The 144,179-nt window shown below is 41.7% G+C and overlaps 1 protein-coding gene across 3 annotated transcripts; it reads left to right on the top strand.

Annotated features, from left to right (window-relative positions):
- The first annotated feature begins 31,118 nt into the window (after positions 1 to 31,118).
- Positions 31,119 to 143,511, top strand: PASD1 (PAS domain containing repressor 1). Of its 3 annotated transcripts, none has more exons than XM_069942996.1 (21): positions 31,119 to 31,626; positions 93,078 to 93,131; positions 94,342 to 94,398; positions 100,371 to 100,525; positions 100,619 to 100,710; positions 109,388 to 109,477; positions 110,381 to 110,501; positions 112,457 to 112,570; positions 116,432 to 116,550; positions 117,222 to 117,304; positions 119,734 to 119,840; positions 122,296 to 122,443; positions 123,907 to 123,988; positions 124,517 to 124,640; positions 125,971 to 126,077; positions 126,217 to 126,309; positions 127,719 to 127,877; positions 129,673 to 129,867; positions 132,035 to 132,561; positions 137,845 to 138,046; positions 138,234 to 143,511. In XM_069942996.1, exons 3-21 carry the CDS (start codon positions 94,367 to 94,369, stop codon positions 138,387 to 138,389), a joined length of 2,706 nt encoding a protein of 901 aa, XP_069799097.1. In that variant the 5' UTR covers positions 31,119 to 31,626; positions 93,078 to 93,131; positions 94,342 to 94,366; the 3' UTR covers positions 138,390 to 143,511. The 3 variants fall into 3 exon arrangements, with proteins under 3 accessions (XP_069799097.1, XP_069799096.1, XP_069799095.1); XM_069942995.1 differs by lacking the exon at positions 31,119 to 31,626 and adding an exon at positions 78,530 to 78,642 and having other exon boundaries at positions 126,220 to 126,309; XM_069942994.1 differs by lacking the exon at positions 31,119 to 31,626 and adding an exon at positions 78,530 to 78,642.
- The last annotated feature ends 668 nt before the right edge of the window (positions 143,512 to 144,179 follow it).

The raw sequence follows: 144,179 nt of genomic DNA, 5'->3' as shown, positions 1-144,179 counted from the left end.
TTCACACTGCTTTTTTGCAATCCGTTTTTTGCAAAATACTATAGAAAAACAAATGAAAAAACAGTTGCATTTGTGTGCATCCCTTTTGATCTATTTTTCCATTGACTTCCATTATAAAAAAGGGATAAAAACGGATTGACACTAAACGTGTTGACACTACTTTTGTGTCCATCAAACAAAACTGATCCGTTTTGATCAGTTTTTTTTTATAATGGAAGTCAATGGAAAAATGGATCAAAATGGATGCACACAAATGCATCCGTTTTCATCAGTTTTTTGCAAAAAACAGATGAAAAAAATGGATTGCAAAAGCGCAGTGTGAACCTAGCCTTAGGCTAGGTTCACATAACGATTTTGCATCCTGCCTCATTGTTTCCATTTTTGGAAAATGTACAGAAAAACATGGTCAACCACGTTTTTATGTATGTTACAAAATGTAGGGAAAAAAACACAGATCCATTTTGATCTGTTTTATGGAAACGGATCAAAACAGATGGCATACAACAATTTACCATCCATTTTTACATCCGTTTTTTTTCATAGAATGAATACATTAAATGGATAGCAAAATCGTGGTGTGAACCTAGCCTAACATGTTAGTAAATATGATTGTAGTGTAACCCCTATTCATTTTTACCTCCCTTTTCTATTTTTCCTTCCACAAAGCTTATGGTACCTTATTTTTTGCAAGACAAGTTGTACTCTATTAATGGCACTATTAATGTTACTAAATGTATTGTAAAACCTAACAGGCCGGTTTCACACATGCAGATTTTGTCCTTAATCCTTGAGCCAAAACCAGAAGTGAATTCAAAAGAAATAGGAAATTTAAAGTAAGCACTACTCCTCTTTCCTTCTGGATCCACATGTGGCTTTGGCTTAAAAAACGGCATCAAATGGGAAAAAAACACTGTGTGGGTCAGTTTTTATTACTGTTTTATTTATTTTTAAAGCACCCTTGATTCCAGGGCTCTGTACATATGGTAACATAAACACAAGTACAATGAGCGGAAAACAGTAAATGACAGACAGATACAGGAGGGAGACCACAGCCATTAGGACTTACAGTTATTATGGAGTTATCGTTATCCTGTATGTCTGTATGATTATGTTTTACAACTTAAATTAACCCTTAGGGGATACAGCCAGTTTTCATTTTTGCGCTTTCGTTTTTTCCTCCTCGTGTATATAAGGCCATAGCGCCTGCATTTTTCCACCTAGAGACCCAAATGAGCCCTTATTTTTTGTGCAACTATTTGTACTTTGCTATGGCAGATGTAGTTTTTGCCTAAAATGTGCCGGGAAACCAGAAAAAAAATTATATGTGTGGTGAAATTGAAAAAAAAATGTTTTTTTATTTTTATTTGGGGGGTTTGTTTTTACTCCGTTTGCCCTAGGGTAAAACTGACTTGTTATATATGTTGCTTAAGTTGTTACAATTACAACGATATGTAACATGTATAACTTTTATTTGATTTGATGGCTTGTAAAAAATTAAAACCTTTTAAAGAAAATATATGTTTGTCATGGCCGCGGCGGCGTCCCGTGCTCCGGGACGCCGCCGCAACCGCCATCCAGCTCAGGCAGCTGCCGGGGTCCTGGTGCAGGGACCCGGCGCTGCGGTCTGTTCGGCCCCGGGGGGCGCCTCACCTCGTCCCGCTCCTCCTTCCGTCTGTTCCGGCCGGCGCGCGCGTCCCCGCCTCCTAGGGCGCGCGCACGCCGGCTGTCTCAGATTTAAAGGGCCAGTCCGCCCCTAATTGGTAGTTGCACCCAATCACTCCCTATAAATCCCAGCATGCTCTGTCCCCTGGGTTGGAGCCTCTACATGCTTCCCATAGCGTTTGGCCCAGCTCCCTGTTGTTCCTGATACCTGTCCGCTACCTGGTCCCTAGTCCTTGTTCCTGACTCCTGTCCGCTACCCAGTCCCTACTCCTAGTCCCTGGTTCCTGCTTCCCGTCTCTCTGCTGTTCCTGTGTTCAGCCTGTCACCTGCGGTACGCTTACACGCCACTGTCAGTACCTGCTCCTGTCACGCCTCGCCTGCCGTCACCAGCAACCAAGCCAGGGGTAGCGACCTGGGGGTCGTCTGCCGCAGCAAGTCCATCCCGCTTTGCGGCGGGCTCTGGTGAAAACCAGCGGCCCCTTAGACTCCGCTCCCTGGTGAGGTTTGTGCCATCGCTGGTGCCGGTCCAGTGGATCCACTACTCCAGGCGTTACAATGTTCCTTAAAATTGCTCCATTCCCAAGCTTATAGCGCTTTTATCCTTCGGTCTATGGGGCTGTGTAAGGTGTCATTTTTTGCGCCATGATGTGATCTTTCTATTGGTACCTTGATTGCGCATATACGACTTTTTGATTGCTTTTTATTACAATTATTCTGCATTTGACACAACCAAAAATGCACAATTTTGCACTTTGGGACTTTATGCGCTTACGCCGTTTACCGTGTGAGATCAGGAATGTGATTAATTGATATTTATTTATTTATAAAATGGAGAAAGGGGGGTGATTCACACTTATTATTAGGGGAGGGGATTTTGTGTTAATAAAAATAAATTTTTCTTTTACTTTACACATATACTAGAAGCCCCCCTGGGGGACTTCTAGTATATGCACTCTGATCTCTCATAGATATCCATGCAGTATAGTTATACTGCATGAATCCACGAGATCAGTGTTCTATTGCTTTTGGCTGCTGCAGCCGAAAGCAATAGAATGCCGAGCCAGGATCAGAACCACTAGACCACCAAGTATTGAGATGAGCAAGTATTTAGAAGCAGCTGTCAACTTTGACAGCTGCTTCTAAGTACTTAATTAGTGGGCACAGCGATCGGACCGTGCCCGCTAATAGCCGTGATCCCGGGCTATATGCGGCACCCGGGATCGCGGCAGTTGAGAGGGGGGGTCGCCGCGCGTTCAGTAACGTCCTGGTGCAGCTATGGGTTAAATGACCTATTCTGATCTCTATATCTTTTTCACTTTTTTTTTTTTTTATCAAAGAAGGTTTGTGAGTAGAGATGAGCAAACCTTGAGCATGCTCGAGTTCTTCCGAACCCGAGCGTTTGGCATTTTATTAGCGGTGGCTGCTGAAGTTGGATAAATCCCTAAGGTTGTCTGGAAAACATGGATACAGCCAACGACTATATCCATGTTTTCCACATAGCCTTAGGGCTTTATCCAACTTCAGCAGCCACCGCTAATCAAAAGCCGAACGCTCAGGTTCGGATGAACTTGAGCATGCTCGAAGTTTGCTCATCTCTATTTGTGAGGCTTAATCTTTTCCATTTTACATGATGAGCTGAAGTTTCTAATCCATGTTCTCTTCCAGTAAGGTGACAAAAACAGCAAATCTGGCAATGGGTATTTTTCTAGCAGGCGGCATTCAACATGAGGGATAGATAATGATGCACTTTGGGATTTTTTTGCTCTTACGCAGTTTACCATGCGAGATCAGGAATGGGATTAATTAATAGTTCGTGTGATTACGCATGAGGCGATACCAAACATGTTTATTTATTTATTTATAACCTGGGAAAAGGGGGGTGATTCAGACTTTAATTAGGGGAGGGGGCTTTTCATTGACAACGATATGCTGCTGCAGCCGAAAACAAATGAGTGCCGAGCCGGGATCAGCGCCATCTTGGTGGAGACCCCGGCCGGCTGAAGATACGGAGATTACTTCTCCGGGACAATGTCCCGGGGGGGGGGGGGGGGGGTGTTCTCCGCCACTAGACACCAGGGAAGTGCTGCATCCAGTAATCGGATGCAGCTGTCAACTTTGACAGCGGCATCTGATTACCTGATTAGCGGCCCTGTTCTGAACGCCCTTACCCGCAATAGGGCGTAAATATACGCCCTTTGTCGTTAAGGGGTTAAGATTTTTTTCTTGTATATCCCTTGCTGCTTGTTGGCCAAATGTTTGAATATAATAAGGCAGACAAAATAGGTCAATATATTTCCCATATCTATACAAATGGCACCATGATATTACTAAATATTTTTTATTTATTCTTAATTAGGGATGGTCCGAACTGAGTTCGGTTCGGGTTCGTACGAACCCGAACGCTCTGCAATGATTTCCACTGTCTGCCCTCTCCATGGAGAGGGTGGATACAGCGGGAGGATCGCCTGGAAAACTGGGATACAGCCATAGCCATAGGCTGTATCCCAGTTTTCCAGGCGGTCCTCCCGCAGTATCCACCCGCTGCACGGAGCGGGCAGACAGCGGGAATCTGCTGCCGAGCGTTCGGGTACATACGAACCCGAACCTCGGCAGTTTCGGACCATCCCTAATCTTAATGATCACTTTCAATAGTCATGCCAGTTTGAGGGCTACTCGTGCATATGAACAGTACACGCGACAAAGTGCACAACTACAAATGGTAGCTTGTGATCTGATGAAGTGGACAGTACATTACACTTTCTGAATAGAGACAACAACAAGTAAAAGATTAACAATGGTGTCCCGTGGAGTGTGGGCTCAATGTGAGAAGTTTTTAATTACATCCTTTTTGTCTCATTCGGCCCACTTATTACTTATTAATGTTAGTTAACAGCTCTGTATACAAGATGCTGCCCAGAATGACCAATTCACAAGTTCCAAAGTCCAAACAAAAGCTGTTATACAAAATTAAATCTATGTGTTTATGAATCTGAGTACACATCCTCTTAAAAAAAAAAACAAAGGGAGAAGAGCACAAACTGTGCTTGTAGGCAAACAAAAAAGCAATAATGGTATATTGGGCTCTGAAAACACCTACTGAGTTTTCAATTATTGTATTTCTGTTTGAAATCAACTTCAGTGTTTGTTCAGATACTAAGCAAAGTAATTACACATGAACTTCAGAGGCGCTGGCATGCCGAAAAGCAGAACAAAAACTAAATATACCTTATTTTATGCATTTATATGTATTATTTGCTATGATATGTTTTCTATGTTGTTTCATTTTATGCCTTACAAATTGTAGAATAAATAAAAACAATGCTGAAGCCATGGACTAATTTACCAGTTCACAATTCTGCATCTCCGGAGAAAAGAGAAATATCTGCGGCTGGTGAGTCACAGTATAACAGGGGAAGAGGACATCAAGCCATTATCAAGCAATATGAAGGAAGACTTAATATAGTATACCCATTGTTAGAAATAACTTTTCACATGTCAAAAGTTATTGGTCTTACTGCTGAGACCCACTGTGATCAAGAGATATAGGCAGGAAGAGAGATCCACTCCCTGGCCAACCACTAATTCAGAAAATGTAGCCTCATAAACTTACATTGTTAAAATTAGCCGTTACAAAGATACAGCCGGACAGTGGATGGTGCTGCTGCTGCACTCTCTCCCTGGCTATACAGTATCTCTCCTTGGCTATATCAATAACTTTTCACATGCCTGAGGACATCACAAGTCTTCCCTTGTCTTCCCTTCTGTATGTGCATCCTTTCTAAGGGTGCCTTCACACCTACCGGATCCACAGCGGATCTCACTTCTGCGGATTTGAAGCGAGAACCGCTGCGGATCCGGTATCAATTTACCCCTATGATAGCACATATTCGCAGCGGGATTGACATTCTGCTGTGAATATGTGCTTTAACTCCCTGGTGCCCGCAGCCCCGCCGTCGCATCCCCGGCGCATCCCCCCATCCCGGCCACATCCCCCCTGCCGCCGCGAGCGTACAGTACCTGCTCGGCGGCGCGGCTTCACTGAAGCTGCCGGCTCCGGTCCCGCTCAGATCAGCTGAGCGGGACCGGAGTCGGGAGCCTCACTGCAGCCGCGCCGCCGAGCAGGTAATGTATGCTCGCGGCGGCAGGCCGGAGATGGGCTGATGGGGGGGGATATGACCGGAATGGGGGGGGGGGGGGGGATGCGCCGCCGCCAGGGATGGGGGATGCGACGGCGGGGCTGCGGGCACCAGGGAGTTAAAGCACATATTCACAGCGGGATGTTAATCCCGCTGCGAATATGTGCTATCATAGGGGTGAATTGATACCGGATCCACAGCGGTTCTCGCTTCGTGAGATCCGCTGTGGATCCGGTAGGTGTGAAGGCACCCTAAATATAAGATGTTCAGATAAAATAGGTTTGTACAACAAATTAAACTTGCTGTTGTGAGTAAATAAAAAATAATTAATGTATAATGTAATTATTTCTCAAATAGAATCATTTAGCAAACTTGCCTCCTTCTCCTGATACGGCTTCTTTTTCCCACCCTTTGTCAACAACTCATTGTCTAGATTGCTGATCACCACTTGGCACTCCACCACTTCCTCTGGTGCATACAGAAACTGATAAGTACAGGAATCTGTATAAAGGCCCTTTTACACGGATCGTTCATTAATACCCCTTTAAACTATGTTCACACACTGTCATAATGACAGCTGTTTCTATATTAAATGGCCGTCATTTAACATTAAAGGAGAAATTTTTATTGAAGTATTGTATTTCCCCCCAAAAGTTATACAAATCACCAATATAAACTTATTATGGGAAACGCTTACAAAGTGCTTTTTTCCCCTGCACTTACTGCTGCATCAAGGCTTCACTTCCTGGATAAAATGGAGATCACGAGTCACGACCCGACTCCCAGAGCTGTGCGGGCTGTGGCTGCTTGAGAGGATGATGGCAGGGGGACACTGAGCATTTTGCCTGACTTCACCTTTAAATAACAGCCATTACTTTGGAACACCGGCCATTATTAAAGGAATAATGTCCATTAATTGCCAATTGCTATCAACATCAATGGCACTGGCAGAAGATTTTTGTCTCCGGCGAGGGCCTAAACGGACTACCTTGCCACCAGCACATAATGAGAGGTACCCTCCCTTCAAGTGGATTTCTCCATTCCAATGGCACATAACTCTAATTCCTGATATCTTAAACTGTCGAGAAAATGACCAGCTGAGAAGTCATGTAAGAAGAAATGCAGAAAAAAAATAAACATAAAAATTAGTACTGTAATAGGCTATGTTAACACAACGTCAAAAATATTGAAAAGGCGTCCGATTTTCATATTTAAAAAAACCTCAGTTTTTGCAGAGATTTAACTGACTGCATTGGCAATGCATTGGAGTCAATGGGAAGACAGACATCCAATGCACACAATGCATTGAAAAACGGACGTTTTTGCCACGGACGTCAAAATAATGAACATGATTATTTTCGGACGTCTTTTGCAAACAGCGGACGTTTTATTTGTAGTTCACACAGTTTTCCTTTTGTCACTGTTCTGTCTCCGTTTTTGCTATTAAATTCAATGGCCGAAAATGGCCAATGGCCGCATCCAACGGCCGATTAGTAACCAAACTAGAATAATGTGCAAACACCAGTCAGTGCACTAAGGGGAGGTCAGGCAACTAGATAACGTCCGTTATTTTAGACTCAAAAATGACGGATGTCATTTTAAACGGAGCTGATAAAACGTTGTGTGAACATAGCCTTACTCATCCGTTCTTCTGCCCGTGCCGGGCCTCAGCGTCAGAATGACGCTGATCCCGGCTCGGCAATAGATTGCTATGGCCTGCAGCAGGCCATAGCAATCTATGACCGATCTGATCGATCTTTGCTGTGTATATACACAGCATTGATCTCTATGAGAGATCAATGCTGTTTATATACAAGTCCCCCAGGGGGGCTTCTAGTTAAAGTAAAAAAAGTAAAGAAGTGTTTTTATTAATAAAAAATCCCCTCCCCTAATAAAAGTCCAAATCACCCCCCTTTTCCCATTTTGTAAATATAATTTAATAAATAAATAAACATATTTAGTATCGCCGCGCGCGTAATCGGACGAACTATTAATTAATCACATTCCTGATCTCGCACGGTAAACGGCGTCAGCGCAAAAAAATTCCAAAGTGCAAAATTGCGCATTTTTGGTCGCATCAAATCCAGAAAAAATGTAATAAAAAACGATCAAAAAGTCGTATATGCGCAATCAAGGTACCGATAGAAAGAACGCATCATGGCGCAAAAAATGACACCTCACACAGCCCCATAGACCAAAGGATAAAAGCGCAATAAGCCTGGGAATGGAGCGATTTTAAGCAACGTATATGTGTTAACAACGGTTTGAATTTTTTACAGGCCATCAGATACAATAAAAGTTATACATGTTATATATCATAGTAATCGTAACGACTTGAGGAACATGCATAACAAGTCAGTTTTACCATGGGACGAACGGCGTAAATGCAAAACTCCCCGAAATCAAAACAAATTAGTTTTTTTTTTTCAATTTGACAGCGCAAATGATTTTTTTCCGGTTTCGCAGCATATGTTATGGAAAAATAATGCCTGTCATTACAAAGTACAATTGGTTTCGCAAAAAATAAGCACTCATATACGTCTCTAGGTGAAAAAATGCAAGCGCTGTTGACTTTTAAACTTAAAATGGAATAAGCAAAAGCGCAAAAACGAAAATTGGCTTTGACCTTAAGGGGTTAAAAATAGAGACATGTGACATTCCACATTATATTTCCCATTCTAAACAGTATGCTTATACAGTGTATATTCAGTACATTGCTTTTAGTATTTAATAGACATTTCTCTACTTTATGGCACAAGAAAAGCAGAGCAGAAAAATTTCGTTCAGCTTTAGGTAAAATGTTATATGCTGGGTGTGTATATGGGTCAAGAATGTGTTGACATCACCTGTATGAAATATTTAGTTACATCACAGTGTACTTCATCTAATATATCAAGTTTATAGGTGGCGCCACTTAGTATCACAGACTTGAGAGCAGGTGAGGGCACAGCTATTTTCATTTTCAGAATGTTCACATCATTACCAAAATTACATCATGTGACCTCATATCACCCTCAGCCAGGCCTTCTAAAATGGCACTTCCTGGTTAGATGTGATTAGGGAGACACCAGCCAAAAAAACTACATTAGGGTCTCCCACTGGTATATGGATAAAACAGAGCACTCAAAATAAAGAGTACCACAGTACGTATGGCTTCTAAAACCCTCAAGTTACACAGCCCATTGCTAGGCCACTAGGCTAATGGATGACCAGGATCTCATAATGTGAGAAGCCTTGGTGCTTATTTTAAGAAAAAATGAAACATGTTAAATGGATTATAAGTAAAAACTTTTGACATGTTGTAGAGAGTATTAAGACCCCCCCTATCTTATCCATAGATATACTGTAGCTGGGAGAAAGGTGGGGACGAATAATTATTTTCCTGGATTGCTGCAATCTCCCTCTCACTGCACCAGACTTCATGAACTTATAATGGAGGCTGAAAGAGGTTACAAGTGGGCAATGGTAAATGCATGTGATTTTCATTGTATCAGCATACCTGTAACATTACACTGCAGTTAATACATTTTTCTTTTTTAATTATAAGCTTACTTGGACAATAATGTACAGTATTTGTGATGTTTTCTACTAGGTACATTGGAAATTTATATTATATATATATACACACACACAGCGGTACCTCGATTCTCAAACTGCTCCTTTTTTAGCTGATGCAGGGCACATGAAGAGTTAGTCCCAGCATATGCAGGACACTTTGAGGGAGTTGCTGTCAGGCATAGACAAGACAAGAGACAGTGGGCCCTAGATCTGAACCCACCCACTGTCACCTGCCTACTTGCCTCAGTCGACCCTAAACGGTCGCGGACAACCACGGAGTCGGTCCCTACACTGCGTAGGTGAATACACAAAACGTAGACAGACAAACAAAACACAATGGAGGATAGTCAACTAGCAGGGTCAGAACCAAACAGACAACGCAGTACAAAATCAGAAGGAGAGCGGATAGTCAAATGTCAAGCAAAAGGTCAGAACTCGGGTAGAGCAATAGCAAGGGGATTAGGACAGGGAACGCTGGGAAAGGAGCAGGGGAGCTGGGACTAGTAACAACTAATAGCCAGCAGGGAACTGAGGATCTGACTGCTTTTTATCCTGGATCAGAGACTAGGTCCAACAGCTGATTGGACCAGCCCTGATCCCAGCACCAAGCGCAGATGAAAACCTCGGATTAAAACCATAATTGCAGAAAAACGGCGACATTTTGGTAGAATGATTTTCTCTATTATTGAGGGCGAATTCTGCCAAGGACAAATACTCCTTCCATTTGTCCTGGGCACTAGAAACAAAGCATCTTAGAAATTGTTCTAATGATTGGTTGACTCTTTCAGTCTGCCCATTAGTCTGAGGATGGAAGGCAGATGAAAATGCCAACAAAGTCCCCAATCGACCACAGAACTCCCTCCAGAACTTAGAGACAAACTGCACCCCTTTATCAGACACAATGTTCTCTGGAACCCCATGAAGTCGTAAAATGTGATTGATGAACAGAGATGCTAACGTACGTGCATTAGGGAGTTTCTTAAGGGGAATCAGATGGCACATTTTAGAAAATCTATCAGTTACGACCCAGATAACAGTCTTCCCTTTTGAAGGTGGCAAGTCAGTAATAAAATCCATCGAAATGTGGGTCCAGGGTCTCTCAGGCAAAGGGAGAGGATGAAGAAGACCTTCAGGTAATCTACGAGGAACCTTGGACCTGGCACAGACCTCACAGGCCTCAAACAGTTTAGTATCTCTGGCCCAAGACGGCCACCAATAATACCGTGAGAGCAGATACTTTGTGCCAGCAATGCCCGGGTGACCTGCTAAAACTGAACAGTGTGTCTTTTCAAGAACTCTTGAGTCGAAGGTTGGGGGTACAAAGAGTTTTCCCTCGGGATGTTCCTAGGTGAATCTACCACCTGGGCGGCAAGGTCAGGTTGGAGGGTGGCAACGACCACACCTGGTGCTAAAATAGTCTCAGGTTCTTCCCTGAGGGCATTGCTGGCCTCAAAGCTGCGAGACAGAGCATCCGCTCGGACATTCTTAGAACCCGGACGGAAGGTAATTTCAAAATGGAACCTGATAAAAAAATAACACCCACCTTGCCTGTCGAGGAGTAAGGCGCTTAGCTTTATCAAGGTACAAGAGATTTTTATGATCAGTTAAAACCCTGATCTTATGTTTAGCCCCTTCAAGGAAGTGTCTCCACTCAAAGGCCCATTTAATGTTACCAATGTCATAATTACACTCAGTTTTGGAGAACTTCCTTGAAAAATAGGCTACAGGTCTAAGATTAGTGAGGGTCTCGGAACCTTGTGAGAGGACCGCTCCAACCCCCACTTCTGAAGCATCTACCTCGATGATGAATGGCTCATCTAAATCCGGCTGAATAAGCACTGGGGCCTCAGAAAAACATTTTATCAACTGTCCAAATGCCTGTACAGCTTCGGGACTCCAGTTCACAAGATCAGCTCCTTTTCTGGTTAAGTCAGTCAGTGATTTGGCAATGACTGAAAAGCCTTTAATAAATTTTCTATAATTGGCAAATCCTAAAAATCGTTGCAGGGCCTTTAGACTAGTAGGTTGTTCCCATTTCTCAATAGCAGCCACCTTCAGTGGGTTCATACAGAAGGAGTTAGGGGTGATAATGTAACCCAGACCTTTTGGATCCCGAACTGGCATTTGGAAAGTTTAGCGAACAGATGGTTCAATCTGAGCAATTCCATAACCTTACGAACATGACCTATGTGTGAGGCCCAATCAGGAGAGAAGATTAAAATGTCATCCAGATAAACTACTAAAAATTGCCCAAGATATTTACGGAAAACATCATTAAGAAAATGTTGGAAAACTGCCGGCGCGTTGCTTAACCCAAATGGCATAACCAGATATTCAAAATGCCCTTCAGGCGTATTAAAGGCAGTTTTCCACTCGTCTCCCTCCCTTATTCTTATCAGATTGTAGGCCCCACGTAAGTCAATCTTGGAGAACCACTGGGCACCCACAATCTGATTGAATAGATCCGGAATTAGGGGAAGGGGATGTTGGTTCTTAATGGTAATCTTGTTTAGTTCACGATAATCAATACAAGGTCTAAGACCACCATCTTTTTTCCCTACAAAAAAGAACCCAGCCCCTAAGGGAGAGCAAGAGGGACGAATGTGACCTTTGCGAAGGCTGTCCTGGATATATTCTCGCATGGCCTCCCTCTCAGGTCTAGACAGATTGAAGATTCTTCCCTTAGGATACTTGGACCCTGGCATCAAGTCAATCGCACAATCATAAGGTCGGTGTGGCACCTCCACAGCTTTTTCATCAAAGACATCAGCAAAGTCAGATAAAAACTCAGGAATTGCTCCCTCCACAGGAGAACAATCTGTAACATTCAGCGCAATACAATGAGAAGCATCATTTGGCCCCCATTTAATCAATTCCCTGTTAGACCAGTCAAACACAGGATTATGCTGGTCCAACCAGGGCAAACCCAAAATAATGTCAGAGGATAAGTTATCCATAACCAGAAAATCAAGATTTTCTTTGTGAACTGATCCAATTTGCACCTCAAGATGCGGAGTGATGTACCGGATTTTACCCCGGGCCAAAGGGGTAAAATCAGCACCAGTAATAGTTAATGGACATTTAAGCAGAAGAGGGCAAATTCCCAAGCATGACCAAAATGCAGAGCTAATATAATTGGCAGAAGCTCCAGAATCCACATGAGCATACCCAGAAATACACTTATTACCTAAAAACAACGAGATTGGCAACATCAATTTGTTCTTATTTTCTAGAGGTACCTGTGCACTTGAGTGACTCTCTCGACAGTCACTCAGACGCTGGAGTCTTTTCGCCGGTTGACCAGGCTTGGATGGACATTCTTTCACCCAGTGACCAGACTTGCCACAGTATAGGCAGAGATTGTGCTGTAGCCGAAGAGCTCGTCGGGTCTGGGTGTCAGCAGCACCTAGTTGCATGGGTTCTTCTTGTGACAACAGAGGAACAGAAGGATTAGACTTAGGAGTATAGTTAGGGAAAGAAAGAGATTTAGAAGCATCAGAGGCGCTCTTTTGCCCACGTCTGTCTCTGAGTCTCCTGTCAACCCTTATCGCCAATGTCATAGTCCCTTCTAACGTGTCAGGGGTAGGATACACCACTAATAGGTCCTTAAGTTGGTCAGACAACCCCATCCTAAATTGGCACCTCAATGCTGGATCGTTCCACCCTGAAGGAACACACCACTGACGGAATTCTGCACAGTACTCCTCTACAGGTCTCTTACCCTGTCTCAGAGAAGTCAGCTGTCGCTCTGCCACAGCGGTTCTGTCTGGGTCATCATATAATAACCCCAGGGCATTAAAAAATTGGTCCACTGAAGATAGTTCCATAGATTCAGGGGGTAACGAAAAAGCCCACTCCTGAGGAGGACCCTGCAAGAGAGACATGACAATGCCGACTCTTTGGGTTTCATCTCCTGAAGAGCGGGGACATAAACGAAAAAATAATTTGCAACCTTCCTTGAACACCCTGAAGGTCTTCCTGTCCCCTTTAAATTTTTCGGGGAGCAGAATCGGAGGTTCCAGAGGCATTGCCGCGCTCATGGTCACTTGCCGTGGTGTGGACTCCTGCTCCTGCACCTGTTGTGCAAGATTCTGAACTAGCCTGTTCAGTTCAGACCTTGCATTTGCTCAAACAGAGCTTTCACAGGATCCATGATGCGAGATGACCCGCAAATTTTTTTTTTTTTTTTTTTAGGGGCTGGCTATTCTGTCAGGACTGGCAGGCATAGACAAGACAAGAGACAGTGGGCCCTAGATCTGAACCCACCCACTGTCACCTGCCTACTTGCCTCGGTCGACCCTAAACGGTCCCTACACTGCGTAGGTGAATACACAAAACGTAGACAGACAAACAAAACACAATGGAGGATAGTCAACTAGCAGGGTCAGAACCAAACAGACAACGCAGTACAAAATCAGAAGGAGAGCGGATAGTCAAATGTCAAGCAAGAGATCAGAACACGGGCAGAGCAATAGCAAGGGGATTAGGACAGGGAACGCTGGGAAAGGAGCAGGGGAGCTGGGACTAGTGACAACTAATAGCCAGCAGGGAACTGAGGATCTGACTGCTTTTTATCCAGGATCAGAGACTAGGTCCAGCAGCTGATTGGACCAGCCCTGATCCCAGCACCAAGCTCAGCTGAACAGATCTAGCAGTGCAGTAACCCCTGCACTGCCAGAAGTCTGACAGGCAAGGCAGGTGTGGCTGGAAAGTAAAACACAGTTCATTCAGTGCAAACACAGACAGAAATTCAGTGCTTCCTCTGACGCCCGGCACGGACTGAGGAGTCCAAAGTCACATTCCTAACAGTTGCATTATTAGCAAATAAGGGGTAGGTAATAGCCCCAAGGATCATGCAGAAAGCGTACAACAGACCCCTTTGTCTTTGGTTGAAAAACCCAGTGCCATGATAGGAGCCATTTTGATCTGTACTATAACCTCCCTTCTTGAGGGTGTGTTCACACGTACAGGATCTGCAGCAGATGCGCAACAGATTTGATGGCCCAGATTTGATTTGCTTTAAATCTGCAACTTTAAATCTAAGCCATCAAATCCGGTACGTGTGAGCGCACCCTGAGAATGCCATTTCTATGCATAGCGCTTTTCATTTCGTTTTGGGCTTCTAATCTGGTCTTAATGAGGCTGCAAATCAAGTATTTTCTTGTATGAGAAACCATATCTATCCTTTTATAGGTCTATTATTTTATTGACTATTGGCTGTGAATGGGCTATACAGTGATAACACAAGTGCTGCATTGGCTTTTTGTGCTCCACTTGATGTATTTGCAGCTTCAATTACACTTGTGCTCCCAGGTAGTTGCCTATTATGTTTTCCCTAAATATAAACTAGGAGATCTTCAGTGTTTCAAAGCCCTGGTATTTTATTTTTCAAAATGTAAGAGAAACATAGTATTATTATAGAACAGATCAAATGAATACACACATTGAAGGTCTAAGGAAAAATTGTAAAAAAAAAATCACATCAGTTAAAAGGAAACATATTTCCTGTAAAAAAAAAAAAAAAAAAAAAAACAACAAAAAAAAAATACTGTAGACACAAAACCCAAGAAACAATGTTGCATATGCGTTTTTTTATTCCACCTTTTCCCATGCCGAATTAAGTTATCCAGTACATTAATTTTACCCCAAAGTTAAGCCAAAACAAGCCCTCATACAGCAATGTGGACAGAAAATTATATAAGGGGGGAAACAAAGCCGCCTCGAAAATAAAGCAGTTGAACCTACGCCAAGCCCTGCTGTCAGTCATGCTCATGGACCTGCATGCTAAAATAGTTCCAGAGCGGGCAGAGCTCACTGAGCTACATAAGCCCCACAGGTTCAAAATCTATGTGTTTCAGACCATTCCACAGGCCCTAATGCAATTGGCCCACAATAAATGGAGCGCTAAGGCTGCTTGCACTCGCTTCAGATTTCAGTACATTGGAAGGTTTAGTGAGAATGAATGGGGTGCCAGTGGCCAGTTGTGGAGTAATTGTGTAACTGATCTTGGGCACCGTGTCTCAGCGATCAGCTTGTTATTCCCTATACTATAGATAGGGAATAACAAGCTCCGATATGAGTTCTGCTTTAACCCATTCAGGACTGTCGATGCAACTGTACATTCATTTTTGCAGCGCGTTCCCACTAATGGACATACAGTTTTGTCGGTTGATGAAACAGGCACAGAAGCTACAGAGGCTCTAAGGCTGATCAGCTATGCCTGTGACAGACATAATACACCGCAATGCCGGTCAGCACCGCAGTGCCGTAGGTTGGAGAGTAAAATAGAGGGGGAGGTTTATCAAACATGGTGTAAAGTGAAACTGGTTCAGTTGCCCCTAGCAACCAATCAGATTCCACTTTTCATTTTCCAAAGAGTCTGTGAGAAATGAAAGGTGGAATCTGATTGGTTGCTAGGGGCGACTGAGCCAGTTTCACTTTACACCATGTTTGATAAATCTGGCCCTTTGAAAGTGTTATAAAAAAACAAAACTCAAAAATATAAATAAATTCCCCCAATGCAAATAATAAATAATAGTAGGAGGGGGGGAGGAAGTACATATATTTGGTATCGCTGCCTGCATAACGACAATGGCAACCAAATGATCACATGATTTAAACCTGCATGGTGTACGCAGAAATTAGAAAGTTAGAAAAATGCAAATTTTGCCCGCCTTTATGATTGTATTTTTCAGAAGTAAGTTGTACGGATATCAGACAAAATTTACCACTAACCTAAGTAAGGTACAGTATGTCATGAAATCACTCGGATATCACTAGGATATCACTAGAATCACTAGGATAAGTTAAAGCACCACGGAGCTATAGCAGTAGCTTTAGTTTTATTCCCCCGTGTCAGTCAGGGAGAGGGGAAGCAACTAGTCACCTGGGCGGAGAGCCGCCTGTTACTAGTCACGGCTCTCTGCCTGTCAGCGTGCAGTGCAGGGATGATTGACAGGCAGAGAGGCCCATAAGTGGCCCAGATGACTAATTGCCCAGATCCTTCTCCCTGCCTTGTGCGGCAGAATAAAATACTTTTTCTCCTCACTAGATTTACTGCTGCAGATGCGGCTGGTACGTGCTACACTACTATACTATGATTCTGGCAACCATATCAGCACATTTGTGCTGATTGGTTCCCTTTTAGTGAGACAGGTCAGATTTGAAAAGAGGGCTCTGGTCCTGTCAGGAATCTGTCAGGTCCGTACCAGGTACAGAGCTTCAGACACAAGCAGATATTTAAAATTGCATTTCTCCTTAGAAGCTGAAGTGCCACAGAAGTGATGCTGAGCCGCAGCATGCACATCTTCTCCCTCACCTCTATCAAGACAGGGAGGGTGTGAAAGGGAAGAGACATGCAAGCTGTGGCTCAGAATCACTTCTGTGGTACTTCAGCTTCCAAGGAAAAATGCTGTATTAAATCTCTGCAAATGGTTATTAGCAAAGACAAAGTTTTATCTCCCTGCTGCAGCTCGGTATCGGGTACACACCTGACAGATTCCCTTCAAGTCAATTTTTGGCCCGGTCCTAAATGGGTTAAGAACCTTTTTTAAGAACCTTTTACACAGCATGATTACATCAGCCACACACTGGAATGAATGGCCTGTGTTACCCAGCAATCAGCCAAGAGCCAAGCAAAGCCAACAAACCAGCAATTACTTATTCATTGGCTGATCGCTGGGATAGTTCAGCCCTAAAGATCATCCTCCCTCTGTAAACAAGCTGCACTGACTGCACAATCATCCAGCCATATAAAAGGCTCATTAAACGAGCGTCGATCTGCTAGATTGGCACTGGTATCGGGCATGAGCCTGCCTGTATATAAGAGAGTCTCAGAGCATCAAGCACTCTATTATCATCATACTAGCAACGGCCTCCCATTCAGCAAGCATGGATATAGATCTCCAAACCAGCAGAAGGAAGAAAAACAACATTTCTGACTGCACTACATCTAATAAGTATCTAGAACTGGAGTGTTTTTTTTTTTCTTTATATTTCCATTATATTATGAAATTGCTATTTATCACTCCACTATTGTATTCCTGCAACAATAGAGCTTCTCTTTCACTCTGCACAATCTTTCAGCGGGCCACCACAACCTATATAGACGTATAAAGGAGGAACATGTCTTAAGGAGACGTTAGATTTCCTTATTTACATAGGTGTAATACATTTTCATGTGTCAGGAAGCAGATTTTACACAAACGCTGGGCCAGCTCTATTATGGAGGATCTGTAAGTGTGCAAGGTGAAAAGCTGGTGAGAGAAGTCTTCCAATAATCTCGCAGCACATTAGAAAACCCTTCGGAATTATTATTGTGCTGGCTGGGAAGTGTTGGGAGAGCAAGAAACAGATGAATCATTCATCTGTCATGCATTTCAGTCTGATCCAGTCCGCCCTGTCCCTAATAAGGTCATAAACTACTTAGCTGGGAGAGCACTGACCTACTTTGTGGAAGAGGTTTGCAAGTTATTTCACGTTATAGTGTATTATGCTGATGGGGTTACAAAAACACCACAGGCCGCGGGCTGCTGGATTGTAAAGTTTAGCAGACATACTTCTGGTCTCCGTATGATAGCTGGCTCCTGGACACATAATAACTTCTGCTTTCTTATAATCTGGAGTCAGTAAATGACAGCTATTCACATGTAAGTTCAACAGTTCAATAGTTCTGGATGTACCGTATCTCAGACCACGGGTATTGCTCACACTCTCTAATCCTGGCCGTAATGTACTTATGTCTGGATCACAGGGCCAAAAAAATATTAGCAAGTATTCCGTCATAGGAAAAAATTGTATCTTACTTGCCTACACTTGGAGAAATGAGTCAAAATTCTTCTGTTCACCTGAACTTTTCGGTTAGAACGGAAATTTACAATTAAAAATGACAGATTTTGCCACAACCCTAGAATTCTGCCATGTGCAATATCCACAATGCTCCATGAGCATCAGATCTGTCATACAATTTCTGGAATTGTAAGCTGACCAGAAATTGTGTGTTCGTGGTTTACTTACAGGCTTTGTTCACACTGGTGTTAAGTGTGTGTTTTTTATTCTTAGATGTGTTTTTAATGATATTTTTATCATATTAAAAAAACATAAAAAGTTACAAAAAAAACATTAAACGTTACAAAAAAATACAAATTGTAATCATTACAAATGAGAAGCAGGCAATTGCATATTAACAAACAAAAGCTGAGTGGTTTAAGAATCATTAAAGGAGAATGAGGAGGAGAAAAGACAAGAGATATAAGGAAGAGATGGGGGGATCGAGTATAGATGCACAGCCAGAGAAATTCAGGAGCTCATAATGGAGGTCTGTGGTTACTACCTACTTTCTTGCAAAAACAGCACCACCTCTTTCCTCAGGTTGTGTGTGGTGTTACAGTTCAGCTCCATTCACTTTAATGGAACGGAGATGTAAGACCACACCCAAACTGAAGATAAGGGTGGTGCTGTTTCTAGAAGAACGCGACCATGCCCATAATGCATATCCAGTGATGAGCAGGATTATACATATTATAGGGTGTATATTTTAAGTACAAAAAAGAAATTGAATTTTTCTGATAAAATAAACATTTTATTATAACGTTGTTGTGGGTTACTCACTCGAGAATATATTAACATCGTGCACTTATGTACATTTTTTTCCGTTTCTTATGTGGTTATTTTTCTCCCCTGATTTCAAGAGCAGACAGGTACTGCACACACTGGGCTACTGACAGGTTTGATAGGATAAAACAAGAAGCCGAAACCCAACCTACATCATTCTTCACCATGAACTCCGCTCATGGAGGTTGTAGACATTAGAGATGATCGAACCTCGGCATTTTGCAGGTTCGATCAAACTCAGGCTGTCTCCTCCTTCCCCACAGACCAGGAAGGGATTGGGAATCAAATGCGGAAAGGTTCTAAAATGTTATATCGATCGATCCTGCAAAATCCCGAGCTTCGATTACCCCAATAGACATTTATAGAGGTAGTTCCCAGGTCTTTAACCCAGTATGGCCTATAGAGATGAATAACACAGTGTAAGTATGAGAGATGTAGTCATGCAGAAGCCGTAGTCATGGCGGAGTGAGTAACCAGCTAGCTTAAACAAGCAAAGTTAGGAGTCAAGCCGAATCAACCAGATACATGGAATAAAAACATCTTTAATGCTTACTGGAACCAACTGGACACAGGAAAGAGCCCAAGAAAGCCTCAAAAAGCACAAAGGAGTAAACCTACCATCTAAGCCCCTGGCATACACCACACAAAAATCTGTACCCTTTTCTGCATGATGGGCAGGCAAGACCTTCTCCCGCACCTAATTTATCATGGTTTATGTATGCAAACCAATGTAAACCATGGCAGAAATCTACACCTGTTCCGGAGCAGGCATAGATATGTACACCCACCATGTGGCAAACGCTTGTCCCTCTGGTTTTACTAAGAGACCTGAACCTCTAAGTAAATCTGCATTGGGGGGGGGGGGGCTTTATTTAAGACCAATATGTAAATATGCCAGCCTTGATAATGTCCCCCCAAAATCTCAGAGCCTTGTAGGCTTGTGTGCAGCCCCCCTAGGAGGAGCCTCCTGTCTGTAAAGAGGTAAAGAGGGAAGTAAAAGTGTAAATATGTGGAATTTTTTAATATTGATCTATCATGGCACAAAAGGTTTAAAATCTACTCTTAACTACAGATTGGGGGCAATACTGCAATGTAAGGGCCCTTTTACACAGAAAGATTATCTGACAGATTATCTGCCAAAAATGTAAAGCCAAAGCCAAGAATGGATTTAAAAAGAGGAGAAATCTGAGGCTTTTCTTTATGACCTGATATCTGTTTATAGCCTGTTTCTGGCTTTGGCTTCAGATCTTTGGCAGATAATCTGTCAGATAATCTTTCTTTGTAAATGGACCCTAACATTTACCATCAGCACTTCGGCTGTCACCACGTCACCATGTCTTCATAATATTATGTGATGCATAGGAGTGTGATCATTTTTTGTAATATTCTTTAAATATAATTTAGATGCATCAGGATGATCTGGAAATTGAAACTCAGTTGACTTAAACTGTATACTGTGTAGACTGTGCCCACATAATAAAAATAAGTATTACACAGATTGTACATTATAGAGTAATGATAGTAACGCAGCATAAGATGCGTAAATATTCAGCAACCCATCACCACCTCTTTTATTCTTTTTTATATAAACCGATGAAAACTATAAAGTAGCTTCTGTATCTTTGCCAAAACTCATATATAAGCAAATTTGTCCTTTATACGATAAGCCCATGTGTGATGTGTGCTGGATCAAAAAATCCTACAGGGTCTGATGTTTAATAATGAATTACAATTAGTTTGTGTCTAGCTCCATATTAGTGTCTAGCAGCTTATGTAAGCACCTTAGCTGTGACAGCAGTAAGCATAGGGTGGAAAGAGGCAAGTCCTGCCTACTCCTGATTACATTGTATTTTTGGCTCTTATCCTAAAGAACATTGGAATAAATGATTCAGGACATGGGCGTATGGAATTATAAAAGTGCATTGTAAGATGGCAAAGGGTTGGAAGATCTGCCAAGATGAGCATGTGCTTACCAAGTGTTCTTCTTAAGTATTTCAAAGGTGGAGAAAAAAAAAGGGCAACCTTTGATCACATTTAAATTAACCAACTTTTTTTTATTTGACGTCAGATGTTGGCCAGCAGCAAAGGCTGTGTGAGCAATGGGGCAGCACCCAAATGCGAGTCAGTAAGGGGTCTGTCTGGCAGTTCTCTTCTCCACACTGTCTAGGGGACAGAAATCAATAGTAATGGAGTAGATTACCTTTTATTATTATTTTTATTTATTTATAAAGCGCCCTTAATTCCAGAGCGCTATACAAGCGATGGGGGTAACAAACAGGAACAATACAAGATCAAAACACATTACATGAAGGCAGATGGCAGACTGGTACATGGGGGAGCAGGTGATGTATATTCCAGGGCTGCCCCCGACCCGAGCATACGTTACCGTCTCGGCACCTCAGATGTGTGAAGCTCCCGGCTCTCCTCGCTGCACGGCAGCACTGATTGGCTGATGAGGAGCGAGGGGAGCCAGGAGTCTCACGCAGCCGCGGCGGCGAGCAGGTAATGTATGCTTCAGGCTGGGGCTGTGGGTGGCCGGGGATTAAAGGGGCTGGGTCACATATCTGCAGCTGAATTAAAATTCTGCTACAGATATGTGACCCCATAGGCCTTCATTATACCAGGATCCGCAGCGGATTTAGCTGCAAATCGCAGCGTGAAATCCACTGCGGATCAGGTAGGTGTGAAGCTACCCTTAAGAATGGGAATATCACTAAGCCAAGGCCAAAGCAACGTTTATGTGCACTGCAATCTCAGTCTATCTCTGACCATGTATGCTAGACAGTTCATGAGTAGAACTTTGCATTGTGTCACATGTTTACATGCATATTTCACTGTACATTAATCAGTTTCTATGAAATGCTGAACCCTGAGTGTGATTTCATACTAAGCTATGGCAAGTTATGGAAGGCAAATCAGAACTGCTCATAGAATATGTGGTGTGACCAGTTAGGGCATGCCAGGGCAACTTAACTTGTCCTCAGCCATAGCACACCTTCACACTAGATATCTGCTTTTTTTTCATCCAAAATGGCAACAGATAGTAGTTAAAAGTAGTAGTAGTAGTTAAAAAAAAATAGAAAGTTTACAATCCCATTTATTTAGTGAAGGGTTTTCATCTTTTATTAGGATTTTATGTAAAATAAATAGAGATGAGCGAACCTCGAGCATGCTCGAGTCGATCCGAACCCGAACTTTCGGCATTTGATTAGCGGTGGCTGCTGAACTTGGATAAAGCCCTAAGACTATGTGGAAATCATGGATATAGTCATTGGCTGTACCCATGTTTTCCAGACAACCTTAGAGCTTTATCCAAGTTCAGCCGCCCTAGCCAATCAAATACCGAACGTTCGGGTTCGGATCGACTCGAACCTGAACCCGGTTCGCTCATCTCTTAAAATAAATAAAAAGATATTTAAAAGTATGGGTCTCCTTATCCCAGTATGAAGGCAGGTGAAATATTAAAAGATGCATCCAAATACGTTTGTAACACAACTTTAATACCTTTGGGTTAGATTCTTTCAATCATTTTCGAACAGAACTCTACTTTGTCTAGAACCGATGGCAAAATAGAAGGAGACATAAAATACTAAACCTACTTAGGTCGGGTTTACATATCTTGGGCGATCCGGAGATAAATGCATTGCACCTCCAATGCTCCATAGGCTGACTTGGTACAAGACACTGAATCTATTAATTTGCTGGATCAAGTAATGCTGCATGCAATGTTTTTGTGATCCAACACAACTATGCTAAAGGGTAACTATGACCATCACTGGACATATGTGAACCTACCCGCACTTTTCCCCAACTCTTTACCATCCATGAATATTGTTTGTATTTTCCTGTGTTGTGTTGTCTGCAACCTGAGAAAGAAGCTAACCCTTTTTCTATAATTGACTATAGTGTAGATATTTTAGACCCACCTTGCACCTCTGCATAACCAATGCCCTTTCTGTGGTCTGGCTTTAGGGGCGGATTAACTTTACCATAGGCCCCGGGCTGTTCACCAAGCCTGGGCCCCCCAACCCCACTGTAACTATGGCGGCACTAGCATGGTGTTCATAGTACAGAATAGATAATGTCATGATGCCCTGATTTGTGTAAAATTGCAGTAAAAAAGGAGCGATTTTTTGCAAATCATGGCAGATCTGTAGCCAGGAGATAATACACCACTGAAAGTATGTCTTTTTGGGGGGCCAGGGGCCCCCAGGAGCTCAGGGTCCCGGGCTACCGCCCGAAAAGGACCTATTATAATCCGCTACTGTCTAGCTTCCCGAATAGTTCCATAGCCAAATAGGATTGATAGCAGATATGTTACAAGCCTTATTACCCCTCTACATACACTTATATCCATGCAGGGACAAAGGACAAAACCCCCTAACATCTGGAATTTAAAATTAGGTATTGAACAGCTCCCTTACATGCTCCATAGAGAGACAAAAAAACGAATGGGTGATCGTTTGTGAAGCATAAACGCTACCAATGACAACCCCAAAGAGTTGTGGAAGGGTAGGCTCCAACTCTACCGTAGGCTCCGATTCCTTACTGTTGTGATGAATGCAGTAGGTGGTTTAGCATTGTCTTACTGAAATAAGAAAGGCCTTCCCTGAACCAGAGGTTGTCTGAATGGCTGCATATTTTGTGCTAAAAGCTCTAGATACTGTGTAGCACTGTCTCACTTTCATTATCTGATATGTGGTCTACGTTCTATTTTGAATAAAATAGGCGTCTATTAGATTTACTAATCGTAGCATTGTGATTTTATTTGCATTGTTTTACATTTTATATGGGGCTCCAACTTTTGGGGAATTTGGGCTGTCTTTTTGCTTTACCCTTGGGATTGTGTACTGGTACCTGTTGTTCTACTCCTGGCTCCAACCTGTGGCTCTATTCCAGACTATGGGCCCTATTACACGGAGCGATAATCTGCCAAATCAGGATGATTTGGACGATTATTGCTTTGTGTAGTAGAGAGAATTATCAGCCAATGAAAGGATAATCGGCTGATCATTTCTTTAGGTCCAGGCCTAAAATCATTGGGTGTCGGGCGCGCATCACTACGTATAATAGCAATGCCTGGCCAACAGCTGATAATTGTAGTATAAAATAATAAAGTATTAATTTACCTTACCATGTTCCCTGGTGTCCTTGGGCCTTCCCCAGTGTTCTCGGAGGCCTTCCCTGGTGTCTGCAGCTCTGCCATCTGTTCAGGTCTCTACACTGACAGGCCACAGCCGCTCAGCCAATCACTGACTGATACAGACTGTGGACACTCAGCCAATCACTGGCCGAGACAGGCCACAACCGCTTAGCTAATTACTGGCCGAGACAGGCCACAACCGCTCAGCCAATCACTGACCGAGACAGGCCATGGCCAGTGATTGGCTGAGCAGCCGGCAGCCTGTCAGTGTGGAGACCAGAACCGGAGGCAGAGCTGGAGACACCAGGAAAGGTCTCTAAGGACACTGTGAAACGTGGTAAGGTTAGTTAATACTTTATTAACTGCCTATTAGTGGGCCCATGTAATTGCTCAGTAAACGAGCACTGATCTAGTAGATCGGTGCTCATTTACAGTTTATAATGGTGCCGTCTAATAGGACCCTATTCTCATCCTATAGCCTCTTATACAGACCACTCTCCTAGTGATGTCTCTGTTGCCTCTGTTTCTAACTAAACTTTTTGCTTGTCAGTTCTGCTGTAACCAATCTAGGACTATTCTAGTAACCATAAAATGGCGATCGTAAGAGATTGAGATTTTGAGCATCAATACATTTGATTTGACAATACAGATGGCAACCACTTCTACATTTACAACATACCATGAAACAATCACTCTGATTCTGTAAGGACAATAGAAGACATGACGCTGAGATTATAGCTTGCAAACTGTGTACCTATGATAATGTGCACAGTAACGTAACAAATTTTGGACTGCATTAATAAATATAGACAAAAACAGGAGGTGATTCCAGATGATCAGATTCCATTTAAAATTTCCTAAGTGCAATGATCACTAATGGTGATGTCTTCACAGAAATAGGGTCTTTATGTTGTGCCATGTGTTACAGTGTGTTAGGCGATCATCCTTATCTATAACAACTGTTCTATAAAGTTAATCCAAACCAATCCCCTTTCATCTTTCTGGAGATTTATAAAGTGAAAGCAGTAATCTGACTGGTTGCTATACACATTTAATAGGAACAGTTTTTACATATGAGTCCCATTATGCTTAGAAGTAGCAATTTAGGGAAAATTTTTAAAGAAGTTATAAAAATGCATTCATTTTGATCTGTTTTTTCATTGACTTCTATTATAAAAAAAGAAAATGGATCAAAACACATCAGTTTTTTTTCACATACACAAAAATGTGGCCATCCACATGCATTTTGATTCGCTTTTCTATAGTGGAAGTCAGTGGAAAACGAATGCATGCAAATGCATACACTTTTTCTATCCGTTTTTTGCATTAAATGGATAGACAAAATTTTTTTCGCACAGTGTAAACACAGCCTAAGCGGTTGCAAAAACATAATGGGGAAGATTTATCAAACATGGTGTAAAGTGAAACTGGCTCAGTTGCCCCTAGCAACCAATCAGGGGCAACTGAGCCAGTTTTACTTTACACTATGTTTGATAAATCTTCCCGAATGTGTACCCAGCCTAAGGGGTACAGCACAGGCCAAAAAAAAAACACACAAATTTTTTATAAAAGTTGTGTAAAACCTGCCAGTATTGTCTGGATTCTATTGTGCGCAGAGACCACGAACGGATAAGTGTGGAGATATTTTTTTTTAAGAAAGCAGACATGTTTTAATCCAGTATAACCCCTTAATGTTCCTGCAAAACCCCTTATTGTCCCTAGAAATCGTATTAATCTTGGTGCACATGTGTTAGTTGAAAGTAAATAGACTAGGGGGTTGTCCTTCTTTGAACGTGGCCAGGTTGGGATAAAAATATTAAAAAATGCATACACACTGATTCCCATAAAAACATCTGTTATTCAATGCATTGTGTGCATCAAACGTCCATCTTCCCATTGACTTCAATGCATTTGCATTGCAGTCAGTTAAATTGCGGCAAAAATTGACGTTTTTTAAAATATGAAAATCGGCCGCCTTTTCTCTGTTTTTGATGTTGTGTGAACATAGCCTTTGGAGCTAGACGTGCACTGCCAAATAACTACAAATCCGTGGTTGTCCCCTCTGTCCCTCCGTACCCGCTCCTCATGCCCCTGCACCCCTTGCCATAATAAAAGTGAATCTGTGCATTCACCCTTTCAGTACGGAATGCTAACATTGACAATGTGAAGAAGCAACTTTTCCGGAGGAAAAAACTGGGCACCAGCATACAGTACACATACAGTCACATGACCTGGAGCTTGCTGGGCTTCTCTTTGCGGCCTGCACCCATTTGAAAGACAGGGGAAGAGCTGGAGACTGGCTTAAAGGGGTTGTCCAGCGAAAATCTTTTTCTTTCAAATCAACTGGTGTCAGAAAGTTATATAGATTTGTTATTTACTTCTATTAAAAAATCTCAAGTCTTCCAGTACTTATGTTTTTATTTTCAGTCTGACACAGTGCAGTCTGACATCTCTGGCTGAGACAGGAACTGTCCAGAGCAGGAGAGGTTTTCTATGGGGATTCATAGAAAACAGAGACAGGAACTCCAGAGATGTCAGCAGAGAAAATAAAACAACATTTCCTGCATGACATACAGCAGCTGATAAGTATGGGAAGAAGTAATAGAAGTAAATTACAACTCTATATGACTTTCTGACACCAGTTGATATGAAAGAAAAAGATTTTTGCTAGACAACCCCTTTAACAGAGCTGATGTGTTGATGCAATGAAAAAGATAAAACACCTACAGGTAAAACTGCGCCCCAACTACACACAAAAGAAACCAAAATCCTACTTTAAAAAGAAACTATCAGCAAGTTAGACGAATCAAACCTGCTAATAGCTCCCTATTGCACCCGGGGTGCTGAGGATGAGGGTAAGTCTCTTACCTTCATCCTCAGCGCCATTTCTATGCATCTTACCACCCCCAGAGCGCTGTTCCGCTGCACACCGATCAGTGCTCTGGGGGACTTACCTTTGTCCTGAGCGCCCTGTGCTCAATAGAAAGCTATCAGCAAGTACGATTCGTCTTACCCTTTAAATTTATGTGGAACAAATAATAGAAAACATAACATATCAAATTATTATATATTATATTATATGAATCCCTTTTGTTGAAAATATATTACAAATCAATAAAAGGAAGCAATGCAAAGCACCAGGACAAATGAGGCAGCTGGACACAATAAATAGTAAATCTACTTCCAATATAAGAAAAACTAAATATAGATAGGGGACACTTATAAAGGCTGTGCCAGTGGAATACTCCAGGGAGAAAGCGCAGCCTCTTAGTCAATACAACGGGGCACCTGGGGGCGGGGCCTATTTTAAAATTGGTGTACGAGTATGCCGGTCTTTACAAATGTCCTCCATAGTGTCCACCTCCCCAAGACACCCAACACGCACTTCACATATTGCTTCTCCAATTCTTGCATGAAGTCAAATAAGGAACAAATTGGACAAGAATCCCACAAAACATAGCATAGCTCTCATTTACCAGTCCAAATGGAAATCTAATAAAATAAAATAAAAATACAGAACATCCCCCCCAATCAGACAATCACCAGTGGCTGAATTGTCAAGGTCCTTACCCAGCTCCTATGATCACTATTACACCACTACAGCTTCCCAGGGGATTGTCTCCCAGTTTTACCAGCTTCTTCATTGATAAAACTTTCATGTTAAGACATATATCCTCCAGTAATGTATAGGTAGCCAGGATGGCTCTCAAGAAGTTTGGTGCCAAATCTTAGTACGGACAGATACATGATTTCTCACCCAGCTTTCCTATATACAGATATAACTAAATACCATGTAAGACAACCAGGCTACAAAATGACAAAGCAGGGACTTTTATTTACTATTTATTTAACTTGTTTCTGATGTTTACATAAACAAAGTAAATGAATACTGAATACATGTATACCATCTATCTATCTATCTATCTATCTATCTATCTATCTATCTATCTATCTATCTATCTATCTATCTCTCTATCTGTCTGTCTCCTATCTATCTTCTATCTATTATCTATTAATCTATCTTGCCTATATGTCTCCTATCTATCTATCTATCTATCTATCTATCTGTCTGTCTGTCTGTCTGTCTGTCTGTCTGTCTGTCTGTCTGTCTGTCTATCTAGTTCTCTAGCTATCATATCTGTCTGTCTAGCATCTATATATATCTTGACAAATGTGTAAGAGAGTAATGTAGGTCAGTTGTGGTAGTGATCATCCCACTGGTGTAGTTACATGGAAACTGAGGGCTCTGGTGCCAGGAGAAGTTAGCAGAGAGGGAGGCATGGGGAGCTGGGCAGAGAGGGAGGCATGGGGAGCTGGGCAGAGAGGGAGGCATGGAGAGCTGGGCAGAGAGGGAGGCATGGGGATCTGGGCAGAGAGGGAGGCATGGGGAGCTGGGCAGAGGGAGGCATGGGGAGCTGGGCAGAGGGAGGCATGGGGAGCTGGGCAAAGAGGGAGGCATGGGGAGCTGGGCAGAGGGAGGCATGGGGAGCTGGGCAGAGGGAGGCATGGGGAGCTGGGCAGAGAGGGAGGCATGGGGAGCTGGGCAGAGAGGGAGGCATGGGGAGCTGGGCAGAGAGGGAGGCATGGGGAGCTGGGCAGAGAGGGAGGCATGGGGAGCTGGGCAGAGAGGGAGGCATGGGGAGCTGGGCAGAGAGGGAGGCATGGGGAGCTGAGCAGAGAGGGAGGCATGGGGAGCTGAGCAGAGAGGGAGGCATGGGGAGCTGGGCAGAGAGGGAGGCATGGGGATCTGGGCAGAGAGGGAGGCATGGGGAGCTGGGCAGAGAGGGAGGCATGGGGAGCTGGGCAGAGAGGGAGGCATGGGGAGCTGGGCAGAGAGGGAGGCATGGGGAGCTGGGCAGAGAGGGAGGCATGGGGAGCTGGGCAGAGGGAGGCATGGGGAGATGGGCAGAGAGGGAGGCATGGGGAGCTGAGCAGAGAGGGAGGCATGGGGAGCTGAGCAGAGAGGGAGGCATGGGGAGCTGGGCAGAGAGGGAGGCATGGGGATCTGGGCAGAGAGGGAGGCATGGGGAGCTGGGCAGAGAGGGAGGCATGGGGATCTGGGCAGAGAGGGAGGCATGGGGATCTGGGCAGAGAGGGAGGCATGGGGAGCTGGGCAGAGAGGGAGGCATGGGGATCTGGGCAGAGAGGGAGGCATGGGGAGCTGGGCAGAGAGGGAGGCATGGGGAGCTGGGCAGAGAGGGAGGCATGGGGAGCTGGACAGAGAGGGAGGCATGGGGATCTGGGCAGAGAGGGAGGCATGGGGAGCTGGGCAGAGGGAGGCATGGGGAGCTGGGCAGAGAGGGAGGCATGGGGAGCTGGGCAGAGAGGGAGGCATGGGGAGCTGGGCAGAGAGGGAGGCATGGGGAGCTGAGCAGAGAGGGAGGCATGGGGAGCTGAGCAGAGAGGGAGGCATGGGGAGCTGGGCAGAGAGGAAGGCATGGGGATCTGGGCAGAGAGGGAGGCATGGGGAGCTGGGCAGAGAGGGAGGCATGGGGAGCTGGGCAGAGAGGCGGGCATGGGGAGCTGGGCAGAGAGGGAGGCATGGGGAGCTGGGCAGAGAGGGAGGCATGGGGAGCTGGGCAGAGGGAGGCATGGGGAGATGGGCAGAGAGGGAGGCATGGGGAGCTGAGCAGAGAGGGAGGCATGGGGAGCTGAGCAGAGAGGGAGGCATGGGGAGCTGGGCAGAGAGGGAGGCATGGGGATCTGGGCAGAGAGAGAGGCATGGGGAGCTGGGCAGAGAGGGAGGCATGGGGATCTGGGCAGAGAGGGAGGCATGGGGATCTGGGCAGAGAGGGAGGCATGGGGAGCTGGGCAGAGAGGGAGGCATGGGGATCTGGGCAGAGAGGGAGGCATGGGGAGCTGGGCAGAGAGGGAGGCATGGGGAGCTGGGCAGAGAGGGAGGCATGGGGAGCTGGGCAGAGAGGGAGGCATGGGGAGCTGGACAGAGAGGGAGGCATGGGGATCTGGGCAGAGAGGGAGGCATGGGGATCTGGGCAGAGAGGGAGGCATGGGGAGCTGGGCAGAGGGAGGCATGGGGAGCTGGGCAGAGAGGGAGGCATGGGGAGCTGGGCAGAGAGGGAGGCATGGGGAGCTGGGCAGAGGGAGGCATGGGGAGCTGGGCAGAGGGAGGCATGGGGATCTGGGCAGAGGGAGGCATGGGGAGCTGGGCAGAGAGGGAGGCATGGGGAGCTGGGCAGAGAGGGAGGCATGAGGAGCTGGGCAGAGGGAGGCATGGGGAGCAGGGCAGAGGGAGGCATGGGGAGCTGGGCAGAGGGAGGCATGGGGAGCTGGGCAGAGGGAGGCATGGGGAGCTGGGCAGAGGGAGGCATGGGGAGCTGGGCAGAGAGGGAGGCATGGGGATCTGGGCAGAGAGAGAGGCATGGGGAGCTGGGCAGAGAGGGAGGCATGGGGAGCTGGGCAGAGAGGGAGGCATGGGGAGCTGGGCAGAGAGGAGGCATGGGGAGCTGGGCAGAGAGGGAGGCATGGGGAGCTGGGCAGAGAGGGAGGCATGGGGAGCTGGGCAGAGAGGGAGGCATGAGGAGCTGGGCAGAGGGAGGCATGGGGAGCTGGGCAGAGAGGGAGGCATGGGGAGCTGGGCAGAGAGGGAGGCATGGGGAGCTGGGCAGAGAGGGAGGCATGAGGAGCTGGGCAGAGGGAGGCATGGGGAGCTGGGCAGAGGGAGGCATGGGGAGCTGGGCAGAGGGAGGCATGGGGAGCTGGGCAGAGGAAGGCATGGGGAGCTGGGCAGAGGGAGGCATGGGGAGCTGGGCAGAGGGAGGCATGGGGATCTGGGCAGAGAGGGAGGCATGGGGAGCTGGGCAGAGAGGGAGGCATGGGGATCTGGGCAGAGAGGGAGGCATGAGGAGCTGGGCAGAGGGAGGCATGGGGATCTGGGCAGAGAGGGAGGCATGGGGAGCTGGGCAGAGGGAGGCATGGGGAGCTGGGTACAGGAGTGCTGAGGAGGGGATGGAGGAAGGAGGACCCAGCAGTGTGTCAGGCAGCAGCAGTCAGTAGCAGTAGCCGGCTGCAGCAGCTCTCCCCTCTCCGCTTGCTAATGATGTGACCTAGTTTCTGCAGTAGTTGCTGCTCTGTGCTCCAGCCTCTCACTCCTCACTTCACTCCCTCTTCCCCACTCCACATCCACAGAGGCCGGGGAGGAGGAGGAGCAGGAGCAGGGCAGGCTCATCACAGCTACCAGTTACACAAGCAGCGCTGTCCTGTAGACCTTGGTGCCCTCCCTGCCCTGTTCTGGCACTGGCACAGGTGGTCACTACTTAGCAGTGGAACAGGTTTTGGGGCGCCCCCCCTCTCGCACCTTCAATACTCTGGGATTACTCTGTGGCTTCTCCTATTACTGGATACTTTTGGGGATACTGAATCATGATGACATGTTAAGATTGGGTTATGTGGCTTTCCTGCTATTGGATTTAATCATTGTCCTGATACAAGGAATCAGCATCAGCAGTGTCCTGGGGTCCTGGCATGGCAGGACCACTCACTGACAATTAATCCAGGGTAAGTAGACTTCTAGTATGAGAGCTGGATGATGAGCTAAAAGTATTTAGAGGGGCAGCAGATTTTCCAGAGTTGGATGTACTGTCATAAGTGATGACTATAGAAGTGACAGTGATTTCCACCTGCAGGTCCTGATGTGCGCCATTGTTGTATTGGAATGTATTGATGGCTATGGTGATTGAGACCCAATGCAGCTGTGACAATTCTGTCACCAAAAGTTACCTTTGGCTAAAACTTTTATGTAATCTTTCACTGACTTGAGACTGTGCTCATATACAGTATAGAAATAAATCAATGGACACTATAATAGCATGATGGGATAGTATTGCAATATAGTCTTCTGTGGATATAAAAAGAAAATGACCAAAAGTCGTGTCACGTGATGCGTGTCGTGCAACATTCACAAGAGTCGCTTTATATCATGTAATGTAGATTTTGCTGTTTTATATGTGTAAGACATGTCCATGGCAAAGGCATTGCTAAAACTATATATATATATATATATATATATATATATATATATATATATATATATATATATAATTTAGTGTGTCCCAAAATATAGCTCTTCAGTGGTTGCAAGACTTCTACCGCCATCATACCTGCATAACCCTTGAATGTCCCAGGACATGATGGGAATTGTAGTTTTGCAGCAGGTGGAGAGTAACAAGGGAACACTGATTTAGTTGGTGTTTTTGACTCCTGTTTTTCTACAACTTGGATATGCAACACAGTTGTTAGTTATGTTTATTGCACAGCCCATTCAGTCGGTGTTTATGTAGGGGCAACAGTCATGTTTTGGGGACAAGAAGTGGTCCCTTGACACGCATATATACATTTTTTATTTGAAGAAGGAATACTCCTTTAAGAGTGTGGGGGTGGGTGGGGTGAGTTTTGTCTTTTGGAAGTGTGTGGTTATATATGACAGATCACTGCCATATATTATATCACCAGGTAGCTTGGTTCCCTGTATGTTTATTGGGAATTTTCCACTCCTTAACACATCAGCACTTGCCTTTTTATATGTCTTTGATGATTATTATTAGTTGTTGTTTTTTACCTTGATAAACACACCTCTCTTGGACTTCATCCTTGGATCCTGGCATTAAGATAAAGATTGCATTAATTAGTAGCGCTGGTTACAGTTTAGTACTAAACAGACAGGGTACAAAAAAAAAAAACACAAGAAAAACATTGAAAGAGATAGTTTCAGCCTCTTGGTATTGGGAAATAATTCTGTTCTACTTGGCTTTGTACCTGACTTTAATTGCAGTGCCAACAAGTCAGGTCCCATAACTTGAAAAGAGAGTACAGAGGGCACATTGCAAATGCTGAATTTATTGTGTTCCCTGGTTGAGTTGCTTTATTACCCTTTTCTCAAGAAAGAGATCTAAAATTGTCTGTTTTTTGTTATGTGAATATAGTGGACAATGGAAAGATCAGGAGAAGTGAGGATCAACAAGTCAAAGCCTATAATATGTATTGTGCTTTATTGGAATAAAGGCAAAACTTGGAATAAAAACATGGATGAGAATAAAGGAAAGTTATAGTTTGTGGATGAAATGGGAACAATGGGAATTTTTGTTTCCTATGAGGTTTTCTATATAAAGCGGGAAGTATGAGGAACTGGAGTAACAGGATACATTGCCAATATAAAAGTTTATCTAATCCAAGTCAGATTGAATTATACTTTATCATATCAGATTGTTTACCCATAAGATTGGTCCAAACTGAAGTTTATTATGGGCAATCCATCCCACGGTGTACTTTTTATTTTTGGTTTGATTACTTTTCTCTTTGATACTGTTGATAAGAGTTGTGACCCTACTGACCCATTGTTCTGGTGCTTCATAATGTGCCTATACTTGTTCAGCACTGGTCAGAGAGCTCTTTATTACCTTGAATCTCTGACTACTGCCTAATGGTGTGTTTACACATAGAGATTTATCTGAGATTTTTGAAGCCAAAGCCAGGAATGGATTTGAAAAGAGGCGAAATCTCAGTCTTTCCTCTATGACCTTTTCTCTGTTTATAATCTGTTCCTGGCTTTGGCTTAAAAAAATCTGTCAGATAAATCTCTATAAGGTATGGCAGTCACTGAGCAGCCAGAGCGGTTCTGGGGCATCACTGAGCATATCTGACTTTTCACCTCAGCTCATGAAAATTACTTCTGATGTGTCACTGGGCCTTTTGTATTTTTACATAGTTAAGCACAGCCATAAAGTTTTTAGGCCAGGAATGTAACAATAAGTCATATTTATTAATCAGTTTATTTTATTTATTTATCTTTTTGCTCTATTGAGAAGATTACAGTTGTGTATTTTTTTCCGCATAATCTCCTTCGATGATTTCTTATTCACTTAAATATTTTTTTTTTAAAAATGTGCAAAGATACAAATTAGCAGGTGACACTTATGCAGATTTTATTCTAACTTCAGGAGCATTATGTTCCCTTTGTTTCTCCCTTTTGTGAATGTATGAAAAAAGTGTCAAATTAGAATTTCAGTTCTTTTTTTCCCCCCTTTTGCTAATTGTATCACTTAAGCTGTCAGATAGATGTTGTCGATCCAAAAAGTGCCACACGAGGCTGCTCCCTCCTTCTTCAAATTATTTCCATGTATGTCCTTTCAGAAGTTTCCAAGGATTGACTAACATGGGCGTCTACAAAGTTATTCTCAGTAAACTACATGGCTGTGTGTTATTTTCCACCTCTATCTACTTAGCCATGAATATTAAAGTAGGATTTTTTTTTTTAACCAAGCAGTCAACAGGATTTTTCTTAACAAAGAGAGTTGATAATAAAGGCCTGACTATAACATTTTATTATTAGGATATTTTTCCTATTTTGTCATATGTTCTCTCAGGCTGTGAGCAGCAGACTTGGAAGACCTTGTGTGAGCTGGCATTAAGAAAAAAAAGTCTGAAAGTAATGGGTATGCAGTCTCTCTGCCCATGGTTTGGCATGACGCAGCAGGGCGTAACAGGCCATTCCTAAGGTGTGCTCTTCTTACCACAAACAAACAACATAATAACCTATTCCCATTGTCAGGTGGAGAATACCTAGATGCTTTTGTGATACAGTTTCCATATGCTCTGAGATTGATGGGATTGCAGCCGAAATATCTATGAAACAAAGACATAGGGGGAGATTTATTAAACATGGTGTAAAGTGAAACTGGCTCAGTTGCCCCTAGCAACCAATCAGATTCCACTTTTCATTTTCCAAAGAGTCTGTGAGGAATAAAAAGTGGAATCTGATTGGTTGCTAGGGGCAACTGAGCCAGTTTCACTTTTACACCATGTTTGATAAATCTCCCCCATAATGTACACATGATTGCCCTAAGCTGGTTGTACTTATGGGATATGTTGGCACAAATAGTGATTTACCCTCACAAATATTTGAAGAGGACTATCGTACCCCTGATGTGTCTGGTTTAGTAAATACTTGTATTCCCTATGAAATAATGTTAAAAATGTTTACTGTTTTGTGCCATTTCTCTGTTATTCATATTATAAATCAATTGACAACTCACTGTTATGCTTCCTCTTGCCGGTATGGTACGTCCTTCTGTACTCTGACAGCGTCTAGATCAGTGCTGACCTATTGAGACCTTGTAGACATGTACCATGTTGACAAGGTTAATGGTGCCACCCAGTTGTCAATTCATTCATACCTTTCCAGGAGGAATAACAAATCACTGGCAATATAGAGAGTTGTAAGAAAAGCAATTTTAGAATTGTTATTCATAGGGAGTGCTAGTAATTACAAAAGTAAATGTCAGGAGAGGTGACGTATCTTCTCTAAGCTCAAAAATTACATAGAGTTACAGTTGAAGTTATACATTTACATACACCATAGCCACGTTCATTAAAAAAATTTTCAGAATTCCTCACAGTTCCCCAGGATAGGGGATAAGTGTGAGATCATGGAGGGGTAGGTATGACAACTGTGATGCCCAATGATCTCCAGAATGGGGCTTCATGTTGATCATGTTGGATCAATATGTATTTCACTTTCCATTCATTGTATATAGAGCTACTTTTGACAGCACCTACAGATAATAAATTAAGCAAAGACGTGCATGCCCAAACCACTGCTTCATTCAAAACAGAGTTGTGGCCCTATTCTTGAAATCTCAGGGGGCCTGGGATCTTACACTTATCCCCTTCGACTAGGGAATAAGTAGATTTATGTTGTCTATAGTGAGGCAGACCTTTTAGGTGGTCTTCCAAAACTATCTCACATTTTGTTATCTTCTAAGTTGCTGGACTTCAAATCCATTCCTCCGGTTTGAAGGCATCCTTGCTCTCACACACACACTTTTTCAGTTCTGCCAACAATTTTTTAAAATTTTTTTAGACAGGGGAATTACGCCAATTCTTCCAACAGCAGAGCACCTCTACAACATGAAGTTTGTGGGTTCTCGTGCTTTGTTTCCACGTCTGCCCCTTTTTCCTCCATACATAAAAATGGACATTATTGACAAATAGTTCTATTTTTTTTCATCAAATTAGATGATATTTCCCCATAAACAGCTTCTTCCTATTGCACAATTGTAAACTATAGTCTTTTGTGGTCTTTTTGACATCCGTTGAAAAAATTGCATACGTCATGTACAAAGCATATATCCAAAGCAACTTGCTATAACTATAGTTTAGTGACGTGGAATCTGTGCATGGAATACATAGGAGTTTTAATGACTCATCCTAAGTGTATGTACAGTTATGAGTTGTATAAGAGTGATAAGGTAGTTTCTGTTTTCAGGTAATAATGTTCCATGTAAAGTGTCCCTATCACTTGAAAAACTTTCAACATGTCAAAGTGACATGTTAACAGATTCGATTGGCTAAGGTCTGATTGTTGTGACCCCCACTCATTATTGATAGAACCGTATGAAGTTTGCAGTTGGGTGATTCACTGTCTGGCGGGAGACATTGTCCTTAGACATACAATGGAGACCACTACCTGTAGGGAGCCAAAGAGTACAGTGTTCAGTCATTCTTTTCTCCTGCCTCTATTAAATGATCGGTTGGGGTGTAAAGAGCCAGACCGTGACTAACCAAAGCCTTTGATATATACCTGTGATAAGTCAAAAGTGTTTTTTTTGTAACTGAAACACTTTAAGGTTCTGCTACTAAAAATAAGACATGTACTGGTGTGCAATAAGGAGCATACTAAATCACATGGTATCATGGAGCAGGAAAATCATTGTGGTGCACATTGTGGTGTATGAATGGTGCCCCAGTATTGTTCAGTAAACACAGCCCAGTGGAATCAATTCAATAAAAATCATAATCTAAGGAAGTTAATGATATTATTCTCAAATAACCCCAAGCATTTCCTGGTATTATACAGGAGATTTACCTGGTATGACATTCCAAGGAATTCATTGGCTATTGTTACTCATTTAATACTAACATCCTTACAATACTGTATGTTTGATTATATTTCTGTAACACTGAGAAGCCCAACTTTTCTTGGTGGCATTTTATTTTTAAAAATGAATGTTTGGTTAAGCTGTCCTAAGGATTCAATGGGAAAAGTAATTTGGGGCTACAATTATCTAAAGTGCTGGGGGAGCTTAAAGAGGATGTACCACCAGGTACATCCTCTTTAACCTGAACCAACTGATCGAACAGCGCCAGCACAGGGAAGCCGGTGCCGCGGTCAGTTTTTCGGACCAAGGCCCGGTTCCCGTGCACAGCGCTGTTCAAGCACTGGAGGCCGGCCGGGCCGCCCCCAGTGGGAGGGAATTCCCTCCCCTGTATGATGCGGCTCCCTTAGAATGAATGGTATTTGGGGTATAATACTTTAAAATCTACTATTACCCTTAGGTATAGTTAGTGATGATTTTAACCATGTAAATATTATTTATGTCCTATCTTCCATATAGTCTTAAGGCATTTGCGTGGCTTGATTTCTTTCACATCATCTAAGGCTCGGTAAGTGAGCACTGATCACAGGGATCGGCACTCATCTGAAACGAGTTGGTCTGTGTAAAAGGGCCCTAGGTCTGCTCTGGTGTGAAGTCTATTTGTGCAAAATGTAGCTCCTAAATCATTTTTGCAATCTAGTGCTGGCAGGGTGGGATGGGAACACAATAAAGGAATCATAGTTACCCATCCCCATGCCCCTGCAGAACAGCAACACCACTCATGCCCTTCTATCGCCCCCCTCCCGCTGCCAATGGTCTCCTGTAATTCCTGCTCCCGGTGCAGTGATGTCACCACTCAGCAGAACAATCACCACTAGGCCAATCAGTGACTGAGGGGGGGACACAACTCTAGTCACTGACTGACTGAGCAGGTACTGTAGTTCCTGCATGCAGGTACCGGGTTTTAATGACCCAGGACCTGGAGGAAAACAGGACACTTGCAACTGTCAGTACACTGGTGGTGCTGCAGCTGTAGGGGCACTGGGACAGGTAAGTATAACTTCTTAATTCTGTTCCCACCATGCCCTGCCAGCACTGGATTTTTAAAATTTGACTGGAGTTCTCCTTTAAGTCCTAATTTTATGGTTATGTTAAGTGGACAGGTCACTAAAATAACAACAACAAACTCTCTGAAATGCTTTGTACAAGATCTGACTACATGCCTTTTTTCTTCCCGTGTAGACATTGCTCCATGACAATTTAGCATTAGGAACAACCTTTTACATCAGTTCTTATAAATGGGTCCACAAAATAAATTTCCCCCTATAGAAGTGATATTCACTTGTATACCCCAGGTCAGGGCAAGTAGCAGAAGTTGGAGCTTGTACTTCTAAGCCCCCAGAGAGCAGATGTAAGGTGCAGCTATCCCTCAGTGACAGCTCCTCTTTAATGTAAATCATGCTGCAGTCATGTGTACTAGGGAAAATAAGTAAATGTGCTCTGGGCAGGGGAATTCATCATTTTGCATGTCAACTAAAATGAGACTGCGTTCTTTTTCTAAGAAGAAGAAAAAAGCCTGGAATTGTCTACTTTTATTCTTTAATTTGTACATTGTTAAATGTTGTTGTCATTCTTTGAGCATAAAAATGGAGCTGTCAAAGTGAAGAGCGGTGAACTCTTACACAGCGTGAGAGTCTCTCTTTGTAGCAAAAGCATAAACATTGAGAAGTCACAGCGTCATAAAGCAACATTTGTAGCCAATAGTATGAACTTAGACAACCTTTCCTATATCATACTGCACTATGAATCAGGTCAGGATAACCTGGACATGTGAACCCGGCATTGAGAAATGGTTCTCACTTTGTATTTATCTCTATGAGGTTCCTTTTCAATATGGATTCATCGAGGGTTCAATCTGTGCTTTTTATAATTGCTTTGACTACATTGGGCATAATTAGACATAGTTTCTCTTTTAATTCTGTGAATTCATTAGGTGAAACTATAAAGAACACCCTGACCTGGTTTACGTCAGTCAGTTACACAATGGCTTACACATTCATGTATGACCTAATATAGCCATTGATGGAGCCAGGATCCATGAATATGGCTTCTTTTGTTATTTTATCATTTCAGTTTAACTCCTTGCTACATGATAAAAAAAAAGTTACAGAGAGTCCTTTTTTTGGCTTCATGACCACCTCTGGCCACTGCAAGCAGGGTGGGCCCATTTATGACATATCCTTTGGGGATGGGAATACACCTTTAGGCCACGTTCACACAACTTATGACACCGGCCGGTCTGCAACACGACCATGTCACAGAATGGCCAGTGTCACTGAAGTCTATCCTGGCCGGTACTGCGGTAGCGGCCGCATGAACTTAATTTCTTTAAAATTGGAATGCGGGCACATTCGGGTGTGCCCCACTTCCAATTCACCATAGCCAGCAATGTAAAGTTCAGCTGCAGCCGCACTTTACATTGTCTGCTCTGTCATTCTTGTTCGTCCGCTATTCAATGATGGCCATGGTTCATGGTGGTTCATGATTCATGGTGGTCCTTTCTTTGCATATTATCAGCACTTCTTAGTGGAATTTATTGGTAAAAATATAAAACAAAGTTAAAGGATTTTTCCCATATTAGGCACATATGGCAAAAAAATAGAATATGCCATAAATGTCTCATGGGTGGCCTATATCTGGGACCTGCAACTCTGTTAAATGAAGAAGTAGTCTTGCTTGCACGCAACTCTGTTCATTGAAGAGCACTGCTTGTTACATATAAGAACCAGAACAAATAGATAGATAGATACATAGGTAGGTAGGTAGGTAGACAGGAGATAGATAGATTGATAGATAGATAGATAGAAGATAGATGATGAATATATAGATTGATTGATTGATTGACAGATAGATAGAAGATTCATAGATAGATAGATAGATAGATAGATAGATAGATAATTCATAGATAGATAGATAGATAGATAGATAGATAGATGATAGATAGATAGATAGATAGAAGATAGATAGATGATGAATATATAGATTGATTGATTGACAGATAGATAGAAGATTCATAGATAGATAGATAGATAGATAGATAGATAGGAGATAGATAGATAGATAGATAGATAGATAGATTTAAAGATAGATAAATAAATAGATAGATAGATAATTCATAGATAGAAGATAGATGATAGATAGATAGATAGATAGATAGATAGATAGATAATTCATAGATAGATAGGAGATAGATAGATAATTCATAGATAGATAGATAGATAGATAGAAGATTCATAGATAGATGAATATCATAGATAGATAAATAGCTGATTATCTGTAATTGTTTCTGTTTATATAACCAGGTATACTTTGTACCCTATATATATACTCTTTAGCCTCCAGACTTAAAGGTTCATGGCACAGTTCTGAAGCTATCTTTGGTTTTTGAGAAGGATAAACGCTAAAAATATCCTTGTAATAAATCCTGGTAATTAGAACTAGGAAACTTGCTTGTAGACCTCTAGAGAGTTTCTAGCGCTGGACATCTGTAAGTTGTTACAGGGAATGTTTTTGTTTTGCCATAATGTGTCTAGTAACAGTACGCAGACCTCGAGATACGCATTGTGTTCCCGGAATGCCATTGCTGCAAGAGGGAATAGTTTAGTGGAGTTGTGCTACAATGTCTATATAGGCAGCCAGTATGGATAAGATGCATCACATACCCTGTACATATTACATGCTTTACTTCACATCCACCAGACATTATCCTGAAGTAAAAGGGATGGATCTCAAGGTATTGAAGAGAAACTAACAGCAGATTATAGGAATGTAACCTTCTGATATAGGCTAATGAGACAGGGGACATTGGGGAATAATGTACCTCTATTATCCCTCTCTGCTGCACCATTTTTGTGTAGGAATACATTTTATTAATATACTAAATATGATGTTTCTTAGGGGGGCAGTACATTACCCCTCAGTGCACAGATGAGCCCATCCACTTACATTTTCACATTGTATCATCAGTATTCTTATAATGTTATGTCATCGCCTGTGGCAGGACATAGTAATATAGTATCATCACAGGCTGCTGAAACATACACTTAGGTTGCTATGTTTTCCTGCTTTTGCGAACAAAAAATACACGTCTACCTCTACATGGTAGTGATGTAATTCTCAGTGTGTGAACATTTTACTGTAGATGATAGCTAAGCTTTATAATAGATGTAAAATTTTTTATCAAGTTCTACATCAAACAGCAAGTGCAAACAGAAAGTACGATTTAAGAAAAATATATATATTCATCTTTATTTATAGATTTGCATCTGTAGCACCAACCAATTCCCAACATAATCTCCCTATGCCTGAAAGATGCACAGGATGTTTTCATAAGCAATTAACCTATCGATTTATTTTCGGTTGACCCGGGTCAGGAAGCCAAGAGTACATTGCTGTAAGGCAACAGTGACGCCAGTTAACCTTAAAGGGGTATTCCACTCAAATTAAAGTTTCAATATGCCGCTGCCCTTGTGGAAAACTTAACAAACAGCCTATTTCTACCTTTCCTGGTCCTCACTAGGCTGGTTTACTTTTAGTATACATTGTCGACTATGCTGTTCTATATAGGGACATCCAGCATCTTTCCAGTGTGGTTAGTCTCTAATATGCATGTACTGTATTTGTTATATTGAAGCATCTGGGAAATACCAGGAATGGGAAAAAGTGATTTACCAAAAAATATTACCGTTTTTTTTGGTATATCTGAAATGTTTTCTGTAAATGATTTTCAAGATGCCATTTATTAAAGTTAAAATTGATGCAAAATCACTTATCCGGCATATATGGAAAAATAATTTCCTCCACTTATTTTTGGAGAATGGTCAAATACATTGCACTTTCCGCCTTTGGAATCATTTGTAAGGAATAAGAATCAGCTACTGTAAGATCGCTTACACAGGCCTTCTATTATTTCCAATTAATATAATATGGGTCAGTGGTCTGCGGTGTGTGTGGCACAACTGCTGCAAAACTACAACTCCCAACATGCCAGCCAGCAAGCCACACTGCTGCCATCAACCCCTGAGCTTTTATTGTTATCACATTGTTAAAAAAAAATCCATTAAGATATCCTTAGGCTATTTTAGCTCTTTAATGCTCTTTTTTTTTTTTTAAAGAAAAGAACGGACGCGGATTGCGTGATTAAATCAGCGTCCTTTCTTTTCTGTAGCAGCGGCATTCCATTGAATTCAATGCAATGCCGCCCACTGTGTGCCGACTTAGTTTTTTTTAACATACGTTCTTTAGAACAGGTGTGAAAATAATGAACATGCCTATCGGCAAACCCCGTCCGTAAGCGATAGCTGTTCACACAATTTAAAGTACGGCTAGCGGCTGTACTTTACATTGTCGTCAATGGTTCATTGAATTGCAGGCACACAACGGTGCACACAATTCAATTGTAAAAAGATAATGTTCCTGCAGCCAATACAGCAGTATTGGCTGCAGAAACCTGTCAAACACCGCCCCGTGTCCGGCAGTATAACACCATTCGTTGCTATGCAATGGATGGTGTTAAACAAAGAGTGAACATAGCCTTACTGAGAAGGGCCGTTGATCCATTGATTTAATTTGAATGTTACATCAGGAAGTCGGGAAGATAATTTGCTTCTAATATGAGCCAATAGACAGATACTTAAAGGGGTAATCACATCCCTCAACTGCTGGGGCCCCCACTGTTTACAATAATGCAGGGAAATTGTCACCCCAGACCTCCTTCTATCAGCTGGAATATACTGATGAAATGTAAAAAACCTTTAATAGAGGAATTATGCCTTTTTGCGGATCTTCACTGTAGGGTGATAGAAACACCTTCCTGGACCTGTGTCTTTTTTATACCTTATTGTGGTACTTTGTTAGTTAGTTTTTTATGTTGCTTTCGATGATTTTGCAGGTTCTTACAGCTGTTACAATAGTAAAAGAGGGAGGAGTGCCTCATGTGTCAAGCCGAAATGAATGAAGATAATTATGGGGGGGGATTGCACTCACCTATTGATGTTAGGCTCACAGCTAGAGGTGAGTAAACCTCAAGCATGGTCAGGTTTGTCCAAACCCGATCGTGCAGCATTCGATTACCCGTGGCTGAAGAAGTTGGACGCAGCGCTAGAAAGTATGGAAAAACATGAATACAGCTACAGACAGGTGTGATCCATATCCTTTGCCTAATGACATCAGAACTTATTGTTAATGATAGGGGCTCTTTAAAATAATTCTTGTAGCACTACACAAAATCACAGTGTAGCCCTGGCCTTAAAGCAGTACTATAAAACACACCGTGGCACTGATATTGGACGGCATTTGATAGACATGTCCTTTTTTTTTTTTTTTTTAATATCATGTGTTTTATTAAAGGGAGACGAATCTTAACTGCTAATAGCTCCCTTATGTGCATGGGGTGCTGGGGATGAAGGTAACTTTCTTACTTTCATCCTCGGCATAGTTTTCATGCTTTTTGTAGTTTAATACCCAGTCTATTAAGGCCGTTTGGTGCACTAGGGGCGAAGCTACCACCCCCAGAGCAGTGCAGCCGTCCGGCTGCACTGATCATCATTAGAAGGGACAAGCCGGCCAGGGGTTGATCAGTGCTCTGGGGGTGGTAGCCTCACCCTAAGTGCTCCAAATCGCCTTACTAAATGGGATATTAAACTTTCCCTTTAAGTTCTTTGGAAATGTTATATTGATCTCAATACAACACATTATTAGATTAAAAAACTTCCACTTTTTATACCTATTTTATGGCTGTGTCTGAACACAGGATAAAGATTAAAGGAACAGCGCGGGCAACCCTCTTTAGGGAAAGCGCATAGCATAGATTCTCCATCCTTGTTATGCATTGCCCTGTCCTGGCACTAGGGCCAGTGATAACAGTGTTCCAGATTTGTATGCAGTATTTCTTTATCTAATACAAACATAATGCAATGTATAAAATGCTGGAGCTGTTTACTGTAGAGAACTTTTTCATCAACATATTTCTAAACATTGCATCCCCCAAACGATTCATCTCTATTGAGTTGAATTCTAAAATTTGTAATTTTTTGTTTATTTGTCTGGAGATGTTCATCAACAGAATGTGTGATACAGAATGGATTTCTGAAAAGGAAATGGACAGGTTATACTTAATAAGGAAAGGTGTTTGCTTGTATGTAATGTTTGCTTGTTCTCCAGGAAACAGGTCCAGGGCACACGGATCCTGTACCAGGAATCTCTAACCTTATCATTTGTTGGAACAGCAGATTTGAATAATCATTTTCTTGAGCTGAGTCATTTATATTAAAGGGGGTTTCCCACCATTAAAAGTGATATATTGTGTTATTAGGTAAAGCCATCCTTGCCTGATTGATGGGGGACCAAATTCCAGAATTAAAGGGGAGACAGCACTAGTTAAACAAAGTCGTTTCTACCGAGTCTTTTTCATTGTACAGTGGTGTTTCAGGCTACTAGAATACAGATTTTTTGCAGTCCCCTGCACAGTGGGTAGACAGAAACCGTACTATACAAGGAAATTTCCAAAGGGGCTACTTGCCCTTCTTTTTTTAGCTATGCCAAGTTTTGCAAAGGGAGAGAAGAAGGAGAAGAAACGGGGGCGCCTCCTGGTGCAATAAATAATGGTAAAAGAGTGTCAAGCACGGAAAGGGGGGGTGTTGCACTCACCTAAGGGAGTTGTGCTGTATTATAGGCACAACTCTATAGCAGGCATAAAGAATAGGACACCGCAGCTCCTGCCGGGGTACGTTCAAGGAAGTCGTACGATGGATAGTGCAGATAGCCAGCTGCAACGGGCTTTAGGACCATATGTAATCCCGGCTTGTGAAGGGCGCAGGTGTCCAAGGTACCACAGATAGCGGTAGTTATTGCATTAAACGAATATTTATTAAAGAACGACGCGTTTCGGCCCCCAAATATAAGGTGGCCGAAAGGTAAACTTGAGAAAGGCCACCTTATATTTGGGGGCCGAAACGCGTCGTTCTTTAATAAATATTCGTTTAATGCAATAACTACCGCTATCTGTGGTACCTTGGACACCTGCGCCCTTCACAAGCCGGGATTACATATGGTCCTAAAGCCCGTTGCAGCTGGCTATCTGCACAAGTTTTGCAAAGGTAGGACAACCAAATAATCATGTGCAATATGATATCGCTTGTAAAATGGGAACTTCCCTTTAATTAAACTAAATCCTTATAATGTTCCCCTCATAATACCTGCTGGATAAAGAGAAGTAACCCACAGCCTGACCAACAGATAGCTAACACGTCTGTCATTTTGCTATACTGGAGATCATACATCAGTAGTCATGTGGTCATCTCTGCGTACACATAACCGCCATCTGTCCTGATTACTGCAGGATTATCCGTGTTTCTGGCTTTATATGGGGAGAAATAAAGATTAGCCAAAGTTGTCCTGAATTTATATTTTGAAATTCTGCCCTTTCTGCTTATGAACAGGCTTGTGGAGAGTTGTGCAATTTATTTGAAGAACCTTGAGATTTTTGGCATTTCCCAGTGCTTTGATAGTATAAATTAATCTCTAATAATAAAAAAAAAAAATGATTGATTCCTTTTCAAAAATCAAAACATGTTTTGGTTTAAAATTTCGAGCCGTAGCTTTAAGTGAGGTTTTTATGTTGTATATGTGGATGTGGTTAAAACTTGGAAAACTCTATGTCATTCAGTTTTGAATGTTTCAGTGCCTGGTTTTAATTATTTAAGGGGAAAAAAAAACAGGTTGTGCATTCCCTTTAAGGAGCAGACGGCTGGCTGTTAAATGGAGAAGTCATATCGAGATCAGTAAAATAAGAGGCAGGCTATTTGCAAAGTTATTATCATGATTGAAATTTGAGCTATACAGTAAAGCTGGTATAGACTAGGTGTAAGAAGGGTAAACATTATTCTTTCACTCTATGTAAAAGACTGTGAGAGAATTGTTTGAGGGCATTTTTTATAACACATGTATGTTATGTGAATATGTTTACGCTGTAGTGATTTTGATGTGCCCCATAGAATGTCTGAGGATCGAGTACAGTTTAAGGCCACATTCACACTTTGTAAGACGGTGGCCATTCTGTGACACGGCCGTGTCACAGAACGGTGGCTGTCAGCGAAGTTTGCCCCGGCCGGTACTGCAGTACTGGCCGCATGAATATCACTTCTTTGGGATTGGAATGCGGGCACATTCGGGTGTACCAGCGTTCCAATTAACATAGCAGACAATGTAAAGCACGGCTGGAGCCGTACTTTACATTTTCTGCACAGTCAATTTTGTGAAACCGCTATTCAATGAATAGCGACCGCACAAAATTGACATGTCAGTTTTTTGTGTGGCCGCATGGAATCCCATCCGGAGTGTACACAGGGGGGAGATTTATCAAGCATGGTGTCAAGTGAAACTGGCTTAGTTGCCCCTAGCAACCAATCAGATTCCACCTTTCATTCCTCACAGACTCTTTGGAAAATGAAAGGTTGAATCTGATTGGTTGCTAGGGGCAACTGAGCCAGTTTCACTTTACACCATGTTTAATAAATCTCCCTCATTGAGTATATACTCCAGCCAGGATTTCATAGAGTTCAATGCGATCAGGTGCTGTCATTAAATAATGGCCATTGTTGCGAACCTACAACAATGGATTGTTTAATGAAAATTACATTGTGTGACCGTAGCCTAACAGTAGGATGGTAGACTATGGTAAGCAGCTTGCAGAAGGAGGTACAAGCACCAGCGTAAAATAAGAAAAACACTTAGGATGATCATGGCGTGAATGTTGTAGTGCTAGAACAGTGGCTAGAGAGAGATTATAAAGTGTAGTGTCTGGGTTATGGTAACACCATGAAAAGTCAGTTGGTATCATATTTAGAGAGATCTCCTATGTATTCCTGAGCTTTGCAAAAGCATTGTCCTTAGAGGAGACTGTGTGGATGGTGTAGGTCCAGAGAAGACTTGAGTCGGAGATGTTCAAAAGAGTCTAAGTGGAGTTTAGCAAAATGTCAGTCGCTCTGGGGTGTTACAAACCATAAGGTGAGACGAACCTGTGGTAAGAGGTTGGGTCTATAAATATTGACTTGAAGATCAGTTGTTCAGTGTTGTTGTTCCTCATTGGCTTGGGAGTCATGGGTTGAGAGTTATTCTGTAACAGATAGTGACTTTGTGGTTAAGTAAGGTCTCTAGAGGTGCAGGTCCTATTAACACAGAATTGTTGGTGCACACCCATGAGTCATATCTATGTAACTACCAAGCTTAGTGTGCTTGTAAGACTATTATAAGACATACAAACCGGAACATGGAGACACCTCTACTCACAGCCTCAGCCAACAGCCATTTCACGCTTCCCAGGAAGCTCTGGGAGTCCTGAAACGTCTGTGTCTCCATGTTCCTGTTTGTATGCCTTTTGGATATTGAATAAAGATCAAGTTTTATGGTGAGTGCCGCTGGACATTTTCTTTATTTATTCACAAAGGTAGAGTATACTAAAATATACTGTGGCTAAACTATGGAACATTACGGGACCAAGCTGAGCACCACTGAATTGATCATATGTGGATTTAAGACATAATATGGGAGTTGAGTTGCTGGTGGACTAGATACTCTACCTTTGACATAGGTTTCTGTAGGAGAAAAGGGTTTTAAAGGTTTTGACCCTCATTTGACTCTAAAGAGAATACCATGTAGGTTCCGTTTTAACACCCCTGTGTATTTTCTTTGTCTGTGACTTGGATAAGTCGCAAACAATCTGTACCATTAAATCTGAGCACTGAAATAGCACTGGGTTAATATCCTTAGTGCCTTGGATATTACTGAACTATAAGCACACCATCATATTCCAAATATAGCAGCTTGCAGACAAAGTAGCTTCAGTCTGCAGGAGGCTGGGACTATGTGTTTTGTAATTACTAGGTCAAGTTTGTTTTGCTGCCTTCCCTGACTGTCCTCATGATGACATAGGCTACATTGTCTGCTGTTCTATGAGGAATATATTGCACCTATCACACCCCAGTACTGCTGGTAACACAGCTATATATATATATATATATATATATATATATATATATATATATATATATAGTAGCTGTGTTGTTGCCAGCAGTACTAGGGTGTGATGGGTATATCCCATTTGCTATAGTTCAGAGTTTCAGGAGCAGGGATCTGAAAGAGGGAAGTCATACTCTGAAAGCCATGGGTCTCAAAACTGCTACCCTCCAGCCAAATTTCCCATCATGCCTGGACAGCCAAATCCAAAGCTTTAGCTGTCCAGGCATGATGGGAGTTGTGGTTTCGCAACAGCTGAAAGGCCGTAGTTTGGAGACCCATGCTGTAAGCTATTATTCTGCCTCTCTACATAGAAGGGGGACATTTATCAAAGGTACGCCAGAAAGAAGGTGCAGATTTGCCCCTTCTCCCTGGTGCACGCCTCCCGTATGCCCTCCTTGTATGCCGGTCTTCGTAAATCCCCCCCCATAGTTTTATCCCACTTGTGATCTGAGTCCCAGCCTCTCCTGACCTGCCTGTTTTAGTAAATATCAGTATTCCCCTATGAAATAAACATCTTTTACTATAGCTCTGAGTGCTATTCCACTGTTGTGCCTAAGGGCATATCCTGCCTTTGATTGGATAGTTTTACACAGGGTAAGGACATGCCCCCTAGCTGGTAACACCTAGTTGGCTATTTATTTATACACTAGTAAGAATAACATGAATGACACAACAAAGATCTGTAAGAAAAGATGTTCTAGATTGCTATTTCCTGGGCTATGCACATATTTAAAATATAGATAAGAAGAGGCCATTGGATAGCTCTTTCAGGGGGCAGGTCTTTCAACAGTTGTGGCTTATGACACCATTTCTGAATATGGCACCCATAGACTCTTGGGCCCATACTGTGCCTACTCCCATTTTATAGAGGTACATACATATTTTCCAGGACATCCAGGATACAGAAGGATATCTCAGAAGGGAGAATGATCCCAAGACTTTAATCTGTGTTTTTTCCCTTCTCCGCAGCAATCATGGTCCTCCTAGCTATCTAAAGACTAAAGTCTGGTATCCTCTGGCATCTGCTGAGGTTTGTCTGGTGTTGACTCCACCAAGGTAGACCATAACAGAAAAAAAAGAAAAGATAGAGGTCTTGACTTAACAAAAGATCACCCAAAACCTGTAAAAGTGGGACATACACCTAAAAAACAGATAGCAGATCAAATTGCACCAGTTATATACGATTAGTTCACTATTTAACCCTACATTTTGAAATATATATGCACAGGAGCAAGTAATTTGTATATAATACTAAATATTAACATTATTTCAATATAAAAAGGACCTTTTACATAAGGTGATTATTGGCCAAACAGGCGGATTATTCCCTGTGTAAAAAAATTAATAAATTTAAAAAAAAGTGATCAGCTGACAAAAAAGCAATTGCTTATTTGTGGCCTGATCACTGGGATTGCTCAGCCTTAAAGATCATTGTTGGTTGGTCGCACATCTTATGTAAAGAGGGGGTGTAAGGCCAACAATGATGTACGTGAAGAACCACATGAACAATGTAGTTGTCCTGACCGCAGAATTAAAAGGGCCCTAAGTCACCAGGCTCTACTCAGGCCGTTCCAGACTTCAGAGACACTCTGCCAGGAATATATACACAGAACTTCTTACTAAAGCGTATGCATTGATTTACTATACGTAGGTTAGTATTACTGGTTTTCATTTCATGCCTGTGCCAATATACAAGTAGTCCCAGGACACAGGCAAATGGATATTGAGATCTGGTTTTCTGTCCTTTGATCTGATCTGTGTTGCAGATAAAGTTAAAGAGGATATTGTTAGAAATGTTAGCAAGGATCAGTTATGAAACAGATATGCCAGGTATTCTGCCAATATGCTGTGTTGATCTTCCTGCCTGCTTTGAAATCGCTTATTGTTTATTATTCAGATTAAGAATGCCTTGTGGCCATCTAGTCATCTATTGCATTTCCTGCATGCTTAGGCAGTAACAATTATTTATACATGGTAAATTGACAGACTTTTCACTTCCTTATACTGTACATTGTATGCATCAGGGATTACACTGCTAGTACAGTATTTTATGTATTTATTTATTTTTCTGTAATAGATTAACCTATATTGGGACAATGCACATTTAAAGAGACAACCCCATTACATTTACTGTATCAGGCCATGTGGATGTCATACAAAGGGGGCCAGCTCTTTACTTCCCAGCTCGTTACTTGCTCCAACTTGCGGCAAAACTTATAATGGAGTGCATCTCCATCATAGATCAAGCGGAAAGCCAAGGAATGAAGCGCTCAGCTATGTGCTTCTTGAGGCTGTATCAAGCGATCAGGGGTGGTTCAAATCTTTTGGCGTGTCTTTGTGACATGTCAAAAGTTTTTAAAATGACAATCGCTTTAAGACTGTTATATATGTAATATTATGTCCTGGTCCAGAGAAGTATTTATCATGGGGATGTCCATATACTTTCTCATTATGATCCTGAATTGTAGTTTCTGCATTTTCTGTCCAATGTAGATTCCATCAGGGCACCTTGTAAATAAGATCATGTAGACCACATTGGAGGATGTACAGGAGAATGTATCAGTGATTTTGTAACCCAGTCATGTTCTGGGTATGTGGACTGTGTTAGTAGGATGTGGGTGCAAATCCTTCATTTTATAGCGCCACAAGAGAAATTGTTAAGGCCCTTTTACACAGGCCGATTATCGCTAACAGGCGCTCCTAGGAATGCTCATTCACATGATAAGCAGCTTGTGTAAATGGACCTTAACAATTTCCCTTATGACCGTAAAAGATGCAGGTTAAGATTTTGGGGGACATTGTTTCCCTTTTTTGTGATTGTGAGGGCCCCAGCTGTCAAATCTTCACTAATCAGCTTAAAATCATCTATACTCTTTTTGAATTGAAAATATCGATTTAAGACGTTCCCCCTACTGTTATCCAACCAGTGGTTGGTATCCTTGTAGTAAGAACGTATTTCTCAGGAAAAGCATGTGTGCTTGCTTATCTGTTTTGTAACCCAGTAAGCTTGAAAATAGAGTTTCTGGTTAACAAAGTTGGTTGTAATACTGCCTAATCTTAGGCCCAACCAATAGCTGGCATAAACTGTACCAGAAGTCCGGCAATTTATTTATTTGTATTTTGGATGGGGAACATATGAAATGTGGCGCAAGTCATATAATAACAGAATTACATTGCATTTTGCAACAGTTGTAAACTGCCTCACTGCACCGCCTTCCACTACCTCATAACGCCCCCTAGACCTATTCAAAGCGTGATTAAGAGCCCTGCTTGTCAAGCATGCTATAAAGAGGCAAAATGGGCTTTGAGAGATAGCGGGGGCAGCACAGCAGCCCCCCCCCCCCATCATCATTGTACGAGCCCTGGGCAATCTCATTGTGAGGTGGAACGATGATACTATATGTGCGTATTACTATTTATGTGTGTTGGTGAGTGTTTTTTTTTTCCCAACTTTTAAGGCATTTTTTTATATTTTAATGTGAAACCGCTCTAAAAATTACCACTCGTCTTTTTTTACTTGACAAGAGTTCTAATTCTGTCAGGAAAATCCTATAAACTTGGCCTGCAATAGAGGTGGAAATTATGCAAAACCCACCTAAAGTACTCATTTTAGGGGTGTCTACAGTTAGCTTGGGGCATTTTCCCATATTGCATGTCCTAAATGTGCCAATTTTTGCTTTTTGAATGCTGGTACATGCTAATAGCCATGGAAACTCTTCTAAAAAAGAAGATAATGGATCACTTAAGAATCAACAATTTGATGGATCCAAACCAGCATGGCTTTACTGAGGGCCGATCATGTCAGACTAATCTCATTGATTTCTTTGATTATGCCACAAAAGTGCTGGATGAAGGTGGTGCTGTGGATATCGCCTATTTGGACTTCAGCAAAGCTTTTGATACAGTTCCCCATAAAGAGCTGCTAGAGAATCTGGAGAAAATTGGACTTAATCCCTGGATAGTTCAATGGATTTGTGGTTGGCTGAAGGATAGATATCAGAGGGTTGTTGTTAATGGTGTATATTCCGAGACTGGTTACAAGTGGTCACAAGGGTCTGTTCTGGGTCCTATTCTTTTTAATATGTTTGTAAGTGACATAGGAGAAGGTTTGTTAGGTAAAGTTTGTCTGACCACACAAAAGTGTGCAATAGGGTTGATATTCCTGGATGTGTCAGTAATATGGAAAATTATTTAGCTTTGCTAGATAAGTGGTCCAAACAGTGGAAATTGAAGTTCAACGTTCCCAAATGTAAAATAATGCACTTGGGGGGGGGGGAAATCCTCTATCCGAGTATCACATCGGCAGTACTGTGTTGGGAAAGACTTCAGAAGAGAAGGATTTAGGGGTAGTGCTTTCTGACAGCCTTAAAATGAGTCACCAGTGCAACCAGGGGGTGGGGAAAGCAAATCGTATGCTGGGGTGTATAGCTAGAGGTATAACCAGTAGGAAGAGAGAGATTGTGATCCCGCTGTATAGAGCTCTGGTGAGGCCACATCTGGAATACTGTGTCCAGTTCTGGAGACCTCATCTACAAAAGGACATTGATAAAATTGAACGGGTCCAAAGACGGGCTACAAAAATGGTGGAGGGTGTGAGGCATAAACCATATCAGGAAAGACTTAAGGATTTGAATCTGTATAGTCTGGAGGAAAGAAAGGAAAGGGGGGACATGATTGAAACCTTTAAGTATGTTAAAGGACTAAATAAAGTTCAGGAGGGAAGTGTTTTTAGTAAAAAACTGAGCTCAAAAACAAGAGGACGCAGTGAGAGGTTATCTGGGGGAAAGATCAGAAGCAATGTGAGAAAATATTATTTTACTGAAAGAGTAGTAGATACCTGGAACAAACTTCCAGCAGAGGTGGTTGGTAAATCTATAATAACAGAATTTAAACAAGCCTGGGATAAACATACATCTATCCTAAGATAATAAGAAAGAAATACTAAAAGGGCGGACTAGATGGACCCAGTGGTCTTTTTTTGCCGACAATCTTCTATGTCTCTGAAAAAGCCTGTATTTTAATGGCAGACAAGCTATTGAGCACAACTAATATATGAGTGTGGCATATAGGGACCCCATAGACTCCCTCCTGATCTATGGTCATATTCTATGTAAGCTGTATACCTATAGCTGTAGATTCTGTATGGTTTCCATGGGAAATCTTCCCATAAATAAACATCAGTAACCTTGGCCTGGGAGATGTGAGGTCTGCTCTTGGGGACTGAATAGCTACATTGAGCACTATATTAACTTTGCGTATTATTCATGTAATTGTACATTCCTGCGTTGTTTTGTGTCATTGTATTCCAGAATTTCTTAGCATTCTTGGACTAACAGATCTTGAACTTTCAAAGGTTTTAAATATAATGGTTACTAGGCTTTGTGCATTCCTTATAAATCTGCCAAGATACACATTACCCTCCTGTATAGGTGGCAATTTATACTGTATTTCTTGCATTATGTTCATGAATGAGAAAAGTTATGTTATATATATTATACTTAACACTACCTTCACATTCCTTTATCTTTACTAATAACAATCTCTGCTGTTTTCTCTGACTCAGACCCCCCCTTCTTCATGTCCTAACTCTCAGCAGTCAGTGATTCCTATATTGATGAGAATATAAGGGGAGATTTAGTAAGGATGTGTACGCTAAGGAGAAGGCGCAGATTCTTGCTTTCTTCCTGGCATACACCAGCCAGCCATAACCTTGGCTTGTCTGAAGGGGGTATGGCAAGGTGGGGAGGAGTCATGGCCTCCTCCGGTGCCTAATTTATCAAGGTTTATGACTGGAAACAGGTGTAAACCAGGCAAAAATCTACACCTGCTTCAGAGCAGGTGTAGATTTTTGCGCAATGCCTGAACCCGGCGCTGGGCCGGCCAGCTGTACTAAGAGGTGCAGTAAATCCATCTGAGGAAAATGGCTTTATTTAAGACTGGCATACTGGCGTACGCCAGTCTTGATAAATGTCTCCCATAAACAGTGGCGGATTAAATGTACCCTGGGCCCCGGGCTGTCCACCCAACCTGCGCCCCCCCCGGTCAATCCACTACTGGCACTCCCCCCCCCACATGCTATCCCCAATAAACACTGCCTGCCTCCCCTCCCTGCTGGCCCCAATAAACATAATGTTTGGTCAAAAAATAAGAAACTGTGTCAGCTCACCATGTGCAGGATAACGTAGTAGAGTAAATGGTTTCCCAATGTAGAACTGGAGCACGTGTAGAAGGCTGGGCTACACCACCAGCTGGGCAATCATAGGAAAAGGAAATCCCTTGCTGGTCCCTTGCTGCACAGAGGATGTCAGGAGAGGAGGGGGCTAATCTTATAGGGGAGGTCACAGGGTCACAGCAGCACAGAGGATGTCAGGAGAGGAGGGTGCGGATCTTATAGGGGAGGTCACAGCAGCACAGAGGATGTCAGGAGAGGAGGGTGCTGATCTTATAGGGGAGGTCACAGCAGCACAGATGATGTCAGGAGAGGAGGGTGCTGATCTTATAGGGGAGGTCACAGCAGCACAGATGATGTCAGGAGAGGAGGGTGCTGATCTTATAGGGGAGGTCACAGCAGCACAGAGGATGTCAGGAGAGGAGGGTACTGATCTTATAGGGGAGGTCGCAGGGTCCAAGCAGCACAGAGCATGTCAGGAAAGGAGGGTGCTGATCTTATAGGGGAGGTCACAGCATCCCAGCAGCACAGAGGATGTCAGGAGAGGAGGGTGCTGATCTTATAGGGGAGGTCACAGCAGCACAGAGGATGTCAGGAGAGGAGGGTGCTAATCCTATAGGAGAGGTCTCAGCAGCACAGAGGATGTCAGGAGAGGAGGGTGCTGATCTATAGGGGAGGTCCGAGCAGCACAGAGGATGTCAGGAGAGGAGGGTGCTGATCTTATAGGGGAGGTCACAGCAGCACAGAGGATGTCAGGAGAGGAGGGTACTGATCTTATAGGGGAGGTCGCAGGGTCCAAGCAGCACAGAGCATGTCAAGAAAGGAGGGTGCTGATCTTATAGGGGAGGTCACAGCAGCACAGAGGATGTCAGGAGAGGAGGGCGCTAATCCTATAGGAGAGGTCTCAGCAGCACAGAGGATGTCAGGAGAGGAGGGTGCTGATCTATAGGGGAGGTCCGAGCAGCACAGAGGATGTCAGGAGAGGAGGGTGCTGATCTTATAGGGGAGGTCACAGCAGCACAGAGGATGTCAGGAGAGGAGGGTGCTAATCCTATAGGAGATGGTCCCCCTCTTCCCTCTTCCCCCCTTATAGATGGTCCCCCTCTTCCCCCCCTTATAGATGGTCCCCCTCTTCCCTCCTTATAGATGGTCCCCCTCTTCCCCCCCTTATAGATGGTCCCCCTCTTCCCCCCCTATAGATGGTCACCCTCTTTCCCCCTTATAGATGGCCCCCCTCTTCCCTCCTTATAGATGGTCCCCCTCTTCCCCCTCTTATAGATGGTACTCCTCTTCCCTCCTTATAGATGGTCCCCCTCTTCCCTCCTTATAGATGGCCCCCCTCTTCCCCCCCTTATAGATGGCCCCCCTCTTCCCTCCTTATAGATGGTCCCCCTCTTCCCCCCTTATAAATGGCCCCCCTCTTCCCTCCTTATAGATGGTACCCCTCTTCCCTCCTTATAGATGGTCCCCTTTCCCCCCCCTTATAGATGGTCCCCCTCTTCCCCCCCTTTATAGATGGTCCCCCTCTTCCCCCCTTATAGATGGTCCCCCTTTTCTTCCGCTATAGATGGTCCCCCTCTTTCCCCCCCTTATAGATGGTCCCCCTCTCCCCCCCTTATAGATGGTCCCCCTCTTCCCACAGCATAGCACAGCAGATAACACAAAAAAAAAAAAAAAAACACAACTCACCTGCCATCCGTTCCCCCGTCGAGCTTCACGCCTCCTGATCTGTCCCCGGCTGATGCGCGGCTGCCGGGGGTGTCCCGTCCTATCCCCGGCAGCGCGCATCAGAGAGCTCCCCGTGCACCGGAAGTCACAGCCGTAGGCACACGGGGAGCTCTCTGATGCGCGCGCTGCCGGGGATAGGACGGGACACCCCCGGCAGCCGCGCATCAGCCGGGGGACAGTACAAGACAGTCAGTGGCGGATTATAATGTGGGCGGCGTGGAATGGGCCCCCCCGGAGCATCGGGCGGCCGCCCAAACTGCCCACATTATAATCCGCCACTGCCCATAAATTACATGACTGTGTTCACTCAGTGAGAAACAGAATACCAGGGCACACTAGTAAGCTGAGGCACTGATGGATCTCAAAGGTCTTGAAGAACCCAATGGCATTAGAGCCAGTTGCTTGCCATTGTATGTTTATTCCCACATAACTAACTAGACCCTATTGGTGACATGTCTTTTTTGTGCAGTAATGACACCAAAGCATATTTTAATGAACTTAAAAGAGTATTCCTATTTGGATAAGTTATGTCCTAGCCACAATATTCAGGAGATTTCAGGGGTGAAGTGTGAATATCCCTTTATGGCTCCTTTTAGAGGAGCAGACACATGCCGAATACAAACAGTGATCAATTATATACAGGCTGATCAGTGCCCACTGAATGGCAATTGGCTTCATCGTCCATGCCACCATTGACTTCAATTATTGTTGGCAGCACATCTCTGTTTACACAAGTAGATACGATCCTGACAAATGATTATTTTTATTTCCACATTAAAGATGCGATCAGCCAACATATGAGCATTTGCTCATTGACCAGCAAATCACTGGGCATTTTGCATGGAGCAAATAATCAGGAAGGAATGTTCTGCTCAGTCAATAATGTGTAAAGCTACACTACTATTGTGGTATACAGTACATTGTAAAACTAGCCAACTGGAATGCTGATGTATACCACAGCGCACCCCTGCCAGATCCTCTGAAGCAGTTTGAAAGTGACTTTCTGGTATATTTTTGAGCGTATACTGTTTTTTATGAGACAAGGTGCTGAACATATTTACTTTTATACAACATTCAGTCTGTTAACATAAGTGGATTCAGTGGAGTACTGCAATGACAGTGGCATCTATGGATTCAGCATAAGAAGCCCTATTGCACACCATCTTTAGTTTATGCATTTAAAAAGCTGCTGACAGGTACACTTAAAGCGACTCTGTACCCACAATCTGACCCCCCTCCCCCAAACCACTTGTACCTTCGGATAGCTGCTTTTAATCCAAGATCCAATCCTGGGGTCCATTCGGCAGGTGATGCAGTTATTGTCCTAAAAAACTACTTTTAAACTTGCAGCCCAGTACCCAACGGGAGTATCTGTGACCTAACTTTGCACCACCCCTCCGTCCCTCCTCCCCACCCTCCTTATCATTAGGAATGCCACTGGAACATTTTCTCCTGTCTGAACATTGCACAGGTGCCTTAACGATCCAGCCCATGTTTAGTATTCACACAGCTGAGGAATAGGAGACAATCTGCATGGAGCATTCCTAATGATGAGGAGGGCGGGGAGGAGGGACAGAGAGGGTGTGCCAGCCTAATGCATACGCAATCTAAGCCACGACCGTTGGGCACAGGGCTGCCAGTTTTAAAGTTGTTTTTTAGGATAATAGCTACATCACCTGCCGAACGGACCGCAGGACAGATCTTGGATTAAGAGCAGCTATCCAAAGGTACAAGTGGTTTGGGGGGGTCAGATTGTGGGTACAGAGTCGCTTTAAGTGGAGTCATGTATAGTCCTGATCTTCTACAGTTCAAAGCTCAAAAATCTCTGAAAATCCATATGATATATGTTATGTGAGACATAACACAACTGTGATTGTTGTGGTGAAGCAGGTCCACCTCCAGAGTTTTGCGTGAGTCAGCTGAACCCATTGATTTTGGTAGGATTGTCTGTTAATCTGTTGGGTAGGTGGCCCTCCCACTGTCCCCCAATGTGGAGTATATAAGGATTGGGCATGTTGGATTTCATCGGGCTTAAACTTATGTTGCTGTGGGAGGTAAATCTCCTCAGAAGTGTATGAAAGCATCTTTTTCATTATGTCCAGTCATGACAGCACCACCTTGAGAGCATTAAAAACATGATGGACTCCTAAAAAATAAATTATCGGTAAGATATAATTCTGACTCTCCTCACCCACTGAAATAAACAGGGGAAGCTTATGGGGGAGCTGTGGGACAGAGCGGTCAGCAACACCCAGCTATCTAATGTATTTGGGATATTAGAACATATCTATAGCAGTAACTATTGCTTTTTTCTTTCATGCACTTTGCTGTCATAGATTTCTTTCTATAAAATTCATCATTGCGCTCACTTGCTTGGCACCCAGACTGGCATAACAGGAATACTTCATTGAGCAATAAGGAAACAAGGCAGACATGAGAAAAATAATGATATAGGGCATAGGAAAATCAAGCAAATGGCCAAGACCTGCGCTGTAGATGACGGCTGGGAACTCTAAGCTTCAGCTAGATGAATGATAATGGGGTTTCAATGGGGAGGGGGGGGGGGGTAATTGGTGCACTGGGGACACTGGGACCACCTCCAGTGCACCTGACTAGCTAATTAGCAGATTTACAAAAACGTACATATCTCGGGAATCGGGGGGTGGTTCAGGCAGTGATAAAAACTTGATGGACTGATGGTATATTCGCTTTAATCTCCAAGTGCCTTAAGTAGACAAGTACCATTCAATCTTGGCAACAACCTCTCCCATCTGGGCTTAACTCACTACTCTTATGCTGCGTTTACACTGAACGATTATCGTGGGAATTTGCCCGATAACGATCGAATTTGAACAATAATCGTACGTGTAAACGCAGCGAACGATCAATCGACGAGCGAAGAAATCGTTCATTTTGATCTTACATCATGTTCTAAAATCGTCGTTCGCAAAAAATTCGCACATCGTTCCATGTAAACAGTCGTTCACCGATTTTACCTATGTGCGAGATAGGCTTAAGTGATCGCAAAACGATCTCAAAACGATTTTTCTGTACAATATATCGTTCCGTCTAAACGCTAATTGTTATAAAAAAAATATAATTCTTTCTATATCCTTAATCGTACGATCGGGTGAATTATCGCTCCGTGTAAACGCAGCATTAGGCTTTTTGTGTCATCTACTGTTCTCTGCAGAAAGAGGTTAATAAAGCCCAGATTAGGGAGGTTGCAGCCAAGATGACAGGGCACTTGTCTGCTGAAGAAACACCCAGAAGACACTTGAAGATTAATTTGCATTCCACACAAGAATTGTTCAAAGTGCTTTCTGCAGTATTACTGTGCTGTATTATGGTGCGTTTACACGTAATGATTAGGCTGCGTTCACACTACGTATATTTCAGTCAGTATTGCAACCAAAACCAGGAGTGGATTAAAAACACAGAAAGGATCTGTTCACACAATGTTGAAATTGAGTGGATGACCGCCATATAACAGGAAATAACTGCATTTATTTCAATATAACAGCCGTTGTTTTAAAATAACAGCAAATATTTGCATTAAATGACGGCCATCCACTCAATTTCAACATTGTGTGAACAGATCCTTTCTGTGTTTTTTATCCACTCCTGGTTTTGGTTGCAATATGAGGACCACAATACTGACTGAAATATACGTAGTGTGAACCCAGCCTTAACCTGATGGAGGCGTGGATACAGCTGGCATATGCCACGGAAATGGGGCAAATCTGCTCCTTTTCCATGGCATCTTGATAAATGTCCCCCTAAAAGTGGTGGAAGTCAAGCAAAATTCTGGCACACTTGCAATAGTAAATCTGGGCCAATATGTTCGATATCAATAATGCATTATGTGAACAAGCTGAGCTGCTGGGTCACATGTCTGACTGCAGAGTTTGGCTAAACCTCCGTCTGCTTCTAATTGCAATCAGCAACATACTGAAAGCAGCTATCTGCCTGCATGTGGCACCATGCATCCCGTCATATCTGAAGGAAACTTCTGAACCTCAGAGCCTTAGACAGTAGTGTGATCACGGTCTAAGGCTATGTTCACACACTGACAAAATGAGGAACGTTTTTATTGGACAGACATCATCTAACGGCAAATAACGGCTGTAATTTTAAAAAAAAACGCCACGATTATACAAATAAAATAACAGCTGTTTTTTGTTTAATTTATTTTTTTTTTTTTAAATAGCGGTGCCATTTTTTGCTGTTACATGACGGCCGTCTAATAAGAACAGTCGTTATTTTGATGGTGTGTAAACACAGCCCTATTCATTAGGACTATTCTGTAGTTTGAAGTCTGAGTCTAACAGAGTCCATCAGGTTTCCAGCATGGCACCTGGCATTTTACCAACATAACAGTGCTTCGTGGAGCCTCTGATGCAGGTGTGAACATGGTCTAAGATGTTTTAAGTTTTATGTTTGTTTACCTACATAGATCCTCTGTATACATCCACAGTGAATAGCCCATGCTTTGTATGCCTTTTACACTTGAATATGCAAACGTATTTAAAGGGTTTGTAACGTTTTAACAATCTGATCATCTAATCTGAATAGCTATTAAAGAGAATATATCTTTGTATACTATATTTGAAAAACAAAACAAGATTTTTTTAATATAACTGCAGCATTTCCAGTGATCAGGTTAAATTGTGGTTGTAATATTGGTATAATATATAGAAAATTCCATTGTGTTCCCTAAAGGGTTACTATCAACTGCTATATCAGTTTCAGCCTTTTTTTTCCTTTTTGGATTAAGCTGCTGAGTAAACTTTTTTATTTTGCTCTAGTACTTTTTTCGCACTTTCATGCAAAATTATGTTCAGCCATTCTGCTAATATGCAGGAGAATGATATTCTTGCAACACCCCTCCCCCACCCTCCAGCTGCTGATTGACAGCTGACTGCCTATACACAGCATGGATAGATTACTGCCAATCAGCAGCTGCTGGTGGAGTTTTCTGCTTCTCATGAATATCCAGGACTACTGGGCTCATGGACATAATGGAGAGGACTACTTATTGTCCATGTTGTTCAGGAGGATCTCTCTGTATCGGTAATGTAAGTGATACATTGTTCTGTTCAGCTTCTCTGTCACTAGTTTATGCTACCCTTAGATAAAACAGTAAAACAACTCTGACAGAGTTTCTTTAAATCCAGTGTGTTATTTATTATTAGATTTTACAAGTTATGGTTGTAGCACTAATTCTCTTAAATTCTCTCAAATAATTGTATGTGTACAGTATATATTCAGACTGGCCATGGAGTGGATCAGGAAGCATCTGTGGATCGTTGTCTTCTTTTATTTGGCTTCTGACTACCCAACCCCATAACAAGAGTCTGGGATACAATAAGAGAATCCTAGATACCTGGCACTGCTCTTGAAAACTGTGAAAGAGATAAATTATAGATTGTTTCTTCCTGACAGATGTCTGACTGATTATAGATAATGGCGCAGAAAGAGATGTCTATTTTCTATTTCTATTGGCTGCACAAATTTAGTTTCCGGTTAGAAGAGTAAAGTGTCCTTAGAGGTGATAAGGATGTTGTATTTAAAGGCTCGGCATGTCTTGTATGTGTATGGTCACTGATGATGACTATGTCAGTGTAGTGGGCACAATGCACAATGTGACTATACTATGGAACAGGTGCTGCATTTACAAATATCTTTAGGGCTTCACCACAAACCTGTTGAGACTCCGTCCTTACAGCTAATGTGAAGATCAGGGAAGCCATTGTATCTGACAGTCTATCACCCCTATTAGTAATATGACACTAAGGGGGACATTTACGAAGGTTATGGCAGGGCTGTATGCCAGGGAGAAGGCGCAGCTTGCTCGGTGGGCAAGCACAGGGGGTGCTTGGGGGAAGCAGCTAGGCAGGGAGGAGGTGTGGCCTTCTCCCGCACCTTATTTGTCATGATTTACGCTTGCTCACAGGTATAGATGGTAGATGGTATGCCAGGCAGGTTCGGGTGCCCAGCAGGCCGGAATCACTAAGAGCCTAATTAAGCCTAATTTAAGATCGGGGTACGAGTACGTCGGTCTTGATAAATCTTCCCCTAAGAGCTCAGTGGTATGCACATGTTTTTTTCTCATGGAATGGTATCCCTTGGCCTACATGGTCATCAGATTTGATGATAATCTAGCTTTCAAAGCAAGCCAGCTTCAGCAACCTACGGGTGTGCAGAATCTACAGGCCCAGCTGCAACATTATTGGAAAACTTCACACAAATGCAGTTTCATTTGATTCCAACAACATCTTCTTTATGCATTATATTTATGTCAATGAGTATAGGTGCAAAGCTTCAAGGAGGTTGAACCCAGAATCCATTGTTCTGTACAAACTACAACGCAAGATGCAGCCCTCCGAGGAATCAAAGACATTTTCAGTTTATTCACCCAGAGTTTATCAACTGTCCATCTCCTCCATGGTACTATTTTTTATTTTTTTTTGGTTAATAAAAAAAATCCTTGAAATTAAACCCAGGGAGGGCTAAGATTGCTAAACAGTGGGTGAATAAACTAAAGATTTGGTAACTAAAGTAGCCCCTTCAGTGGTAAATATTGTCTGCTCTACCTTTCCTCTAGTATAACAAGATATAGGAAAAGGCGGCACTCCAATTTTTTTTATTCACTAAAATTGGAGTGCCGCCTTTTCCTATATCTTGTTAGATTACCTTCGGGACCTGGGTCTGGGACCGTGAGGCTGTGCACCCTACCTGAGCCTCTGAGCCGCACAGTGCCGTTCTGCAAACAGCTGTTTGGATTTCCCTCTAGTATAGATGTGCTAATACAGCTTGATCCTATGTCCCAGTGTTTATAAAGTAATAGATAATACATTTACATGTAGGTTTACAATTGGTCTACATGACAGAATGTATTACGTAAAAACTCCCTAAAAACTCACAGTGTGACTCTTGTGTGCGCCTGCTTTCCAATTCACTATTAAACACAATGGAACGTGTGGCCGGAGTTGGCTTGAGTCGTACTTTCCATTGTGTGACCTTTCAGGCTTGTGCAGCCGCTATTCAATGAAGAGCAGCCGCACAAAACTGACATGTCAGTTTTGTGTGCGGCTGCAAGGGATCCCGGCCGGAGTGTATACTATGTGTATCTCCTCTGACAGCAGTACAAGGTACTTTTGTATTAATCATGAACGTTTTTGCAAATCAGCAACAACGGCCATGATTAATACAAAACTTACGTTGTGTGAACATAGCCTTATACTAAATTAACCAGAAGTGTAATATTAGTTTATGGCATTGAGGAATACATGCCTCAATATAAATATTATATTGTGGTAAGGTTTAAATTCGCCCAATTTGTCTACAGAACTCTATGAGCAACTTAAAAGTTTTCTTATAAAAGACACCGGTGAGGTCACATGTTTTTAGAGAACAGGATCACTCTACAATAGTTGCGATTCTTAAATAGTGCCAGGTTGGGATTAACTGTATTTCAGAGAGCAACAAAGCCCATGCTACTCTGGGCATCCCAGATGAAACCTAAATGAATTCTCAATCAGTATATTTTACACGGCTCCTAATGGATAACATCTTTAAAGATTGTTTGCATTGTTGGTGTTCTGTATTTTGAGTGGTGTTTTTTTATCAGGTATTATCTTGTTTAGGAAGAGCCTAAAACACAAATAATACGATACCTGAGAGACACTAGATGTGATGTGATGTGAGATTTACAGCATTATAACCTGGAAAAGTATCAAAAATCATACATGTGGTTCCTACGATACCAATATTTGGAAATATCCTGTTCATGAATTGTATTCCGGAAATTACGGCTTGGTTCTTGCATTTATCATGAACAGATGGTGGCTGAGAACACAAACAAAGATATGGTTAGGTAGCTTTACCAAATCACTTTAGATATACAGTATGTTTAGTTGGATTCTTTTGTACATGTAACATATAATAATGTATACAAGTTACATTCTGTATAATTAATAAGCCTGATCAATATGTTTTTTTTCTTTATTTAATTTTTGGAGGGAGTATTCTAGCCCTTATGTAAAAAAAAAAAAAAAGTTGCTCGTTGACGATAACACCTTTTCCAAACATTGATGGCACTGCCATACTGACAGCAAGTGCTGCTTTTTTTCTGCCAAAGAAAGGGAGTTTTTTACCATTTTGTGTTTACAGCTTCTATACAGATCTATACATTTCCATGGCAACAGACAACAAACACTATGTAGTCCTAATCCATTCTGTCTCTACCCTAACTCTTATTAACATATATTCTAGTCTCATAACATTAACCTTTTAATTAAAGGGGTATTGCTATCTAAAGACGTTATCGATATGTACAGAATAGGGGATATCAAGCTGATCAGCTGGGGTCTATTCATCAGAGCTAGGAAAGAATTGTCCCTGGAATGAACATTCATTCTCTTTGAAGCCACCTGACACTGAACACAGCCAATAGTCCTGATCTTGTGATCTGGTGAATATGCTATCAGTCGGACCCCAACCGATCAGCTTGTTCTCCCTTATCCTTATCACAATAGAACATTTTTAATTACAAATTTTACTTTACTTTTTTTTTCATTATTACTTTACTTTTTAAGTTAGATTATCTGAATAAACGCAATTCAAAGTATAAAAAAAGTATAAAACAGAATAGAGAATGCACACTGTCAACATTCTCAAGGAGAAGGCGTTTTTTGGTTGAATCAATGCTCATGACAAATAGACTAACAATTTTTTAAATAGTTGAGTGTGGCTGCTGACTAAACAATGGCTTGGGGATTAACCCTTTCATAATTATTATATCCAGATGGAAAGTCCCTTGCGGTATCAAAATGTTTGTTTCCGCTATCAGAGCTGTTTTCTAGAAAAAGTTGCATTCAGATGGCTGAAACCAGTAAAATTTTAAAGATGTCATGGGTTTTCCTTGTATCAGCAAGTGCAGAACAGATGCTAGGAGGACACGATCCTCAAAAGCTCTGGGCTATTAGCTGAGCATAACGAAATTAAGAAGAATATTTCCTCTGAAGTTTTTATACCCGTGTGACTTCACCCTAAACAGAGACCCGGATTCCCACTTACTTCTGTCATCAGGGCCAGGACAAAAAAATAAAAATAAATAAAATTTACATACATACATGCACCCTCACTCACACACATACATGCATGCACCCTCACTCACACATACATACACCCTCACTTACTCATGCACGCATACATACATACATACATGCACCCTCATTCACACATACATACATACATACATACATGCACCCTTACACATACATACACCCTCACTTACTCATACACACATACATACATGCACCCTCACTCACACATACATACATACATACATACATGCACACTCACTCACTCATACATGCACCCTCATTCACACATACATACATACATGCACCCTCATTTACCCATACATACATACATACACTCACTCATTCATACATACATACATACATACATACATACATGCACACTCACTAACTTCCTCACACACACACACACACACACACATACATGCACACTCATACATACATACATACATACATACATGCACATACACATGCTCATTTATACACTAACCTCCTTGATACTGGTCTCCTCACTGGCAGACATCCCGATTGTGCAGGGTCAGGACCTCAGATAAGGACAGCCATAGTAAGGCAGTGGAGACAGTTCTGCAGTGGGGCTCTCCTGATAAGGACTCTCTGCAGGCTTGTGGTGCGTGTCCTCTCCTCTACTATCCCCCGGACCCGACAGCCAAAGCAACCTCAGGGACAGTAGCAGACAGTGGAGGATACACAGGGACGGCTCCAGGTTTTTGCGGGCCCCTGGGTGACAGAGCCTCAGTGGGCCCCTCATCCATCTATACACTATGCACAATCATTTAAGTCACCACTAACATACACAAACACACATTACTGATACAGACATTGACTTACACCCACTTACTGACACGCACACACTGACTGACACACTCACACACTGACTGACACACACATTACTGCTCTTTCTCTGTCTTCTGATGTTCAGCCTGCTCACCCTACACTACAGTGAGTGGGCTGAACATTAGAGCACCAGGCCCCTATCCCTCTCTGGGCCCCGGCACTTGCCCAGGTAAGCCTGGTGCTGCAGCCAGCCCTGAGGATACACACAACACAGTGTAAGTGATTTTGTGCATACTCTACTGTTTGCTTTTCTACCACAAACCTGCTACTGAGTTCAGGCTAGTGGAGGCCCCTATGTGGTGGATAGAATGGCGCCCCCTGCAATTCACCACCAGATGGCGGCCTAGGCCATCGCCTACCCCGGCCCTGTCTGTCATACTGCACGTAGGAGAAACACAATACAATCCAGTCATAAGATGTGTGAGATGCAAAACAGATTGAGATAAATGGTGATGGTTTCTGTTGTGCAATATGGTGTTTAGTAATAACCCAACATGAATCATGTCTCTTTATTAAGAATAGGTAGGAATATAGTTGTGGATAAAGACGTGATAGCAATTACATCCGGCCCCCTTGTTCTAGTTCTGATATGCTGTTTACACATTCCAATATCCGCTTAGATCTACTGCACCCTACCAGACCCATTTACACCCCCCCCCCCCCAATAAAAAAAAAAAAAGTTAGATCCAGGCACAAATCATATCACCAGCACCACACCTGTCCTCAGTTTGGGTGTGGTTCTGCAGATTGCATCCATCGAAGTTAATGTAGCTGAAGTGCAATACAACAAGCAACCTGAAATAGGGGTGGCGCTGTTTATGCAAGACGGTAGCTGTACTTTTTCTGAACCTGGATAACCCCTTTAAGTGTAATATGTGGCTAAATTTAACAATAAATAAAATATTTGTGGTACAACCACTGTAAAGAAATGAATGCTGTTTGTTGTGCAAAAAGAAAACGCTGACCTCCCATAATAATATTTTAATGTTCATCCTTCATGTGCAGCTTGTGTTTACCAGTGTCTTCTGTGGCATTGCTATGGGGTGTTAGAAATATCCAGAAGCTTTAGTAGAACATAGTGATTCAGAATGCAATTGTCATTTTGTCATTGTCATGTGGTCAAGGTGGAGCTTTACTGTAAAGTGCAGTGCAATTTTATACTAGGTATACCAATAGTAGTCTTTATAGACATTGCAGTAGGGTGAGTCCAGGTAATGTCATAGGAGATAAATATAAAGCTTTTTATGTGTGTAGTACTGCTCTCCTGCCCTGCTTAGGTCCGCCAGTCTGTCATTTAATGATAAAGAGACTCTGCTGACCTTGCCCCAGTCTGCACAGAACAGCATAAAGAACTTACAATTATACTTTATATGGTAAATCATTTTTAAAGGCTTTGGATATTTAGGTAACAAGTTCCTGGCTAAGTGTGAGTTTGGACTTCCCTTGGCTTCCTCAGGCTCTGGGCCCTTTGGTAAACAATTTTTTATATACGTATACCATGAACTGAACTGTAACAATGTTGTTCAATTATTTGAACTCGATTCAAAACATTTCAGCAAAGTCTGGCCAAGGCTGTGATCTTTGAGCTGCATATATGAATGGAGTACTTAAATTACAAAATGCACAATAAAATAAAATAAAAATTATAACCAGCCCTCTTTTCCTTCTTATATTTCGCCTCCTCTTATGCGGTAATGAAAACTAAGAAACATGTAACAAAATCTTCTCCAAATTCCAGGAGATCAACCATTCCTCCCTCCTCTTCATTGCCTTGTGTCTTGCTGTAAAACAACAGGCTGTAGAAGGAGCCTTCCGACCTTGCTCATTTGCAGTAGGAAAAATGGATACTTGGCTTCACCCCTTCACTAAGCCGTGCCTGTCAGCCTTTCCCCCAGCTAATATTGTAGAAAAAAAAAGGCGCAAAGGCACTTTCTGGTGTAGTATAACTGGAATCATACATGTACAGTAGTCAGGGTGAAACCTATATGGTTGTGCTAATCTAGACACAACACTATGCATCACTTATGTTAATAAATGGACCCAATGCAGCTCGTAGAGGACCACCAATGATATAGACCTATGGTGCATCAATATGCAGTAGTTGAACCAGAACCAAACTCAACAAAAGGAAACCTTTTTGAAAAATTAAGTGCAGCAAGTTGCACCACAACTGCTCCTGTACTGCAAGATCCATTTGAATTTTACAGTACCAGAGCAGTTGTGGTGTGACCCACTGCACTCAGTTTTCCAAAGAGGTTTCCTTTTAACTAGCTTTTTCCTGAGTCAATAACTCCACATTTTACCAGCTAATGGCAGAACACATCAGCAGGACTGAGTAATATGTAACAGAAGCATATTCTTAAAAACTCCTGCACCCCCTGCAGTTAGTGCATAACAGGTCAGGGGTCTTGGTCAGCTGACTTTAACTAGGGCTTATTTTTAAAGTAGGGCTTATATTTCAAGCCTTCTCCAAAAACCTACAAAATGAAGTTAGGTCTTATTTTTGGGAAAACATGGTAACAGAAGAATAAGAGAATATTCTTCTTTTACCGTGTTTCCCCAAAAATAAGACCTGGCTCCATTTTGTAGGTTTTTAGAAAAGGCTTGAAATATAAGCTAAAATTATTATGTTAATTTGTTTTCCCTAAGACCCATTGGCATCACAACATATGGGGTAAATTCGCCCCTGCGAGCCCCTGGGACGAAGGAATATTTAATGAAAAAATAACAATTAAATTTTAATCCCCTCCTCCATGAGGTATAAATAGGCTCCACCTCCCCCTAGACCTCAGTCTAATTATAAAGAAACATAAAACACAGGGAGGGAGTCTTGTGATGCCAATGGGTCTTAGGGAAAACAAATTAACATAATAATTTTAGCTTCCCTTACGTCCCATTGGCATCACAACATATGGGGAATTAGCAAGCATTATCCCCAATGGGCGGGTTATTTATTACGTCCGCATTAAGAACAGATCTTGCAAAGGTTGTTCTTGACAAGAAAGAAGTATCCAGCCTGAAATATCTCACAAAGGTTGTCAAAGACGACCAGGTAGCTGCCTGGCATATGTCCTCAAGTGGCACAGCGGCACGCTCTGCCCAAGTGGAGGCCACAGCTCTAGTAGAGTGAGCCCTGGTAAATTCTGGTGGATCCAGATCAGCAGAAGAGTAACATAAGGCAATGGAGTCACAGATCCATCTGGATATTAAAGGTTTTGAAGCCTTTCTCCCCTTGTTCTTTCCTGCGAAAGGGATAAAGAAATTCTCGTCTTTACGAAAATCACCTACTCTATGTAGATAGATCTTGATAGCTCTGGATACGTCCAATAAAGAAAGATCCAAGTCTTCTTTATATGATCCAGTAGGAGAAAATACAGGCAATACTATTGGCTGGTTGATGTTGGCAAATGAAGCCACCATAGGCAGGAATCCTGGAAGGAACCTAAGGATAACTTTGTCTTGTGAAAAAGTCACGTATGGAGGTGCGGAGCCAAGGGCTTGAAGTTCTCCAACTCTCTTAGCAGAGGTAATGGCTAGTAAAAGAGAAACTTTCAATGTTAACTTGAAGTCTACTTCCTCCCAAGGCTTAAAGGGAGGAAGACACAGGCGTCTCAACACAAAGGATAAGTCCCATGGGTCTACCTGCTTTACCAGGTTAGGCCTAGTCTAGCCTTAACAAAATTCTTTACCTCCAAGATCTGAAAGAAACGTGAGTTTAGGTGTGCAGAGAGGGCTGCTATCTGCACCTTGATGGAACTAGGTTTTAATCCTTTATAGAAGCCTTCCTGTAAAAACTCCAATGACTGTGGAGTAGAAGGTTTAAGTCCATCAATACTCCTGCTTACACACCAATCTTGAAAATCTTCCAAATCCGTGCATAAGATTTATTTGTAGTGCAACTACGAGCGTGAGAAAGGGTATACTATACCTTCTCAGAAAAACTAGAGTCCAATACGGTCCTCTCAGTCTCCGAGCTGTCAAGCTGAGGCTGGAAAGATTCCTGCACAGATGTTGACCCTGGAATATTAGATCCGGATGCAGAGGTAATCTCCAAAATTCCCCTCTGCTCATATTCATGGGCAGGGTGAACCATGCCCTCTTCGGCCAGAAGGAAGTTATTATTATCACTGACAACTGATCTTCATCAAACTCTGGGAATCATGGCTATGGGAGGAAAGATATACGCCAGCTGGTATGTCCATGGTATTGTCATTGAGTCCACTACCGTGGGATTGTCTGCCCTGTAAAGGGAACAGAAATTCCTCAGTTTGGCATTGCTTGCTGATGCCATGAGGTCTCTCTGAGGAAGCCCCCACCTCTGGGTTAACTGAATGAATACTCTCCTTGAGAGAGACCATTCCCCCGGTAATGTCAGGCCTCGACTCAGTCAATCCGCCAATATATTGTCGACACCCCTGATATGAATCGCAGAGAGTCTGGTTATTCTGGTTTCTGCCCAACAGAAAAATCTTCTCTACTTCCCTGAGGAGAGAAGGGGATCTGGTACCTCCCTGTTTAGGTACGCCACACAGGTCATGTCGTTCATCCGGATTCTGACTGCTCTCTGTAAAATAGGAGGAGAAAAATGAAGAAGAGCTAGGTAAATCGCTCTAAGCTCCCTCACGTTGGAGGGCAGAGCGGATTCCTGTTGACTCCAAGATCCTGCAGTCGTGATGACTGTCAGATGAGCTCCCCAACCTGTTCCTGAAGCATCCGTCGTGATGGTTATCCAGTGTGGTTCTGAAAATAAACTCCATGTTTGACTTGTCTCCACCACATTAGAGAATGTCTTGTTTGAGTCGATAGAACATGCATCGCATCCAAGTCCTTCAGTCCTCGGTTCCATACTGTTAGTGCTTCTCTCTGAAGAAATCTCATGTGCCATAACGCCCATGGCACCGCGTCCGCAGCTGAGGCAAGGAGCCCTAAAAAGCGCATTTATGTTCTTATGGATACCTGACGAGGAGGAATTAGGAATTAAGTCTGATTTCTCTATGTTGATAAGCCAACCTAATTGTTGAAGTATGTCAACCAATCATCCAGGTAAGGGATAACTTTATCCCCTGTAAACGGAAGCGAACCATCATGGTGACACTACCTTTGTGAAAACAAAGGGTGCGGAGGTATTCCGGGTGGAAGGACTTTGAATTGTAAGTGTCTTACCTTCCCCTGGATTTGGATGGCGAAGGCTCTCCTGTGAGCCTTCAGAATCGGTACATGAAGATATGCATCCGGTAGATCTATGGTGACCATAAAATCTCCCTCCTGGAGGATAGATTTTACCGATCTTATGTTCTCCATGTGGAAAGTCTTCTTTACGATGCATCTGTTGAGATATCGCAAATCTATAATAAGCCTCCAATTTCCGGATGGCTTCAGCACTAGTAACACTGGGGAGTAAACTCCCTGACCGATCTCAGATAGAGGAACATCCTCTAGAGCCTCAATGGAAAGGAGGCGAAGAATTTCTGTCTCTAGGACTAAGTGTCTTTCTGGCTTAAGATTTCTTGACAGAAGAAATCTTGGAGGAGGAAGAGATGATAAATGAAGGACATAACCATTTTGAATAATATTTAACACCCAGTGATCTTTCCTTAATTCTTCCCAGGCAGGGAGAAACAAACTCAGACGTGTTCCCACTGGACAGCTTCTGCGTCAGAAGTCTGGTTTCTTGTTGGTGTCCTTATTCTGCTGCTTCCCGGAACCTCTTCTGGAATAGTTTCTTCCTCGACCTCTGTACTGGTATCTCCCTTTGCCTCGCTAAGGAGATTTTGCTCTGCGAAAGGAATCACCGCTCTTATAGGACAATGGTAGGGACTTCCCCTCCTTGTCAGACAATTCCTCCATTAATTTATCCAGCTCAGAGCCAAACAGCCTACCTGGCTGGAACTCCATATTACAGAGCTGAATTTTGGAGTTAGCATCTCCAACCCAGGGTTTTAACCATAGCGCCCTTCGGCAGCGGTTGAGAGCGTACTAGTTTTTTTACGCTAACCTGGTTCCCTGAGATGCATCATCGCAGAGGAAGTCAATGGCCATAATGACCTTTTTTAAGGAGCGAAGGACCTTGTCCCTGCTAGCTCTACCTTCCAATTTTCCTGGACCTTGGTCAGCCATCTTCTTAGGCTTCTAGAAACCTCAAAAGAAGAAATGGAGACTGCCCCTTGGGCTGCCGCTGCCGTATATGATCTCTTGAGGGCTACCTCCACCCTTCTATCCATCGGATCCTTAAGATTGGATCCGTCCTCCGCAGGCAGCACAGTACATTTTGACAGTTTGGCTATGGCCGGGTCCACCTTTGGAGGCTCAATCCAGTCCTTACATTGTTCTTCCTTGAGAACATATAAGGTCTTAAACCTCTTGCTCAAACCCGGAGCCTTTTCCGGTTCCTTCCATTCCGCCTGTAACATAGACACTGAAGTCTTACCCACAGAAAAAGCCCTAGGCTTTTTTGAGGAGGACCAATCCTATCCTCTTCTATTTCCTCAGGGTGTATTTCAGCTTGCACAGCTTAGCAGAGCTTGTGAATTCTATCAGCTGTGAAATACCCCCTGAATAATTCTTTCTCATCTTCAGAAGTAGAAGAGGTTTCAGAAGAAGATGATGACTTAACTTCATCAATCACAGTAAAACTGAAAATGACCATAATCCTACAGCCATAAAGTAATATACTCAAAGGCTGGGAGTAGAGAGAGAAATACTCCATTTGGTCTTTAACTTAGGACACGGGCGGCGATTCTCATTAGCCGCTAAAGTCTTTTGCACATAGTCCTTGACCCATACAACTACATCCTGAACATCAGGCTCCTCATAGGTTTAGGTCTGCATGAAGGACAGCGTACTTAGGCATTATAAATATTTTTAGGCATTCATAAATATTTTTATGAAAGAAAGGATGAATCTTATCTGGAAAAAATGATCCTCCTACGGTATCCATAGCCGTCAGGTAGTGGAGTCTCACACTCGGTACATGAAGTGCTTCCTTAGAAGGTCTTTTGCCAGCAGCAGGACTGGTCTCCATTTCAGACATCTGCAAATAATCAATGTATTACAATACATATAAACCACTAGCCTGGCTAGAGTGATATCGGAAAGAGACACTAGGTGGCAGCAACACTTACTTTTAAGTATATAGAAGAGAGATCACAGCACTTTGCACTCAGATGTTTTCTATTAGATCCAAATGAGCCACAGAAAATCCTTCCAGAGGAAGACAGCCAGACCTAGAGGTAGCAACAGCTTACCCTCTGCCTTGGACACACAGCTAATCCGGCATGCAGAGAGTGCGCCGCTGCCGGCCCCCGGAAGTGACATGACGCCGACGCCGCAGTGCTGAGACGCACGCAGCGCCGATGCGTTCCACAGTCGAACGCGACTGGAAGAAAAGCCAGCGGCTCGGGTGACACGCAGAGTGCGTTCCAAGAAGCACTAGGTAAGAAAAACTTAAAAGCTAAGACCTGCAGAAGCAAATATCAGGATACTACCTGGACACCGGCTCCAGCGGCATCCCAGCAATCATTACCTGGAGGGAAAACCTGAATGCAACAGGTTAACAAAGCATAAAAACGGAGGAGGGACAAAGTCCCCTAGGGCTAACAGCAACGAAGTAAAAAAAGACTGAGGTCTAGGGGGAGGTGGAGCCTATTTATACCTCATGGAGGAGGGGATTAAAATTTAATTGTTATTTTTTCATTAAATATTCCTTCGTCCCAGGGGCTCGCAGGGGCGAATTTACCCCATATGTTGTGATGCCAATGGGACGTAAGGGAAGCCCTACTTTAAAAATAAGCCCTTGTTTAAGTCAGCTGACCAGACCCCTCACCTATTATGCACTAACTGCAGGGGGTGCAGGAGTTTTTAAGAATATGCACAGTAGGGGGGCAAGTATGTGGGCCAACTAAAGAGTGGGGAGGGAGGTATACAAATGGTGCAGAAAGGGATGTTGAGATGTAACTGTACATCCATTTATCTGGTGCATTCTAGCTCATGGACGTACAGTTACGTCTATGGATAAAACAGGTACAGAAGCTGTGCTCTTGCTGTGGCGGGTCCTGGCCATCAGTGGGTCCCGGCTGTCAGCCAAACATTCCTGTGTTTGGAAAGGATGAGAGCCGGCTGGGAGAGAACCATCAGTTATTGAAAATGTATGGTCACTTTAACAGATGAGGTTGTTGGACAGAAGGGTTGGGCATGTTGTATTTATACATAGTTACATAGTTAATACGGTTGAAAAAGGACACATCAAGTTCAACCAAGGAGGGGATGGATAAAGGGAAGGGGGATATACAAGGAGGGGATGGATACAGGGAAGGGGGACAGATGATGATAGGTTCTATACATATGCATTAATGTTATTTTGGTCTAAGAACTGGTCTAGGCCTGTTTTGAAGCCCTCTACTGTTTTTGCATTTTCACTACCTAACCCTATTATTCTGGGAGAGATAAGCCAGTGGCGACTTGCCCCTCCCTGTAGAGAAAGCATGAAAAACATGAACAGTCCACTGGCATGTCTGCCTTAAACCCCCATTTCACTCAACTATTGTCTTCCAGCCCCTTTGTAACTACCTTAAAGCACTGTAATAAATTGTGTATTGTTTGATCACTGAGCGCATCTGGTAAGTTCTTAGTATAAAGCTTTCCACTTAGTATAAAAACTTTCATAATAAAAAAAAACAAATTAGCCCATATAAACCCCATGGCATCTTACACATATCGCAAGATTCCTTAGAAACCAATAAAATGCATTGTATAAATGTACCGTATAATTGACACGACTGGTTTAGATGTCCCCGGCTGTGCAAAAGGACATTAACTTGCAATCACATCAGTGGCACTGTGTGTACTTTTGCAATTTGCTGGCATAAAATTGTTATTGTTGGCGTAAAATTAAGGAACTGGTTTACTTCCCTCTCAAACCAGAATGGTTAACAATCTACAGTATTTAACATTGATGTGATTACTGTATTCTACTGTTAGTAATAGGCATATTCATCTTGTGGGGGTGGTAGATGAGCTGTTGCATAACAATGATAATTATTATTACATTTAAATGGAATTTTGCCTCATTTATAAATCCTGTATTTTATACTTAACTGTCATTAAATGCAAACAGTGTATCACTGGGTTCCATTCTGATGGAAACAATTCATCATTGGAATCCATTCTGAAAGGCGTTAAACTGGAACCAAGATGCATTCATAGTGCATAGTTGTAATTTAGTGGGAAAATAAACTAATCTGGATAGACAAGGGGGGGGGGGGGGGGTAGGAACCACTGCAATGTGGATCTAACAAATCTGTTATGGATTTCTTTTTTTAAACGGTAACCATGATTCTCATGATTCTGATTCTCCCAAGATTATATCTCAGCTGTAGATGGTAGTAGGCATGTTATTAAACTTTAACTGCTAAAGGTAGCTATACATAATAGATTAAAAATGGTACAAGAGGACGAGTTCAACCAAAATTATAATGTCAGGTGACGTTTAACAATGAACAATTGTTTTAGCCATCCAATGGCAAACTGTCATAGTCTGAAGAGAAGTCAGCCATGTTTGAAATTTCTAGGCAACAATAAGGCAAAAGATGTTAGTTCAGGAAAGAGCTTTCATCCTTGATCTTTTGGGAATCAGTATTCTTAGGATATTCCCAGAATATTTCCAAAGATTGTTCATCCTTCGCCTTTTGTCATTGAACATGTACAGTATGACCAGTTTGAACAATGGCCAATAGACTAAAATGTGTATGTCTGTATAATGATGATTCATCAGTCGACCATCAACCTACTTCTGTCTAATGTCTATGGCCACCATTAGACCTACCATCCAGTAACCATGAATATATATATATATATATATATATATATAATTGTAATTTTTTTATAGATTAGAACAAAAAATGTAAAATTTTAAAATGAAAATGGCTTAAGATCCAGGTTGTCTGTGGATAAATGTGCTCTAATACATAGAATAATTGTAGTACAAGTGATCGGTGAAGAGTGGTCTGTGCAGAGAACTAGACAGAAGAGCCCATGGACAGCATTTATTAGCAAACTGAAAACGGATACATTAAAACATACAAAAAAAAATGATACTGTATTCAAAATAAAAACTGGTGTTCTTAATATAATATTGGCGAGCAAGGATTGAAGTGGATGATTTGTATATAATATCTTACTTTTTTTGCACATACCTTGTGAATGTGACCAGTGGTGTCGTAGTTCTAAACTGGGTTAGGCCAATGTTATGCTTAAATAATGTATCAATGAATCACAGGTTGGAAACAATAACATATAATTAAATCATTGACTTGTATCTAAACAAATATATGATGCAATGCAAGGCAACCCCTTTCTCCATGGACACATTGATCAAATGAATGTGGATATATTTTCTAAAGCTTCTTTTATTGCCAGAATACAGATAATGACAAAAAACAAAAGGAGTATGTACGGTAAGCCCTTACACCTGTGGGTTGCTGTTGCACCTTTTGTTTTTTTGTCTGTACTTAAGCCACAAGCAGCGTGCAACCTGCAGTGTGAACAGAGTCATAGATGTGCTGCCAAAGTTTTCCTTTTTTCCTGTAGAATACAGATAATCTCATACATGTATAGTGACAGAATTGTGCACCACTTTTATGGACTTTCCCATAACTATGTTTTATGACCTCTTGGGAGAATAGATGTTAAAACACAGGTTGAAGGTCCTTACCACTGGGAATCTTACCAGAGAATTGGGGATTTTAGTTCTGCTCAAAATCATGTGGTATTTCCTGTAACCTCAACTTATCTCAATGCCTAGAATAACACGAGGCGGCACTCACCAAGTCAGCTGTCGGCTGTTTATTGCAATATCATCAGTAACAAAATGCAATGGATGCACACAGCAAACAAGCAGGGGCGTTCCACTCAATGTAGAGAATTCAAGTATGCCCAGCCTGATTTCCATGGTGGATAAGGCAGTGGACAGACCCCCACAGGTCTTTGTTTTAGGATGGTGAAGGTTTATAAAACATTTTCCACCTTTTTCGTGCTAATATAAGTGCTTTTTTATTTCATTTGTCCATGTCGACAAAGCATGTTTTAGCAGTTAAGACACAGACAATACCTGATGTTGATAGGTATAGTATGTGCAAACTGCATATTCTTGAGTTGAGCACTCCATCTTGCTGAGATTACCTGCCTGCACTACTGTATCCAGCATTCCCGAAAGCGTACTCTCCTAAGGTGAAATAGTATGCTGTACCAGTCTCTGCCTTCTTATAGGTAGAATTTATAAAACATTTTGTTGGGAAAACTTAAATAAATAAATAAATAAATACATTTTCTGCTAAATCAGGCAAATATCAGTGCGTAAAAAGACAACGATCAGCCAGAAAGTCAGCATTCATTCCCTCATTGACTGATTCTTGTTTTTCAACATGTTTAAAAATCATTGGCTGATGGTTATGCATCTCTATGTGTAATAGGTGATGCACAGCCAATGGCTAACAATGCCTGGCCTATATATCAAGCCCTATAATAGGCTCTTTTAAGCAAGCACCAATCTAGCAGATCAGTGCTGTCTTACCCCACACATCAGGCTGTTTTATATGACCTTAAAGGGGTACTCCAGTGAAAGGCTTTTTCCCAGTAATTGAAACACATTATAAAGTTACATAACGTTGTAATATGCCTTAATCACCTATCTGCCCCCTTCCCTATCTTTTCCCTCCTCAACCTCCCACCAGGAAGTGAAGTAAACTTATTCTTACCTAATAACTGTTGACCCCAAGCTGCTCTGTGGAAGCCATTTTGTGACAATGACATCATCTGCATAGGCACAGCTTCCTGGTTTGGGGCCAATCAGAGCAGAGGACCTGAGCCATCTGACAAAGGGAGGCTGGCCTAACAGGGCTTAGACCAGCCTCCCTCTTGATGATGTCATTGTCACAAAATGGCTGCCACAGAGCAGCCTGGGGTCAACAGTCATTAGGTAAGAATGAGTTTACTTCACTTCCTGGTGGGGGGTTGAGGGGGGGGGAGATAGGGAAGGGGGGCAGATAGGTGATTGATGTATATTATAAAGTTATATAACTTTGTAATGTATTTCAATTTCTGGGAAAAAGATTTTTGCTGGAGTACCCCTTTAAGTTTTCTAAGCTAACTAAAGCAACTCATTCCTGTCTACTAGACCTTCTATCTATCCCTCTTCATCAAAGGCAACAAGCCCTTTTAATAGCTATGTAGTAGGAACAGTTATGCCTGCTAATGTTCTACACACTAGTATTTATTACATATCATGATAGGACATTTAGAAGATATTTCTAGAAACTATTTTACGTGACCTGTTCCCTGCCATAGTTAGAATTTGCTATTATCATATTTAGGCTATCATGCCTGATGTAAATCCTCTGTCACGGTGACATAACCATGCCCTGGCATTAACTAGGTGACTCGTATTATTACTTTCCGTTCTCTCCTCCCACACCTGAGCCTCATCCAATAAAACCACTTCCACATTTGGCCTGTGGGAATGGCATGACAAAGCAAAATGACTCCACTACAATATTTGACAAGTGATTTAGCACTTTGTCTGCTGGCACTCTGGAGTAAAGGTTGGGATAACCACACACCTGGGATTATATATGTATCCAAAGGAGAGAGAAAAACTGACGGAACTATTTCAAGGATCAACACATTTATCAGTAGAAGACTTCAAGCCTCAAAGGTAATCATGTAACTATCTATATAATTCCAAAAGCGACAGCGTACATTTTGTTGTAATCTGAATGGGTTCTCCCGGAATATGAAAATACCTTTCAACTAACCGAGACATGTTATAACTTCAAAATCTGTAGTCTCGTATCGTGTTAATGAACACTGCTCCACCACAGCCGCATTCTCCGAGAGGACGGCATTTTATATATAGCATGTTAGGAATTTAGAATGCTATGCTATTTATATAGTGCTAGGATATCCTATAAAGGGGTTGTGTGGTTTCCAAAATGTCATTTCAAATACCCTTTTGGGGAATTCTGAATAAATAGAGTAAGGCTGTTCTATAAGTCAGAACTTTGAGTGACTACAAAGAGAATCTTCCTTTCCTTAAATGACCCAACATTTCTTTGCTTTCCATTGGGACAGCCTATTGGTTTCAATGGTGTCATGTTAACTTTCTCATGTGCTTGTATTGGAATCAAACTGAGCACTTCCTTTCAGGTTCCTCTGCAAATTACAGCTGATCACTGGTGGTCCCAGCAGCAGGACAACATTTTTATTACTCTGTTTATTTGTTGAGTTTATATATCTCTATTCCTCTATTGTATAAACAAGTATACAGTGTTCAAAAAAAAAATCACCATCAAGTGTAGAAGAAAAATAGATCACCTGGTCAGATATCTGGGAAGTACAATGTAAAAATGCTTACGGAGAACTTTATAAGGCTAGGTGCCCACTGAAAACAACAGACATATTTCATAACAATGGCCATTGTGCAAAGAACGGCCGGTCTTTGACCAACAATGGCCGTTCTTTTTACATAGTGTAAACCTAGCCATAAAATGTAAATGTCACATATAACAGACTATGTTTTGTATTACTAGCTGTTAAAGCTGAATACTGTATAACTGATTGACTATTGTCAACCGATCCTCTGCAAACCTAAAAATAAAACTGCGCTATAGCACATTTTCGTCCATTATGTTCTAAAAGTGCTAATTTATCTGCTAAATCAGTTAGTGCAAAAATAATATACTGTACATGTGGTTTCCTCTGTGAATGTCTAAAAGTCATGTGTATCACACCAGCAAAGTGTGCCACCCAGTGACTCATAATTCAAGATAGACCCCTGTAAAAATATCCTAATAATCAGCATAATAAAGTGTAGTAGAATATCGCTTACTCTAGTAGTGGAAAATCATATTTGTGTTCATAATTTGTTTCTAGTGGGTTATAGTCATATCTTTATAAATATAATCTACATACTGATTCAGCATATTCCTCTTATTGAGATTTTCTTGCTGACCTCAGGTCACCGCAAGTCATAAGAAGTTTAAGATTTAAAGGGAAGAAACTAAAACAATAATGTAACTGTGGGATGATTCTGGTATGAGCAGAAGTGGTGCACTCAAATTGATAGAAAACGGTTTGGCCTCTGTTGGGAATATGGAGGTCTGTTGATCTAATTGCTGCATGCATCCGGACCTATCCTGGCACGTTAATTGGACCAGCAGGACACTTACTTAAAGGGGTTATCCAGTGCTACAAAAACATGGCCACCTTTGCCCCACTCTTGTCTCCAGATTGGGTGGGGTTTAAAACTTAGTTGAATTTAACTAAATGGAGCTTAATTGCAAATCACACCTGAGTTGGAGACAAGAGTGGGGCAAAAGTGGCCATGTTTTTGTAGCGCTGGATAACCCCTTTAACACAGTGTGAACCCAGCCTACGTTTCATATTTTAGCTGCAGCAGCTGCACTTTCTTCTGTTCTTAAATGGGCACTGTAATAGAGACTTGTCAAAAGTTTCAAGTGTTTAGACCTAACCTATTAGTAGAACGAGCTGTTCAGCGAGTTCCTTTACAGATTTGTGGATAAAGGCAAAAATGGGTCAGCACTTCCAATAAAAGTTTCTTCTTTATTTCTTTACTCCATTAAAAGCGAACAAAAGGCAGATACAAAAAAGTAGGGAAAATACACATCTGACGCGTTTCTGGCTATACGCCCTTAATCATAGATGACATGTATAAAGGTATGCTGGGATAAATATAGGGGAAATAAACACATGTTCCCTCCCACATAACACCTGAATCACATTGTATTCTCATAGACATTTAAAGTGAAAAGACATGAAAAAGCGCACCTAAAGTGCACAGTGCTATGTAATAGAAAATACAAAATTACAAACATATATATAAAGATACAAAAATACAAAACATCATACATATTAATAATTCATGTAAATTCAGAAAAATGCTTAGCCACATTTGATGGATTTTTTTAAAAATCCATCAAATGTGGCTAAGCATTTTTCTCTAGTCCATGCAGGAGACATTTCATCACTTTCCATTATGGGTATAGAGAGAGTATTTCGCCCTGACCGTGGAGGTGATAGAAAACAGAAACTTTTAAACCGTGAAGGATATTGGATTCTCATGTTGGACTCTTCATCTCCAAAAGGATTGAACCATAGACTGGATCTTATCATGAATTATTAATATGTATGATGTTTTGTATTTTTGTATCTTTATATATATGTTTGTAATTTAGTATTTTCTATTACATAGCACTGTGCACTTTAGGTGCGCTTTTTCATGTCTTTTCACTTTAAATGTCTATGAGAATACAATGTGATTCAGGTGTTATGTGGGAGGGAACATGTGTTTATTTCCCCTATATTTATCCCAGCATACCTTTATACATGTCATCTATGATTAAGGGCGTATAGCCAGAAACGCGTCAGATGTGTATTTTCCCTACTTTTTTGTATCTGCCTTTTGTTCGCTTTTAATGGAGTAAAGAAATAAAGAAGAAACTTTTATTGGAAGTGCTGACCCATTTTTGCCTTTATCTGTATACCTCGACACTGGTCGTGCACTGGCTGGGTGAGCTGAGTCTACTAATTACGTTGATCCTTTACAGATTTGTGCCACATGGAAGACATGGACTATGACTGTTTAAAACTCTATATAAACAATAATAGGCTGTAGTTTTACTGTAACTTGGTCTACGCACCTTAGACACTTCTCAGACCCACGTGTCTATTCAGACCAGATGTTTTCTGACCCCCAACCTGCTTTGTGAGGTGACCGCCAGATGACAGGACTGGGCAAAGAATTAAGTAAAGATGGCACACTCTCCAGTTACTCCCTTGAAGTGAATGAAGAGAGCCTTGCAAACCTCTCCATTCATTGGCCACCTCACCTGGCACAATGGGGTTGGGACACCCAACTGTGGTATTCTGTGGACATTCAGTATGTGACATTCTGTGCTCTGGTTAGAGAGACCATACTGATTAGATTATTTAGGCTAATTCTTCTAAATCGTAGACCTTCATATCACAACATTAAAGGGGTATTCCATGCTACTGTAAATACAGTATTTTTTATGGTGCCAGTATGAACCTAGCTACAGATATTATATTAAAACTCAACTATATAGTAAAAAAAAAAAAAAGGGAAAGATTCATTTTTTCTAGTCTAAGCCTTAAGACTTTATTTTTAGCTGGGGCCCTGATGATGTCGCCGTTTCCTAGGAATTTGCATGATGCATCTACATTATGACAAACAGTACATGGCCAGCATTCTAGCTGGAAAATCTGAACAAATAAAGCCACATCCTATCCTTTGTACTAACTTCATTCTATGTAGATCTAGTGAACTTACATGAAGAATTAAGATTAACATGTGTCTATTACTTGACTGTTGAGCCCTCACGCTATTTCTGACATGTATGTCAAATACGTATATCTTTTATGTATGTAACAGCAATTTATTTAAAGGAGCTGTCCAAGAAATTTAAGTGATGGTCTTTAGTGTATGATGGTGGGGATTTGATCCTAGGGTCTCCCAGTCAGAACTATGAAGGGGTGACATCTGAATGATGTGAGCTGCAGTACAGGGTTCAACTACTACTATATTTACACTACAGAGTGTGAGGGTCCTGGGGACTGAACCCTCCCTCCAATCATAGATGGTAAAAAATAAGATCCCATCCAAGCATATGTGTTAAATGTTAAATGTTCTTCCCAGCCTACCAAATTTGTATAAGTGGGGAACAAAGGTTAGAAAGTATCACTGCAGGATCAGACTACACAGAGTTTAGTTGTAGTCTGTGACCATGGAGACGCACAGGTCTGCGTGAACTGTAGATATAGAAGCAACAATAAAAACAGATTCTAAGGAGGACATATCCTTAAAAGAGGGCATACTCGAAGGAATAGCTGTGAAAATACTTCCTGACAAGTAAACTATTACACATGAAACTAAATAATACACAATTCTGTTAAATTCTTGCATTATTGTTCTTCTTTTAAATCTCTGTTGTATTTATAGTAATTTTTTGTAATTATAGTAAAATACTAAACAGTCACGTTCTCCAAATCTTTAACCCTCAAAAGCAAAACTAAAGCATAAAAACACCCAAGACCAAACTAATCAGCAGCCAGAAGTAATGGGCTCCTTGGTCTTCAAATACCCTGCTGTTCGAAACAAATTCTATGACTGATTTCTTTGATTTGCTATTTGTCTTCTCTCCACCTCATGTTGTGACATCCGTTACTTGTTTCTTGGAGTTCTAGACAAATTCATAAGACATAAAGTTTAAAAATAGTAATGACGTGTGCATGAAAATAAGAAGACATATATACCCAGGCTTTATTCTGCGTTGTACAAATGGTTGGAAAATAATTATTTTAAAGCACTTGTATGTTGGAATAACAGGTTCATGTGCAACGTTCCGATCAAACTATTATTTCCAGGCTTTTTATCTGCTGTTTACATCCCGTCCCCTCACATTGCTTTAGAATTATCCCTACTATTAAATAGTGACTATGGTCACAAAGCTGATTTTAGCCCCAGATAGAAATGTCACCATGGAAAAGTAATTTTCTTAAGAGCTGTATTCTTTCACCTTTTACAAAGACAGAAAGGGGACAAAAGCCTACTGCAATTTTCTATTTTCTTTCTATTTGTAAAGCAAGGACCTTAGTTTAGTTGTTATCTGCTCTAAAGTACATGTTGACATATCACACAATGGTTATAATGAGGTGTTCTGCCTTATGTGGTAAGATTATGGTTTACAACTCAATGCCAAAAATGGTTCAAAGAAACAATGAAAAAATGGTAGTTCTAGATACCTGGCAATCTACTGTATGTACATGGAGACTAGGGAATATGGGGTCTTAAAGAAAATTTGGTGCTAGGGGGCACTTTATGAAAAATGTACCCCTAGTGAACACAATGAGAGGAGATTTCTGTGCAAGCTCTGCAACAGGTGAAGGTCCCACTGGCTTTAAATCCGGCCAGGTAAATGGGGCAGAGCTTTATTTAAGACTGGCAAACTGTTTAAGCTGTCCTATCAGCCGGTCATCTGGGCAGCCATTACAGAACCAGGGGTGTGTGTCTCTGGCAGGCCCCACCTACGCTGAGACAGCCTATCAGCCAGTCAGCCTATCAGGAGGAGAGGAGGAGCAATGGGTCAATCACTAGTGGTCCAGGCACTCCCTGCTGACAGTGACAGGGATTTAAATGGGCATGTGATTGTGTGTTTTGCACCTTTCACTAGCTGTTATACTTACATGTAATTTTCTGGTTTCCTTAACTTGTGTTCCCTGACCCCTGATTCTGGTTTCTTATTTTGTACTGCACTCCTGTGTTGACCCCAGATCGTTGTAATGGACCGGGAGGTCTCTCACCTGCCTCCGTGTGGTCCAATCGGTGATCTGCTCACTGAGCCTGCACAGGCAGGCTCAGTGAGCAGATCGCCTATCACACTGATCAATGCTATGCCTATGGCAGAGCAATAATCAGTTTATGAAATCAAAGTAATGTATGTAAAAGTCCCCCAGGGGGACTTAAAATGTGTTAAAAAAAAAGTTAAAATCATTACTACACTACCCCAAAGCCCCTCCCCCAATAAAAGTTTAAATCACCCCCCTTTCCTATTATATATAGTATAGTTATAGTTATATATAGTTATATATATATATATATATATATATATATATATATAACATATAATATACTGTAGCGTGTATAATTGTCCAATCTATTAATATATAACAAGCATAATCGCGAACGGCGTACACGAAAAGAGGAAAAAAGCTCCAGGATTACCAATTTTTTCACCAGGATTACCAATTATATATAAAAAAAAAATTAACAAAAAGTGATCAAAATGTCCGACCTTCACAAATATGGTATTAATAAAAACTAGAGATCATCGCAGAAAAAATGACATCTCATACAATGTTATAAGCGTCACAATAGGCCCATTTTATTAATAATTAATTGCCAAAAAAAAGGATTTAATTAGAAAAAAAATATATAACATTAGAGAATCTGTGTAAATCTGCATGTGGTTGTGTTCAAACTGACCTATAGAATAGTGGTATCATGTCACTTTTACCATATAGTGCATTACGTAGACACAGAAACCCCCCAAAAGTTACCATATTGCATTCTTTTTTACGATTTCACCAATTTATATCTTCATAAATAAAAATTTGGGGGTTCCATCATACATGTCATGTCATGTCATTACAAAGTAAAACTACACCTGTAAAAAATAAGCCCTTACACAGCCTGTAGATAGAAAACTGAAAGTGCTAGAGCTCTTAGAAGGGGAGGAGGAAAAAACAAAAACACAAAAATCTAAATTTGCACGGTCATTTTGGGCCTGGTCCTCAAAGGGTCAACCCTCTGGTGTGTTTCTGAATATTCCTTTTTTTCTGATTTTTCTTATATCAGTAATTGACAGGTTTTTGACTCGGACTGAAAACCTTGGTTTCGCCTCTGACGGGCACTGCACCTAGAGTAGGCAGGACCAGTGGGCTGCATTCCATTCGGGGCTCACTGTTTCTTTTTGGATGTGAAACTACCAAACATAGAGCTGGAAAGAAGCAATAGTTTTTAGAAAGTCTTGTTTTAGAGGTGTTCTTTGTATATACAACCCCCCTAATATAGAACAAGTGTCTCTGCACAAAGTAGAGTACTTACTGGACAATACATCCAGGCCATTGTCCTCTGTAGCTCCACAGCTGGATGGATACGTTATACAGTGACAAGAGTGTAATATTGTACGCCTTTCCTTCATCCATCTTCTCCCCTCCTTGGTTGAACTGGATGGACATGTGCCCTTTTGGAACCTTACCCACTATTTAAAGTCTGGCATATCCTCAAATATAAGTACTATATCTGACTGGTCAGTTAGTATATATAGAAGTTCAGTAATGCCATACCCACTTCTTCCTTGGAGAATGACAGATTATTGTACACTTTAATTCTCCTCCAGTAAAATGAGTTGCTGATCTCTATTTCCTGGCCGCACCTTGACATGTAAAATAAGGTATGAAATGTCCGCTTATCCAGTTTGTGGCCTTAGTGGTAATCCACCCCATGCTGTAATTGGCTGAATGGGCTTTTGCTGTGAATCAACATGGTGTGAGAAATGGTGGAGATCAGTAAAGACCTGACCAGCATTGTAAAAGCAGTGACCAGGGAATATACTTTACAAGGAGTAACCAGAAGTACAAAAATACGGTATATCTGCTTTCTTCCAAAAACATTGTGTATACTGTAGCATTGCAACTCGAAGGACAGGTGTGGTGCTGTTTCTGAAAGAAAGCAGCAGTGTTTCCTAATCTTGGATAACTCCTTTGATTTACTTAGCATTAAATTAACTAGAATATTTGGGTGGATTACGGACTGTCTCTAGATCAAAGAGGGCACTGTTCATACTAACATCATGGTCATAACAGTGCCATGACAGTCATGATGGATCTATTTTTAGAAGTTGCCCAACTTCTGACTGATATACTGTATTTATGTGGTCCTTCTGATTTCCAGTATCTTTGACAGGCAGTGCTGCAAATTATTCCAATCATGCCTTAAAAAATGTCAAACCTCCTTACAGAAAATGAAAAACTCAATGTTAACAGAGCATAAAGTATAAGGCTATGTTCGCACTACGTAAAACTACGGTCGTAGTCCTCGCCGCAAAACTACGGCCGTTGTTTTGAGGTTTATACCTTGGCTGCAATATATACGAACTACGGCCGTCCAATGCACACTATGTATCAGACAATGACCGTTGTTTATACGGCCCCGTGAAAAATGAAAAAAAAAATGCTTCAACAACGGCCGTGGATTTCAATGTGGAATACTTATTTCAGCCGAAATAAACTTGATTTTGAAATTAAAAAATTTCTGTGTGCTTTATTGGGCTGGGCACAGCATTCCAAATGAATGACCTATTTCAGCCCGCTTAGAAACAGGCTAGGAAGCAAAATTAAACAACGTAGTTTCAGGCGCACACGTCCGGCCGGGTGAAAACAACGGCCGTTAATTGGTGTAGTGTGAACATAGCCTAAAAGTGCACAATCAATAGTAAACATAATAATTCTAAATTTTAATAATCATTGTCTCTGTTAAAGAGGGTTATTCCTGAAATAATGATTAATAGTAGTATAGTAATGATAGCTAGCTTTACTAGGCATTGCTCCCACCTATCCAGAATCCTGCTCCACACTGATGAGGGGCAACACCCCGAAACAGCTGTATGTGGATGGATACCTGGCGTTGGTTATTCCCTTGTCATTACATTGGTGATTTTGGTGGTTTCCTTGCAGGCTGGGTCCTTCCTGGAGTGTAACCGGTTGCTTTTGATAATAGTGTGAGAAGGCTATAACCACACAGATTTATAGAAAAATAAGAGATTTATTACAGAAAACAATACTTAGCTGCAGTTACAGATGGTACAGATGCATAGATGTTCCTTCCACAATGAAATGGGGAGCCCCATTGTATATTATGGACTAATATACACCCATCTCGCTCGATGACAGGGTGCTGGGCACCTTCCATCCATGGTCCCAGCTGAGGCTGACTAGAAGCTACATACCCCCGATCTTTATAGTAAGTTTGGGTGGGGGGTGATGTGCTTCCAGAAATGTCTATGTAGACCACTGATGACCATGAATGGAAGTTTCCCAGGCTTTGTACATGCTTACCAAGCAAAATGTGGTTGTTCAATTTCAGCTACATGCATTTGGACAATAACAACAACTGTGTCCAATGTTGACACTACTGGGGAGGTTTATGGCCGAACAGTTGACATAACAATACATCTACCTATTCCCATGCACATAGCTAAATACAAACCAATCCCACTTACACAGCCAGCTAAGATAGATAGATAGATAGATAGATAGATAGATAGATAGATAGATAGATACAAATAAGACATGAAAACACTACATTCCTTCCTATCACATGAATAAGACACTTTAACTATCTGAAATAAACCCATCCAGTTACACTGGAGGGATATCTGGCTAGTCCTGTGTTTTGAGACTCTTCAATGAGGCTCCACAGGCTCTTCTTTTGCAGATAGATAGGTAGATAGGTAGATAGATAGATAGATAGATAGATAGATAGATAGATAGATAGATAGATAGATAGATAGATGTTCACACTGTGTACACTTTAATGAGATAGCTACAGATTAAGCTGTTTTCTTTAGGGTGTCATTATAGTTGGGTGTGCATTTTCCTGAAATATTTATAATTACCCCTGACAAGTTGTGTAGGTTTTGTTTCAGTATCAGGATGAGTAAACCTCTGGAAAGCATTCATAAGATCAAAAAGTTGATTTTGCTTGGGAATGAATGTAATGTTCTATAAAGACGGCCACCAATGAACCTGCCAAAAGCCAGAATAACTCAGTACATAATTAAGTGATTGAATTCAGGGATTTAAGAAAATACTTAATTAAAGCTTGTAAATGATATGAACATCCATTAATTAGAACACAGGAACAGCTTATCTTAGCGAGGTAAGAAGGTCTCTCCTTAATTACCTTCTAATACAGACCTTATGAGTGCCATGTAAATTTTGGGATTTTTAGATCCATCTAGGTCACAGATCATTGGTTTTGTATTTTATTGCTACTCTGTGAGACTTGAGAATGGAAATGAAGTGCTGTACATGGTATTAACCCCTTCCAAACATATGATGTAAATGTATACCATGGAAGCCTGTCACTTATAGACATATGGCATAATTTCATATCATAAACTCCACTGAACTCGCTTCATAGAGAATGAAAGCTGACTGCTATCAGCAACTGGATCCTTACTATTAATAATGGGCAGCAATCGACATCCTGCGGCATTCAACTGTCAGTGATAGGAGCTGATATTTTTCCCTGACTGCTGGAGGTCTAATACTTACCTCCGTGCAGTCCGATTGGCAGTCTGGTCATAGAGTCTGCCACAGGCAGACCTTATGTGCAGAGCACCGATAACACAGATCAATGCTTTGCAATGACAGTGTATGCAATCCAATGAATGCATGTAATAGTCCTCTAGGGGAACTTAAAAAGTATAAAATGAATGTTGAAAAAATAGTTTTAAAAAAATGTTATAGCCCTTACCCCAATAAAAGTTTAATTCACCCCCTTTCACAAAATACAGATAAAACATGTAAAAAAAAATAAAAATTGATTAAGATATATTAATACTATTCCTGTATGGTGAACAGCGTTAATGACAAGAGGAAAAACGTGCCAGGATTGCAGATTTTTTTGTCACATTATAAAAATTATTAAAAAGAAAAAGATTAAAAAAATATTAACAAACATGATACTACTAAAATCTAGAGATTTGGGGGCAAAAAATGATACCCTATCCAGCCCTGTAGGTGGAAAACTCAAAGCACTATGGGGGAGATTTATCAAACATGGTGTAAAGTGAAACTGGCTCAGTTGTCCCTAGCAACCAATCAGATTCCACCTTTCATTTTCCAAAGAGTCTGTGAGGAATGAAAAGTGGAAACTGATTGGTTGCTAGGGGCAACTGAGACAGTTTCACTTTACACCATGTTTAATAAATCTCCCCCTATGGCTCTTAGAAGCTGAGGAAAAAAATATAACACAAAAATAAAAATTTGCCCTGTCCTTAAAGAGTCACTGTCGTATTTTTTTTTTTTTTTGCAGAAATCAATAGTCCAGGCGATTTTAAGAAACTTTGTAATTGGGTTTATTAGCCAAATCAGCCATTATCTGCATGTAAAAAGCCTTTTCCCAGGTCCCCCCCCTCCTTCCTCTTTTTCATCCACTCTGAAAAATCTGAAAATTGTGACTTGTTGCAGGAGACGTACCCTGTCTGTTCTAGGGAGAGGGGAGGGGGGAGGAGGGAGTTAGCCGGCAGCAGAAAGCAGATAACAGAGGATTACAGGCATGGAGCTGGGTGACAGCTGTAATCCGAGCTCAGACAGGTCACTGGTGACTGTCCCAAGAGATATCAGGTGAGGGATTTGAAGATTAACTCTTTGTTGTACTGTTTTGGTCTTTTATTTAGCTCTCTCCATAGGAGAACAATGAAGACAGGGGGGAGAGCTTCAAACTGCTTTTTCATGATAAAAATGCATTTTTCGGATAATAAACCCAATTACAAAGTTTCTTAAAATCGCCTGGACTATTGATTTCTGCAAAAAAAAAATTCACGACAGTGACACTTTAAGGCCCAAATCCACTGTGCCTTGCTGTAGAGATTCTGTCTTTTGTGTATTTTTTATTTATTAAGAAGTCAAGTTTATATTTCTACACTTTTGTAATGTTGTTATGCATGAAATAAAACAAAAGCTGAAATTAATATATTGATGCTGTACATTCAATGGAAGTAAAAGTGCTGTGAAAAGAAAGTACTCACCTACTCTGCTCCAAACGCCCTCTGCTCAACACTGCTTTCTGGTTCTTGTGATGCTTTGTAACTGGCCAAGTCATAGCTGAAGTAAGCCATTGGCTGAGTGGGGAGTTCCTCAAGGGACGATGCATCTCAGAGCAAGGAAAACAGTAGTGAATATTGAGGACCAGAAGTCATCAAAATTGCAGCGACAGGAAATTGTGGAATGGGAGCATGCTTTCTTTTTTATTTGTATATAAAAGGAAAATATGGGGCTTGAGTACGTCCCAATGCAAGATCTGTAACACACTCACCTATCATATGCTATTCAAAAATACCAGGATCGTCTTATTGAAAAGAGAGCCATTTGGGCCATGTCCCTAATTATACCTGCCAAATGTCCAAAGTGGTCTGGGAGCAGAAAAAATACCCTTGTCCCCAGACTGAGGACTTTTGTTTGTTGTGCAAATTGTAAAGTGCTTTCTGATAAACTTTTAATTTTCCATAACTTAAAAAAAATTTAATATTTGCACAGAAAAATAGCTCACGTGAACTCAAAAGACTTGATGATGAACAAGGCTTTAAAACAATATTTTCTCAATTTGTTAGTTTTAACCCTGAATGAACAGGGAGTGCACTAGATAAGCTGCTGAGTATGACAATTGCTGTATCTGCATAGTCTGACTGGTCTTATTTGATTTAAGATGGTGACAGCCATTGTGTATTAGGATAAACATGGCAGATACTGGAACATATTTTTTTTCCTAGTCTCTTTCTGATTTTCTGATTCTATTTTTATTTTGTCCATTTTTTGTACATTATTATGGGGGCAGCTATCTTGCCTCTCCCATTCAAATGAATGGAAAGCATTACTAAACATACGCTATACACTTTGAATGGGTTTTTCCATAGGGAGGGGTTGGCTGAGCTGTGAGCTTTATCTATTGTTTTTATCTGCTGGTGCCACCTTCCACTTTAATGCCACACAGATCACTTTACAGTAGCCTCTTATGATCATAGACAGAAGAAAAAGTTTTTATTTTTAGCGTAGTTTAAGGCTTTATGGTCATACTTATGGGCAGACTTATTTTATAATACAGATAGTAAAAAAGAAACATAGGGGGAAAAAGAAAGAGACACCAAAAATTCTTGCAAAGTAAAAAAAAAAAAAAAAAATGGTGCATCACTGCCGTAAGTCTAGAGGATGAAACTGATGTGGACTAGAAGTTGAAATACATGGGCTTACAAGGTTCATGGCTAAGGCTTTAGAGAAGTGTCTTCTACTGATAATGTCATATACAGTATGCACAAGTTGTCACCAATTGCTGTACTATACAAATGCTCAAAATAATGTGGATGTACTGGAATTAAAGCATCACTGCTGTTTGTCTTGTTGGGAGGGGGGGGCTTGTAGGACCGTAACCTAAAATATTCAATATCCTATTTAAAACCATAGAAATGGAGAGGAGATCGAACCTCTTGCACACTTGGGGTGTCCCAAACCGAATGCTCTGCATTTGATTACTCGTGGCTGAAGAAGTTGGATGCAGCCCTGAGGCCGCATTCACACGTTCCTTGTACCGCACTGAACACGGACGTGGAATGCCTGTAACGGACTCCCTAGCACCCCACCCCACGCGGCGCATATGTATACAATTCTTCCGCTCCCAGCATCTTATCACTGATTCTGGCGTTACAGGCATTCCACGGAATGCTGCCTGAAAAACATGGATACAGTCATAGGCTATGTTCACATAGCGTTAAGAGACCTGCCGTTCCGTCATGGCCGGTCTCTAAAAAGATGATCTTTCGGCCAGTCTCAAGAAAGATGATCTTTCGGGCCGCAGTGTTCTGATGCGGGCGCATCAGAACTTTACACTGCACGCTATGGAGCGAGCGCCCAAATCCGCTCACTCCGTAGTGTGCACAACATGTCAGTTGTTTGCAGCACTGCGATAGATCCCGGCTAGATCGTATACTATGTGTATACACTCTAGCCGGGATCCTATAGACAGAAAGGTAACGTATATTTTCGTAATAATCACGGCCATGGTTTTACGAAAATATACGTTGTGTGAACATAGCCATAGGCTGTATCCATATTTTCCAGGACTTGGACTTGGACTGCATTCTGCGTTGGGACGGACCCGGGTGTGCTTGAGGTTCGCTCATCTTTACATATAAAGTGGTAATGAAAACTATGTTTAATTGGCTTAATAGATAAGTATCTAATTTTTCCTTTCCTTGCAAGTGCGCGTTTTTTGCAAGAAAATGCCTTTTTAAATCCTTGATAACCCCATTAATATTTCCTAAAGCAGCGTATGAATGTATAGGGGATTTTACTGTGTGCCGTATGGAAAAGCTTGCACATTGAAATGGAAAAGCTTAGATTACATTCATAACTAATGAGCTTTTTTACTTTGTAGTCAGTAAAAGGGTTTGCAGAAAAGGGCACCCATATATGATACATGTAGCTACATGTATGCCTTCTGTATTGCAATTTTGACATATAGGGGGAGATTTATCTAACATGATGTAAAGTGAGACTGGCTCAGTTGCCCCTAGCAACCAATCAGATTCCAACCTTCATTCATCATAGACTCTTTGGAAAATGAAAGGTGGAATCTGATTGGTTGCTAGGGGCAACTGAGCCAGTTTCACTTTACACCATGTTTGATACATCTCCCCCATAAAGTTAAATTCCTATTAATAACAAAATGGATTGTGTAATGTAATAAATTAATATATGTTCTCTTTTTATTAGCATACAAGAGGAAGCAGAATACATTGTGTCCAGTCTCACAAAGAACACTGATGTGTAAGTAGTACAACTTTATCCTCAGGTGAACAGGTTTTCATGCAAAGACCATTTCCTATGGACAATGTATCTGGAATACCGACTTCATTATAGTAGTTGGTGCATAAAAAAAAAAAAACTTAACTTGGTTGGTTGGCTTATCCTAACTGTATCACCAGCAACTTACTAGCACACTTAAAGGGATAGCTCTGTAATGTATCTTTATTAAAAATTAGTACAGAAAGCCAAAAAATGGTCTCTCTGCTGTCCCCTCTGGTCGTGTCAGGAATTACTTATAAGCTAGTGTGTTACACAGGGATCTTGTCTGCAGGGGATCACTGTGTATGGCATATGGTTGGTGGACTTTGGGGACCTTATCGTGGCTGGAGGAACATTGCAGGAGCTAAAGCAAAAGTGAAAAAAAAAATGGAACACTTAAATGGGTACTACCATGAAACTTTTTTTTTTTTAAATCTATATAGAGAAAGTTATATAGATTTGTATTTTACTTCTTTTTTTTTTAAGTTTTCCAGTACTTATCAGCTGCTGTTATACCCTACAAGAAGTGATGTTTTCTTTCCAGTCTGACACAGTGCTCTCATGACAGGAACTGTCCAAAGCAGTAGCAAATCCCCATAGAAAGCCTCTCTTACTTTAGACAGTTCCTGTGTCGCACAGAGGTGGCAGCAGAGAGCACTGTGTCAGACTTGAAAAAAATACCACTTCCTGTAGGGCATACAGAAGCTGGAAGTACTGGAAGACTTGACATTTTTAAATGCAAGTAATTTAAAAATCTATATAACTTTCTGACACCAGTTGATTTGGAACTGGAGTACTCCTTTAAATGTGCTTGTTTGTAAACTATCACCCACCAACAGCTGTAGCTCCGATTGTCAGCACCAATGCAGGGTGACAGAAGTACTCTGCGATTATGTTATATATAAAGAGTCCCAAGTGGAGATGTATCTGTATCTAGCTGTAAATCCCTTTAGTCTAGCAGAGAGTGTGGGTCATGTAACATGACAGTTCTGCTGCAGGAGCAGATGTTCTGATGATACCCTATTACTCAGCAGCGATTACAGAGAGACTGTCTGCAGGGAATAGACACAGCTGCGTTAGTAACGTCAATGTTTATTTACACATTAGCTGCAAATTTATATAGATTTTTGTTTTAGGTCCTAAACTCAATTTTCAATAATTACATTTACCGGTGTTTTATTTTCTCCTCTAGAATCCTGTGTTGTCTAAACGAGCTGATGGATGAAGATGAGAAAGATAGAGCGAAGAGGTACAAGAGGCAATCTCAGTATTTATATATAGCAGGATAGATTTGGAGGACTTTATTGCATTGATATGTATGTATGATTTATGCACATGATTTATGCACATTTATATATATATATATATATATATATATATATATATATATATATAGTTGAGTTGGTTTGTCAGTTTAATTTGGCTAGTTTCACATTGCCTTTAGACATTACTTTTGGGGGGGGGGGGGGTTTGATATGCCCCAAGCGACTAGTTATACAGTCACAGACCTATGATAAGAAGAACGTATATGGTGTAATATACTCTTTTACTAAAAACCATACGAAGATTTAAAAAAAAAAAAAAGAGGCTGCAAAGGTCCCAGTGCAAATTTCAGAAAAGGACCCTAAATGTACTATGTGTCCTGTATGATACCGGTATCTTCATATGTGGCATTACTAATTTCCTTTCTAGTTAAAGGGGTTGTCCAAAAATATTTTTACATGTTAAAGTGCTCTGGGCTGGAGGACAGTAGAAAAATAAGTACTCACTTGCCATTGATCCCACATCCGTGCCTCTACCTGGAGCTTTCAGTTCTCTGCCCTAACACACACATGAAATGACCAGTGTCTAAGGGATATCACTGCATCTGCCAATGGTTGGCTGTGGGGGCATTTTTTGGTTAGCAGCAGGAACCTGGGCACTTTTGGAATGGCAGCAGCAAGGGATAGTACAGTTAAGTATACCTCATTTTTAAGGCACCTTGACACCTTTCAAATATTTTTCTCTTGCTATACAACCACAGAACATCTCAGTCAGTCTCTCCCTAAAAAAAATTGATACTACAAAGCAGCAACAGTAATTTTGTATAAGGTAGACTGAAGTTACATTTAAAGGGGTTATCCAGCGCTACAAAAACATGGCCACTTTTCCCCCTACTGTTGTCTCCAGTTCAGGTGCGGTTTGTAATTAAGCTCCATTTACTTCGATGGAACTGAGTTTCAAAACCCCACCCAATCTGGAGACAACAGTAGGGGGAAAAGTGGTCATGTTTTTGTAGTGCTGGATAACCTCTTTAACACTTATGGCCGATCTGCAGGCTAGGCCATCAGAGGTTCAGCAGAGCCATGGCTCTGGTACATACACAGTAAGTTTTTTTTATTGTGTAGTGGTGGTGCCAGGTTGTTTATGAGCTAGAGCCATGACTTGGTGAGTGTACCAGGTGTCTGCACTCCACCAATCAGACATTAAGGACCTATCCTGTGGACACCCAGAAAGCCCCCTTAAATATATTGCACTTATATAAAGGGTACAAGACAATATTACTAGGATTATTTGCGTAGGTAACCCTTATGTACCACTACACTGAGTTTTATCTATTTATGTTTTTACAGAATACATGTCTGAACATGTCCTAACATTTATATAAAGTATATTCAAGCCTCACAACACATGAGTGTTGTTTAAACATTTTGAATAATCATTTAAAATACCAATATGGTGAACTCACTGTCATTATGTAGTCATCCATCATTCACAAGCTCAGAGTCATTTGCAATGATATCATCCTTAATGATATGTCAGATTACCTTGATATGGCACAGATATGTGAAACTCCAAGTGGGATATGAAATGCTGAAAAGCTTGTAAGCTTAAAGTATTCCTACAATGGCGATACCCTTTCTAATTTGCCATACAAGATATACAGTACATGTCCCCAATCCGCCGGTACTGTTCCATTGTCATTGTTACTGCATGCCTGGTTCTGGGGTATGTCTTACTCCCGTGGCCAGTATACAGACTAAGAACAACTTTTATTCCGACAGCTCAGTGCCAGTGAGGTGGAGCCTAAAGAATCGGTGCTCTAGGCGTGCAGTAGCTTTTTCTTCTGTTGTCATGCCCTGGGGCTGGGGCTGGATCTTCATCTTTGGGAGGCCTAAGGCATAAATGCTCTAGGCCCTGCCTTATTGACACCACACCACTGGAATAAAAGTTGTTTTTAGCCTGAATACAGGCCCCAGAAGACAGATAGACCCTCGGACCAGGCTTGCAGTAATGAAGACAACAGAACTGTACTGGCAGTATGGGGGGTCAGGCGGTTCAGATGGAGCCATTGAGCATTTAGGAGGAAATTAGGTGAATATGACTTATTACTTATGTGTTACATACCCCAGCCAAACATTTAAATTTTTTTTTTATCCCTGGTCAACTGCTTAAAGCGACTCTGTATCTACCAACCCACCCTATTAAACCGCTGGTACCAACCTTTTGATGAGAGTAAATCTTTACCAGTCGTGTATTTGAAAATGTCCCTGGTGCCTTGGTTATAGCAAAAAATATGGCAGCTTCAAATCTGCACCATCAAATCTTCTGCAGATCCTGTACGTGTGAACGCACCCTTAATCTGTAGCAGGCAAGGCAAACTGGTGTGGCCTAGAGTGTCCTTGCCCCAGGTCTGCAACGTCTCTCCTTTTTTCCGTCCCTTCCTCCTCATCATTAGGTATAACCCCAGGCAGGATTTCTAAACCGCACCTATGTTACTACAGCCCAGGTGCAGATTAGACAAGTGTTAAATAGAAATCCTACCCAGGACTGTTCTTAATGACGAGGAGGGCGGGGAGGAAGAAAAGAGAGACATCGCAGACCTGGGGCACAGACACTCTAGATAAGCGCTTCTCAAACTTTTTCAGTTTGGGCCTCACCAACCAAACCATAGTGTTGCTCAGGCCTCACCATTGGTGGATGTTGAAGCCAGAAGTGAAAAAGAGTTAAAAGATTATCAGGGGGCAGGGATGTAGGGGCAGGGAGCAGAGGGCAGGGATGTATGGGCAGGAAGCAGAGGGCAGGGATGTGTGAGTTGTGTGCACTGTCTGCACACATCCCCGGCTCTCACTTACCGCCAGACCTGTGGACACCCAAAGCTTGAGGCTTGTCAGAGCAGAGGGAAGGGGGGATTTAATAAGGGAGCTTATTTAAGGTGGAACAGATAGCCTGAAACTTTGCCACCAGGAAGATTAACCTTTGCTGCTGGCCGAGGTTCAGACTACCTGTTAAACTTTAAATAGGCTCCCTTAACAAATCCCCATCCCCTCAGCTCAGGGAAGCTCACAGCTGTCAGGCGCGTCACAGGTTGTGGAGGCGCGGGAACAGGCTCTGACAGATGCCTGTCTGCCCGCTCGCCCGCAAACTCGCCTGCATGTCTGCCCGCACGGCCGGCTCACAGCCTCCATCCGTTTGCGGTGCCGTTCCTATGCATATACATGTATACACACTCAGGCCGGTCAGGAAGCTTAGCCACTGACCTGAGAGTGTGCATACATGAATATGCATAGGAATGGCGCTGTGGCGGATGGAGGCGGTGAACCGGCGGTGCAGGCAAGCGGGCAGACGGGCATCAGCCAGAGCCTGTTCCCGCACCTCACCAACCTGTGACCTGCACCTCACACTTTGAGAAGCGCTGCTCTAGACCACAACAGTTTGACTTCCCTGCTACAGATTAAAATATATTAACCAAGACACCAGGCGCATTTTAAAAAGACACGACTGGTAAGGATTTACTCTCATGAAACGGATGGTGCCAGCGGTCTGGTGGGGTGGGTCGGTGGATACAGAGTCACTTTGAATACTTACTGTAGCAGAATTGTTTTAGATCTGAACATAGAGCAGAACAACTGCAAGGACAACAGATTTCCATTGGCTGTTCACTACAATTTAAAGTAATTTACACTTTACCATGCTACAAACTATCATAACACCCTACAGTCTATTGACTTGACTTTTCCGCTTGCAGAATGATTCTGATTTCCGATACAGAGAGCATATGCAATGAATACATTAGCAGTGTAGTTTTGGGTAATGTAACAGTAGGAAAATCCTATTTATATTTCTTTACAATCATCTTACGCTCCTCTGAACTTTCTTCTCTCCAAACCTCTACTTTCGGCCAGCAGTCGGACATTTGGGAATATTACAGTATACTTCTTTTGGTCAAAGCATGTTTTACAAGAGACTATGTATGTCAGCCAGTGGTTCTGTACTTTGGCTGCTATGTACTTTATACAGTCATTGTGATTTTGATAAAAAAAAAAAGAAAATTGTGGAAATACTGATGACTAATGCTGGAGCTCCGTGGGCCTTTATAGAGTCATTACACGCAGCTCCCACAAAGCAGACCCGCTGGCTGCAATCATAGGCACTTACTGAAATCCACATGACTCAGAATGAAATCCCTATTTTCAGATCACATTTTTGTGTGATATGAGGGGTGATTAAAAGGAGATCTGCAGGCAATAACCTGTTATATTGCTTCCAAAACCACCTATGACAAACCTAGGTCCTTGAATGACACTAACAGTCATGGTGAAGGGGTGAACTGTTATAATTTCATGTCGTAGTCATGTTGGATTATGATAATTGTGTATTTGAATGTTATTATTTGTGGTATGCAAAAGAACACTGCAGAGACACCATCACATGTCTCAACGTCAGTGAACTAGCCAGACCTTTCCTCCGGGAAGGAACAACCAAGCCAAAGGCGTTCTCTAGTCAAGGAAACCACCCCAGCAAGGTATCCATCCACAGACAGCTGTTTCGGGGGGTTTTGCCCCTCATCAGTGTGGAGTAGGTTTCGGGGCAAAAACCCCGAAACAGCTTTCTGTGGATGGATACCTTGCTGAGGTGGTTTCCTTGACTGGAGAATGCCTTTGGCTTGGTTGTTCCTTCCCGGAGGGAAGGTTTGGCTAGTTCACTGACTTTGAGACATGTGATGGTGTCTTTGCAGTGTTCTTTTGCATATTTCAACCAGCGTCCTTTTGCATTATTGTGGTATGACATGCTCATCATATCTAAGGAAAAGACTTTAAGACGTATTGCGCCATGGGACAGGATGGAAGGCGTCCCTGTCATTATATAAAAAAGGTTTTGATATATTGCAGAAACATATAAAAACATTTAGGGTATGTTTACACTATGTTTTCTTTTTAAAGAACAGTTTTCAATCCTCCGTTCTTTTCAGCCTGGGCGGCATTACATTGCGGCATTACATTGCAAGCTTTTTGTAAGTCTATAGAGCTTATCTTGTACACAAAGGTGAAGTAGACAGCTGATGAGAGAAGCACATAACCACTCACTTCTCCTGGCTCATTTTTTTAGAATGTCAAGGATACTTTAAACCCTATCCCTGTTCCTCTGCAATGGTCACATGGAGTGGAATGCTGCAGTTTTTCAAAGCTTTGTAAGGCTGTCTGTAACAAGATACATAGGTGACACTATCTCCAGGAGAGGCTACAGTGGGATCCTCCTTGGGATATTTGTATTGGATTGTTGGTCTGAATCATACTGATGGTAAACCATAATGTTTTGGCCTGGAAACAATAGCTGGCTTGGTATTGCCACCAGAATTCTTGGTAGCTGTGGTTTTTCCAGTTCCACGGCTGAATATTTTTGCTTGTGCAAGACTGTTTCCCATCATTCATTTATTTTTTTTTAATAAATATCTTACCTGCTGATACAGTATGTCCCTTTAGCGCAAAGAGTTCTGAGGATGAAAGTAAGTTTCCTATCTACATATTCAACGGCATTTCTGTGACATTAGCAGTTTAATCCTCATGCTAATTAGGCTCTACCACCCCCAGTGCACCAATCCACCCACCAGCCAAACACCTGAGGCACTGTAGGGGGGTAGTCCCACCCCGGTGCACCAAAAAGCTTAACTAGCATGAGGAATATACTGCTAATATCACAGAAACTGTGCTGAGGATGAAGGTAAGAACGTACTCTTATTCTCAGCACCCTGTGGGCTATAGGGAGCTATTAGCAGTTTACATATTTCTTAACTTGGCCAAGGGCAGCATATTGCATGGTAAATGGCGCCTCCTGTGGTCAGCTTAGTACATATAGCTGATTAGCTCTCCCCCTTGGGATATAAATGTTAGAATATATGGTTATAGCCTTGTACTGGCCATATAGTCGAACATTATCATCTTATCATTATTATCATTTTAGGGCTTCAAGGAATAAATCTGAGAAGAAAAGAAGAGACCAATTTAATGTCCTCATTAAGGAGCTGTGTACAATGCTGCATGGTCATGGACACCCCCTCAAGATGGATAAGTCCACCATTCTCCAAAGAACTATTGATTTCCTGCAGAAACAGAAAGGTACCGCACTCCGCTGGGATATTCTATGATGTAAGAGATTGTACTCAGTCATTATATCATATGGATTTAGTAAATGATGGATTTGTCTTTTAGAAATTACAGCACAGACAGAGGCCTGTGAAATCCGACAGGACTGGAAACCTTCTTTTCTTAGTAATGAAGAGTTTACTCAGCTGATGTTAGAGGTAAGACATTTTGGGAATCTATAAATCTTATTACAACATTATACAGTGTGGCAGATAACTGATGGTGAGTTTACACTGAGAGATTTATCTGACAGATCTTTGAAGCCAAAGCCAGGAACAGACTATAAACAGAGAAACAGGTCATAAAGGAAATCCATTCCTGGCTTTAGCTTCAAAAATCTGTTAGCTAAATCTTTCTGTGTAAACGCACCATTATGCTAAGTTTACACAGAGCGATAATTGGCCCGATCGCACGATTAACGATTTCGAAGTAACGATTTTTACTGCTCATCCGCAGCCCGGCCCCACGGTCAACCGCAGCCCCCTGCGCCGCCCCGATCGCCACCCCCGCCGCTCCGATCGCCATCCCCGCCGCCGCTCCGATCGCCCCCCCCGCCGCTCCAATTGCCCCCCGCCGCCGCTCCGATCGCCCCCCGTCGCCGCTGCTCCGATCGCCCCTGCCCCGGCCACGAGCATATGTTACCTGCTCCGCGTCGCAGGTCTTCCACATCCCCTGCTCCGCTCTTCAGTGCACTGATAGGCTAAAGAGGGGAGTCGGGAATTTCAAACGGCTCCTGTTCAGCCAATCAGTGCTTCCCTTTAGCACTGATTGGCTGAAGAGGAGCCGTTTGAAATTCCTGGCTCCCTTCTTCAGCCAATCAATGCAAGGCAGCAGTGATTGGCTGAAGAGTAGCCGTTTGAAATTCCCGGCTCCCCTCTTTAGCCAATCAGTGCTGCCTTGCGGGGGGGGGGATTGGAGCGGCGGGGGGGGGGCATCGAAGTGGCGGCGGCGGGGGGCGATAGGAGCGGCGGGGGTGGCGATCAAGTCGGCGCAGGGGCTGCGGATGAGCGGGGGGCCGGGCTGCGAGCGGGAGTCGGGCAGGGCTGCGGGCGGCGCGCGGTCGGACTATCGCACAACGACTGTTTAGACGGAACGATCGGCGAATTTTTTGCGATCGACGAACAACGATTTATGAACATGTTAAAAGATCAAAATTAACGATTTTTCGATCGTTCGCCGCGTTTACAAGTACGATTATCGTTCCAATTCGATCGTTAAATCGAAAATTCGCCAGATAATCGTTTCGTGTAAACGTAGCATAAGGCTGATTCTCTTAAGCAGTTGATGTCTGTGAGTTTATTCACTATAAAGGGCAGTACAATGTATTGCACTTGGGTTACTCCATGTTGACTTATCAAAGTTGCTCTTAAAATAGAAGCTGACATCTCTCCCAACATGTCTATTTCAGTCCAAACGTCCCCATAAAATAACAATGCCAGAACATCTTTTCTTAGAACTCTGCATTGTCCCATTCCTTTCTGTTATTCCTCCATAAACTGACAGCTGGATGTTACCATTTCCCTATCCATGCAAGTGCTGTCTAATACTGCCCAGTCATTGCGGACAGTGCCAGGCTGTGTAAGAACACACCTTATTAATATGGGGAATGATAACGCCAACCTATTAATACATTTATACTGTACGTTTCCAAGAAAAAAAAACAGCGAAGACCTTATTAACATGTCCCTTAACGTTGCCTGTGATTGCGGATCCGCAGTCACAGACAATTTTAGGGCCCATTGATTTCTCTTGGGCTGTTTACACAATCCACTTTAATTGGATCCACAATCCATTTTGCAAAAAAATAGAACTTGTTCTATCTAGTATATCTAGTGCAGAGTAGGATTTCTCCCATAAAAGTCTGTGGGATCTCTATTTTTCGTGAATTCCAGAGATGTAACACCCGCAAATCTGCAAAAAAAAACAACATGGATGTGGTGTCAGCAATTGTTCACAGACCCCTCCTGGCAGATACTTACCTGAGAAGGAGGAAGTACTGCTGTTGTTTGCGAAAAAAAAACTGAACATGTGAATAAGGCCTAACAGTATAACAAAGAGTTTAAATAACTTCAACATTACCATTTCATGGGACATTCATTTCATGAGACCTGACCAGGCCTTCTTTAAATCCTTTAGATCCTATTAGATATGCAATACAAGGACATACTGTAACGTGTGTCATACAGTCACACTTAAGCACCATGCCAGGTTACTCTTTGGTCACATATGACATATTGTTAGGTACTATTCATCCCCTTAAAAAGTGGTGGGTACTGACATTTGCAAATTCAGTTTGTAAAGAAGTAATTCAGGTGTAGCATATAGATTGTCAGGAGTTATTTGCCATTTGTATATTTCTAGGTTTGTTTAGGTCCACTACAGCTTAGATCACTTTATTATGGATAATTTTTTTTAATGAATGTTTTTATACAGTATATGGCTATGTTCACATACAGTAAAATAAAAGCAAAATACAGCCATAAATTGGTCTAAAGAGCGGCCGTATTTATAATGTAATAATATGCTACATTAAAGTCTGTGGAAACATTTCAGTCACATTGTAAGAATATTACTGTTTTTCCATAGATGTCAATGGAATACATTATTGGATTGAAAATACGGATGTGTTTTATAGTTAGATAGATAGATAGATAGAAGAGGGATAGATAGATAATAGATAGATAGATAATAGATAGATAATAGATAGATAATAGATAGATAATAGAGAGATAGATAGATAGATAGATAGAAGGATAAACCAGCAGCACTTCGTTCTCTTGTAGTTTAAAAGGTGAATTTATGCCATATAAGGCTATGTTCACATTACGTGAACATCCCGGCGGAGCTCTGATGAGCATCAGCGTGCGCCCGCATTAGAGCTTGCCATAGCCCACAGTGAAGCGAGCGGCCGGAGACACTCGCTTCACTGTGTGAACTGACAGTTCTTATTGCGGCCGGAATTCACTGAATTCCTGTCCCATTGAAAGTAAGGTTATGTTCCACCCCACAAAACTACGACCGTAGTTCTGCGGCGAGAACTACGGCCGTAGTTTTACGTAGTGTGAACATAGCCTAAAGGTGCGACGTTTCAACCGCCTCTCGCAGTCTTTTTCAAGCATGAATTTGAACTACAAGAGAACGGAGTGCTGCTGGTTTATCCTTCTATATATTGCTGTGGACCGCAGTCTACGGTCCGACCCGCTGGCACCATCCATTACCATAGATAGATAGATATGTACCCTTCTTTGATAAATCTGCCTTAGGCTATGTTCACACTATGTAAAAAACACGTCCGTATTTCATAACAACGGCCGTATTTGTATTTGCGTATTTGTGTTTTTTACGTAGTGTGAACTCAGCCTTAGTCTGTATATTTAAGGACATAGGACAGAACCCATAGACGGATCCAGGGTTCATAAGCCAGTTGTTCTTGGACACCATCATTAGCTTCATTCTTCTGTTCATAGAAACCCTGCTTAGAAAATAAATTGCCAAACAGAAATGTAAATGAATATGAAAGCCTGAGAAACCCAGGTTTGCAGCGTCCTCTTGTCTGTATTAGCAGACTGGATCCTCTGCCTGTGTTACCAATTTGCATGCATTAGAAATCAGTGCCAGCTCTTCTTTAGTCATCAGGCTAATTTATTCTGTGAAACAATGAATCCCGCTCTGCACATAATCCATCCTTTTTTCTGTTTTTCCACTTGGGCAAGTGGAGGCACAGTATGTCAAGAGTAAAATGCTTGTTTTCTCTGAAGAAGGGAGTGGGTAGAGCTGGCATCAGTAATTCTGCAATTATAATGGTAATAGCGTAAGCATTTGAAGAAGCTGTTCCACAGGCACTGCTTGCCTGAAGGGTAATACGGGCTTGGCACCACTCTGGGAAGAAGGAGGAAGGAAACAGACAGAGAGAATGATAATGAGAGCAGTGGAGGATAAGAACATAGTGTGACCTGGTCAACTATATGCCTCTTGGAAACTGACCGGGACTAGCAGGTCAGACGTAGCAGCTTTATGTAATCTTTATGGCTGGTTCATAAACTACAAATAATCCTCAAGTATTTATAGATTAGTTAGTAGCAAAATCCAGTCAGCCGCCTCCTTTATCTAACCTGCACTAGAAAATGATAGAGCCATTGCTGTGAATGCCAGGATATTTTTACCAAGGCTCTCAGGTGGTACAGCTGCTGGCATCACAGCCCTTACTCTGCTCAGGTAGAATGCCAGTACAGAAATGCAGCATACCTATGCCAATATAAAGCATCTTTTCCCTCCTGGCTCCTGCTACACTTTCATTCACTCAAAACAGCTCAATTCCATTTTGTGGTTATACAAAGGACTACCAGATGGGAGATCAAATTACATGCTGCCCATACAAGTCTATGGAGAGGGGAGGGGTAAAGAGTGAGATGGGAGGAAAAGTGAGTCCAGAGAGCAGATGCAGAGAGGCACAGAGGGACTTCAACAAAGCAACTAATTATTAGATTTCGATGCAGGGCTGGATTTATAGCTTAGACTGGTCACTACTGTTCTATAATGTCTTTTGTGCTGTTGCTGCTTCTGAGGGTATACTATAAAGAAATTGACTGGGATCCCCCCTCATAGCAGCTAGTACCCTTCCGCCAGCTCAGATACAGCTGAAAATTACAATTGTAGCCTACGGCCTAGCCTAGCAGAAGTCTGGTGAAAAATGTTGTATACAGTTATATAATGCCCAGAAACCGTGTTATTCATCACACGGGACAGCTTATCCTGCGAAGTTACCTAAAAAGAAAGGTGAGCTTTGATATGCCTGCCAGGTTTACACATAAGAGTATCCATAGGGCCCTGTCAGTCCAATGGAGACCGAAAGAGTGTTCTGTTGCCACCTAGAATGAGCATTGTGCTCCTTCCAAGGCAGGCACCATTGAAATTATATAGCCTCCGGCTCCTTTTAACCTAGATTTTGGGGTTCCCATACTCTGGATTTTGTGAGGACCCCCTTTGATCTCTTGGTTATTCCCTATTCTGTCGATATTATAGATAGGTCATAACTTCTGCAGATGGGAATTCCCCTTTAAATAAAGGGTGGCTTAGCAAGCGCAGGATTTTAGGCAAAAGCTGGCAAAGAGTGAAACTTCATATTAATAAATGGCATCATGATGCAGAGAGGGAGGAGCAGTTATTGTTCTAATTTTAGCAAGGGTGCAGTGTGTGCTCATAAATTTACATTGTAATTAACTTTTACTCATATTGTTTTATTGCCTTTGCTTTTTTTGCAATTTACTTATTGCCACAAGCTGATGCTAGAATGTGGAATCTTGAAACTGTAGTTTGTTGGGTACCAGCCAGATTAGGGTGCCTAGTCCCCATATACCTTCAATAACGGACATGCAAACAATCGTCACGCCTGTCCTCTCCATACACAGGAATGTTTAGCATGGCCGGGCGTACCTGTGTTTTTAATGGGGATGTGAGAGGTAAGCCGCAGCAAGGGCGCTCTTGCTACAGCTTATCTCTCTCTGAACAAAGGGATCGCCCATGATTTTCCATCACTGACATCATCTGTCAGTGGTTGTTCTAGACAGCCCCATACACCTAATACCCAGGTTCGACCGACATTAGTCTAAGTTTTATGGGGACCTTAAGTATGACTGTAAGGAGATGTGGATTTTCCTTTAGGAAGATTGGCAGGTTACAGACCCCAGGAAAGTCACACAGATAAAGCTGAGCTCAGATTTAGGATAAAATACAGTAGTCAATAGCAAGAACACAGGAAATGGCAGGAGGATTATGCTTTAAATAGGCCACCAGGCCCAAAGTCAACTAAGGGCAGTGGGTTATTTGGCAATCCATCACCAATGTACATTTATCAGCCACAGCTTTAAATGGAAGGAGCAGGAAAAGATGTGGTGCTGGAACCAGGCGGGTGAGTAACACTTGGATTAGAGGGGGAAAGGGCATGGCATTAAAATATGCCAAAATAATCTTGGCACTAAATAGTACTCTACATTAAGCCAGCTAAGCAGTCTAGTAAGCTGGAGAAATATGCTTTAAGGGGTTGTCCGGTGTTAGCAGCAATTTTTTCCTATATAGCTGAGGTCATATAGAAAATAAACATCCTATGCTTACCTGTCCTCGCTCCCCCACTGTTATTCTGGCAGTGCCTCTGGTGCCCCCCATTGACTGCTGACACTTCTCTCCACTCAGCCAATTACAGGCCGCAGTGCTGTCCCGTCTCAGTCCGTGATTGGTTGAAGGGGGATGTCACTCCCGAGACAAGTCTGTCTTTGAAAGTGAAGTGTCTGCAGTAAATGATGGACACCACTGACAGCAGGACACCAGGGGAGTGAGGACAGGTTAGCAGGAGATAGTTTTTTTTCTATATGACCGCACCTATATGGGAAAAATTTACTAAGATAAAATTTACGCCAGATAAGCCCTTTCACATGTCTTAGTGAGATGCGCTCTTGTCTATAACACAGCGTACACCATTGTGATAGATTTGGCCCATCTTCTGTCTGCCTGATCTAGTTTTAAGCTGTCTAAGCTCAAGACAGTAATAATAAACCTGCCCCACTGTGTCTACCCAGCTCCAGATGTCTCAAAGCTCATGGACTGTAAAGGGAGAGACACAAATATCTACACAAGGGCCTCCACGGGGAAGTGCTTACATTTAACACGCTATTTTTGTGTTGTAAAAAAGGCATCATTACGGTGGTAATATCCTGTTGTGTGAAGCAACACGCTGAGTCTTTCACTGGCCACATGTTACATTGTTGGACACAGCAGGTTATACCTCCTATATAGTAAAAAGTGCCAGAAAAATGTTGAAGACTTGTAGTAAAGAATGCCCACAATGCACTGATAATGCGCGCTCCCTTAGCTGCCGGCCTGTCACATGTAAGCGGACATAAAGAACAAATTGTCAATCCAAATAAATCAATAAAACATGCCAGCTAATAACCAACACAGCACTACTCATAGACAATGGAGAAATGTCCTGAATTTATGCATTCAAAGGAAATTTGTAAAAGAGGGACAGTATCTGAATCCAAAAGACAAACTTTCCCTCAGAGAATCAGTGTTCATGTCTTTAAAGCATTGCTGACATTTATAAAAACTATGCCATGCAGACATATCAAAAGTTTTGATCGGCCAGGTTCTTAATGCTGTCAACAATTGTTGCATATTGATAGAAGTGCGGAGCAGAGCGCTTCACTCTTTGGCTTGGCAGCAGACTACGGTAATTGCAGGAGGAGGGCTCCAATCTATGGAAGTCTATGAAACCTGGCTTCTGGGAGGAGACAGGCTGAACACAGAGCTGGGGAGGCTCACCCAGGCTACATCACTTAGTATTTGTTGGTGGGGTATTGAACGTGTTTCCTGTTTTCACTATTACAGTATGGTTTCTAACATTGTAACAGTTTGTGGTTTTTCTCACCGTGATTTTCATTGAAAAAATGTGTCACCAGTATGTTAAAGAAACTTTTTCATCATCAGTAGTGCTGGCAAACCCCAAGGACATGGAGGTCCAACTGCAGGAACCTCCACTGATCCTGACAAGAAAGATGCCATATAATATCCTAATACTCCCCTCACTGATCCCCTGCCACAGTAATTTAGACTATTCCTAGTCCCAGATGTCCTAGTCTCCACTTACAGGAAAGACCCACTAAACCAATCTCTGACCTTGGCGGTGACCTGCCTTAGGGTGCGTTCACACCTACAGGATCTGCAGCAGATCTGCAGCAGATTTGATGCTGTGTTCAGTTATTTAAATGAAATCTGCTGCAGAAAATCAGCTGCAGATCCTGTAGGTGTGAACGCACCATTAAAGAGATTCTGTCAGCAGGTTTATGCTGTCCTATATTAAGGTATTATAAACTAGTGACAGAGAAGCTGAACAGAATGATCTTTCACTTGCATTGTTCTGTGCAGCTGATCCAGAGATATTTGCTGAATAACATGGACAATAAGCAGTCCTCTCCATTATGTCCATGAGCCCAGTAGTCCTGGATATTCATGAAAAGCAGAAAACTCCAGCTGCTGATTAGCAGTTATCTGTCCATGCTGTGTATAGGCAGTCAACTTTCAATCAGCAGCTGGAGGGCGGGGGGAGGGGTGTGGCAAGAAACACATTCTTCTGCTTATTAGAAGAACGGCTGAACAAAATGATGTAAGTGATACACCGATCTGTTCAGCATTTCTGTCAATAGTTTATGCTGCCCTCGTTTAAGGCAGTATATACCTAGTGACAGATTCCCTTTAACCAGTGTTGAGACAGGTTCCAATAAGTAGAGATCAGTCTGAGCCCCCTCCCATTTTTATAGTCCATAGGACAACCCTTTTTATTAGTATAAAAACCTTTCAATAGTCAGTTGTAAAATTTTAAGAACCCAATTGCTGTAGCTAGGACTCCTCTCATTTCTTTCTAAAGACTGCTGACAGCTTTATTATTGAATGGTAAGTACCAGACAATGTAACAATACAGAGAAGACAATAGTGATAAAAATGTATAATATGATATGGATCTTACAATTATGAGGATGTGACTGCTATGACATCAGCTTCTTGTATAGGTAGAATGTGATATTGAGCTGACAAGTCTTCTGAATCTGATAATAATGTTAAACTGTTCAGCCTATATAATATTACTGTATATACATCGAGGGGGGCGTTAGTTCTGTGGCGTTGTATGGCCTGCTCCAGGCTTATTTTAGCCTTCCCTATAAATAAACTCAGATAAAAATACATTTAATTGCCATCTGCGTGGTCTTTATAAAGCACTTTCCAAAAATTAATGTGTACTTTGATATAACACCTATAAATTGGCCTTGTGTTTCTCTTTGCCAGGCCCTGGATGGGTTTCTGATTGCGCTGACCACGGACGGCATGATAATATATGTTTCTGACAGTGTTTCCTCTCTTCTTGGTCATTTGCCGGTAAGTTATATCAATTATCAATATCTTGTATAGAGTATAGATGTATGATAGGTAAATATGACAAATCGATAGATCCATTAGTCCTAAAAGGGCAAAAGGACAGGAGCTGTCTTAATGGCATTACCCTTTACACAATACGATTACAGAACTAACAGAACTGTGTACAGTACAGCTACACAACTGACAGAACTGTGTACAGTATGACTATGTTCACACGCAAGTTTTTTTCCCATTTTTAAGGCTCATTCACACTACGGAATTGGCGTGGAAATTCCACTCAAAACCCCCGCCCACAGACTCCAGCTATAACTTTCAATGGGAGGCCTCACGCACCTCGGCTCTCCACGCCTTTCCGCTTAAAGAATTGACACGTCAATTCTTTACGCGGAAAGGCGTGGAGTGCGGAGGCGAGCAAGACCTCCGATTCCGTAGTGTGAATCAGCGCGGAGATTCTGCTCAGAACCCCTGCTCTGATTTCATAGTGTGAACAGGCCCTTAGGCCTAAAGTTCTATTAAACACAATACTAAACAGCTGTTTGTGCCCACACAATAATTTTTAATGGTAATAATTTTTCTTAGATTTTTGCATGAAAAAGGGCTGCTTTTAAAAGGCTGAAAGCAATAGTGGGAGTGCACATTACTCCTATTTTTTATTTATAAAATATATATATATATATATATATATATATATATATATATGCCTTGGACTTCTTGGACTTTGTACCAAGTTTGTATATTTGTCACTTTTCTGACCATCTCATAGTATAATTTAATGCCCCCACCTTGTGACTAGGATGCGGAGGTTTCCTTATCTCCTCTGTGATGTAGCATTGCTCTGTAATTTCATAGCGACAGATGAGGCTTTTATTTTACTGAACATGACAAAGCATCTTTTTGTACCAGTCAGATTTGGTGGACCAAAATATATTGAATTTCCTGCCGGAGCGGGAACATGGTGAAGTGTATAAGATGCTGGCTCCACATATTCTCATGACAGAACCAATCACTCCAGAATTTTTCAACAGTAAGTAAACTTCTGTTCCCCGGTGATGTATGAGATTCTTGCTTTTTTATAGAATAATATGTGCATTATCACATACAATTCTGAACAAATACGGAACTTTCCTGTCTTATTTATGGTGACCTATTAGGCCTTATTTATTATAATGGGCCCCAGACTGCCCTAACCAGTCATTAAAGGGAAACTATCAGCAGGTTAGACGAATCTCCCAAATGCATATGGGGTGCTGAGGATGAAGGTACATCTCTTACCCTTATCCTCAACGCTGTTTCTGTGCAGTTTGTAGTTTATTACCCCATCTAGTAAGGTCCCGCCCCCAGTGTTCTAAATGGCCTTACCAGACACGGGATTAAAGTACAAACTGCACAGAAACGGCAGCGAGGATGAAGGTAAGAGATGTACCCCATATGTATTAGGGAGATATCCAGGTTAGATTTGTCTAACCTTCTAATAGTTTCACTTTAATAAGGGTTTGTATGCATCATACACGTCTGAAGCTAAGAACATGTATAACTGGTTGGTTGCTATTGTTTTGGATGTTGATGTACATCCTAGCACAGTAAATAAGCTCTGTCTTGCCAAGATGTAGATGAATGATAGCCTCTTCCGCTATCCTCTTTTCTATGCAAAGCACTAATAATTCTCTGCCTGTAAAATGCCGCAGTCATAGCAATCCATGAGATACCCAATGGGTGCAGACCCGCCGTGCTACCAAACTGATTTGCATGTTGACAACACTAATAAGTCAAGATTTTCACCCTTTTATACAATTCCATAATCTAGAAGCTTGACTTAGTTGCTAGAAGGTACCATGCAGGGTGGTCCTGGTGTGGGTAAAGGCTGGCCCAGTGGACTAGGGGAGTGCTTGCGCCAAAGGGTCACTAAAAGAAAGATCAGGGTCCAGGCTTGGGTTGTGGGCACATGGCATGGCAGCATAGCTAGATACAGAAAAGTGACTCAAGGCAAGTAACACAAGTTTGGGTTGACAATCCAGGTCAAGAACAGCAGAGATTATATGGTACACAGGGTCAAGCAGGAACGAGTCACACACTTTTGTTATGGACACAAGGAACCACAATATTTCTTAGGAAAAGGTTAAATGGGTGTGGTTGCCTTTAGTAGGGAATGACGTGTGGAAATTGTCTGGGGAGAGGTTTAAATGTGCGCACTGGTTCTATAAGAAACAAAAAAGGGTCACGCATGCACACTATGGGCAGAGCAAGGAGAAGCAGACATAGGAGCAGATACGGAGGAGATGGCATGGATTGGCTGTACACACTGTGGTACCCAGGCAGTAGTGGACCACCAGTGTTACACATATCTGCACATAACTGAGTTGGAGTTTTCCCTTAGGGTTGTTGGCATATGAGATTTTTTTTAACACTTTACACCATCATGTTGGTGGTTGAGTGTACATGTAGACGTAAACTGACAACTATATGAATCACCATGCAAAAAGACTCCTAACCACAAGTATGTCTGTGTTTTGGCAATGGTGGCTGCCCGTGCCGCTGTCAGCCTTTCAACCTATTTTATTTCAGCTTATTTATATAATTTGTTTTCGTACTAACATGCCACAGTGGGAATAATATAAAAAAAACAATGTAATACAATCTAGAGGGGAACTGTTCTGTCTGAAACTTTGCAGCTATTTATGGTGTTTTATCCAATCAGAAGAAGAGCGGGATGGCGGTGCCGACATTTTCTTGAACACTTTTTTATGATATTGTAAACTTGAACCATATTAAATACACACAAAATATGCAGTTCATTAAATTTACTTCCCAGTAAACTCAAAGTATGTCAGGAAACAACGTATTTGAATGAACAATGTAACAATTCACCGCTTTATGAAGTTGGGAATTGGCTTCAATCTAATATGTGGTGCAAAACAATGAACAGATATCACATCGTTTCATGTAAACATAGAAACTCATTCCCTTGTGTTGCACTTTCAGATGATAAACAAGTGGAGTTCTGCTGTCATTTAGCAAGAGGAAGTCTGGACCCAAATGAACCTCCAACTTATGAATACGTAAAATTTGTTGTAGATTTTAAGTTTTTTACACATGGTGAGTATTTTCTTGTATATGAAACCTAAACATACACCATATATATTAATAGTCTCTGGGAATGGCAGGGGTGTAGCCAGTGACAACTATTCTTGTAGTACCTAACCACTGGAAGATAGTTAATGGCTACACCCCTGCCATTCCCAGACAAAAGTTTGCTGTCAAAATACAGTAGAGCTAAGTTTGTCATTTGTCTTCTTTGCCTGCCATTAATGTCTGTGATATAGCTGGCCATAAGAATCAGAACATGTTATCGTATTTATTGACATGTATAAATGAAAGCTTGATGTGAATGACCCTAACGTCCAATTTAGAGAGGAGTGAATCTCCCGCCATTTGGTTTCTGCACCTTGTGAGCTAATGCTCTTATTGTACCTTGTATTTCAATGTCTGCCTCATAAAGAATCTTGGAACATGACATGCATGGATTTCAGCCATACCAGAGTCAGCCTTGTGTAGACAGCTAGCTAGTTTGGAATTTTAGTTCCTGTCGGTACAGAGCAGGGCAGGGTAATGGCAGGTTAATATGTGTTGAGCCAGCTCTTTATATCTACGGCGTGTAGCATATTTGCCAGGGGCCTCTTTATATCTTAGGGCTTAGTGGTCTCCGGCATATGGCATCCTGCAGGGGCCCAATCAAAAAACACTTTATACAGGATTTTTGTTTGTTTGTTTGTTTGTTTTTTTACATTCATTCAGTGAATCCACACCAGATAGTAAATGAGCTGGATGGTCCATAGATCTGGCCTTGTGCCCCTTTAGGCACTGGATGGGGAGTCGGATGCAAAAGTTCCAGCTTGTGGCATCTGGTGTTCCAATACAATCCCATCTGGGATGGTGCCAGATTGCCAAACATATGTAAACCCCCATTTAAAGGGGAACTATCAGCAGTTAGAATAATCTAACCTGGTGATATGTCCCTACTGCACAGGAGGTTCCGAGGAGAAAGACATGTGTCTTACCTTCCTCCTTTGCGCCGTTCTGGTGCAGTTAGTCCTTGGCAGCGTTTTGGTGCAGTCAGACTGCTATGGGAGTGCACCGATGCTCCTAATGGGTGCGCCGGTGCTCCTAATGGTCTCACAGGACCACGGGAACGGCACAGAGGAGGAAGGTAAGACACATGCCTTCATCCTCGGCATTTCCTGTGCAGTAGGGACATATCAGCAGGTTAGATTCGTCCAACCTGCTGATAGTTCTCCTTTAAAGGGGTTATAATAGTAAAAGCATTTATTACCTTTACATAGCATAGGTGATAATTGCATGATCACTGGGGAGCTCATCCCCCAGACCCCCACTAAACAGAGCAACAGAGGTTCCTGAGCACCAATTGTGAATGAAGTGGCAGTATGTCTGTGTGACCACTCACCGTTGTTGGACTGACAGATATTGCTGAGCACACTCTTCATGTGTTCTATAGCAGTCAATGGAGCAGTGGTCACAGAACTGTACTGGTGTTCCATTTACCACGGAATGTTTGAGAAACTGCCCTAAATGATATGGGTCTCAGCCTGACCTCTGTCAAGCGCATCTTATGCAGCTAGCCAATACCCTGCTCTATGATGACCAAATGTAAAATCTCTGAAAGAGTTCTGTCTATCTCTGGTTTGGCTGAAGTCGCTAGTCCTGGTTCAAGGCTCCTAAAAGCATAGCAGCACCACAAATGAATGTGGTATTGCAACTCAGCTCAATTGACTTCAATGGAAGTGAGCGGCAATACCACTAACAAACTGTGTGGCGCTGTTTCTGGTAGACAGCAGTCGTTTTTCTTACCCTAGATAACCCAGTCAGATATTGGGTAGCCGCCAATAGGTGTCGACATAGAGACAATTTTTATTCCTATGGAGGAGAGCCTGTAATTTTCCAGCACCAACCCAATCATATAGCCCTGTACATAGCACCACCTAGTGGTCAACATGACCACTAACCCTTAGCAGTTACTACTGCTTCCTGGCTCATATGCACTTTTGCAGAGATATCATAAGTTTTCTTTCTGACACACTGGATTAACGGGCTAAAAAACATGTTAATTCATATGTATTAGAAACAAAGTGGATAACAACATCTTTGTAACCTTTTATAAAATGATAAAATACAAATGTCTTCCAATTAACCTTCTGTCAGGGCTCTATAGCATTTATACATATTCAACGTGTTAATGAGCTGTTGAAGATTGGAACTGTGACTAACATGCCACTATTTCTTATGCCAATGTGAGTAATTCTCTATTGTGCTAATTCAACATGAATGGAAAACATCTCATTAGAAGTCCCATCATTTGTTTTCCAGGTGCTTTATTCTCCACGTTGACACAAGAGCTGAAGTGTCAGTGAATAGATTATTGCTAGAAACATCAAATTCTGGATACAAATTAAAATCCTAAAATATGCATGTGTTTGACAGTTCACAAAGTAGCACATTTTATATAAGCATGCACAAATAACCATTGTATAATATGACATTTGGTTACAGAATCAGATGTACAGATATAGCAGAGCTGAGTTATCAATTAAACAGTATAATTTAGATGTGATCGCATTTGTGCTGTAAGATTAGGAACGTTTTTTAAAACCTGTCTTCAGAGGAGGCTATCCCTACATATAATCCTGTCTGCTCTAAAAATAGGATATATAGGATGTATATACATTAGCTGTACAGCAAACATTAGCTGTACTATGGTTATATGAAACCATGAAATACAGCACCTATAGAAGTGTATCTATTGTATACTTACTGTATCTGTATGTTCCCCATTCTATATGGAAGCATTTTCTGTTTGGTCTTTATAAGTTAGCATGTTCTATTGTATATAGTTTTACAGAGGATATGATCTCCATCATATGGTACTGTATGGAGGTACCATCCAGCAACATATGGGCTTCGTATGGCTTCCTTTTCCACTTGCCCCCTTATAAGCTCTATGTTTATGTATAATAGCTAAACGAAAAGGTATAGATTACCTAAATTGTACCTGTCGTTCTAACTTTCAAAATCTAAATCAACAGTAGATGTGATATAAAGCAAATTTTTTATATACTTTAATTATTTTTGTTTTTATTTTATAATTGTTTTTGTTTTCATGCTGTAAAACAAAGCTGAACTTACCAGAAATCCAGGTCCAGTCTCCTGAAGGCAGATTTTCTGGGATGCTACAAGAATTTCTGCTTATACAATTTAGTAAACTACTCTAATCCAGGGAATCAGACAGTGCCTGCATTAAAAAGATTTTCTATAAAAATGGAAAACATTGTAATTTAAAAAGTATAAATAAATAAATAATGTAAAAATAAATAATTGAAATAAATGAATAAATAGATATAAAATACGTATCAGTCTTTAGAACAGGGATAGGGAACCTGCGGCCCTCCAGATGTTGCAAAATTGCCAGATGGGAAGCCGAGGCATGATGGGAATTGTAGTTTTGCAACAGCTGGAGGGCCGAAGGTTCCCCATCCCTCAAACAATATTTAAGTGGAATGTAAAAAAAACAAAAAAAAAACATAATGCAGAATTAAACCTTGTATATACAAACAGTTCTAAGCAGGTTAGAAAAAAAAAACGGACACAGGCCGAAGTTTTCGTTTGTATCAGTAAAAGTACACATTTACAAAAAGCATCATTTTCCTGACAATTTTCTTTTGTCACATATGGTGCAGTGGACAGCGTGGGCACATTATGTTCTCCCAGCTTCAGTGACTTGTCCTTTCTTGTATGTGTTAAGTGCTGCCAGTGTACAGCTATGATAAGATCACGTCGTGTTATGTGTGCACCTGAACTGCTGACAGATGATCATTTTGTTATGATCTGCAGAAAAATGTCATCTTAAATTGTGCTGATGTAGCCACCTGCCCTCTTTTATTACAGTGCCTACATCCTCGTATAATGGCTTTGAGTCAGCTGTTGCAAGGGCGTTCAGGTCAGCCACCGAAGAGCAGATATGTCTTGTAGCTACAGTCCGACTAGTCACACCACAGTTTCTGAAGGTGAGTACAATAATGGTTTTATTATGTCCATATGTGTTAAACAAAAAATTGCCCCATAACAACCAATCACAGCTGAGCTTTTTATATGAGTTAAACAAAAAAAATCCCCATAACAACCAATCATGGCTGAGCTTTCTATATTATATGTTACTATAGATAAATCACACCAGTTTCTGTTAAAGGGGATGTTCATACTGGGCAATAGGCAAGAAAAATTTCCTCTTCTTAAGTTGGCTAGGAATTGGCACAGAATTAATGCGGAATTGGCGCGGAATTCTGGGTAAATTCCGAACAGCAGAGCAGGACAGTAGGGCATTGCTTTGTATATATTTTACAGGCAGATTTTTAAGCGGAATAGGCGTTAAATTAAGCGCGAATTTCACAGGAAATTCCTCGTCTACTGCTCAGTGTGAACATACCCTAACACAGATTGATAAATCTGGGCCAATGAAAAAGAGGATGTATAGGTGTAACAGATGCAATTTGCTTTAGTTAGATGTCCTTAGAGATTTTAAGCCTCTTACGTCAGTCAATACATTTTTCAGTACTTTTCCTTGTGTTTTATATAACTTTATGCTGGTACTTTATGGTTTGTTGTTATAATATATATATCTTGCTACAAACAAATGGATTTTAATGTAATTTTCATCTTTATATTCCTATTTTTACAGGAGTTGTGCAATGTAGAAGAGCCTTGTGAAGAGTTTACATCCAGGCACAGTTTAGAGTGGAAATTTCTCTTTTTAGACCACAGGTAAATATGAGATTTACGCACAATAGTTGTAGAAATAATTTTCTCCCTCTTAAGAGGGTTTTCCCACTAACAACAATCATCGTCTATCCCAGCAGTCAGATGCCCAGTGAGCGTGGGAACAGGGGTGTCCCTGTTTGAATGAAGCAGTAGTTGCATGTGCGAACTGCCACTCGTTTCAGCTACGTGGGCCAGGTGCAGATACTGTAGCCACGTACAGCAAATTATTGTTAACCTCTTTAAGCTCTTGTAAGGTACTGATTCTCCTTAAGATTTTACTCCAGAGAAAAAAAATTTTTTGAATAAACTGGTGACAGAAAGTTATACACACCTGTAAATTACTTCTATTAAAAAAATGTCAAGCCTTTCAGTACATATCAGCTGCTGCATGTCCTGCTGAAGTCTGACACAGTATTCTCTGCTGCCACCTCTGTCAGGAAATGTCCAGAGCATTAGCAGATCCCTATAAAGTATTTTTTTTTTAAATAGAAGTCATTTACAAATCAGTATAACTTTCTGTCACCAGTTGGTTTGAAAACAATTTATTTCTTCGGAGGACCTCTTTAAGGAAATCCAGCAGATGTATTGAATTTTACAAACAATACTTCACAATGGAAATTTGCAAATTAGCTTCTCTTTAGGAATAAAAAGGATTTTTCTTGTACTAGCTCTAGATGTGTCCACCTTTACCTTTCCTTTAGTTAAGGGTCCAATTTCTCCTGAAACCAATTCAGAACCATATTACAACCTGCTGTCAAAACACTGAAAATGCTTCACTGACATAATAATCCTGGGGTGCCTGTAGATATCCAAACACAATGTATACACTTAGTCATAGAGTGGCGTTAAATCATATTATTGTGAGAAGCTGGTGATCTCTCACCATACATCTCAGAATATGGACAATGTCTAACGCATTATAGGGCATGGAGTATAGACTAAATATATCTACCAAAGCAGAGACACCTATCTGACAGCATTGTTTTTCCTTCTCATAACTTCAGAGTACACATTTGGGTGGCTAAAGACCCCTAAAACACATTGTTTTTTTCACAGTCATTTATGCTCATATATTATGGCTTTTCTTGGTCTATTCTTATCCTGCACCAAGATCACAAGGGGTCATTTCTTATTCTGATAGGGTCCAAGGATTGGAATAACATGGTTCTACTGTGTTCCAGTTCATAATATTACAATTGTGGGACCGCTCTATCACATTTATTGTTTTTTCCAGATTTCTGTATTCTTCACAGAATTCTTCTGGCTTATGTATCTGCAGATAGCATACTGTCCACTTTCACATGCCTTCTTACAGTAACTTGGAAGTGTGTTAAAGAAATAATCCGGCTGTAGATTGAATTACTGACTAGCCATAGGGTTTAGCCTTTGGTTTGGGATTAGAAAGAGGATTAAGTCCTGTGTGATTTGCCTGTGTAAACCGCATACTGCTGTGATGGTACTGCTGTGAATCATCTTCATAAAATACTGTATGTTTTATACATCATGTAGCCATGTACACCAGCAGGGGTCTGACTCATAGTCATATGAGTCATGGGACTGATAGTTATATGCAAGAGTTGTGATAATAAGACCATAACCATTATGAGCTGTATGTTCAGCATATACTGTATATAGGGAAATGCTCTTAAACTTTCATGAATGCAAAATGGCGGAGTCAATGGCAGGTGTTTACAACCCTATCAACACTTTAGCTACCTCAGCATGTACATGATGGACCCAATGCTTGGTGGAGGCATAGCTTGGGCAGAAAAAGGGACAAACTAGGTACCAGGGCCAAAGATACAGGGTTAGGACAGCAAAGTGAACCTTTGCCCCACATGAAAGATAGCCTAGCTACAGCTTAATGCTCAATGCATAGCGTGGACCTGCAGTGCTGCCAGTCACTAGTTGAAAAAACTGCAAATACTAACAGGCACTCAATAAAAAATTGTGACTATCAGTAAAGGTGGCCATAGACATTGGATAGAATACTGGTCTGATTTCCAATCACTATCCAATCACAGCCATACACATTTGACCTTTACAGTTGTTCAGGCTGGCCATACATAATCAATGACACCAAATGAAGGATGGATAATCTCTCTGCGAATATTCTGGCAATGATGTGAGAATATCCTTTCCTAAAAAAAACGTTCATGAAACATCCTAAGAGACAGATTCCCATCTTTTTCAATTTCTCTCACAATTTCAAACACAACCATCTTCTCAGGCTGCTACCCATTGGCTTAAAAAATGTTGATAAATTTCACCCAACAAATGATCTTGATTTAAATTATTCATCCATCAAGTTTAATATGTATGGACACTAGGTCAGTGGCACCCGGGATGCTACAGAGATGGCTGCTGTTAGGATGAGCATTGTATTCTATGGTAGTATGGTGTCCATTAACATCACTCTTTTATCATTTCAGGGCTCCACCTATTATTGGTTATTTACCCTTTGAAGTGCTGGGGACATCTGGGTATGATTACTACCATGCCGATGACCTGGAGCTCCTAGCAAGGTGCCATGTTCACTGTGAGTTACAACTTCATTGCTTTCTATCAGAGCCCACATTTTCAACCTAGTAGACTGAAAAGACATTTACTTTCCTCAAAGTATTAAAGAAATAAATTGCAAAATATCATTTTTAACCAATAACAAAAACACAGTATCAAATAGCATTAAGGGTGCGTTCACACCTACAGGATCTGCAGAAGATCCGCAGCAGATTTGATGGTGCAGATTTGATGCTGTGTTCAGGTATTTAAATGAAATCTGCTGCGGATCTGCTGCAGAAAATGAGCTGCGGATCCGGTAAGTGTGAACGTACCCTTAAGGCGTTATCCAGCACATGACCACTTTCTTCCAGAGACAACACAACTTTTGTCTACAGGTCAGGTGTGGTTTGCAATTAAGTTCCATTCACTTTAATAGAACTGAGTTGCAAAAACTGTACCCAAACTAAAGAAAAAAGTGATGCTGTCTCTGGAAGAAAGTGTCCCTTTCCACCTTAATTTTTTAGGTAATATTGGAAGTTTGGGTAACAAAAAAAAATCCAAACTTATACTGGGATATAGAATTTGTGCAAGGTTCAGATAGATCTATTGGCTTTCACCAGTGGTCAGACACCCACAGATTAGCGAGTTAATATCACCTATCCTGGAGATAAAGGATAACCTTTAATTCTAGAATAACCCTTCTATCTGTAAACCCAACATAGAAATCCTTTTAAAAAAATTGTTTGTTCCCCTGAACTGTGTTGCATTGCTTTTATAGAAAATAGAGCCTAATGAAACATTTTGTCAGAAAATTCACATTCAATATGTGTACGTGCCCATAAATTATCATTAGCTAGACGTATGCCAAGAGAGTGTATTGTTGACACACATTTAGCTGCTATTCATCAATATAAGTAGTTTAGTAAGATGCATGAAGAGCTGTGGCCACCTGGGATGTGAAGCATCCTGTTCTGTTAAGCATCTCCTAACAATGAAGAAGGATTCCATGTTAATACGTTTTCACTAAGACGTCCTCCATCTCCTCCGGCAAATATAACCAAGCAAAGCCCCATTAATTCTATGTGAGGTCAGACCTGAGAAAATGACTCAAGAGAAATCAATAAGCATGAAGCCCTGGTGTATAATCCATAAGAAACTACAAGCAGGCAGCTTTAGCTATAGCTCATTTATACTTCAGCTTTATACAATATGATAATATTTTATGGTAAATTATTATTCCTAGGTTGTTCAGAAGACTCAGCAATATGCTAAGAGGTGATAGGGAAACTATCTCCCTGACCTGAAGAATTTAAAATAAAAATGTATTAGTCCTAACTCTTTTTAGGTATGGTGGGTGACAATAAAGATGGCCACCATTGTATTTATATTGATTTATAGTATTGGTTGCCGCCCAGTTGACAGCAGAGGCCATCTCAAGGACCTATGTTTCCTCCTTACACAGCACCTCACCTGTCCACAGGTTGTGAGTAGTATTGCAGCGCAGCACCATTCACTTCACCCATGAACAGAAGTAGCGCTATTTCTGGAGGAAAAGGCAGACATGTTTCTTTAATACTGTACAACCCCTGTAGAGCTACACAGCAACTTTTCCCAATGAAAAATTATCACGTTGTCACGTTGCGTCTTAGCTATGAAAATAAATTGACGAAACCAAAAAAATGTTAAAGAAAAGATATGAAATTCTTTATGAATTGATCATAGCAAATAAATAAAAAAACAATAAAATTCATGGGATAAATTACACAGAAGTACAAACAAGGAGGAGATATTTATATTTATTAAATTAAATTTATTTATATATATATTTTTACATATTTTCTTTAATATCGTTTAGTTTGGTGCAATTTCTTTTTTGGGGGGATGTGTATAGTTTTGTATTGCACTGCGATATATCTTTGGCAGACCTATTTCTTTGTGTTTGTGTTGCGACCTGCAGGTTGCGACATGATCTGTCCGGTAATGGTTGTTGCAGATTGCGGGTCACAACATAAATAAGAGTAAGACGTAATTTATCAGTAGACTAGTTGCAAGGGTGACATTGTGTTATAGGCTGCAAATAGGCCAATTATAATGAATATATGGAATCAATATATCTCTATTACCTGAATGTGCCATTTTAAGCATAATATAGAAATAATTAATAGTGTAACAGCATATAGCAGAGTTATGTTTAGCTGATATAAAGCTGAGTTTGTCCTTTGGTGGTGTTACAAGTCTTATCTGTAGCATTACATGGGCCCATAGATAGATAGTGAACCCCAAGGAACTGGATAACAAGTTTACATGTGCACTGAGCAATCTGAGACTAAAAGATTGTGTAAATCTACGTAATAACATGCCTTATGTTTTTTCCATTTGTCCCTGGCTCATTTTATGCTATATTTTCCTATGATCCTCAGCCAGTCTCTTGGCCTCAGTATACCTTGTATGTCTGTCACTGATTATTTTATTCTCTCTTTATTGGTTATTAGTGATGCAATATGGGAAGGGAAAGTCCTGTTACTACAGGTTTCTAACCAAAGGCCAACAGTGGATCTGGCTGCAGACGCACTACTACATCACCTACCATCAGTGGAATTCCAAGCCCGAGTTCATTGTTTGTACACACACTGTTGTTAGGTAAGAAGCCGCCTGCATAGTGCTGGGAAGGTTTACACATCACTTTAGTTTAGGAGCTGAACACAATAGCAGGACCTGATGCCGTGCCAAGACCTCGCAGCTGCTTGGCCTTGTGTTTTATATGTGGAGTTTTCTCTAATATGATTTCTAAAGTTTTCTATGACAAAATGGAGCTGAACACATCACTAGGGGTATAAACAAAGACTCCATAGCAAAACCTTGAAGGACCCTCGCTGTCTATTTATAGCTCATTCAAATGTATTTTTTTTTATTATTCCTTTTATTAAGGTGAATGTCTGCCCATATAGAGCTTTGAAGCCCACATAGAGCTTTGAAGCCCTTGCTTCTCTCCGTACAGAGTTCAGCCACCACTAGGGAGCGCTAAGTGCAAGTGGGTTTATACAGCTTTCAATTAGAGCTGTGAAAATCTCTGTGTGGTGAGCGCCACCTAGTGGCAACTGAAGAAAAACACTGTCAGAAGCAGTTTAGTGTCAGGCCCCAGCTACCATGGATCTCATACAGTTTGCCAATAAGGGAGGTACATTACTATATTTGATGCAAGGGAAAGGCATTAATGTAGAATGTCAAGAAATATTTCATCTGTAATTGATTCTTGAAATTACTTTCCTGTGCTATAAAACATATAATCCTCGGCTTGATTCCATTTACATTCATAGACTGGAAACCTATTCTGACCAGGAGCACAACTTACCAGAGCGCTCTCTGATGCGCCTAGTTTAGGGTCTCACATTGCAGAAATGCTGCAGATTTTTCACAGTGGAATTTCCATACTTATATGAAGATTTTCCCCATTAAGTTCAATGAAGAAGTCAAATTTATTTTCCATTACTACTTCCTCATTCATCCTTATATCAATATAATATATCACTCTTAGGACATGCAGATGGGATAATCCCAGTGCACACTGAGCAGCAACATAATGCAAAGTATATTATTATGCAGCATTATTATATTACAGAAGAATGGCTTTACAGTTTTACTAGTAGAAGTAGACTTTAACCCTTGTATGTAACCCTCTATGTGTGCTGCATATAGATATATAAACATTGGCATATATCAGCCAGCTTTAAATCTGGTATATGGCGCCCTCTAATGATCATGTTTAGGTGACTATAGAAGTCTTCTGTCATCTGTAATTGTATATAAGTGTATAAGCCAAGATAGAAAGGTTATATTGTGTATACTAATACATGTACTGTATTATCATGAAGCCCAATAGTTTATCAAATGAGGCAAATCTAAGTCTGTAATACATACAATAAAGGACAGGGCATTTGTCTGCTTATATAGCTGCAGCATTGGCCCCATTCTGTTGCTTCACTCCCTGCATATACATTATAATGTGAATCCACATATTACATGTCAGTCAAACAAACATACAATTCAAGTAAGTTGTGAGCCATATTCTATAAGTCTTATAATATCACATTACTATTCTACAGCTACGCCGAAGTCCGAGCAGAGAAGAGGAGAGACCTAGGCCTAGAGGAGTCTGCTCTCGAGATTGCAGACTCATCACTAAAGGTACAGTGACCAGCAATGTTGATGATTTCTATGTTAGGCTGTGGTTTTGCAATCCTTTTTTTTTTTTTTTTTAATGTAAAAAAAAAAAGGATGAAAAAACTGACACATTTGTGCACATCCATTTTGACCCGTTTTTAAAAATTATTAAAAAAATGGATTAAAAAAATGGAAGTGAATGTAAAAACGGATCAGAACAGATTCTCACAAATGTATGTTTTTTATCCTTTTTTTTTGGTGCATAAAACGGATAAAAAAAAAAAAAAAACGGTTTGCCAAAACACAGTATAAAGCCAGACTTAGGATTTAGTTTGTATTCTTTTACTGAAATATTTGATGTACTGTATGATATTTCACTGAGGTTAGGCCATCATTCAGGTTATCTCAGTGATTAAAACTGTGGTTATATTTGTTAGACACGGTGGCAAAATGCAAACCATCTGCTGAGTGAAATGGGCAACAGCTGTGCTTGTAACTTGTATTGTCCTCTTCATTACATTATAATATTGTTGTCTTCTCTTCTATACGCAGATCCAAAACACCTATCTAGATATCAGACAATGTACGAATAACCAGGAGCCGAGCAGGGAAGGTGTATCGGTCTCATCTCATAGCTCCCGTAGATCATCTCATACTGCCCTTTCAGACTCTGCCTGTACGTATACTCCTTTATTGCTTGCCATAGTTATCGCATGTATTGTTTGTGCTAGGTCTCTGTTCACACCATTGTCAGGAGCTTGTATGAGCACTGCAGCTTCTATAATGTGGCTCCAATTGTCTCCAAGAGTGTTCACACCAGCATGCACTGCACTTCACTGTTGCAGTGTTATACTGTTCAATGGACTAGGGATATTGCTGCTATACCTTGCATTACTGTTACAAAAAGTAAAACACGTACTAGAATGACCCCATCTGCTATAAAAAGAAGGATACAGAACTCGCCCAATGTTACAGCCCCCTCAAGTAGCTGATCAGTGGGAATGCTCTCCCATAGATCCCATATTGATGGCCCATACTGAGGTTAGGACATCAATTTTTAAAGGCTAGAACACCCACCCCTTTAAGTGTTTTTTGCCATGAACTACATACAGTAAAGGGCAGATCATGCAGCTGCTATGAAGCCCTTGGACATGTCGGGCCTAGTTCTAGTTTGTCCCATCCCCTTAAAGTGGTTGGCCACATTATAGTAAAATTGTTCAGTGTACAGTATAAGTTAGTGTACTCACAGCCCTTACTGACAGCAGCTCTCTTTGTACTCCATAGCGGTAAAATCAGACTCCCCTTCTCCAGGCTGGGCTGCCCTGCGCTGTGGTGAATCTGTCCATAAGATGGCCGACATAGAGGAGCATGTGACCATGCCCTGCTTCCCAGTGTCTAACAGTGAGCCTGCATATGACTATGGTGGACACTGGGGGGGCGGGGCATGGTCACATACTCCTCCATGTCGGCCATCTTAAGGACAGACTCACCACAGAGCAGGACAGCCCAGCCTGGAGGAGGGGAAGTCTGATATTAGATCTATGAAGTACACAGGGAGCTGCTGTTAGTATATACAGTAGACTTACATATACTGCACACGGAACAATTTTACTAAAAAGTGGCCAACCCCTTTAAGTATTGGGTTTTGAGAACCCATACAGGACTCCACTCTGCAGAAAAACTGCATTAATAACATACAAATGGATTGGAGGTTGGCTCAATGGTCTGTGGACATGGAGGGTAAAATGGACCCTTCTCTCCTGTCATGATAATGGAGGTCTATTTTTATCTTCTCTATATTCTATGTATATGACTAAGCATAATGTGACTCCATTGTACATGTCTGTTGTCCCTGATGCCCTATGTGGCTATAGTCATCATGTAGCCCTAGGCTAAATATAGGTTTGCTAAGCTACACGGTAATGTATGTGTTAGATTGGAAAACATAATGTAGAATTTGTGTAACTGTTCAGTGTCCCTAAAGCTAATTTTATTATGTGTTTTAGCAACATCATCCATGCGACATACAGAAGCCAGCACACCCTCTAGACACTCGATGACCTTAAGCCAGCAAGACATGCCCCAAATAAGAATGGCGTCCAGTCAAAGCCAGGTATGTACATATGTAACTACTGTATACCAAGGGAACTACAGTAAGTTCCCTTGGTATACAGGGAACTTACTATTAATCATAATAGTAATCATAAACCTGTTCCTTTAAGTGTATTTATGTCTTCTTTGTCCTTCTTTAGCAGGTAGTAACTCCTCAGCCACCAGCTGAACATATAACCCAACATCATGTTGCACAGCCGACTATTTCACCACAGCAAGCTCAAGCTATCATGGTAACTATAAAGATAACATTTTTGCTACTATATACTATTACCCGTATGCTTTTGCATGGTACCCTCTGTGAGATGCTTTATTGATTTTTTTGACTAATGATTTTACAAGTTTTCCTACTTACCTAAAGAATGGAGAGGTCTTTAGTTTTTATCGAGGGTACACGTCAACTGTGAGAGACAGAATATATTTTTGAAAATTCCAGAAAATCAGATTTTTAAATAATTAATTAGCATTTTATTGTATGAATGAGTATTTGATCACCTACCAACCTGCAAGAATTCTGGTTCTCGCAGACCTTTTAACAAGCTCCTTCTACTCTGCACTCAACACCTGTATTTTTTGCACCTGTTTGAACTCATTAACTGTATAAAAAAAAAAACACCTGTCCACACACTCAATCGCATTCCAATGTCTTCACTATGGCCAACACCAAAGAGCTGTCTAAGGACATCAGTGACAAAATTGTAGACCTAAACAAGGCTGGGATGGGCTGCAGGACAATAGGCAAGCAACTTGGTGAGAAGGCAAAAACAGTTGGTGCAATTATTAGAAAATGGAAGAAACACAAGATGACTGTCAATCTTACATGGTGTGAGGTTACATGCAAGATCTCGCCTCCTGGGTATATAGAAAAAGGCTAGAAATCAGCCCAGAATTACACCAGAGGACCCAGTCAATAATAGTCTAAAAGATTGTGCATTGTGCCGTCATGGATTAAAATCCTGAAGGGCAATGTCCAGGCCCGTTAGAAGTTTGCCAGTGACCCTCTGGATGATCAAGAGGAGGCATGGGAGAAGGTCATGTGGTCAGATGAGACCAAAATAGAACTTTTTGGTATCAACTCGCTGTGTTTGGAGAAAGAAGGATGAGTACAACCCCAAGAACACAGTCCCAATCGTGAAGCATGGGGTTGGCAACATCATACTTTAAGGAGTTTTTTTCTGCAAAGGGGACATTATTGAATGGAAGATGAATGGGGCCATTTAGCACAAGACTTTGTTCAACAACCTCCCTCCTTCAGTAAGAGCATAAAAAAGGTGGATCGTAGCTGGGTCTTCCAGCACAGAGACCTGAAACACACAGCTAGGGTAACTAAGGAGTGCCTCAATAAGAAGCCTTTCAAGGTCCTGGAGTGGCCTAGCCAGTCTGCAGACCTAGACCCAATAAAAAAAAAAATCTTTGGAGGGAGCTGAAACTCAATGTTACTTATCTTCATTAGAAAGACTTGGGAACCATGTAAGGTACATCAAGCATACAGGTCAATGGCCTTAATGTATTCCTTTATAATTAATTGTTTATTTTACAGGACATGTGAAATTGAAAAAGAAAATATTTCTGTATTTATTGAGTTTTGGTAACTTCTATCTGTCTAGTCAATGACAATAACATCTTTTATTATGTTCTCTAGCCGGTGTGTCACTACCCCAGTCACCTAGGAATGGTGACCCAACTGAAGGAACAACTAGAAGAGAGGACGCGGATATTACAGGCAGACATCAAAACCCAACAACAAGAACTCGATGTCTTAAAGGAACAGCTACAGCTAGTGCAAGACTCCAATCTGCAGGTATAAAACCATAGGGGGCAATGTTCCTAGATTCACTGACGTTGAGAAACACGTGATGGTGTCTCCGCGGTGTTTTGGTTGATCTCCTTGAGGTCAACCATCATTCTCTTGAATGCACTTACTAGGCTTTGCTACCTTGCTGAGGTGGTTTCATTGACTGGAGAACGCCTTTGGCCTGGTTGTTCCTTCCCGGATGAAGGTCTGACTAGCTCACTGACGTTGAAAAACACGTGATGGTGTCTCCACAGTACTTTTGCATAAAACCTTAGGTCGACTTAAAGGACAACTCCGGCGAAATTTTTTTGGGGCTTATTTAACACACATTACAAAGTTATATAACTTTGTAATGTGGTTAAATACCCGGTCTGGCCCCCTTCCCCCACTTTCCGACCCCCGACCCCCCACCCCGGAAGTTAAAGAATATATACATTACCTATTACGGTCATCACGGTCCTCTTCTCTGGTGTCGGGTGATGTCAGAGCTGGGGGCGGTCCGGGTCTTCTTCCTCCTCGGCGTCTTCATTGAGAGTGAATGGGAGAGAAAAGGCTGCTGGTGCACATGCGCACCAGCAGCCTTTTCATTGGCTGGAGCGCATCACATGGCTTCCAGCTTGCTCAGCCCTGATTGGCTGAGCTTGCTGGAAGCCATGTGATGCGCTCCAGCCAATGAAAAGGCTGCCGGTGCGCAAGCGCACTGGCAGCCTTTTCTCTCTCATGGACCCGGAAGCAAGAGATATCGCTGGACGGCGGAGGCAGGTGACGGTGAGGCGGACGGCGGGCGAATGGAGTGGCGATCGTCACCGGAGGGATGGTGAGTATGGTGTCTGTGTGTGTCTGTGTTTTTTTTTTTTGGGGGGGTCCCGCCGGAGTTGTCCTTTAATGATATTGGGGAAATTTTTGCTTCTCAAACTCTTCATGGCCACCCCCAGTATACATACAGTATGTCAACAGTCATGGAGGGGTTATGGAACCATACACAGAGGGTGCTGGCTGTGATCTGTAGCAGTCACCTGTTGCTAATGACCGCTGATCATGCTGATGTCGGTTCTTGAGGATGTGTGAACACAGTCAGGTTCTTAATTGCAATTATTGAAGCCAAAGCTAGGAACATACTATAAACAGAGAACAGGTCATAAAGGAAAGACTGAGATTTCTTTTTTTTTCAAATCCATTCCTGGCTTTTTTTTCCCATTAATTGCAATATAAAATGCAGTCAATAGCATTGCCATACCTGTCGATTGTCGATTGACACCCCCACCTCTAGGCAGACTCTCGAGTCCATGCTCGAGTCCATCCGAACCCAATCGTTCGGCATTTGATTAGCGGTGGCTGCTGAAGTTGGATAAAGTTTTAAGGTTGTCTGGAAAACATGGATACAGCCAATGACTATATCCAAGTTTTCTACATAGCCTTAGGGCTTTATCCAACTTCAGCAGCCACCACTAATCAAATGCTAAACAAACGTTCAGGTTCGGATGGACTTAAGCATGCTCGAGGTTCGCTCATCTCTAATGATAAGTGATTAACTTTCATATGCTCTAGCAGGCCATATGGGCAGGATTATGGCCACCCACTGAACACCAAATTGGTGGTCACCAGAATTAAGTACCAACATAAAGAGACAGACGGTTTTACTGTTATACAGATATTTCAACACTTGGTAGAAGAGTGTTCAGTAGTTCAGTCACTTGCATGGCACCAATAAGTTTACCTATAGACTACTAGTTTAAGGTAAGAATGGTTATGTGGTCTATTTATATAATTTTATTTTTACTTTTTGGTTTTTTTTGTGAAGATGTTTATGCAGCAACCGATCCCAATGGGATTTAATAATGTGCAACAGCCTGACTCCAGAAGGGTGGCGCGGCAGCCTGGAGTGGTGGCGAGACAAGGTCTGGAAATGGGAAAGAAATCTCAATCAATGATGAGTTCCAAACGCTTTCGTGGATCTCAGATAACCTCCAGTCATCAGTATGTTACACCAAATCAGGTAACTAATGTATTCTGAGAACACAGTCTTTCACTGTCCCATCATCTAGTTATCAAGGTTATTGTCTTTTTGCTTGGCCCCACCATGCTGAACACTAGTGCAGGCATAAAAAGTAGGAGGAAATGTAACTTCTATGATTGGGAACATGACTTTGCGATATCACATAATTCCACTATTAACCCATACGTTTTGTCTCTGTGTCACTAAAGCTGCCACCAGATTGATAGCTAGTCCTCACCACAGGTCTCTGGCATCTGCTTCTCATCTCTATTATATCTAAAAACAAAAAGTCGATTAAATTAGACTTGGTCATTTCCTTATTTCTTGAGGAAATCAATCTACTATCATGTATCTATGTGTGGAAAAAGTATGTGAACCCTTGCGTTCAATATCTTGCATGATCCCTTGGAGCAGCAATAACTGCATCTAAACAAGAATTATTGATCAGCCCTGCACATTTGCCCATTCCTTACTGCTGTTATGTTTCTGTAATGTTACGTTTCCACTCATGAACCCTTTCACAACATTTCTATTGGATTAAGTCAGGACTTTGACTTGGCTATTCCAAAGCTTAAATTAGATTTTTCTTAAGAATTTTTTTGATTTTTCTTCAGAATTTGCTGGTGTAATTCAGAAGCAACGACAGTAAAATTTTCTGGTCCTGATGTCCTTTTTTTGGCCGTGGCCCAGTTCCCGTGCATGGCACTGGTCTATTAACGAGCACCGGCTCGGCATAAAGTACTCGCCGCTCGGGCACCAGAATCCCTGCGCCGAGCATCAGTCTGTTCATCTAAAAAACACCAAGCAATGTACCTAGTGGTAAATTTGCCTTAAATAAAAACAGACCGCCCACTCACACCTGATAAATACATGTGGCTTAAACCACTCTCCATGTATTCACCAATGGGGATGCAATGTTGCCAATAATCCTGGGGGCGGGGTTTTGCTCGCATGCATTTACATATTTTTGCCACTCACAGATATGTGATATTGAATCATTTTTCTCAACAAATGAATGACCAAGTGTAATATTAATACTCACATTTGTTTAATTTAATTCTCTTTATCTATTTCTGAACTTGGTATGAAACTCTAATGTAATTTAAAGTGTCACTGTCGTTTAAATTTTTTTTTTGCAGAAATCAATAGTACAGGCGATTTTAAGAAACTTTGTAATTGGGTTTATTAGCCGAAAATGCATTTTTATAATAAAAAAGCAGTTTGAAGCTCTCCCCCCTGTTTTCATGATTGTCTATGAAAAAGGGAGGGGTTGAGGGAGATGATGCACCAAAACAGGACAACAAAGAGTTAATTTACAGCTACATCACAGGCTATCTCCTCTGACGTCAGCACTGACCTCTGAACAGAGGCTTTCACACAGCTCCCCCTGTGTAATCCTTTGTTTTCTGCTCTCTGCTGCCAACTAATCTCCCTCCTCCCCCTCCCCTCTTCATAGAACAGACAGGGCCCTGATGTAAAAGAGTCGAGATTTTCTGATAATGAGCAGTGAATGAGAGAGGAGGGAGGGAGGGGTGGGGACCTGGGAAAAGTCTTTTTAAATGCAGATAATGCCATATTTGCCTAAAAAACCCAATTACAGTTTCTTAAAATTGCCTGGACTATTGATTTCTGCAAAAAAAAATTAAATGACAGTAACACTTTAAGGTCAAATTCATGCAGAAACACAAAAAGGTCTGAACAGTTCACAAACTTTTAAGCACCACTGTACTAGACCTACAGTACTGTACCTGTTACGTTATAGAGTGCCTAACATTCTAAATATATATAGGCAGACTAGGCCTCATGTCTATAGTGCTGTCCTCAGTTATGGACGTGCAGTTGTGGCAGCACTTTGCCTACAATGTAGTAGTCTGTGAATTGCAGAGCACTACAGATGTACAGTGACCTATGCACAGCATATTCATGTTTTCGTAAAAAACGTGGATGAGTGAATAAACAGATACAAACATACAGGCACTAAATTTGTCCTTAATTGTGGATGCCACATTTTGCAGATGTGTAAATGAGGCCTTATGATGCATGCCTGTTTATGGTGCATTTGTCACATGGGGAAATGCATGTAACCCTTTCATATATTTATACATACTATGAGTGGATATGCTGCTTTTATCATTGATTAATCTCTGCTGTTTTTACGGCTCACCAGCAACACTCGCAAAATCAGCAACATCAACACCCTCAGCAAATACAACAGCAGGCATCGCAACACCAGCATCAACAATTACAACAACCAGTGTCCCAGCACCAGCAAATACAACAAGCACCGCAGCACCAGCATCAGCAAATACAGCAACAAGCCTCGCAACACCAGCATCAGCAAGTCCAACAAGCACAGCAGCAGCAGCAGCAACTCCAGCACCAGCAGCAAATACACCAGCTCCAGCAGCAACAGCAGCAGCAACATCACCAACAGCAGCTGCAGAAGCAACAACAGCAACTACAGAAACAGCAGCACCAGTTGCAAAGGCAACAGCGCATGATGAGAGGAAACCAGGCACAGCAGGCAGCTGTGTTACAGACTCATAGCAACATTGTCATGCCGCTATATAATAATACCATGATGTTCCAACAAACTCACCCCCCTGCTGCTGCTGCGGCTGCTTCTTCACGGATTTCTACAGATAATGTGGACAGATCCCAATCATCTGATTTCACGCAAGACAGGCATTTGAGGTACATAATGTGATGTTATTGTGTCATCTCTGAGCAGTTATGTAGCATTATGTCAGCATTGTAATAATTCACTTTATATCACTTTATGGACAACTTAGCATTTACTTCATGGAATACTAGAGACCAAGGACACCTTACAGGGCCAGTAATCTAACTACTTTATATTCCACAGAGCCTAAAGTTAAAGGAGAAGTCCGGCGAAAATTTTTATTAAAGTATAGTATTGTCCCCCAAAATTTATACAAATCCCCCATATACACTTATTACAGGAAATGCTTATAAAGTGCTTTTTCCCCTGCACTTACTACTGCATCAAGGCTCCACTTTCTGGATAAAATGGTGATGTCACGACCCGACTCCCAGAGCTGTGCGGGCTGTGGCTGCTGGAGAGGATGATAGCAGAGGGATGCCTTGATGCAGTAGTAAGTGCAGGGGAAAAAGCACTTTATAAGCATTTCCTGTAATAAGTGTATATTGGGGATTTGTATAACATTTCGTTTTTTAATAGACTTCTCCTTTAGATATGAAATGTGCTCCACCCCCCACCCCCAAAAAGGCCTAATACTGGGTTCACACCTGTGATGTTTTTTTACCGCTGTTATGGTACACCACGGGGAGCAGAACAAAAAATGGAGACAGGGTATTCATTGTACGTGGATTTTCATTATGGTGTTATACCTGTAACAGATGGTAGATAAAGTGTCGGATACCTGTAACAGAGGCACTCAACAGTATCTCCAAAACAGGTGTAAACCCACCCAGGTCAATATGTCACTTCTTTTATCAGCATGTGCCTTTCAACTCTCCTTAACCCTCACGGTCACAAGAACAGGGTGCCCCTGTTTGATTGGAACAGCAGTTGAGTATGGACTTTGCCACTCTCTTCAAACTCTGTGGGGCTGGCATGGGGTTATCCAGTGAAAATCTTTTTCTTTTAAATCAACATAGAAACTTTAAGAAAGTTACCGTATTTTTCGGTATTTAACCCTAAAAAAGGTTCTTAGAAGTTGGGGTCGTCTTATACGCCGGGTATGGACTTCCCATACGTTGGGAGAGCTCAGAAATGTATGCATCCCCACTGTACGGGGTGACTACTATAAAAAAACAAACAGTTAACTCACCTGTGACCTGTTTCTGGCAGCCGCGCGTCTCCTGTCCCGTTCGCGGCGCATGCAGTGTGACATACACTGCCTGCACTGTAGATCCCCAGAGCTTTCTCGGGCAGCCGAGCGGCTCATGGGAAAAGCTCAGAGGCGCTCGGCTGCCAGGAGAGCTTCAGGAAAATGACAGAGGCTTTGGGAACTTCCGGCTCCTCTATCATTCTCCTGAAGCTCTCCTGGCAGCCGAGCGCCTCTGAGCTTTTCCCATGAGCCGCTCGGCTGCCCGAGAAAGCTCTGGGGATCTACAGTGCAGGCAGTGTATATCACCTCCTGAAGCTCTCCCCGGAGGCATCTCCAAGCTTCTCCGATGAAAAACTCGGCTGCCCGGGAGAGCTTCAGGGATCTATGGCGCAGGGGATTTTCTTGCTGCTCTGGAAAGTTCCTGTCATTGACAGAAGTGGCAGCAGAGAACACTGTGTCAGACTGAAAAGAAACCAACATTCCTGCAAGACATACAGCAGCTGACAAGTATGGGAAGACTTGATATTTTTAAATAGAAGTAAATTACAAGTCCATATAACTTTCTGAAACCAGTTGATCTGAAAGAAAAAGATTTTCACTGGACAACCCCTTTAATCAATCAGCTCTCCATATCTCATAAACATTGTTGGGCCCAGTGGTTGGTCTTCCATCATCCACAGATAACCCCCATGTAGCAATTTTTTGTTTGTTTTTTTTACTGCATTCAAAAAGCCACAACTTTATTTTCCTGTCACTGTAACCACATTAGGGTTTATTTTTTGCAGGCTGAGTTGTATTTTCTAATCATTTTGGAGGTCATATAATGTGTTAAATTATATTTATTAGTTAATTTGTAGGAGCCAATGGGAAACAACAGCTATTTCATTTTTGGGGGATAAATGGCATTTTTTTATGCAGGTTGTTATGACTATGGTGACATTTATATAACTTTTTTATGTTTTTTTTACTTTTGCACAATAAAAACACTTTTTGTAAATAAGTTTTTGCAAATAGTTTTTGTTTAAACTTCTAGATTTTTCTTCTGCCAGAAGAGCCCTTGTAGTACAGGTTGTGTAGCTTTTCACTGGTTTCACTTGGGGACTCAAACAAATTGTGTTCGATTTTTGTTCGAGTTTTGTGGTAAGTGTGTTTAGCCAAAACCAGGGGTGTGTCTAAATGTTTCCCTTATAGTTTCGGCTTAGATGGTATTAGACACATTTCTAAAGACAATTAGCCAAAAAGAACAGAGATGTGTGCCAAACTCGACAATGGGGCAGGGCATAGTGAAAAATTGGCATGATTTACATGCAACACCATTTGCCAACAATGTGCCAGCATTTTGGTGTATATTTCTGGCATAAAAGTAAGCCAATTTAAAAGGTGCCTTCAGCTTAGACTAGATCATGGGTTGAAACATCCCTTTAAGGCCAACTTTGTGCGTCAGATTCTTCCCATTATAAAGATTTGTTTGGTATCAAGGTGTTTGCTAAAAACGTTCTTATTGGCATTCATCCAAAGACAGCCTGAGCATGCTGTAACTGGTCCTGCTCCAAGCTGAGTAGTGGATAAAACTGTATTCAGTCCAAACAATGCTCTATGAGCTAAAATACAGTCCTAATACGGTCAGAGGTGGCAGCAGAAAGCACTGTGTCAGACTAGAAAGAATACAACATTTCCGGCAGGACATACAGCAGCTGACAAGTCCTGGAAGACTGGGGATTTTTAAAAAAAATAGAAGTCATTTACAAATCTGTATGACTTTCTTACACCGGTTGATTAGAAAACTTGATTTTTTTTTTCCCTCTGGTGTACCCCTTTAAGTGTACCAAACCCTTACCTCTTTTGCACACATTTTTGTACATAAAAGTAGCTAATTAAAACGATGTACCATAACAGGCACTGAAATTTTTTTTTGCAGTACCTGCTCGGGCCCCGGTGGCACGTTTTTTTGTTTTTTTTTGGAACACCACCGGGTTCCTACACTCCTCGCTGTTTTCTGCTTGAGCACCGGCTCCCAGTGTGACAATTATATGGGGTTATCTCGTCACACTGGGGGGAGTGGGGGCCAAATACGGACGATAATCTTTTTGTGTAATAGGGCCTTTAGACTGTCTACTCTACATTTACATTGTTAGGGCCAGTTCACACTGAGTACACACGGCGTAATTCCGCAGAATCCTGCCGTGCTCAGTGTGCTGCTGTGAGTGAATGAGAGGGCGCACGCTCCTCCGCTGCCGACACTCTCTGCTCGAAGAAGTAACATGTTACTTCTTTGAGCGGAGAGGAGAGGGAGCGGACGAGCACCCTCTCATTCACTTACAGCAGCACACTCAGCACGGCGGGATTCCTCTCCGCCGCAGAATTATGCCGTGTTAACTGTGAACTGGCCCTTAAATTTAGCCAATTTTCTCCCCCAATGTATCAGTTTGGAATCCAGGGCTTTCAGCTCACAGAGCATTGACTAAACTGGATAGGATTGTATTCACTTATCAACTAAAGCGCTTTGCTGCTCTGTTGTGTTCTCATGTACTGTAAAACAAAGCAAACAAGCAAGCAAACCTTAAAGGGGTACTCCAGTGGGGGGGCACTTTTTTTCTGGGACCAGCGGCGGGTCCCGCATCGCGGCGCTCCGGTGGCCGGTTCCCGGCCGCTTCTGGGTGTCTGACGCGGGCCCGAAACGATACGTCTCAGGTCCGCTCAGCCACTCAGTGACAGAGGCTTTATCTGAGAAGACTTGAAATGGATCCCGCCTCCTTCACTGAGTGGCTGAGCGGACCTGAGACGTAACGTCTCGGGCCCGCTTCAGACACCCGGAAGCGGCCGGTACCGGAGCGCCGCGATGCGGGACCAGCCGCTGGAACCGGGGAGGTGAGTGGACATCTTTTCCCTCGGCCACCTCCTCCCCAGCAAAAAAGTGCCCCCCCCCGCTGGTGAGGAATGCTAACGCAAAGGGGGGATCTATTTAGGTTACTAAAATTTTAGCCCAGAATGTGGCTTAAATTATGCCTGTAATATACACCTGCGCCTAGCTAGCTGGCATATTAGCAATGAAACGTGCACCTCTTAAAGAGGACATGTCAAAAGTTTTGATGGGTCAGGGTCCGAGGGTTCAGACTGGGAGAATGAGCCGGGAAAAGTCCACACTGCTGTGTGTTGCTCTCTCCGCTCTGTGTCCGCCCAACCTGAACAGTCCCATAAACTTCAATATGCGGCCATACAGGTCACATAACATAAGCCAGGAGAGAATGCATGGCAGTGTGGACCACTCCTGACTCATTCTCCTGAATTGCTTCTGGGTAGATTTCTGTAGTGAGTAAAGAATTACTGTCACTTAGAAATAAAACTTTTGCAATGTCATAGAGGCATGTAAAGAGTCTTGATCAGTTCAGCCTAAGTTTTCAGGCCCCCACTAATCATTAGATAGAACTGGGAGAAGCTTGTGGCTGAGCGCTTCACTCCCCATCTCATCACCAGTGACAGACTCCATATAAAACAGCCAGCACTCCAATACCAATGTTTACACTATGCAGGTTGCAGGCTGTTGGCTGAAATACAGACAAAAAGAGGAAAATTTGTCAGTATATCAGACTGCATATAAAGTCTGTGGAGCACGTCTACTGGAGTATAACAGGCAGAGCAGCCAGCTGGAGGGTGAAGTGCTCAGCTGTCCACTTCTCCTGGCTCTATCTAGCAATCAGTGGGGTCTGAACACCCAGACCCCCGTAATTTAAACATTTGACATGGGACACATCAAAAGTTTTCTTAAAGTCTTAAAGTAACAGTAATGCTTTAAACTTTTTATGGAGACAGAAAACAAAACATTGGGAGAGATTTATCAAACTGGTGTAAAGAATTGTCTTAGTTGCCCCTAGCAACCAATTAGATTCCACCTTTCATTTTTCAAAGAATCTGTGAGGAATGAAAAGTGAATCTGACCGGTTGCTAGGGGCAACTAAGACAATTCTACTTTACAGCAGTTTGTTAAATCTCTCCTATTGAGTTATTCCATTTGGCCAAGTGTTTTTACATGTATAACGACAAAAATATAGACAGCAAAAACGTGTTGTTGTTTTTTTACGAAAATGAACCTAATCCTGCTGGTACTGCACAAATATTGAGTGAGCTCCATACTAAGTTTTTGTTAAATGTTTTTGTATGTCAGGTTTGTCCAGGACCAACAGATGCGGCCGCCCTCCATACAGATGCAGCCAATCACATGTAGCACAGTGATTGCTGCGTCCCCCGCTCCGGCATACACCCACTCAGTTATGATCCCTCCAGCCAGCTTTAACCCTTCACAGACTGCAGTACACCTTCACCATTGTCAGCAGCAGCCGGTCCAACCACAGCATCTCTATCTTCAGGTAAGGAACATGTACATATTGAACATACAGGCCATAGACAGATATGACAAGTGCTTATGGAGTTGGTACCTATAAGAAGCAAATGATGCTTATTTATATCAAAATAAAAAGGAAAAACACATTGGGCCCTAAAGGGTTATTGTGTTCTATGTTGGTTTTATTTTTCACTGTTTCCATTATATTTCAGATGCAGAATCCAGAATCAATGCAATCGAGCCAGTCTCAGCGTATGTTTCAGCAGCCTCACATCCCTCAGCAGAACGCCATGGGCTATTTTCTGCATCCTCAACAGCAAAATCAATCCGGTAATATATCCGACTTACCGGAGATGCAGCTCCCATGATACCAGAGGAAGGAGAATGGGACCTCAGGCATTATACTTGTGCACCATGTGCAGCAGTAGTAGAAGACGTTGATGGGCTGAGGAGCCCTTCCTCTATAGCATGCCCGGGCCACCTTAAGATTGTGCTTAAGGGCTGAGAAGAAGAAGAAGATGGGCTATATAGCAATCGGGGAGGAAGACAACAAACCCATATACGATATTGTAGATTCCCAGCTGCCTTCAAGAAGAACCAAGAGTAACTCTGAGTTCTGATGTTACCAATACACCAAAGTGTATGTGTGGGGCTCTCTTTTTGGTTTGCCAAAGCACACCCAATAAGTGACAATGAACTATATTATGAGTACCTATGCCCATCAAACTATATAGCCATATAGCTAGTGGTTTTGGTTCAGCATAGCATGTTCCAGAAGAGCGCTCGATAAGTCAGGACAACAGTCTATGGTTAGGTAACATAACCTCAGGCACTATTTTTATGTATCTTAGAAGCTACATTACGTAGCCACATCTTTGTACATCTCCGTTATCAAGAAAATCAGAGATTTATGCTAATATAGTGATATTCTGTATGCCCTTAAAACAATCAGGAGTTTTATGCCAAAGTATTCTGTATAGAGTTATATCAGATAGAGAAGTGCCCAACAGATAACCAAACGAATAACAATGCCCCGGCCTGGTGCTGGTTGGTTGCAACATCCATCTATTGATGTAGCAGAATCGAGGCTATCAATGCAGCAGAGCTGAGATTGTCATTTGTGCTGTAAATCAACATGTCTTGTGTGATTTTAAGGACTGTAAGTAATTCTTGTTGCATAAAGTTCATAGGGTGAACAAAAAAACTCCAAAAACTAAATGTCGTTCAGCCCTGCTATGTTTGTATATAGATGGAAAGGCTGGTCCAGCCATTGAATATGGGCACATGTACAATCCATGATGACGTGTTGCTTTGGAATTACTTGCACTGTAATTCAGATTAATGCTGCATGCTTGCTATTGTTTATAGGCGGATATGCAGCATTTATTTCAGATGTGCCCAGATATTGTTAGGATAGATGGTCGAATAAGAATGTACAGATTTATGAATTATATTTGTCATATAAATATATTTATTGCATCGGTATGTGTTCTTAAATCTATATTTTTCATTGTCTCAAAGTATATGTTTCACAATATTCAATAGTGCCTCCTATACAGAAGAAGTAATACCTGTCCAGCTGCTCACAATTATTTTTACTACGACTACTGAAGCTAGCACGGATTGTGAAGCGGGCAGCCTGGGACATGTTGTTCATCAGGTTATAGACACAGATGCAACATATAAACTGTCCAGTTGAGCAGCTTTAATGGTTATGTCTGGTGAGGATGACCAAACTAATGAATACCTAAGCTTAGCCAATTGTAAATTCATTGTTACGTTTTATTACGTTATGTATGATCTATAGTACATAGTATTTATGAGATTCATATATTGAGTAGATGCCCAGATATTTATTCTATTGGAATGTATCAAATGAAAATAATAGGAATACCAAAATGCTGCTTTAATTTAAGATTATAACCCTGCAAAACAAGTGTATGCAAGTCAGACCCCTATTATCAAGCCATAGAATACATAAGGGCTACTTCATAGTGAATTAAGCACTAGTTTAAGGTTTCACCTTGGAGGCACTGCAAAGCCATGTGCAAATAGTGCACCATAGTGAATAGCTGTACAATGTTAAAGGTAATCCTCTTCATATCATGCTCAGAGCTCAAGTATCAAGGAGGCATTGCTGAGCTGCAGTATGCATGCCTACTCTCTCCTCCACCCCTCTTTGCATTGGTTAATTGATATACATGAAGTTCAGTGCTGGAACCTGCAACACTTATTTGACACTTAAGCTCTGAGCATGATATAGAGCTGACATATTTCCTTTAAAGAGGCTGTCTCGTGAAGAAAACCCTCTGTACGTATGCTCTGTAAGGGCAGCATGTAGAAAGGGGTTGTTTCTAATGAGACACTGCCTTTAACAGATGGAAATTCATCGATTCCCACATAAACATTGTTAATTTCAGTTTATTTGAGACTACATTAGATAATAGGGATTCATCAAAGTAAACCAAACCAAAAAATATGTGATGTTGGAGCAGAACCCCATATTTACATAATTCCTGTATACTTATTCAACATAAGTGTATATGATAAAGTGCCCAGGACTCCACAGTCATACCATGTGCAACCCATTTGTCTAGGATTTTCAACCTTATCATAAAACAAGTGATGTTTAAAGGGAATCTGTCAGGTCAGTACCAGGTACAGAGCTGCAGACACAGGCAGATAGGTGATATGGGGGATAAAGCACATGATGCCTTTGTCTTTGCTGATGGTTATTTGTCATGTTATAAAATTGCATTTTTCCTTGGAAGCTAAACTACCACGGCTATCTGCTTGAAGCATTTTCCTTGGAAACTAAAGTACCGCACCTATCTGCAACTCTGTACCTGACAGATTCCCCTTAAGGGTGCGTTCACACCTACAGGATCTGCAGCAGATTTGATGGTGCAGATTTGATACTGTGTTCAGTTATTCAAATGAAATCAGCTGCGGATCCGGTAAGTGTGAATGTACCCTGAAGGGGTATTCCCATCTGATGAATTCAATGATTACAAAGAGGAAAAATAGTATATAGCTCCACTATTTTCCAAAGGTTGTGTCTGGTCTTGCAGCTCATGTCCACTCAAGTAGTGGTCATCTGCAGTACCAGACACAGCTCATAAACCACAGTGGTACCTTTTTTTTCTATTCTCATGCAACCTATCTAATAAGGTATTACATGCAACATAAAGAAATTCAGATGCAAGGGCTGCTAACATGGTCAGTCCAATCCTACAGCCAGAAAGTAGTGACTTGGATAATTCAGGGGTCCTACAAAAAAAAGGCACATTGTCCATAAAATGCTAGCACAGGTTTGACTTAGCATTTTATAGCACATAACTAAGAACAATCATATAAAACTGCAGACCAAGATGGGGTTGGAGTGGCAAATGTTAAGATACTGGAGGCAGCCAGATTATAAACTCAATCAATATTTATCAAAATGGAGCCTGTTGCATGGTACCAGTCACTGCCAAGAAGACTCCATGCTTGGCACAGAGTTACTGTATTCAGTATCGTTTGAGTCTTCATTAGTTTGTACAGTGGAGCAGGTCCATTTGAATGTTATTGCAATATATTTTATGTCCTATGTGGTGAAGAGTGAACTTGGTATTGTGAAAAGTCTAAGTGAAGACAAAAGATTTACTGTTTAGTCTATCCAGCTGGTTAACATACATAGGTTATGTGCACCCTTACAGGTCCTATTCCTTATGCGGCTTTTTTTCAGGGTGACTCAAAGGCTCATCCTGCTTGTCCAATGCTCAGCGTAAGGGCCCTATTACACGGAGCGATAATTGTAATAGAAACAACGATCAGCTGATGACAACGATCATCGGCTGATCGTTGATTTAGGTGTAGACCTAAAATTGTCGGGTGCCGACTGTGCATCGCTACGTGTAATAGCAGATCGGTGCTCGTTTACTAAAATGATCGGGCTGTAGTTGGCCTGTGTAATAGTACCGTAAGAGGAGACACCCTGGATGTCTGGTGTGCTCACTACTGTCAAAACTTAGGAGAGATTTGATGATGAAAGCTATTTACAACTGTCTAATAAATGAGCAAATATTGGTAAATAATGTTATTTTACAACCTTTATTGGTCTTTCATATTTTTATCTCTTTCACTTATGCAAACCCTGTGCCCTGTTGTCTTCATTATCCCAACATCCAGTCTCGTGTCCATACTGTAATCGCTTTCCAGCATCTGCTGTACACTCTAGCTGTGACTTTAGCCAATTATCTTCTGCCCATTACACCATCTTGACTATAACTTTGCCCACTTCACCCACACGAGTCTCCTTCTTTGTGGGAGGGAACTAGAGTTGGCTGATTCCCCAACTGGAGTGTATAGCAGGAACAGGAAGTCAATTACAAAATGCACACAAGACAGAAGGTGTCACTCTAGAGCAGACAGTTTGCAAAAGAAGCAGAAATAAAGATGACGGAAAGGTAGTGACATACCTTTGCCAATATATGTTAATTTATTAGACAGATGAAAGTAGGTTTCATAGTCAGTAAACCCTGTGTCGGTATGGCTATTGGTATTGGTATGGCTCATCGGCCAAACAGTCACAGTTATAGTCCACACACATTCAGGGCATATCAACACTTTGTTTCATCAATGGTTATTTCTGTGATGAGGCACTCGACTATATTATGAGGTGTTTATAGGCATTTTTAGATATACATTTATATGTGATCAGTTTGTCAACTCTGAGTTTCCATTTATATAAATCAAAATCAGTTTCTATTTATTTCAGTAACTTTAGTAATTAAAGAACATAACCACTAGAAGTTCCAACATGGCTCTGGGTTGCACAGTCATAAGTAACTATTACTATAGCCTTATAGGGGTCATCGGCTATAGGATAACCCCTTGCCGGTTGACCTGTCCCAGATCCCCCTCTATTAGCTAAATGCTAAATGGCTCATAGACATCCAGGCATCACACTAAGCAGCAGATATGGTGTGATGTAATGCAGTCCATCATGCACCATTCACTAACACTGAGCAGTGCTACACATGCTGCTCCTTGGGTCCATGGTACAAACAAATGGACACCTAGCCTGTAATGTCCCAATGAGGAGTATCTGAATAGACAGGGGGTTATAGATTCTAACATGAGGCAGCCAACAAAATAGTTGCATTACCTGTCTGTACAGGACAGAGAAACTCTAATATGATATTATCAGCAAAAGGAGACCACGAATATGCTGAAATATGTATTTAAAGGGAAGCTGTCACATTGAAAACACAGTCCAATCTGCAGGCATCGTGTTACAGAGCAGGAGGAGCTCAGCAGATTGATATATAGGGGAGATTTATCAAGCATGGTGTAAAGTGAAACTGGCTCCGTTGCCCCTAGCAACCAATCAGATTCCACCTTTCATTTTGCAAAGAGTCTGTGAGGAATAAAGAGTGGAATCTGTCTTAGTTGCCCCTAGCAACCAATCGGATTCCACTCTTTATTCACAGACTCTTTGCAAAATGAAACGTGGAATCTGATAGGTTGCTAGGGGCAACTGAGACAGTTTCACTTTACACCCCCATAGTCTTGCGAGAAAACATTCAGCAAAATCTGTAATTGTTATATTATATTCCTGCTCATTCTAGGCTTAGGAGTCCAGTGGGCGGTACTAACTGCTATCTGTTTGCACACTCATACAGGAAAGGTTGTTAGCCACTAATTATGACCACCCATGATCTATATAAATACATAGATCGAAAGGTCTACTTGTTTTTCGCCATAAAACTATAGATCAATCTCCTCCTGCTCTATAACCTACTGCTTACAGATTGGACATCAGGTTTAACATGACAGATTCCCTTTAACTGGCACTGTAATTAACTTAGAACACATGTAAAAGTATTTTTATAGTATGGTTTCTTTTAGCACTGTGGTATGTTTGCTTAGGTGTGATATCTATACATGGCCTTATTTACTTAGTCGTATCTAAGGTCAGTGTTCCCGTCCGAGACCATGGACCTCATTTACCATGTAAATGATTCCTTTAATATGCTTGCTCCTTGTGAGAGGTTTTCCTGTCTGTTAATCTAGAAGTGAATTTACACTCTACTATGGTAAAGTTTACACTACTATGTAAACTCCCACATCCCAGTCCCACATTAAGGGACCCATTCTTTTTTTTAGATGGGGAT

This window comes from Dendropsophus ebraccatus, chromosome 10 (assembly GCF_027789765.1).
Source record: "Dendropsophus ebraccatus isolate aDenEbr1 chromosome 10, aDenEbr1.pat, whole genome shotgun sequence".
Classification (NCBI taxonomy): domain Eukaryota; kingdom Metazoa; phylum Chordata; class Amphibia; order Anura; family Hylidae; genus Dendropsophus; species Dendropsophus ebraccatus.
This window is presented reverse-complemented; position numbering and strand designations above follow the sequence as displayed.

Coding starts and splice junctions, on each gene's coding strand:
- PASD1 (XM_069942994.1), top strand. CDS start 78,560: ATGTATCCAAAGGAGAGAGAAAAACTGACGGAACTATTTCAAGGATCA. Junction 100,526..100,618: donor TTTCCTGCAGAAACAGAAAG/GTACCGCACTCC, acceptor TTTGTCTTTTAG/AAATTACAGCACAGACAGAG. Junction 126,310..127,718: donor AGCAAGCTCAAGCTATCATG/GTAACTATAAAG, acceptor TATGTTCTCTAG/CCGGTGTGTCACTACCCCAG.